General features: G+C 44.7%; 2 protein-coding genes across 5 annotated transcripts; both read left to right on the forward strand.

The window, feature by feature from the left end:
• The first annotated feature begins 27,728 nt into the window (after positions 1–27,728).
• DDR1 (discoidin domain receptor tyrosine kinase 1) lies at positions 27,729–109,243 on the forward strand. 4 transcript variants are annotated; one of them, XM_083356840.1, is made up of 18 exons: positions 27,729–28,118; positions 69,729–69,853; positions 74,327–74,429; positions 77,431–77,659; positions 78,357–78,504; positions 79,213–79,315; positions 81,169–81,358; positions 82,018–82,264; positions 85,495–85,647; positions 85,781–85,938; positions 88,081–88,279; positions 94,243–94,353; positions 94,863–95,101; positions 96,096–96,223; positions 98,064–98,264; positions 100,938–101,172; positions 103,124–103,273; positions 104,580–109,243. In XM_083356840.1, exons 2-18 carry the CDS (start codon positions 69,778–69,780, stop codon positions 104,718–104,720), a joined length of 2,811 nt encoding a protein of 936 aa, XP_083212966.1. In that variant the 5' UTR covers positions 27,729–28,118; positions 69,729–69,777; the 3' UTR covers positions 104,721–109,243. The 4 variants fall into 4 exon arrangements, with proteins under 4 accessions (XP_083212966.1, XP_083212969.1, XP_083212967.1 ...); XM_083356841.1 differs by lacking the exon at positions 27,729–28,118 and adding an exon at positions 37,067–37,092; XM_083356842.1 differs by lacking the exon at positions 27,729–28,118 and adding an exon at positions 56,488–56,733.
• Positions 109,244–117,107: 7,864 nt separating this feature from the next.
• Positions 117,108–134,374, forward strand: LOC310636762 (zinc-binding protein A33-like). The gene is made up of 6 exons (XM_083356860.1): positions 117,108–117,619; positions 125,842–125,937; positions 128,263–128,496; positions 131,000–131,022; positions 132,307–132,659; positions 133,771–134,374. The coding sequence occupies exons 1-6, from the start codon at positions 117,128–117,130 to the stop codon at positions 134,292–134,294; spliced, it is 1,722 nt and encodes a 573-aa protein (XP_083212986.1). The 5' UTR covers positions 117,108–117,127; the 3' UTR covers positions 134,295–134,374.
• The last annotated feature ends 6,302 nt before the right edge of the window (positions 134,375–140,676 follow it).

Consider the following 140,676-nt stretch of genomic DNA (forward strand, 5'->3'; position numbering starts at 1 on the left):
AGGATCTGGGTATGGCTAGTCTAAAGAAAAGAAGAACTAGAGGGGACATGATAGCAGTATTCCAGTATTTGAGGGTCTACCACAAAGAAAAAGGTAAAGGTTCCCCTGCACATGAGTGCTAGTTGTTTCCAACTCTAGGGCTGGTGCTCATCTCCGTTTCAAAGCCGAAGAGCCAGTGCTTGTCTGAGGATGTTTCCGTGGTCAAGTGGCTGGCATGACTACGCGCCAAAGGTGCACGGAACGCTGTTACCTTCCCACTGTAGTGGTCCCTATTTTTCTACTTGCATTTTTACGTCCTTTCGAACTGCTAGGTTGGCAGAAGCTGGGATGAGTAACAGGCGCTCACTCTATTATGCGGCACTCGGGATTTGACCCGCCAAACTGCCGACCTTCTGATCGACAAGTTCAGCATCCTAACCTACTGAGCCACTGCGTCCCTCTCTACCACAAAGAGGAGGGGGTCAAATTATTCTCCAAAGCACCAAAGGGCAGGACAAGAAACAATGGATGGAAACTAATCAAGGGGAGAAGCAAACTGGAATTAAGGAGAAATTTCCTAGCAGTGAGAACAATTAACCAGTGGGACAGCTTGCTTTCAGAAGTTGAGGGTGCTCCATCACTGGATATTTTAAGAAGAGGACAGGCACTTGTATGAAATGGTATAGGGTCTTCTGCTTGAGCAGGGGGTTTGAACTAGAAGACCTCCAAGGTCCCTTCCAGCTCTATTCTGAATTGATTGAGTTGATTCTCATGGACAAAATAGAAGTGGTTTGCCCTCAACTTCTTCTGAGATGTGTTTTTGACTCTCCAGTCTCCCATCCCACTACTAACCTGATCCAATTCTGCTTAACTTTTTGAGATCAGCATATATAGTTGATTCTTCTTGATTTTCTTGGACATTTGGAGAGAATTAAGTCCTGTTCATCATACCTTGGAGGCAAAATCAGGTTTTTAAAGTCTTTAGGTAAACAAAAGTTGGACTTTGAAGATGATGAATATGAAGAGCATTGATTCCTTTGAACTTTGATGTTGGAAAATACCATGAAGAGCTAAAAAAACCCAAACAAATAGATTGTTGAACAAATCAACCCCAAGTTTTTACTCCAGGCACAAATTATCCTAATTATGGGATAAGTCTTCCCACATTATGGGAAGACTTAACTTTCTGGAGAAGGCTATCATACTGGGAAAGGTAGAAGGAAAGAGAAGGTGACCAGCAGCAAGATGGATGGAGTGGTAGTGACAGGTGTACCATTGGGAAGCTTGAAGGATCATTGTATGGTTGCCAAGAGTTGACACCAACTTGATGACTTATAATCAATTTACCAAAGTCAGATCTGGCCACTAGTTGTCAGAATGACCAGACATAAGGACATGCCCGACTTCCCTTTGGTTAGCAGTCATGTCTACCACAGCCTTTTCTTTAGCAGTGTTTGCCCTTTCCATCAACACCAACATCTTTTTATATATCTGTCACCTCCCACCTCCGGGCTTTCAACAAATAAAGGAGAGGACAGCGGACCACCCACTCTTTTATTTGGGGGAAGGATTGTTTGCACAACTGCACATGAAAGGACATCACTGGGGAATTTTTAATGCAGCGGTATTTGAAATTCAGAGCTTATCTTGCATTGTTTGAAGCCACCTGAGTGATAGGAAGGGGTAGGGCAGAGTAATAGACCTAGAATGACAAGAGAGAGAAATGAATAGATAGATGATAAAGAGATAAAGAGAGATGATGATGGATGGAATGATAGACAGACAGACAGACAGGCCAGGTAGGCAAACAGATAGGAGAGAGAGATGAAAAGAAAGAAAGAAAGAAAGAAAGAAAGAAAGAAAGAAAGAAAGAAAGAAGAAAGAAAGAAAAAGAAAGAAAAAGAAAGAAAGAAAGAAAGAAAGAAAGAAAGAAAGAAAGAAAGAAAGAAAGAAAGAAAGAAAGGAGAGGGGGGGAGAGAGAGGTGAGGAGGTCTTAACATTGGAGAGTCTGTTTGCTCTCCTAGCCTAGGGTTATCTCTAGCATACATTCCCCAGTATTTTGGGAAGACTTTCTCATAATCTGCTGCCTGTGGCCTGATTCTTTTCACTGGGACTTTCCACGTACAAAGCATCTGTTATACTACGGAGTTAGTGCCCTAATTCAATTGCTTTGATTGGCCCTGGATTAGCAGCGCGTGCCTTTCATAAATCCTTTCATTTCACTCATTCATTTGAACGAGAATGAGATCAAATGACTCCCATCGCAACAACACGTGGTGCCCTTCCCACGCACTAGCCTTTCTCCCAAGGATCCAGGTTAGGTGCATTTGTTCCCTCCTGGAAATTCCCACTAAGCATTAGCTGGTCTCTGGAACAGCCCTGAAAAAGGACCTTGACACACTTTTGAAAGGCTCCGAGTATATGACTTTGCCAGTGGACCTGGGAGACCCAGGTGGCCTGGAGATCAGCAAGTTTTGGGTTTGATTGTTGTCACCAAGGGGGTGGAGATTTATTGGGTTTAGTATTTGGGGTGTTAGCTGGACCATAAAAAAGGCTGAGCGCCAAAGAATTGAGGCCTTTGAACTGTGGTGCTGGAGAAGACTCCTGCGAGTCCCTTGGACTGCAAGGCGATCAAACCGGTCAGTCCTAGAAGAGATCAACCCTGACTGCTCTTTAGAAGGCCAGATCCTGAAGCTAAAACTCAAATACTTTGGCCACCTAATGAGAAGGAAGGACTCAATGGAGAAGAGCCTAATGCTGGGAAAGATTGAGGGCAAGAGAAGAAGGGGGCGACAGAGAACGAGGTGGCTGGATGGAGTCACTGAAGCAGTAGGCGTGAGCCTAAATGGACTCCAGAAGATGGTAGAGGACAGGAAGGCCTGGAGGAACGTTGTCCATGGGGTCGCGATGGGTCGGCAACTAACAACAACAATTTGGGCTGTTATTTCTATAAGCTGCCCAGAGTCATTGTGAGTGACTTGGGCAGCCATAAGGGGAGTCCTCAATTTACGACCACAATTGAGCCCCAAATGTCTGTTGCTAAGTGAAAGAGTTAAGTAAATTTTGCTGACAGCTTTGTTTGGTGAATACGGGGGATTTTTATACAGTTATACAGCATTTTGTATCTCCACTCTTACTTCTCTTTTTCCTCTTTTAAAAAGCCCTGCTCTTCTTTCCATTTCTCCCCCATAATTTCTGACATCCCGAAGGGAACATTCAGGCCTCAGGTCCCTTCCAGCGGTCTTTCCTCTTGCTTGAAATGTGACAGATTCCACTCGGGTGGGCCCTTAGAGTCAGTGTTTCTCCCCCTCCTGCTTAACTCACTTGAAATTCCAGCTACGTCTCTTGCTCTCCCCTCCCAGCTGCTCACTGAGTCATCTCCAGTTAATCCAGCAGGAGACGTCTAGACCTGCCCCAAGGAAAAAAACCTTTGTTGCTATTAAATAAGTCATTTGGGGTTGATGTTTTACCTGCTAGGACCTGCTGCTGCTAGCAGCACCTGGATGGCAGGAAAACTGGGGGGGCGGAACCCTGAAACTTTTCTGAGTGCCAACTCTGAACAAAGCACCCACCCACTCATTTTGAGGACTGGGATGCTTTGCTCAAAGTTGCAGGCAACAGTGTGCCTTCAGTGTGACTTGTATTGTTTGCTGCTTGTTTGTTTACAAACAGACAGGTGTGCATTTTGGATTAAAGGTAAAGGTAAAGGTTCCCCCGCACGTGCGTGCTAGTCGTTTCCGACTCTAGGGACCAGTGCTCATCTCCGTTTCAAAGCCGAAGAGCCAGCGCTTGTCCGAGGACGTCTCCGTGGTCATGTGGCCGGCATGACTAGACGCCAAAGGCGCACGGAACGCTGTTACCTTCCCACCGTAGTGGTCCCTATTTTTCTACTTGCATTTTTACATGCTTTCGAACTGTAGGTTGGCAGAAGCTGGGACGAGTAACAGGCACTCACTCTGTTACATGGCACTCAGGATTCAACCCGCCAAACTGCCGACCTTCTGATCGACAAGCTCAGCGTCCTAACCCACTGAGCCACCGCGTCCCTGCATTTTGGATTAGGGTCCTGGTTTTGGAGGGGAAAAAAAGCAACTTCTTGCCCTAGAACAGGGGTGTCAAACTCGCAACGTCACGTGACACATTGCGACGTATCACGACTTTTTCTCCATTGCCGGCAATGGGGTAGGCACGGTTTTGCTATGAATGCATCCAGCCTGTGGGCTAGAAGTTTGACACCCCTGCCCTACAACATGTCTCAACTGCAATTAAACCCTCTTGAAGCAGTTTAGGGAAGGGTGTTTTTATAATAATAGCACTGGGAAGTATTTCAGTTATGGAAATGGTGCAAAGAAAAACAGATTGAGCCATTGCAGTCCCAGGTCTATTTTGAGCAGATTGGGAAAGATCTATGGATCTCCTTTGATCCTTTTCCTTTTGTGACCTCTGCAGTTCCCCAGAATGGTGCTGCCACGTTGAAGTTCGGCAAGATCAGAATTAGTTACTACAGGTAGTCCTCGACGTACAGCCACAAATGAGCCCAAATTGTGGGACTGTTGGGTTGCCAATTTTATAGCCAATGCCAGTTCTTTCATATCAAAGAGCCACCTCAACTAAACACACGTAGTCCTCGACTTACGACCACAATTGAGTCCAAAATTTCCATTGCTAAGCAAGACAGTTGTTAAGCGAGTCTCGCTTCATTTTATGACCTTTCTTGCCACAGTTGTTCAGTGAATCACTATGGTTGTTCAGTTAGTAACACAGTTGTTAAGCGGATCTGGTTTCCCCATTGACTTTGCTTGTCAAAAGACCACAAAAGGTGATCACATGTCTCTGGGACACTGCAACTGTCACAAAGGGATGCCAGTTGCCAAGTGTCCAGATTTTTCAAAGGTTGTAAGTGTAAAAAAATGGTCACAAGTCACCTTTTTTCAGTGCTGTTGCAAATTTGAATGATCACTAAACCAGGGGTTCCCAACCCCTGGTCCGTGGACCGGTACTGGGCCGTGGCATGCCAGCAACCGGTCAACAAACAAGCAAAGGCCCATCCGTGGGATGCAGGCAGCATACAAAACCACACACCCTCTGGTCCGTGGAAAAACTTTTCTCCGCAGAACCGGTCCCTGGTGCCCAAAAGGTTGGGGACCTGTCCAGTAAACCAGAGGTCCCCAACCTTTTGGCACCAGGGACCAGTTACGTGGAGAGAGGTTTTTCTGCTGACTGGAGGGTGCGTGGTTTTGTGTGCTACCTGCATCTCGTTGATGGGGCTTTGCTTGCTTGTGTGGACCAGTTACTGGCATGCCACAGACTGGTACAGGTCCGCGGACCAGGGGTTGGGGACCCCTGCACTATCATCAACCCATGGTTGTAAGTTGAGGATTACCTGCAAAAGTATTCCTCAACTTGTTGTCAGGCAATTCCTCCTTATTTCCAGGTTGAACCTCTCTCTGAGGAGCTTCCACCCATTGTTTCTTGTCCTGCTCTCAGGTGCTATGGAGTGTAAATCGACACCCTCTTCCCTGTGACAGCCCTACATGGATTGGGAGACTGCTATCATGTTCCCCGTAGAAGCCAATTCCTTAAGAAGGTAATTCATCTATTCTTCTTGCAGCGCACAGCTGTGTCTTGATGTTCAGTTCAGAGCTTTAGGGCTCTCAAGACTCGAAGAGTTAGATAGGTGCTTAAGAATTGTCTAATGAAGCCCGGAGACGTGCATTTCCATGCCAACGCCGCTCAAAGATCCAACGAGCAGAGCATTTCTTGAGAAACAGCAGGAATGGATTCCAGGAAAGATTACAGTAGGTTTCATTCATCTTTATAATATTGAAGTACTGCAGCCAATTTTGGTTACCACATCACAAAAAAAGATGTTGAGAGTTTGGAAAAAATTCAGAGAAGAGCAACTAAGATGATCAAAGGCCTGGAGACCAAAACATACGAAGAACGGTTTGGCTAGTCTAAAGAAAAGAAGAATTAGGGGGCGACACGATACCAGTGTTCTAGTACTTGAGGGGCTGTCACAAAGAAGAGGGGATCATGTTGTTCTCCAAAGTACTAGAGGGAAGGACAAGAAACAATGGTTGGAAACTGAACAAAGAGAGAAGCAACCTGGATTTAAGGAGAAACTTCCTGACAGTGAGGACAAGCAACCAGTGGAACAGCTTACCCCCAGAAATCGTGGGCGCTCCATCACTGGAGATTTGCTAGACAGTCGCTTGTCTGAGATGGTAGAAGTTCTCCTGCTTGAGCAGGGGGCTGGACTAGAAGACCTCCAAGGTCCCTTCCAGCTCTACTCTATTCTATAACTTGCATCAGGTGATGAGAATCAGAAGACCTATGTGCTTCTTCAAAAGGAATGCTATCAAGTCTAGCCCCGGCTCCAGTTACTTCTTTGGTTGTGCTCTGAACTGACTGCCTGGAACTCCGTTCAATTGTTTGGCCTTGGAATAATGGTTGTTCCATATATTCTGCCACCGAAGTAGAGATAGTCCTCGATTTATGGCCGCGTTTGAGCCCAAAACTTCCATTGCTAAGCGAGACAGTTGTTCAGGGAGCTTGGCCCCGTTTTAGAGACCTTTCTTGCCACAGTTGTTATGTGAACCGCCGCAGTTATTAAGTCAGTAATATGGTTGCTAAGTGACTCTGACTTCCCCAGAGGTTTTGCTTGTCGGGAGATTGCAAAAATGGTGATCACGTGACCTGATCACATGAACCTGGGACGCTGCAACCATCATTAATAAAAGCCAGTTGCCTAGTTTCCAGATTTTGATCATGTGACTCTGGGGATTCTGCAGCGGTCGTAAGTGTGAAAAATGGTCACGGGTCATTTTTCCAGTGCCTTTGTAACTTTGAACGGTCATTAAATGAATGGTTGTAAGTTGAGGACTACCTGTACAGCCCATCCCCAAAGCAGCCTAGGTGGCTGAATAGCTTGTTCCTTGGAGAGTCTCTCTCAGCCTGGTGCAGATTATTTTACTGGTTTTTTTGGAGAGAAGAAATACATGTTTGGTAATAAAAGCTCCTCCTTTATTAAAACCTTTGGTCATAGCTTTAACTTGTTTTCATTTCTGACCTTTCTTCTAATTAGATATGTTATGTATTGGGCTCAATTGTAATACCACATGGTTAGCTGGAGCAGCTAACCCAGCAACCCAGACTCCAGGTCTCCAGTGCTGCTATTGGCTGTCCCTAGGCGGCAATGGTTGCTTTAAACCTATTGGCTGCCGCCTAGGGGCTAGGCTATAAATTGCTGCTAGTTGCAGCCCAATTCCCAGTTCAGATCCTGCAAGCAATAAACCATGAGTTTTGTTGAACTCACTTGCCTCGTCTCCTTTCCTGCGTGAAGAACCTGCTACATAACAAGGTATCTGGAGAGTTTTTTAAAAAAATGTAATCTTGGACTAGTTAACAGCCATCTGTCTCCAATCTAGACATCCCATGTTCTTCTCTGGGCGCTTATTTTATGAAACGCTGCAATTTAAATATCAATATTTCCATTACTGGTCTGGTAGCTTACAGCTCTTGGTAGATGTGTGGTTTAATTTTGAGACTTTTATTCTGATGTCATTGATGAACCGATCCAATCACGGTGATTTTGTGATGACCAAGGGGATAAAAAACAGCCTTTCCCACCTTAGCACTTTCCAGATATGATGACTATTCCCGGCTAGCTTGGCCAAAGATGCTCAATCTCATTCAGCCTAGCCATTTGAATTTTTAAAAGTGATTTTTTAAATTATGCTGTTTTTGTTTACACGACGTTGTGATTGTTCTATGTTGTTAATACTGTAATGTATTTTAATTAATTTTAGCCATTCTGCGGGATCCGATCTGGGTTGGTCACCGGGACCAGAGATTTTGTCTTCTGGGCTGTTGGACTCATGCTGGAGCTCATCCTTGGGGAACTTCTCTCCAGCAGACTGCGTGCTGTTCTGAGTGTGATATTTATATGGTGTCTGTTGTGTGTGGCTTTTTAGATGTTGATTGGGGTGTGGTGATGGCTGACTTTTAAGTCGTTGGCTGTCCTTTGCTTGTGCCGCCCAGCCCTCTCCTTCTGAGTACTTGATAAGCTGGTGGTAAATCAGCATTCCTGTTCACTGAGGAGGGGCCTGTTTCCTAGGCTTCAATCACTTCCCTGGCTGTTTTTGTGCCTGCTCGTCCAACAATCTTAGTAGCTGCAAAATTGAATGTATGTCCTTGTTCATTGCAGTGGGAGGCTGCCAATAAGTTTGGGTCTCCTTGTCTGACTGCTCACTTGTGTTCTTGTAATTTGCTGGTTAGCTTCCTCCCTGTCTGTCCTACATTGTGACAGGGGCAATCCATGCAGGGGATTCAGTAGATTACATTCATTCTTATTGTTTGCGCTATTTTATGGGAAGATATAAATCCAGGAAATAACAATATAATGAAGCATTTCCATTCTGCCACTCTTAACTCCCTCTATATAAAACCCTTTTAAAAAATCCAAATATTCTATTTTTATCACCCTATAATAGCGTTCACCATACTTGTCACTTTCTGCCCTTCTCCAAATATGCTTTGTGTAATATGTCAAAACAAAACTTAATTGCTAGAAATGTAATTGATACCATAAACTAGCTTTCCCAAACTTGGTCCTGGGCACTTTCTTGGGGTTATCAGTGCCAAAAATCCTGTTCCTGGCCTTGATTTTGTAATAGGTTAGATAATATCCTGCCAAAAACTCTTGTAAAATTCTCAGTACAATAAAATATGACCCACCATTTCAAGGTCAATGCCATTAGAGCAGGGGTGTCAAGCTCAATTTCATTGAAGGCCGCATCAGCATTGCGGTTGCCCTCAAGGGGCTGGGTGGGTGTGGCCTGGGTGGGTGTGGCCTACTGGGTGGGCATGGCTAGAGTGCGTATGGCCTACTGGGTGGGCGTGGCCAGCTCTACATCGTTCGCATCAAGGGTGCCTATGGGGGCCTGGGCAGGAGTGGGACAGATCTGAGGGTCTCTGGCAGCAGGAGGGTCTCTGGGCTAGGGCCAAGGCAGTGGGGGCCGTTCCCTCACTGTTTCCAGGATGGCTTCGCGGGCCACATGAAACCACTTTGCGGGCCGGATCCGGCCCCCGGGCCTTGTGTTTGACATGTCTGCATTAGAGGGACAACATATTTATGCTTTAATTGTTAACTAGGACTGATGATGTTACCTAGTTTGGGTAATGAAACATCTGCAAGAAAGCAACCAAGCTCAGAGAGCACCAAGGACCCCTCATGTCAATCCTGAGCTACAAGTACTCTCCTTTATTGGTAATTGTTGACTGTTTTTAAAAATATTTTAAAATTGTTCTGCTTTTAATGTACACTACCCAGAGTAAATAATGTTGACAGACACACAGACAGATAATAGATGAGAGAAAAGGATCTTTTATAATCTGTTGGATGCAAACATATTTAATTTGGCTTTTGAGATACACACACACACACACACACTCCACTGTAACTTTCTACGGCAGCTAAAAAAAGTATTTGTTTGTCATTTATTCCAAAAAGCCAACACAAAATTTCAGTCATTGCAATTAATTCCTGCACACTTCATTTGATTCCCTTGCCTTGTATACTGATTCTTCTCTTTTTTCATAAATCGATTAATATTTTAAGATGATAAAAGCTAACAAGAACTAATGTTTAGAATAAAAAACGAAAAGAAATAAGAAAAGAACAGGGAAAAAAAGTAGGGAAAAAGTGGGGAAAAGCCCCACCAAATATAAAGAATTGACTTCTGATTTTCTTTTACAGCAGTTATCAGCAATGCTTTTTTTGTAAAAGAAAAAAGGTGCCGGAACTCACACATGTCATACAACCCGCCTTGCCTACCCTACAAGGTTCCATCCGAAAAAGGTGCCGGAACTCCGTTCTGAGCGTTCTATGACAAAAAAAGCCCTGGTTATCAGTATAAAACATTAACCTCTTAGTCCAGGGGTCAGCAACCTGAAACAGTGAAAGAGCCACTCGGAACCGGTTCCCTCACAAAAGGAAAAACTGGGAGCCGCAAAAAATGTGTGCATATGCGCGTACATGTGCGCATGCGCAGAACAGGATTTGACTGAAGAGTGGAGCCAAGGCGAGATATGCACCTACCCTGCATATTTGAATTGATTGGTTGAACTTTTTTAGTCCCACTTTTTTTTTTTTTTTGGACTGTACATGGCAGAGGACTGGGAGCCGCAGGAGACGGCTGAAAGAGCCGCATGCGGCTCCGGAGCCGCGGGTTGCAGACCTGTGTCTTAGTCTATGATTGCAACACTGTCTTTTCAACAACTATGCAATCTATCTGATTATCAAAACCATATAGCATAAGCTCATTTTTTTCCAGCTTCATTCAGAAAGTTCCATAAAAGGCAAATTGATCCTTCTGGACTGCATTGTGAACTCTGGTGTTGCATCCTGATTGTGTTTGCATGTTCCCATCTTGTTATTTACAATCACTTTTTTTTTGAATTTCAGAAAATCACTGTGTAGGTTCCCTCTCATCTTCTTTACACTAGACTTCACCTGTCCTGTCCTTTCAGCTTTTCTTCCTGATAATCATGTATTCTAAACCCACAATTATCCGGGTTGCTTAGTTTCAAATCCTTTCCCCACACTAAAAAGACCACATTAGACATGATAACAGGAAATAAGCAAACAGGTTTTTCCCCAGCTTTTTTTTCCTTCTTCTAAATATAAAAGTAGCTTCAGAAGTTACCTGTTGCCACTTGTTTCCTTGTTTTTGTCCAAATTGGGGTGTAGAATGAATGGTTATCTTAGGCAACCAATTTTGGCAGGGTGTGAGGAAACCAGAAAAGGCAGCAAAACAGCATTTTCACCTGCAATACAGGTAGTCCTCGACTTACGGCGACAATTGAGCCCAAAAGGTCCGTTGCTGAGCGAGACAGTTGTTTAGTGAGTTTTGCCTCGTTTTACAACTTTTCCTGCCACATTCGTTAAGTGAATCACTTCAGTTGTTGAGTTAGTAAGACGGTTGTTAAGTGAATCGGGCTTCCCCATTGACTTTGCTTGACAGAAGGTCGCAAAGAGCCTTGGTGGAGCAGTGGGCTAATGCCTCCTTAAGTAACACCAGCTGCCTGCAATTAGTGCAGGTTCGAGTCCCACCAGGCTCAAGGTTGACTCAGCCTTCCATCCTTCCGAGGTAGGTAAAATGAGGACCCAGATTGTTGGGGGCAATTAAGCTGACTTTGTAAAAATGCCGCTTGGGGTGTGTGTGTGTGAAAGCCCTAACAAGAAGGCATATACATAGAATGAAGGCTACTGCTAAGCTTGTAAGCCGCCCTGAGTCTTCGGAGAAGGGCGGGATATAAATGGAATTTTTTAAAAAAGGGGGATCATATGACTCCGTGACACTGCAACCGTCATAAATATGAATCTTCTGAATTTTGTCTCAGTTTTGAGGACATGACTATGGGGATGCTACAATGGTTGTCAGCTTGAAAAATGGTCATAAGTCAATTTTTCTCAGTGCGGTTGTAACTTCAAACGGTCATTAAATGAACTGTTGTGAGGAGTATCCGTATCTCATTAGACTTATTGACTTATTGGCTTTTACTTTTTTATCATTGTATTTTTAAAATTTCTCTCCAGACAGTGAAAGTACCTTTCTTAATACTCTGAAATCGTAACCAGACAATTTTTTTGAAAACTAGTCTGGACGAACAAATATCAGTTTATCCACACACTATCAGAGACTCTTGGAAGTTTGGTCTTAGGAAAGGATGATTTATTATAGCTTTCGTGAAGGAGCCTCGTGATCATTAGTAGCCTAACGGCAGACAAACGATTCAGTAAAAAGGAAGATAAATTCTACCTCTGAGCAAATGATAAAACGTAATAAAAAGCCAGCAATTGAAAAAACACACTCAAGCTATCCATCCATTTGTAGCACGGAGGAAGACAAAAATTAACCCCCCCACACACACACACCAAAGCCTAGGGCAGATTTTTGTCTCGTCTCATTCCATTATTTCCCTCTTAATTATCAGACTGGAACATCAATTTCAGAGAAAGAGACAGACAACGCACTGCACTGAAGGTATTTCTCTGCAGACATGTTTCTTCTTTCCCTCCCTCTTTCCTTCCCTCTCTCTCCTTCTCTCTTTCTCTCTCTCTCTCTCTCTCTCTCTCACACACACACACACACACACAGAGAGAGAGAGACAGCTCTCCCTGCTCCTTATGACTCTTTTTAAGCATAAGCCACTATCAGAAGCTGTGGAAAAGATGGATTCCTTTCAATATTATTACCATATTTTCCGGCGTATAAGACAACTTTTTAACCCATGAAAATCTTCTCAAAAGTTGGGGGGTCGTCTTATACGCCGGGTCGTCTTATACGCTGGAAAAAAAACCACAAATCAGTCGAGCGTCGCCGTTCTTGCAAAGCCGGGCCGCCCCGCGCAGCCGAGCTATCTCTGGCGCGGCTCCGGGACACAGCTGGGCGGGAGCGTCAGGCAGCTCTCCCCACGCGAAGGCGGCGCTGCCCGTCGGCTCTTGGTCCGAGGGGAGGGCCTCGCGCCTGCTGGACTCACCTGTCACCAGCACCGCTCTCCCCCCTGCGGGGATGCACTTCTGCCGGGCGGTGCTGGCCGAGACGAGCCAGCAGGCAGCCACCGTGAGCGCGGCCCTGAGGGGCAGAGGCAGGACGGCCTGACCCAGCACCTGCAGGACGGCCAGCAGCCCCACGCGCAGCAGCAGCCGCCGGCTGAGCAACAGGTCTGAGCGCAGGAGCCGCACCGCCAGGCTGCCCAGGAAAAGCAGCCACACCGAGAGGCTGCACACCCAGTCCAGCTCCATGAGGGGCAGGGCGGGAAGCCGGCCAGGAAGAGGGACCAGGAGCCCGGGCTGAGCGTGCCTCGGCCGACGGTGAGAGGGAAGCGGCACGAGTTCTAAAAAAGAGGCTGCGGGCGGAGCTGCCCCGCCCTGCGCCCAATGGGAGAAGTTTAACTTCAAGGCCTGGGGGGGAAGCAGGAGGGGCGCCGGCCGTGGCGGGGTGGCGGCTGCCCTCTGGCGCTGCCTGCCACCCGGGAAACACTGCGCCTCGGGGGCCGGCAGAAGCGCGGGAGCAGCGGGAGGGCCGGCAGGGCCAGTCGGGCCTTCGCCTGCTCTGCGACGGACAGGGAGGGCAGGGCATGTAAGTATTTTCCGGCGTATAAGACGAAAAGCCTTGAAAATCTTCTTAAAAGTCGGGGGTCGTCTTATACGCCGGAAAATACGGTATTTCCAAATAGCATGATTGGTTTTCTTAGTTTTTCATTGTATTTTGCAGGGTGTCGGCAAGGATGAGGATCAACAAAATCAGGAAGGCAGCTGAAAGAATGCCATCTTAACTTCTTTTTTTAATTTCCCCGTCAGCATCTCCTTTGATTTGTTAGATTTATAGCCTGCCATTTGGGTACAGCGGGTTTGCTTAATGACTATGGTGTTGACTTAGTGACCACAGTGTTTGTGTAATAGCCGCTACAAATAAGGTCATAAAATCGGGCGCAGTCACAGGGTGGCAAAACCTATGACTGGAATTCCAGACTTAGTTGAGGTTGTAAGTTGAGCATTATCTGCATAGGTAGCCATATAGAACCTGTGTAAACTAACTAATTAGCTAACTAACTCCAGGCTACTTACATGACGATTTCCATTCATGTGATCCCCATAAACTAACCCCATGAGGGTGGGTGAGTGGGAAAACAATGAACGTGATTGAAGCTTTGCCTCTTTTCTACAAATGAAGCTTAGATGTGATATCACTTTCATCATTTCGGCAGCTGATTCTAGAAAGAGTACAGAGAAGAGCAACAAAGATGTCTTACATTCAGGCCTCATCTGAGCAACAAAGATGATTAGGGGACTGGAGGCTAAAACATATAATAATAATAATAATAATAATAATAATAATAATAATAATAATAATAATAATAATAATAATAATAATAATAATAATAATAATAATAATAATAATTTTATTTGTATACCGCCCTTCTCCCGAAGGACTCAGGGTGGTGAACAGGGCAAAGATATAAAAATACAAAACTACAAATATTAAAAAAGATTAAACAAAGTGCCCAAAACTAACAACAATAAGTTAAAATACACTAAAAGAATATTAAAATCCAAACCCATCACCCATCAGGCCAGGCCGGCTTATTCGAACAAGTAGGTCTTCAGATCACTTCGGAAGGAGCGAAGGCCGGGCGCCATCCGGAGCTCAACCGGCAAACGGTTCCACAAATCCGGCGCGCCCACAGAGAAAGACCTCCTTCCAACGGTTGTTGGAATTGGGTATGTGTAGTTTAATGAAGAGAAGGACGAGGGGTGACATGATAGCAGTGTTCCAATATCTCAGGGGCTGCCACAAAGAAGAGGGAGTCAAGCTATTCTCCAAAGCACCTGAAAGCAGGACAAGAAGCAACGGATGGAAACTAATCAAGGAGAGAAGCAACCTAGAACTAAGGAGAAACTTCCTGACAGAACAATTAATCAATGGAACAGCCAGCCTCCAGAAGCTGTGAATGCTCCAACACTTTTAAAGAAGAGACTGGACAGCCATTTGTCTGAAATGGCATAGGGTTTCCTGCCTGAGCAGGGGGTTGGACTAGATGACCTCTAAGGTCCCTTCCAACATTTTTTCTTACTTCAGGTGTTTTAGTCAGATTTAGTACATGGCACACTTTGATGGAGCTAACAACAATAATAACAACAACAACAATAGAGTTGGAAGGGACCTTGGAGGTCTTCTAGTCCAACCCCGTGCTCAAGCAGAAAACCATTTCAGACAAATGGTTGTCCAATCTCTTCTTAAAAACTTCCAGTGTTGGAGCATTCATAACTTCTGGAGGCAGGTTGTTCCACTAGACATACCCAATTCCAGCGACTGTTCTTTATGTGTTTTAGCCTCCAGTCCCCTAATCATCTTTGTTGCTCGGATGAGGCCTGAATGTAAGACATCTTTGTTTACAACTCAATCTCATTATCACTATATGTATTTTTTAAAAAGTATACATCTATTTCTTTTTCCATCATGATACCCTCTAGATCAGACATCTCAAACCCACGACATCACGTGACGTCGCGCAACATATTGGGATGGTATTGCCATTGCCGCATGATGCGTCCAGCCCAGGGGCCAGCAGTTTGACACCCCTGCACTAAATGAAGGGTATCTAATCTTAGCGACTTTAAGATTTGTGGACTTCAACTCCCAGAATTCTCTAGCCAGAATTCCCTTGGCTGATTGGGGAATTCTGGGAGTTGAAGTCCATAAGTCTTAAAATTGCCATAATTGGACACCCCTGCTCTTGATGTCTTAGCTTCATTCTTAACTGAAATGTGGCTCACTCGGAGGGCTCTAGGCTGTGGAAGGCTAATCTCAAGAATCTTGGGTTTAATATGGGCATTTGTACTTTAGCATCCTGGGTATGTGTTGGTATACCTCATATGCCTCCATGTTAAGGAAATGCGGACAACAGTGTGCTGGTTTCGAAGAGGTTCACCAGATTAAAGATCCTAAAGGTAAAGGTTCCCCCGCACATGCGTGCTAGTCGTTTCCAACTCTAGGGGCTCATCTCCATTTCAAAGCCAAAGAGCTAGTGCTTGTCCGAGGACGTCTCCGTGGTCATGTGGCCGGCATGACTAGATGCCAAAGGCGCACGGAACGCTGTTACCTTCCCACCGTAGTGGTCCCTATTTTTCTACTTGCATTTTTACGTGCTTTCGAACTGCTAGGTTGGCAGAAGCTGGGACGAGTAACAGGCGCTCACTCTGTTACACGGCACTTGGGATTCAACCCGCCAAACTGCCGACCTTCTGATCGACAAGCTCAGCATCGTAACCCACTGAGCCACTGCGTCCCTTTCTAAAGATCCTAGCTTGCAAATAATAGGATGAATGTGATAGATATATCTGGGCATGTGGCACAGAGGCCTAAATATACTCGGATTGGTCTTATTGTCAGAAGGCTATCTAAAGCTGGTAACCTAGTTTGCATCGTCATCGTGCTACTCATAAGATGTGTATGACAATTTGCCACAGCCAATTTGCCATGGCTAACTCACTGCAGGACAACTCACCACAGCCAGCTCGTCGCAGGACAACTCAGTGCAGGTCAAGAGTTACACTAACATTGAAGAAATAGTGGAATGGAATCATTAACAAAAGGATGCAAAAGGAGGGACAAATGAAATGTGAATGGCCAAAACTGAAATATGTTTTATTTATTTTGAATAATTAAATAGAATTGTTAAATTGTCGAGTTGTCCCACGGCGAATTGGCCACAGCGAGTTGTCCTGCAGTGAGTTGGCTGTGGTGAGTTGGCTGTGGCAAGCTGTCCCATTCCGACTCCTAAATGCTCGGTAAAGCCTCAGGGGGAGGAAAGCAAGAGTCATTTTCATTTGGCTTATCCGGTGATGCCCGCAACATGTGGAAAATTGTGCTTTGGAATTCCATTCGTTCATTCATTCAATTTTTAGCCCACATTTATTACTTTATAATTAATATAATAATATGTAACTCAAGGCAGTAAACCTATGTAATGCTCTTTCCACCTTCTCTTTTCCCCACAACAACAGCCCTGTGAGGTGGGTTGGACTGAGTGCTTGGCCCAAGGTCACCCAGATGGCAGGATTAGAACTCACTGTCTCCTGGTGACCGATCCAGGGTCATCCCAGCTAGCTTTCATACTTAAAGCAGGGCTAGAACTCTCTGTCTCCCAGTTTCTAGGCCAGCCCCTTAACCGCTAAACCAGGGGTAGGCAACCTCGGCTCTTTTATGACTCATGGACTTCAACTCCCAGAATTCCTGAGCCAGCCAAGCTGGCTTAGGAATTCTGGGAGTTGAAGTCCGTGAGTCATAAAAGAGCCGAGGTTGCCTACTCCTGCGCTAAACCAAACTGGTATGTAAATGGTAAATAACTGAGAGCATGAATTGATGGATGTGAGGCAAGCAAGAACACTAAATAAGTTGTGTGCTTTTAAACCAGAGAGAAGGAGGAAGACTGTGATTCATCTGGGCTTAAGTGGGCTGATCTTGTGGAATGGAGTTGATGAAAAGGATAAGGTTGAATTCTGAATGAAAGAGCTGTTTTCTTGCGTGACGAAGAAAATAACTTGAGAAAATGTCTTAGACAATTTCCCTAATTCACAAATAAATAAATAAATAAATAAAGGGAGGGAGGGGGGGAGGGGAAAGCACATTCAGATCTGCAAGATTCGGTTTCTATAGCTGTTCCGATACAAGCAGTCCTCATTTAGCGACCTCAATTGGGACTGGAAACTCGGTTGTTAAGCAAAACAATCGCTACGCGAAACTGTGACTCTATGATCTTACTTCAGCTTTCCTTTGCTTTACAGACCTGCGAAAGTCGCATATGCGAGGATTAATTGTTGCATCACCATCATAGCCGCAGATGGTTGCTAAATGAGGCAGTCACTAAATGAGGACTACCTGCAAAAGTAATCCTGATCTATATGATGTTGTCTTATATGGCTGACTGTAACATGAAAAGAAGGGGCACAAACTAGATGCATCTTCTGGTAACCTTGAAGGACAGTGTGATGTTTGTAAGCAATATAATCCTGCACTGAAAAGCGAGCTGAAGAACTGACTTGGGTGCAGTTGAACTATAACACCTGCTGATAGGACTCTGGGAGTTGTAGTTCAATCCTATCTGGAGGATCAAAGATTTCCTTCCCGGATATATAGGGTGTTTAGAGAAGACATGAGGAAGAACACCAATAAACCTCCCTTATGCCATTAATCTTTTGTGCAGGAGCACAGTGTCTTAATAGCAATGAAATTTCCCTGGTGAACTGGGAATTGCCAAAGATTAGCTAATAGTGAATTTAGTGAAGTGTCTGTGGCACAGCTTAGATAAAGTATGGTGCACAGGATGGGAAAGCCAGGCAGAATGTGCACTAAAATCCTTGCCTGGGGTTGTGCATCACACTAAACCAGCATTGTTTATTTAGTTAATTTGATTTATGTATGCTGTGTGAATTGAGCAAATTGCACCTTAGTTACCAAGGGATGGGTAAGCTATGGCTAAGCCATCTTAAATAGTCTTTATCTTAAACTGTTGGAGCCTTTGATGGTCCTACACATACATAAATGTGTAGTAAAAAACTTTGTGAATGCTACTTGCATTTTTTATTAAAGCAATTCTCAAGTGTGAAGAGGAGAGCAATAATTTTAATCTTTTTTTTTGTTTTTTTTTGGTCTGGGCCAAGAAACAGAATTCATTTTTTCCTCTGGGGGAATATAATTTTCAGAGTGGGATGTCTCCAATTTTCAGTCAGAAATGTTACTCTTAATTTTTGGCCAAAAGTATGCATCTGAGACGTCAGGGTGAGTCATGTTATTCTCAAACCCCTTGTTTCCTGGCTTCAGAAGTGAGTTAGATCCTGCCCTCATGCTGGAACTGACGCTGTGCCTCTCTGGACTGGAAGATGCAGAATTAACAAAGAGTGAAAGTTAGTGGGACACAATTAAAAATTACAATACAAAAGCATTTGCCCAGTGGAAAACCTTCCTTTCAGCCAAGGTCGGTAGATTAATGGACACCAGACTTTAGTGTCACGCAGGCCCAGCAAAGTGGCAGTGTCAAACTAACCATGGTTTACCTCAAAAGATAGCCAGGGTTGGATTTCTTGTCTTTGGATGGGAGACAACAGGGAAATCCCAAAGTCTGTGGGGTATAATCAGAAAAGTCAAGATGGGAGCCGCAACGATGCAATCAAATTTCTGTCTTTTATGTCTGTCGTACACATAAGCACACATAAAAAGTAGGTGGAGCCTCAATCATACCACTGTCACAACCCTCTGAGATATTTTTTGTTATCATCCTCTGGGGATTTTCCTGTCCAAGGCTGTAAATCCAACTGGCAAGAGGGAAAAGAAACTGGGAGAAGAACAAAACAAACTGGGATAAAGCAGTGGCTAAAATAAACAAACAAAATGTGGTCTGTTAGATACAGGTAGCCCTTAATGTAAAATAAACATGGATTTTCTCTGTATCACGATCCTTTTTCCAAATGAATCCGCAATAGTTTCCAAGATGATTAAATGGACATAGCCCAAAGTCAGAAGAGCTTAACCTGACCAGACTAAGTTGCTGACAGTGAGGGGGTCAGCCTGAAGGGGCCAGTAGCAACTGGGCCTCAATTCTCTGAACAAACATAATAACAGAGTTGGAAGGGGCCTTGGAGATCTTCTAGTCCAACCCCCTACTCAGACAGAAAACCCTGTACCATTTCAGACAAATGGTTGTCCAATCTCTTCTTAAAAACCTCCATTGTTCCACAACATCTGGAGGCAAGCCGTTCCACTGGTTAATTGTTCTAACTGCTGTTAGATCTCCTTTCCTCTCTCCATCTATTCCAGGGGTGTCAAACTCAATTTCATTGAGGGACACATCAGCATTGTGGTTGCCCTCAGGGGGCCGGGTGGGCGTGGCTAGAGTGCGTATGGCCTACTGGGTGGGCATGGCCAGCTCTACATCGTTCGCGTCAAGGGTGCCTATGGGGGCCTGGGCAGGAGTGGGACAGATCTGAGGGTCTCTGGCAGAAGGAGGGTCTCTGGGCCAGGGCCAAGGCAGCGGGGGCCGTTCCCTCACTGTTTCCAGGATGGCTTTGGGGGCCACATGAAACCACTTTGCGGGCCGGATCCGGGCCCCGGGCCTTGTGTTTGACATGTCTGATCTATTCCCTGACATCCTTATATTAACAGAAAAGACAAAAAGAAATCAGTTATTCTATGAGATGCTACAGGACTTTCTCTCTCCCACCGTCTCTTCTTCATACATGGGTTTTATGAAGTGGCTTCTTCCAGAAAGCTGGAAATTAGAAAGCACAAAATAAACCAAGATGCAACCCTACTCTTACCTGAACATGAAGCCGATGGTGGGTTCCCCAGAAGTAACTAACCACATTTACCTATCGTGTTGTATGGAGACTCGACAGAGTGCTTAATTTGTGGTTCAGGGTGGTAATCAAAGAGAGAAGCAACCTAGACTAAGGAGAAATTACCTGACAGTTACAACAATTGATCAGTGGAACGACCTGCCTCCAGAAGCTGTGAATGCTCCAATATTGGAAGTTTTTAAGAAGAGACTGGACAGCCATTTGTCTTAAATGGTATAAGGTTTCCTGCCTGAGCAGGGGGTTGGACTAGATAGAAGACCTCAAAGGTCCCTTCCAACTCTACAATAATAATAATAATAATAATAATAATAATAATAATAATAATAATAATAATAATAATAATAATAATAATAATAATAAGAAGAAGAAGAAGAAGAAGAAGAAGTAGTAGTTGGAAGGGACCTTGGAGGTCATCTAGTCCAACCCCCTGCTCAGGCAGGAAACCCTATACCATTTCAGACAAATGGCTGTCCAGTCTCTTCTTAAAAACTTCCAGTGTTGGAGCATTCACAGCTTCTGGAGGCAGGTTGTTCCACTGATTCATTGTTCTGTCAGGAAGTTTCTCCTTAGTTCTAGGTTGCTTCTCTCCTTGATTAGTTTCCATCCGTTGCTTCTTGTCCTGCTTTCAGATGCTTAGGAGAATAGCTTGGCTCCCTCTTCTTTGTGGCAGCCCCTGAGATATTGGAACACTACTATCATGTCACTCCTGCAGTATTCCAGGTGTGGCCTTACCAAGGCATTGTAAAGTGGTATTAGTACTTCACGTGATCTTGATTCTATCCCTCTGTTAATGCAGCCTAGCACTGTGTTGGCTTTTTTGGTAGCTGCAGCACATTGCTGGCTCATATTTAAGTGATTGTCCACTAGGACTCCGAGATCCCTCTCACTACTATTGAGCAAGGTACCACCTATACTATACCTGTGCATTTGATTTTTCCTGCCTAAATGTAGAACCTTACTTTTTTCACCATTGAATTTCATTTTGTTAGATAGTGCCCAGTGTTCGAGTCTGTCCAGATCCTCCTGTATCTTAAGCCTATCTTCTGGAGTATTGGCTATTCCTGCCAGCTTGGTGTCGTCTGCAAATTTGATGAGTTCCCCATCTATCCCCTCATCCAAATCGTTGATGAAGATGTTGAAGAGCCCTGGAGCACCCCACTACACACTTCCTTCCATGTACATGCAGTTCCATTGAGGACAACACGCTGAGTACTCTATTATTGTTATTGTTAAGTGAAGCCCAAAAATGAAATTAATTAAGTAAATCATGGCTGAGTGAACAATAAGCCTGCAATACTTATTTCTGTGTAGATATGTGAACTCAGATTTGCATTGCAGCTGAAACAGACTGATCCACAAAAGTCTGCGGGATAATACAGTTGTTGTTCTTTAAGGCGCCACAAAACTGTGGGTTCCCCCACCCTGCGGCAAGGAATTCTGCTAATGCTAAGTTATTGCTGGAGTTTTGCAAAGAAGGAACGCAGCCTAGCAACTTCGCTGAGCCCCTTCCCTTTTCTTAGGAAGATCAGCTGATTGCTTTCACCAGCGGTCCTTGACAACGGGAGTTAAATAAATAGATGGGGGGGGACATCTCTCCCCTCCCCTTCCCACTCTCCTCACTGGCTTGCAACTGAGGCCCTGTGAAGGGGACAAGGGGCGGTTTTGGGGGTAAAGCTGGAAAAAGACACAGGTGCGTGCAGCTTTCTCTTGGGTTCTGAAATGAAATCTAGCAGACTTTGTTTGCTAATATTGCAGGAGTATTTAAGCTATGAAGGGACGCGGTGGCTCAGTGGGTTAGGACGCTTAGCTTGTCGATCAGAAGGTCGGCAGTTTGGCGGGTCGAATCCCGAGTGCCGCGTAACAGAGTGAGCGCCTGTTACTTGTCCCAGCTTCTGCCAACCTAGCAGTTCGAAAGCACGTAAAAATGCAAGTAGAAAAATAGGGACCACTACGGTGGGAAGGTAACAGCGTTCCGTGCGCCTTTGGCGTTTAGTCATGCCGGCCACATGACCATGGAGACGTCCTCGGACAAGCGCTGGCTCTTCGGCTATGAAACGGAGATGAGCACCGGCCCCTAGAGTTGGAAACGACTAGCACGCATGTGCAGGGGAACCTTTACCTTTACCTTTATTTAAGCTATGCAAACCTCTTTTAGGCTCCATCTGTACCTTTGCAAATAAGTGCCAGTCGTAGATAATTCCAAACATTCATTCCAGCTTTGTCCGTAATTCAAGTGAATTCTGATCAGGGAGAAGTAGAGAAGATTCCGGATCATTGCACTGTACCAGACACATATTTTCTCACCAAGTCCACATTTCCAGTTGATGGTTGCCAACTGACTTTTGTTGTGGTTTATCACTTTGTGTTACTATTTGCTTTTAAATTGCATCTCTACCGTGTTTATCTTTTTCAAACAAAGGCACAAATACAGACTGAGTGAGACCTGGCTTAAAAACAGTAACTGTGGGAGGGACCTTGGAGTCCTAGTGGACGATCACTTGACCATGAGCCAGCAGTGTGCAGCAGCAACCAAAAAAGCTAATACAATCCTGGGTTGTATAAACAGAGGCATAGAATCAAGATCACACAAAGTATTATTACCGCTTTATAAAGCCCTAGTAAGACCACGCCTGGAGTACTGCAGCCAATTTTGGTCACTCTATTACAAAAAAGATGTTGAGAGTTTGGATAAAAATTCAGAGAAGAGCAGCTAAGATGATCAAAGGCCTGGAGACTAAAACATACAAAGAATGGCTATGAGACTTGGGTTTGGCTAGTCCAAAGAAAAGAAGAAATAGGGGAGACATGATAGCAGTGTTCCAGTATCAGAGGGGGCCAGGTTGTTCACCAAAGCACCAGCGGGAAGGATGAGAAACAATGTTGGGATTTGATCAAAGAGAGAAGCAACCTAGAATTAAGGAGAAATTTCCTAACAGTGAGGATAATTAACCAGTGGAACAGCTTTGCCTTCAGAAATTGTGGGCGTTCCATCACTGAAGATTTTTAAGAAGAAACTGGACATCCACCTGTCTGAGATGGTATAGGTTCTCCTGCTTGAGCTGGGGGCTGGACTGGAACATCTCCAAGGTCCCTTCCAGATTCTATTCTATTCTATTCTATTCTATTCTATTCTATTCTATTCTATTCTATTCTATTCTATTCTATTCTATTCTATTCTATTCTATTCTTTTTCCCCCCCAGATTGAATTATTTTATTATTGGTCTCAGCGTACATTTGATAACTTTGTAAGAGAAATACCGAGGTCAGTTGCCTGTGGTTGATTGACTGATACACACAGGAAGAGAACTTGTATTCTTGTCGGTGGGGGAAAAAATCTTAGTGATATTTTCTCCAGCGTTCTTCCTTGAGGTGATCATACACTAAATAGTAGCTGAAAACCACGTAAGCGGTTAATAACATGGCAGGACCGCTGATGCCACATCTCTTAGGCTCCCAGTATTTTGAATAGAACCTGTCGTGACCTCTCTTGCATGATTCCAGAAATGCTCTGGGGGTATAGTTGAGGGATGCTATCCAGGTGGGCAGCTGACCCAGTTTCACATCCAAAAGCCTCAAATTTTTAATAGGTACGGGTGTTTCCGCCATCTTGCGGTGCTAAGCTCTCTTCTCTTCTCTTCTCTTCTCTTCTCTTCTCTTCTCTTCTCTTCTCTTCTCTTCTCTTCTCCTCCCAGAACTCCCCAGCCACTTTCTGGGAGTTGGCATCCATGCCTCTTAAAATTGCCAAATTTGAAAAATGCTAGTATATATGATCTCTGTTCTCCCTTCCCCACATTTCCCCCGTTTAGCCTGCTTCTGAAATCCAAGCTCAACCTGTAGGGAAGATACCTGTCCGAAGAAGACACATGAAACTTCCAGTCTATACTGAATCTGCACAGATTGTATAGTGTAGTTTGACACAAACACTAATCTAATGTGTGCGCCTTTGAATCACTGCTGACTGCCAGGACAAGTTGCTGAAATTTTCTTAGCAGAAAATTGGAAGTGGATTGCCCTTGCCTTCTTCCAAAGGCTGAGTGGCAGGCCCAAGGTCACCGAACTGTCTTTGTGCTTAAAGCTGGACAAAAACTCAGGCTATCCCACTTTCTACCCTGTTACCTTAACTGGCTACTCTATTTTGGTCTAAGGAAAACCAGTGTGATGTTGTGGTTTAGCACCTGGACCAGGACAGGGAGACACAACTTTGAGTCCTCCTCAGTCATAAAATCCCTTGGGGGACTTTGGGGGTGACTCCCTCTCTCTCAAGGGATGCGTTGGCTCAGTGGGTTAGGACACTGAGCTTGTCGATCAGAAGGTTGGCAGTTTAGCGGGTCGAATCCTGAGTGCTACATAACAGAGTGAGCGCCTGTTACTCGTCCCAGCTTCTGCCAACCTAGCAGTTCGAAAGCACGTAAAAAATGCAAGTAGAAAAATAGGGACCACTACGGTGGGAAGGTAACAGCGTTCCGTGCGCCTTTGGCGTCGTCATGCCGGCCACATGACCAGAGACGTCCTCGGACAAATGCTGGCTCTTCGGCTTTGAAACGGAGATGAGCACCGGCCCCTACAGTTGGAAACGACTAGCATGCACATGCGGGAGAACCTTTACCTTTAGTAAACCAACAACCAGCCGAGGCGTTTATATGGGGCATATAACTTTTTGTGTTTCATCTGCTTACCTCTTTTATTTATTTTTGATTGTTTTTAGATTAATGGAGCTTTTGGTTATTGTATTAATTGCTGCCCAGAACCCTATGTAAAATAAATGAACGGACATATCTATGGAGATTCTCAGTCATGGTTGTCCCAAAGGTGCTTTTTTTTGGATCTTTGTTTTGCTTGAAGATGTGTCAGAACTGAAGAAGCTTCTCGGATGAGAAGCAAAACATCTTCAAGCAAAACAAAGCAAGTTCAGTTGCCTTTTGAAAAAAAAGCACCTTTGGCACAAATAAATGGACAACAAATCATGACTATTACTGCTATTGCCGCTGCATTCTGGACCAGTTGAAGTTTCCAGATAATCTTCATGGGAAACCTTGCATACAGTACCTTGCATTAGTCAAGCAGTGAGGTGACCAGGGCTTGAATTGATGTAAAGATTACTTTACTGGGGAAGATCCACCGTAACTTGGAACCAGTGCTGAACAAATGGTTGTAAGTCAAGGACTATCTACGGTCCTACATTCAATTTTATTTCTTTATATCCCTCCTTTATTATTTTTATAAGTACTCCTTCTCTACTCTTTAGAATAGAACAGAACAGGATAGAGCTGGAAGGGACCTTGGAGGTCTTCTAGTCCAGCCCCCTGCTCAAGCAGGAGAACCTGAGTTGGCTTTGCAACTGGAAGCTTCTTGGGGAGGGCAGAGATCCTTCTTTTGTAATTTGCAAGGCTCTCCCGATCCAGATAGTGCTAAATCTAAACCCTTTATATAGTCAATTAGGCGCGCTCTATCCATTCCCATTATTTCCCTGGGCTCCAAGATCACTGCAGATGGGGACTGTAGGCAAGAAATTAAAAGGAGCTTGCTCCTGGGGAGGAAAGCCATGACAAATCTAGACAGCACACTAAAAAGCAGAGACATCACCCTGCCAACAAAAGTGTGTATAGTCAAGGCTATGGTCTTCCCAGTTGCAATGTATGGCAATGAAAGTTGGACCATAAGAAAGGCTGAGCGCCAAAGAATTGAGGCCTTTGAACTCTGGTGCTGGAGAAGACTCCTGTGAGTCCCTTGGACTGCAAGGCAATCAAACCGGTCAGTCCTAGAGGAGATCAAGCCTGACTGCTTTTTAAAAGGCCAGATCCTGAAGTTGAAATTCAAATACTTTGGCCACCTAATGAGAAGGAAGGACTCACTGGAGAAGAGCCTAATGCTGGGAAAGGTTGAGGGCAAGAGAAGAAGGGGACGACAGAGAATGAGGTGGCTGGATGGAGTCACTGAAGCAGTAGGCGTGAGCCTAAATGGACTCCAGAAGATGGTAGAGGACAGGAAGGCCTGGAGGAACGTTGTCCACGGGGTCGCGATGGGTCGGACAACAACAACATCCATTCCCTTTAGTTGGGGAGAGGCGGGGGAATCCAAGTCGTGGAGGGCCCTCCTCTCTTTTGCTGAGCCAGATTGTGTGGGAAATCTAAGAAAGATAAACGGGATCTCCAAGGTCTCCCAAGGAAGCCCCGGGAGAGAGCCAGGCAGGGTCCCGGGAAAGCCGGAAGGAGACCCCCCTCCCGAGTTTCGGAGCGGCGCAACTTGATTTTTAGATCCCGCCTGGCCGCCGCTCGGTTCCCCCTCCCGCCTTTGCAGGCACACCCGGCGCCCCCCCCCAAGCCAGAGGCCTCTCGGGGGAGCTGATAGCGACGGTCGGCAGCCGAGCAGGAAGGCGCGGGTTAATTTCCGAGCGGCGGGGCGGGGGGGGGCCGGGAAGAGAGAGGAGAAAGAGCAAGCGAGAGAGAAAAAAGAAAGAAAAAAGAAAAGGAGAGCGAGAGAGAGAACCTAAAGAAAGAAGAGAGAGAGAGAGGGAGAGGAAAGAAAAAGCAGGAGAGAGAAAAGAAAAAGGGAGCAGGAGAGAGAAAAAGAAAAGAAAAGAAAGGAGGGGAGAAAAAAAAGAAAGAGGGAGCAGGAGAGACAGGAAAGAAAAAAGAAAAAGAGCAGGGGAGAAAAGAAAAAGAAGGAGCAGCAGAGAAAGTAAGAAAAGAAAGAAAAGAAAAAGAAAGGGAGCAGGAGAGAAAGAGGGAAGGAAGGAAGGAAGGAAGAGAAAGCAGGAGAGAGAGAAAAAAGAAAGAAAAAAAAGAAAAGGAGAGCGGGAGAGAGAAAAAAGAAAAAAAGAGAAAGAAAGAGAGGGAGAGGAAAGAAAAAGCAGGAGAGAAAAGGGAGCAGGAGAGAGGAAAAGAGAAGAAGAAAAAGGAGAGAAAAAAGGGAGTAGGAGAGAAAGAAAGAAAGAAAGAAAGAGAAAAGAAAAAGAAAGCAGGAGAGAAAAGAAAAAGAAAGGGATCAGGAGAGAAAGAAAAGAAAGAGCAGGAGAGAGAGAAAGAAAGAAAAGAAAAGAAAAGAGCAAGAGCAGGGGAGAAAAGAAAAAGAAGGAGCAAGAGAGAAAGAAAGAAAAGAAAGAGAAAGAGCAGGAGAGAGAGAAAAGAAAGAGAGGGAGCAGGAGAAAAAGAAAGAAAAGAAAGAGAGAAAGAGAAGGAGAGAGAGAGAGAAAAGAAAAAGAAAGAGCAGGGGAGAAAAGAAAGAAAAGAAAAGAGAAAGAGCAGGGGAGAAAAGTAAAAGAAAGAGGGAGCAAGAGAGAAAGAAAGAAAAGAAAGAGAAAGAGCAGGAGAGAGAAAAGAAAGAGGGATCAGGAGAGAAAGAGAAAGAAAAGAAAAGAAAGAAAGAGCAGGGGAGAAAAGAAAAAGAAGGAGCAGAAGAGAAAGTAAGAAAAGAAAGAAAAGGAAAGAAAGAGCAGGAGAGAAAAGAAAAAGAAAAAGAAAGAGAGCAGGGGAGAAAAGAAAGAGAAAAAGAGGGAGCAGGAGAGAAAGAAAGAAAAGAAAAAGAAGGAGCAGAAGAGAAAGTAAGAAAAGAAAGGAAAGGAAAGAAAGAGCAGGAGAGAAAAGAAAAAGAAAGAGAGCAGGGGAGAAAAGAAAGAGAAAAAGAGGGAGCAGGAGAGAAAGAAAGAAAAGAAAGAGAAAGAGCAGGAGAGAGAGAGAGAGAGAGAAAAGAAAGAGAAAAAGAGGCACCAGGAGAGAGAGAGAGAGAGAGAGAGAGAAAGAAGGAAAGGAAAGGAAAGGAAGAAAGGCGGGGAGGGCATCCCCGGCTCCGCATTCGCCGCCTCCCGGCCGCGGGCCCGCCAGTCCCCGCCTCGCCAGCTCCGCGAAAAAGGGACTGAGGCAAATCCCGGATGAGATCAGCCGCCAGCAAATGGCCGCCCACTCCGGAGCGCCGCTCCCTCCCTCCCTCCCTCCCTCCCTCGCCAGTTACGTGCCTGGGGGGGCGGGGCGGCGCTCTCTCTCTCTCTCTCTCTCTCTCTCTCTCTCTCGGCAGGAGCGGTTCCCACGTCTCCCTCCCGCCCGGGCAGCAGCAGCTCTCCAGCGCCTCTCCTGGGCTGGATACCCGCGGGTCGGGCCGGGACTCAAGAGCCCGGCGTGGTCTCGTCGGAGCGGATCCTTGCTTTTTTTCCAGCCGTTGGCCAGCTGGGTAGGATTTTTACGCCCCGCTTGTCGAGAGAAGAAGAGGCGAGGCATAAAGGTAAAAATCCGCGGGCTGCGTGTAAGATACGGGGCAAAAAGGCTCGCTCGCTTTCCCGACGCTGCCGCCTCGCTTGAAACCCGAGAGTCACCTGCCGTGGAACACTTTTAGCCGTGGGGAAGGCGAGTTCTTGAAGTGCGAGTTCTTCTTGAGCTGGAAGCGATTCGGGCTGGGCGCGAGTTGAGGACAGACACTTTGCTTCGCGTCGCCTTTTTGTGTTTTTTTTTTTAATCCGGAACGCGCGAAGGGGTTGACGAAGGAGACGGTGTTCCTGATCATGGACAGAGTACCTTAGCGCAGCGTTTTCCAACCTTAGGAACTTGAAGATGCGTGGACTTCAACTCCCAGAATTCCCCAGCCAGCTATGCTGGCTGGGGAATTCTGGGAGTTGAAGTCCACGCACCTTCAAGTTCCTAAGGTTGGAAAACGCTGCCTTAGCGTTCAAGAGAGAGCTAAGGCAGACATGACCAGAAATAGCTTTCTTGGGTAATAGGCGCACGCTGTGCTAATAAACCACCATGGGTTTGATTTGCTTTTGGGCTTGCCATGCTGGGGAGGGGGGGGGGGAGAAACCCAGATTGATAGTTTCAACGACAGCCGTTCGTTTCTGAGTGTCCTTAGGAGTGACGGAGCCGTGATCGATGAAACCATAGTTCCTGGTGCAATAGACCTGAGTTGGGGACCTAACTTTGTACTCCAAAAAATTATACCTGCTGGAAAGTTAACTGCCTACACAAAAATGGTTTTAGCTGAATCCGGGGCAGATCCGGGCTTCTAACTCTTCGTTTTGCCCAGGGCCTTTTTTCTTGGTGTTTGTTCCTTAAAAAAAAAGGGCTGCAGAGAAATACTGGAGAGTATATTTACATATAAAACCCACGTGAGGTGGAGTTGCTCGCCGATTTGCAAAGGGAATTTTTATATCATGTCTGAAGTCAACCCCTTAGCTCACCAGAAGCAGCCCTTCCCACTTTGCCTGCCTGCCTTTGGGGAGACAGATGTTTGAGGGAGGTGTGACTTTCTGCCCCTGGATTGAGAAATCCAATACTGATCTGCAGTTCTCACAGTGGGAACCTTAGACTGGCTTTCGCACCCGCTGATCTAATCTAATCTAATCTGGGGGAATTGGACAGATGGGAAGCACCAAAAGGGCATTATTTCCAAGTTTTCTTTCATGGCCTTTTTTTTTGGGGGGGGGGGAAATCTGTTTTCAAAAGGCAGGTGAGATTCGCAACTTTTGTCCTTGGTGTGTGCATGTGCAAAGAACGTGGTAATTTGTACAGCAAAAAGTGTTTTATGTTAGAAATCTACCTTGGATAAACTGTAAATGAACTTAAACCTGTTCAGGATAGCTACATGTCCACCATCTGACAAAAATTAAAAATAATGAATAAGTAAGTAAATAAATGCAGACAGTCCTCAACGTACGACCCTAACTGAGCCCAACATTTCGGATGCTAAGTGAAACAGTTGTTAAGTGAGTTTTGCCCCATTTTCCAATTTTTCCTGTCGCAGTTGTTAAGTGAATCACTGCAGTTAATTTAATATCACAGTTAAATGAATCTAGCTTCCCATTGACTTTGATCGTCAGAAGGTTACAAAAGGGGATCACATTTATTTATTTTTATTTTTTTTAATTTTAATTCCATTTATATCCTGCCCTTCTCCGAAGACTCAGGGCGGCTTACAAGCTTAGCAGTAGCCTTCATTCTATGTATATGCCTGCTTATTATGTATAATGCCCCTCCCGAGCGGCATTATTACAAAGTCAGCTTAATTGCCCCCAACAATCTGGGTCCTCATTTTACCTACCTGGGAAGGATGGAAGGCTGAGTCAACCTTGAGCCTGGTGGGATGCGAACCTGCACTAATTGCAGGCAGCTGGTGTTACTTAAGGAGGCATTAGCCCACTGCTCCACCAAGGACCTCAGGACAATGCAACCGTCATAAATATGAGCTAGTTGTCAAGGACCTGGATGTAAATCACGTGAATGTGGGGATGCTGCACTGGTCATAGCTTTGAAAAATGTTCATTAGTCACTTTTTTCAGTGCTGTTGTAGCTTTGAATGGTCACTAAATGAACCGTTGTAAAGCGAGGACAGCTGTACAGAAAACAAAAACAATAAAAAACCTCAAAGAGCAAACTCAGTGGTCCACTCTGTCTTTTTCTTCTGTTGGCTTTCTATGTTTCTGTTTAATAAGTAATCCACTGCTGCTTTAATTTTTTTAAAAAAATAATACTTTTAATATTAGTCTAGCCTTCTGGGTGGTCATTCAACTTACTTTGGAGATATTGTAGTGACTGCAATCTGAGTATTTCTGTCACACATCATTATTAATTAGCATTGGAACGTATATAATGAATGTGTGCTCATGATCGCAGTCCAGATTGTAACCACGTGGTCGCAAATTAGCATGGCTAAAAAGAAGCAAAGTGATTCTTTGCGGTTGCGTTCTTCTTCCTTAGGGCCTGCAAGTGCCAAACCAGAAGATGACTGTTCTTGATGCAGGATCAAAAAATGTGATGGTGTCTCAGGATTGAACTAAAGCAGGGGTCTTCAAACTTGGCCCTTCTATGACTTGTGGACTTCAACTCCCAGAATTCGTCAGCCAGAGTGGCTGGCTGAGGAATTCTGGGAGTTGAAGTCCACAAATCATAAAAGGACCAGGTTTGAAGACCCCTGCCTTAGACTATACCTTTTTCAATAGGCCTGGAGGTATCCTGGCAACAGGGAGCCACATGCTGGATGCATCCTGTGTAATATTCTGATGCATTCCCTCTTATGATCGTGATTTTATTTATGTTTAATTGTTTTCAGTGGTTTTTAGAATATTTTAATATTTATTGTTTATTATTTATTTATTAATTCGGTTTATATACCGCCTTACTCCCGAAGGACTCAGGGCAGTTTACAAGGCAAAATTTAAAAACAATACAATATAAAATTAAAATAAAATTAAATTAAGTCTAGCCCCAAAAAATTAAAATCACAATTTAAAAACATTAAAACCCCTCAGTCCAGACCAGATAGCTCAAAGAGCCAGGTTTTTAGGTCCCAGTGAAATGATCGAAGGTCGGGGGCAGGCCGGAGTTCCGTTGGCAGTTGATTCCATAGGGCAGGCGCGCCCACAGAGAACGCCCTCCCCCTGGGGATCACCCGCCGGCAATCCTTGACCAACGGTACCCTGAGGAGGCCCTCCCTGTGGGAGCGCACAGGACGATGGGAAATTGATGCTGGCAGCAGGTGCTCCCTCAGATAATCCGTGCCTATGCCATTTAAGGCTTTATAGGTCATCACCAGCACCTTGAATCTCACCCGGAGGGCAACTGGAAGCCAATGCAGCTCGCGGAGAAGAGGTGTTACATGGGAGTATCGGAAGACTCCCATCACAACTCGCGCGGCTGCATTCTGCACCAGCTGAAGCCTCCGAGTGGTCCTCAGGGGCAGCCCCATGTAGTAGTCTAGCAGCCCCATTGCAGTAGTCTAGCCGGGAGGTCATGAGCGCATGGGTGACTGTGCGTAGGGCATCTCGGTCCAGATAGGGCCGTAACTGGCGCACCAGGCGAACCTGGGCAAAAGCCCCCCTGGCCACGGCTCCTATATGATCTTCCAAACTGAGCCGTGAATCCAGGAGGACGCCCAAGTTGCGGGCCCTATCTACGGGGGGTAACACCTCACCCCCCATAGTTAACGATGGAAAAGATTGGTTAGTCTGAGATGCCGGTATGCACAGCCACTCAGTCTTGGCAGGATTGAGACGAAGCCTGTTTCTCCCCATCCAAACCCGGACCGCCTCCAGGCAATGGGACATCACGTCAAGGGCATCACTGGGTTGGTGATTGTTAAATATTTTAAGAATTTAAATTCAGTAATAAAATTTTAATACATTAAACATTATATTACCTAACTGTGGAATATAAGTGTATTATATATAATTATATATTAATATTTTGTTTACTGGTTTTATTGTACAGTGCCCAGAAGTCAGTGTGTGAGATAGGAGGCCATATAAATTTGATAAACCTAATGGGTGACTTTGGACCAGACATTCTATCTCAGCCCAACCTACTTGTTGTGGGGAAAGTAGGAGGAGAAATGAATATCAGGAATGTTTGCCACCTTGAATTACTTATAAAGTAATAAAGATGGAATAAAAATTAAAGAAAAAAATAAAGACGTAAACTCCCAGTACCTGGATCCAGACAGCTTCTTAGCAGAAACTAAACAAGCTATATAGGTTCATACACTTGCATAAATGCATGGTTTGCTGTATATTCTGCTTCCAGTTGACTGAGTTTTCACAAGATTTGAAACCACAAATAAGCAAGCACATTAGTGTGATATTTGAGCCTGCTTTGGAGCTTAGCATGATGTGCAAATGGTCCCTTAAGCCTAGCCTGCTCCTTTGTCAAATGCAACCTTTGCCTGTGTATGTGTGCCTTGATGTATGAATTCTCCTTAAAACGGGACCATGAAATCACCAAAAAGCACAGTAATGCCTTTGGAAGATTCTCGATCTAGAAATATGAAAGAGTAAACCCATTTGGATTTTCTTTTGCAAGGTTTTAGCATGGAAGCTTTTGCAAATAGAACAGAACTTTATAAAATATATTAAGAACACAAGTAGTAGCTTAACTGCTGGACAATGTAGCACATTGCAAAAATTTTAGTAGGGCTTCCTCTTGAAAACCCAAAAACCCATTCAGTAAAGTAGGCAAGGAAAGGAGTGGAGAATGGAACGGAATGGAATGGAATGGAATAGAATAGAATAGAATAGAATAGAATAGAATAGAATAGAATAGAATAGAATAGAATAGAATAGAATAGAATAGAATAGAATAGAATAGAATTCTTTATTGGCCAAGTGTGATTGGACACACAAGGAATTTGTCTCCGGTGCATAAGCTCTCAGTGTACCTACAAGCAACAAGTGGTAAATCATGATCATAAAAATACATTCATCATAAATCATAAGATAAGGCCTCATTCTTTGTGTATAGGCTTTTAAATAAAAAACAACAACAACAACACTCTGGTCCCTCCAGCATAGTGAGTTATTTTTAATCCACTTGGCTTTCAGAGCATAAGCAGAGTTCTAATACAATAACAGCATTTCAGAATTGCTGACCTGCATGATTCCAGAAAAGCAAAATACAGAAATGATCATTTTTCAGTCTATCAACATCCAAGGCCACTGAATCTGGTCTGCTAATATAGAAAAGTTGTTGCTGAGGCAGAAAAACCCAATTTCAAATGGAAGTTTATTGCTTAGCCTAGGATAAACATTATGTTTACATGTTTTGGCACCATCACAAGTGCCACCTTGCCTTTTTTGACCACTAGGTTGTCTGTCTTCCAAATCCTAAATGGACTAAGGTACTGAAGGTCCAGAGTTCCTGTCTTTTCTATCCTCACCATTGCATGGTTATACTTCCCAGCTCTCTGTATAATCGTCCAATGAAATTGTTCACTCATCCATTCTATTAATAAATGTATTCCTTGATGGAACAGGCCTTTTACCCAGTTCAGGTCATCTGGCAGAATCAGAGGCTGCTTTAGTGGAAATTTGCCAGGAGCTGAGCTGAAGTTCTCCTTTCTGACATGATGCCAACAGGAACCAGGATTAAACCAGCATCCTGTTCTCAAAGACACTGTATTCTGGAGGCCTACAACTGTGCTATTAGGGACGCGGTGGCTCAGTGGGTTGGGACGCTGAGCTTGTCGATCTGAAGGTCGGCAGTTTGGCGGGTCGAATCCCGAGTGCCGCGTAACAGAGTGAGCTCCTGTTACTCGTCCCAGCTTCTGCCAACCTAGCAGTTCGAAAGCACGTAAAAATGCAAGTAGAAAAATAGGGACCACTATGGTGGGAAGGTAACAGCGTTCCGTGCGCCTTTGGCGTCTAGTCATGCCGGCCACATGACCATGGAGACGTCCTCGGATAAGTGCTGGCTCTTCGGCTTTAAAAAGGAGATGAGCACTGGCCCCTAGAGTTGGAAACGACTAGCACGCACGTGCGGGGGAACCTTTACCGTTACGTTTTACAATTGTGCTCTGTGATATAGCGATACGTTTAGGCCATGAGGTCTTATAGAAGATGCCACCAAAATTGCAATTTGGAAAGGGGCTGAAGAGGAAAATTAAAAAAATAGATTAGTTGGTTTTAATTACATTCCAAATTCAATTTAACCAAATAAAATTCCTGCCCAACATAGGGAGAGTGTTCTTGCCAGGCCTTTCAAAAGCTAACTATCTTTTAGCTTATGTTGCCCCCTCAGGGAACACAGTATACCTGTGTATAGAAGATACCTTTCCTATTTTCCCCCACAACATTCCTGTGAGGTGGGTCGTGCTGAGAAAGAATGAAGAAAGATTGGGAGTTTCCTTGACTGAAGGTCCAGTACTGATCACCAGTATGCCTTTCTCCTTTGTTCTTGGCACAGATTCGAGTTCAGCAACAGACAGGTAGTCTTTGACTTACAGTCATTCGTTTAGTGACCATTCAAAGTTACAATGGCACTGGAAAAAGTGACTTACGTCTTTTTCACACTTATGACCATTGCAGCATCCCCAAGGTCACGTGATCAAAATTTGGGCAGTTGGCAACTGGCATGTACTTAGGACAGTTGCAGTGTCCTGGGGTCATGTGATCAACTTTTGCAGACTTCTGACAAGCAAAGCCAGTGGGGAAGCCAGATTCCCTTAACAACCGTGTTGCTCACTTAACATCTGCAGTGATTCCCTTGACAACTGTGGCAAAACTCAATAACTAACTTGCTTAGCAACAGAAATTTTGGGCTCAGTTGTGGTTGTAAGTAGAAGACTACCTTGTATTCAGTTGATGTGGCTCCCCACCATGAAAGAACTGGCATTGCCTATAAAATTGGCAACCCAACAAGTCTCACGTTTAGTGCTTTTGCAAAGCACATTTCCTGCCTTCAGTTTGGGCAAAGGCAGGCTCCAACATGTGGAGGAGGCGGAAGGAATTCAGGGATGGAGCTTTAAAGACAAACATGATTTATTTGTTCTGTCTTTGTACATTATGTGGCTGGAAACTGTGATTTGTTGTGTCTGTGGGAGGTGGGGTGGATTCACAAACAGCAAGATGTGGGTGTGCTGTGGGGATCCCAGCTTTTAGCGCATGTGTGGATAGAAAATTGGGATTTTGACTGTTTATGATAGGGGGTTGTTGAAATATATGTTGATAGATCATGATTATTGCAATATTATCCATCCGCTGTGTTTCTGAACCTCATCAACTTTAAGATGCGTGGACTTCAACTGCCAGAATTCCCCCAGCCAGCATTCTGACTGGGGGAATTCTGGGAGTTGAAGTACATGCATCTTAAAGTTGTTGAGGTTCAGAAACAATGCTTTGGAGCAGGGGTGTCCTAGCTTGTCAACTTTTAAGACCTGTGCACTTTCATTCCCAGAACACCCCCGTCTCTGAAGTGGGCAGTGCCCAGTTTGCTTTATAAATAGATGTTGGCATGAATTCTCTGTCACTCAGAGGGACATTCGATCTCAACTATTGGTAGCTTGTTCAATAAGGTATGATTAAGCAGAGGCCACTCTATGTAAACCATGTGTCTGACACACCAAAAGCATGTTGCATAGCGTGTCGCTCTTTCTAAAATGACCGGAAAATGCAATTTCCACATTCCGAGATTGTTTATCTCTGGTTACCGGATGTTAAGGAATGATAATCGACATACGACCGACAATCTTTGCTGGCATGGCGAGTTTCTAGTTGTTTTGGAACTGTTGGTGAGACCGTTAAAACTCGTTGGCACTGTTTGAATCTGTTCTACCAGCAGCAAGATCTGACTGCTGGCCCAGTGATGGATTGTATTGCAAATCAGGGCTGTTTCCAGAGGAGGCAGAGGAGGAGAGGACCTGGAGCTTATGGAGCGAAGGAACTGGATGAGGCTGTTGGCAGGCCCAGAGGAAGAGAGAGAGGCTTTTGGAGGAGTTGGTGGCGGCGGCAGCAGCGTGCTCCAGGGGCGAAAAGAAGCAAGGCCTCTTTAAGGAAAGGGTGGAAGAGTCAGGATCAGAAAAAGGAAAGAAGGCGAGGTTGTCAGAATACAAGCGAATTTGAGGGCTAATCCACATGGAGCCCCATTTCCATCTGTCCTGTTTGCCATCGCTCACTCCCTAGAGACTAAAATGGACAATGTGAAATTTGAGTGGGCCACGAACAAGGAGTATATATCGGAGGTGGTGACCCTTTGAGAGCTGTATGCAACGAAATTTCATTTTGATGTATGCCGATTGGTGTACATTCAAAGTGACAATAAAGTTATCATCATCATCATCGTGATGGTGATGACCAATATGGCATCCTCAGGTATCTGTTTGGCTAAATCACAATCCTGTCTGCGATGCCTTGGCCAAATATCAGAGTTGGTACTTCTCTTCCATGCCTAGAACAAAGCATATTTTTCAGGTAGTTGTGTTTTCCCTTTCTATTTATCTCTGCGGATTGTAGTAGTTTATACTGGGTAGCCGTATTAAATATTTATAATTTTATAGGAAGTTCTGTATAGGTTGTCAAGTGATTTTAATATTGGGATTTTTAAGTCAACGTAATGTTTGAAGGCTGCTTTGGTTTGTTAAAGGTTGTTAGTTGCCTTAAGGATTTGATGGAGTAGAAAAGAGAGTGTGTGTGTGTGTGTGTGTGTGTGTGTGTGTGTGTGTTTATGTGTACGGATTGGCACTGAGTCAAGCACATGATTAAACTGTAAAATCCCAAGAACGGGGATTCCCCAAACCCCTCACCTACTCCTGACTGACATTGTGGTCTGGAATATTTATTTGAATTATAGCTCATGGTGCTGTGCTCTTTCCTTCTGTTTTATCTCACAACAGCCTCAAAAGATTAGAGAGTGGCCAAAAGTCCCTCAGAGAACTTCTTTGGCAGAGTGGGGGCTAAAATCTGAATCTCCCCAGGCCCATTCTGGTTTCTTAACCATTACAGGTAATCTTCGACGTATGACCATTCATTTAGTGACTGTTCCAAGTTGAGTTTATCTAGTATTATGAAGGACTAGGGGAGACATGATAGCAGCGTTCCAGATATTTGAAGGGCTTCTACAAAAGATGAGGGGGGTCAAACTATTTTCCAAAGCACCAGAAGGCAAGACAAGAAACAACGGATGGAAACTAACTAAAGGAGAGAAGCGACCTAAAACTAAGGAGAAATTTCCAAACAGTGAGAGCAGTCAGCCAACGGAACAGCTTGCCTTCAGAAGTTGTGGGTGCTCCATCACTGGAGGCTTTCAAAAAGATCCTGGACAAACATTTATCTGAAATGGTATAAATGCTCGAGGAGGGGGTTGGACCTCCAAGGTCCCTTCCAACTCTATTATTCTATGTTCCATGTTCTATGAAAAAAACGACTTAGAGTGGAGTTTGTATTTGCAACCATTACAACAGACATGTCAAACACAAGGCCCGGGGGCCGGATCCGGCCCACGAAGTGGTTTCATGTGGCCCGCGAAGCCTTCCTGGAAACAGTGAGGGAACGGCCCCCACTGCCTTGGCCCTGGCCCAGAGACCCTCCTCCTGCCAGAGACCCTCAGATCTGTCCCACTCCTGCCCAGGCCCCCATAGCCACCCTTGATGCGAACGAGGTAGAGCTGGCCACGCCCACCCATTAAGCCACACCCACTCTAGCCATGCCCACCCAGTAGGCCACGCCCACCCTGCCCATACCCACCCGGACCCTTGAGGGCAACCGCAATGCTGATGCGGCCCTCAATGAAATTGAGTTTGACACCCCTGCATTACAATATCTGTATAGTCAAAGGATTGTGATTTGAGTCCTTGGCAACCGGCATGATATACTTGGAATGGTTGCAGAGTCCTGGGGTCATTTGATCACCCATTTGCAACTCTTCACCTCCGCCCCCCACCCCCCCCAGTTTCGGACCAACAAAGTCAATGGGGAAGTGGGTGATTTATTTACACAAAAAAGTCATGAAATTGGGTGCGGTCACATGACGCCCCCTTAACAATAACACTACTTAACAGTGAATTTCCTGGTCTTTATTGCAGTTGTAAATCAAGGACTACTTGTATACCTTATTGGTGTTATCAAAAGCCACCAGGGATACATTTTTCTTTTTACATCTTGTCAAATGCCTTCTCCTGCCGTGCTCTGGCCTGACATTGACATGTAACAGAGCCAAAAAATCAATTTTATTCCTAATTGAGTAGAATTGCTTCGCCATTACCTGCTCAAGACTCTTGGCCAGGAATTGTAAGTTCAAACCTAGCCTATATTGATGCAAAGAATGGATCTCATGATAAGGATAACATCAACTGAGCCATATCACCTTTTCCCCCCAAGGCTGGTTGAGGGTGGCATTAATAAAAATGCTATTTTTGATTAAATTACTTCCAGCTATTATCAGCCAAGAGCATGCTGGCTGGGAAATTCTGGAAGTTGAACTCCACAAGTCTTAAAGTTGCTAAGTTTGGAGATCCTTGGTCAAGAGGAACTAGATATAAAGGCTATAATAGGCTGAATAGACTCTCAGCTATAAGCTCCAGGATCTGGAAGAGCAAGATACCAATTTTTGCGGGGGCGGGGGTGGGGGGGATAGAATACCAAAGGAGAGGGTCACTTGCCAATGGGAGAAGTCAGGCAAAAATGGCCTTGATTTGATTCCAATGACATTTAAATGTAATTAAAACTGAATAGCTTTAGTAGGATTACTCTACTTGTAGTTAATAAAAGTCCACTTTGTGTCAACAACCTTCGGAGGCTGGGGACTGAGCTCAGGTGGTAGATGTCTGACAGAAGGCTCTCGGGCAAGACAATAGATGCCATTTGCTACAGCCCTGCCCCATTTGTGTTAAAGCAGTGAAGGGAAGCAGCATTCCCTGGACCAGATGCCCCCCAGATGTATGGACTTCAACTCCCAGAATTGCTGAGCCAACAAAGCTATTGCTGAGAATCTGGGCATCCCTACAGAGGATGGGGAGAATAAAAAAAATGTTAAGACAGTCATCCTCGTGGGATTAAAGTGATGCACATTGTTATGTACTGGGCTTGTGGTGATACACCACGTGCGTTACTGGAGTGTCTAACGGCTCTCCAGTATTCCAGACTTGCTGTCTCCTCTCCTGCAATTGGCTAGCCCCAGGTGGCTTGAGTGGGTTCGAATCTATTGGCTGCCACCTAGGGGCTAGGAACACCTGCTGCCAGCATCAAGCTCCCTTCGTCCAGTGCGCTCCCACAGGGAGGGTCTTCTCAGGGTGCCGCCGGTTAAAGATTGCCGGCGGGTAACACCCAGGGGTAGGGCCTTCTCAGTGGGTGCGCCTGCCCTGTGGAACCAGCTGCCTGCGGAGCTTAGGACTGCCCCCGACCTCCGTTCATTCCGCCGAGACCTGAAGACCTGGCTCTTCGAGCTCTCTGGCCCAGGCTGAGAATTTTTTAATTTTAATTTTAACTGGGGTTTTTAATTTTTCTCAGGGTTTTATTTAATCTTTTTTAATTTGTTTTAACGTTTGTATTGATTTTTTTTAAATGCCCTGAGTCCTTCGGGAAAGGGTGGTATATAAATCTAAATAAATAAATAAATAAATAAATAAATAAATAAATAAATAAATAAATAAATATTGTGGCTGGTTGCAGCCCAGGTTTCAGTACAGTTCCAGCAAGAATAAAGTATGAGTTATCCTGTACTCAGCCTCATGTCGTCATTCCTGCTCCCAAGAGCCCACGACTTAACACACATAAAATAAAATGAGGCTTTGATTTCATAACTCTGGCCACCATTAGGACCTTTTTCTGCCTCCACCCCCTTAGCTACACGGATATCCTTGCTGAGAATTCTGGGAGTTGAAATCCAGATAGCAGAAGGATGTCCAGATGCGTGGCCTTTTTAAAGGACGCCCACAGGTGAAGAGAATTGAATCGGCCTCCAACTTACAGGTAGTCTTAGATTTAAGACTATAGTTCAGCCTGGAATTACGATTGTAGGTTATGCCGGTCATTAAGCAGGTCAGCACATGATGGATTTGATTTTGCAAACTTTTTTGTGTGTGATGGTCATTAAGCAAATCACGACGATTGTTAAAGCAAATGCTACAGTTGTTCAATGAACCCATTGCCCCCAATGGGCAGTTATTGCCTGAAACTGGAAAGTATTGTCATAAACGACAGTCACGTGATTACGGGATGCTGCAAATGTCCGTAAATGTGGGCTGGTTGCCGAGTGCCCAAAATGCAATCACATGACTGTGCGGGGAGGGGTTGGCTGTCTGAACTTCAAATCCAGGAGGCAAGTACCTTTTTGGGGGTACATTTACTGTATTTATTTATTTATTTATTTATTTATTTATTTATTTATTTATTTATTTATTTATTTATTTACTTATTTACTTATTTATTTATTTATTTATTTATTTATTTATTTAGTTTTCCATACCGCCTTATTCCCGAAGGACTCAGGGCGGTTTACTACGTTACCAGTAGTTCTTCTCCTTCCCCTCCATGATTCATCATCCCTAGATAATTTTTGCTCTCTCCCAGTATCCTTTTATCTCATGTTGAGGCAGGGCTGTTTGTGGAGAATTTGGGGGTGGGGGAAGGGTTGAGTGTCTTGCCCCCTCTGCGATCCTCTTGAGACTAAAATTACATCCGTCTCCTCCCCCCCCCACGTTTTATAGATAAATTATAGCAGACATGTGAACAAACAAATTCGGCTCCCGCCATTATGTCTAGCCTGGAATACGCAAAGTACTTTGGACAAGCTGATGCAGTTCATAAATGTCGGCATTTCTTTAACCCTCCAGCATTCTGTGGGCTCTCTTTTTTTTTCAGATTGAGAAAATTAATCTGTCCAAAATGAGGCAGATGCTTTAAATCTTTGTTTGGAACACTTGATGGGAGATTTTAAGGGGGGGAAAAAGAGAGCGAAGAAAAACAGGTGGGGAAATGTTTTTTAGGGACATTCTTCCTGTATACTTTCTTTTCTGGATTATTTTATTTTTTTTGAGTGAGCCATTGCAAAATCCAAGACTTGAATTCTCTGTGTATGTGAATTCTCTGACTCTCTGCCTAACCTAAATTTTTCATTTTAGAATAGAATAGAGCTGGAAGGTACCTTAGAGGTCTTCTAGTCCAGCCCCCTGCTCAAGCAGGAGAACCTATACCATCTCAGACAGGTGACTGTCTAGTGCAGGGGTCTTCAAACTTGGCCCTTTGATGACTTGTGGACTTCAACTCCCAGAATTCCTCAGCCAGGTGTGCCTGGCTGAGGAATTCTGGGAGTTGAAGTCCACAAGACATGAAAGGGCCAAGTTTGAAGACCCCTGGTCTAGTGTCTCTGCTTAAAAACCTCCAGTGATGGAGTGCCTATGATTTCTGAAGGCAAGCTGTTCCACTGGTTAATTGTCCTCACTGTTAGAAAGTTTCTCCTTAATTCCAGGTTGCTTCTCTCTTTTATTAGTTTCTAACAGTTGTTTCTTATCCTGCCCTCTGGTGCGCTGGAGAATAGTTTGACCCCCTCTTCTTTGTGGCAGCCCCTCAAATACTGGAATACTGCTATCATGTCACCCCTATTTCTTCTTTTCTTTAGACCAGGGGTAGGCAACGTCGGCTCTTTTATGACTCATGGACTTCAATTCCCAGAATTCTGGGAGTTGAAGTCCATAAGTCATAAAAGAGCCGACGTTGCCTACCCCTGCTTTAGACTAACCAAACCCAAATCCTGCAGCCGTTTTTTATATGTTTTAGTCTCCAGGCCTTGGATCATCTTAGTTGCTCTTCTCTGAACTTTTTCCAAGGTCTCAACATTTTTTTTTGTAGTACGGTGACTAAAATTGGTTGCTTACCCTACAAGGCTCCATCCATAAAAGGTTGCCAGAACTCCGTTTTGGGCGTTCTATGACAAAAAAAGCCCTGATGATGGGTTAGGATTAGGGAATCTAATTGCAACATGGAATCTAATTTTTCTAGTTCTCCAAATAATCCATCTTTTGACAAGTAGTCCATGCTAATTTCATAAAGCGACACTGTGTTTCAAAAACTCTGGTCACTGGTATGTGTTATTTTTGTATTAAAATTGGCTCACTGGTCAGAAAATATTGCATTAAATGAAGAGGCTCACACTTCCAAGCAGGTTAAAGTGTTTTAGTGATTTACATGATCACGGTGTTGAGTAGTGTTGAGTAGTGCCTGAAGTTTGTAACTTTGAAAAAAAGTCTAGCCATGGAATTTAATTAAGAACTTGCCTAAACCTAGGTACTTTGAATATTAAAGGTCCTTGGTCTGGGGTAGGCAACCTCGGTTCTTTTATGATTCATGGACTTCAACTCCCAAAATTCCTCAGTCAGCATAGCTGACTGAGGAATTCTGGGAGTTGAAGTCCATGAGTCATAAAAGAGCCGGGGTTGCCTACCCCTGTCCTTGGTGCTCTCTGAGCTTGGTTGCTTTCTTGCAGACATTTCATTATCCAAATTAGGTATAATCATTAGTGCTGATGATGTTACCTAGTCTGGGTAATGAAACATCTGCAAGGAAACAACAAAGCTCAGAGAGCATCAAGGATCCCTGATTTCAACCGCGAACTACTAATATTCTCCTCTATTGGTACTTTGAATGTTGCTATATGAGGAATTTCCTCATTTTCCACAACTGTGGAAAAGAACAAATGTTTAAGGCTCGTTTTAAATGATAGCCTCCAACACTATTGATTCCACTTCTGTGAGATTTGTGACTTTCACCTCTCAGACAGGAACTCAAAACAACATTCACAACATTAGCTTCTATTTTTCCCAACAGCAGAGGTGTCAAACTGCTGGCCCGCAGGCCGGATGCGTCATCCGGAAGCTGCGCCCACCCCATTGCCGGCAATGGCAAAACAGTCCCGATACATCTCACTAGGGTTTTATAAAGCGGTATTCGTACTTCGTGTTATCTTGATTCTATGCCTGTTTATACAACCCAGGATTGTATTAGCTTTTTTGGGTGCTGCTGCACACTGCTGGCTCATGGTCAAGTGATCGTCCACCAGGACTCCAAGGTCCCTCTCACAGTTACTATTTTTGAGCCAGGTCTTGCCCAATCTGTACATGTACCTTTGATTTTTTTTTCCTGTCTAAATGGAAAACGTTGCTCTTCTTCACATTAAAATTCATTTTGTTGGATAAGGCCCATTGTTCAAATTTGTCAAGATCTTTTGGGATCCTGAGTTTGTTGTCTTCTGGGGTGTTGGCTATTTCTGCCAGTTTAGTGTCCTCTGCAAATTTGATCAGTTTTCCTTCTGTTCCCTTATTTAAGCCATTTATGAAGATATTGAAGAGTACTGGGCCTAAGACGGAGCCTTGTGGTACCCCACTGCTTACTTCTCTCCATGTGGATGTAGTACCATTAAGGACTACTCGTTGAGTGCAGTTTGTCAGCCAGCTTTTAACTGAAGAGGTTACTTGGATGAGTAACAAAACGTCTCAGTTTAATAAATTTTGGTCCAGTTGCCATGATTTCACCTTTTCAGATGCTTGAATTCTTTACTTTTTCTGCCTGATGCTAGACAGTGGCACCCTGCAAAGTTCAGAGCAATCCAGAAATGGAGTTTCTAAACGCTGAGGCCACCTTTGGTTCAAGGAAGCAAAAGGTCATCCTAAAATTAGGGAGGCATTGCTATGGGATGACATGCATGGAGGAATGTATAGGAAAGTCACACAATCCTGGGCCATTCTGTTTTTGCTGTCCTAATCCCTCTTCCCAGTCAAAAAAGAACGCCAATTGTTCCAATAAGACGGAACCAGGCTGTCATACTGTGCTTCAGTAAAATGCACATTTTTTTTTCTTTACGGGGCAGGGCGAGGGTGACACGCCAACAGCAGCAAGTGAGGCATTTTCTAAATTTTTGACATGCCAAGCTTCAGAGGTTTCACCATCGTTGTCTGGGCTTCCATTTGAGGGCCTTCTGCAAGCATTTGCTACCTGATCCTTTGAATTGGAGATGCCAAAGATGTCACAGACAATCTGCCACTTAATTTCCACTCTCTTCTCCAATATCTGTATCATTTATGACCTGGTAGCACATGATTTTTCTCTTGTTTGATTCCTGAATTTCGACAATCTTGGTGGGGTAGTAAAAATGCAGAAGGGCTGTGGGCTATAATGTGGCTACAAACACATTGCTTCAAAAGTAACTTATGACCGTTTGCCATAGTTACAACTCAGTTGTGGATGTAAGATGAGGACTATCTTTATTTTAAAACTGGATTTATACTCCTCTAGTTACTATCACTGGTTTAGACACTTTACATTTTAATAGTAGAGGAATTAGGAAATGGATTGCTTCTGCTTCAAGTTGTCGGCTCTGGGACTACGTTCCTTCCAGTTTATCAAACTAAATTAAGAGCTGATGAAAGAGCTGGATAGGAAGAGGAGTCTAATTAAATTGGTGAGATATATGGCTATCTCACTGCTGATTGGCTTAGGCTTTTATGTGGCCTGTTGTGAAATATGCCACTTTGTGACTTTTCAGCTTTCCCCCCCCCCCCGCCTTCTTAAGTGACAGCAATATTAGGCTGGAGCCTGCTGCAATGCATTAGACAGTCTTCCAAACAGAAAAATGTCTCGTTCCTTGGAAACAGGCTGTAACGTTGTTATAAGCTGAATTCCTACACTGCATTACAGATATTATTAAACGTTATTTCTTTTTTCTTGACATCAGCAGTAGAAAATTACCGTATTTTCCAGCGTATAAGACGACTGGGCGTATAAGACGACCCCCCAACTTTTGAGATGATTTTCATGGGTTAAAAAGTCGTCTTATACGCTGGAAAATACAGTAGGTGAGAGGTTGGAAATGTTAATTTGCAACATGTTTTTTTTAAAGAACATCTTTCTTCATCCCTCTTTAACTAAGAGTGGAGCATACAGTGGAGATGAGCCAGAGTCTGCAAAAACAACCGTGTCAGAAATTGTTAGGAAATAAAACTGCCTAATGTCATAAAACCTTGGTACATATTTGTGGTGTACCTGCAAGTGAAATAAAATATACAGATCTAGTTGTTGCCACTTAAAAAAAGACAAGGTAAATGCAAAAGGTGGAGAAAAGTAGGATGGCAACTTGAATTCAGCAAGGAATGGAGAGAACATTTTAGACTTTTTTAGTTTTAGGAAAAAAAAGTGAGGAAGGAGCATGCAGAATTACGCAATTTGCCTGTTCTTCAAGAAACAATTCTTGGATTGGACTTCCTGCATGGGGTAAATTTCAGGCAGAATTTTCATTACAGGCAGAGATCTCAGTAGGCAAAAAATAAAATAAAAATCTGCTTTTTAAATATAGCACCCGAACACGGTTTCATCTAATGAAGCTGATATGGGTGGAAGCTTCAGGTGCTCTTCTTTTATGGATCAGTCGATTGGGATTCCTGCACTTATCATGGACTCTGTATTTATGTCTTTCACGGACCATTCCAACTCTGTCCTGGATTTTAATGGCTTTTCAGGTAGTCCTTGAGTTGGGACAGGATTCCTGTTTGGAAGTCATTACAGTTGTAAAACAAGGCACCCGCATGACTGGACTTGATTTTATGACATTTTTTTCAGTGGTCATTAAGTGAATCAGTGGGGTCGTTCAGCTAATGTCAGGTGTCAACGCTGCTAACATCGGATGTTTTTGCATTGACAACAGATGGAAATGTAGCCATCTTTTTCTCTTTTAGAGTTAGATGATGCTGGGAGGGGGGGGAATGTGAATGAGAGTCCAGCTAGGCATAACAACACTAAACTTAGCATGAGAATCAAGGTTAATGAACCCAGAGTTGATAAAGAATTGGCGGGCTGGAGAGGAAGCCCACGCTTCAAGTTAATTGGAGAATGTGATTTATGACTGCTAATTGGAGGAGGGAATTATGCTTTGATACTATGTGCCCAAGGGAGGGAAATTCAGTTGTTGACTTTGATTATGTAAGTGCCGATATTATGCTGCTCGAATAAAAGATCCTTTAAGGTAAACAATGCCTCAAAGTTCTTTTGAAGAGTTTCATCTGTCGGAACCATGACATTAGGATCGTAAGTGCAAATGGGAATTATTATTTTTTTACGACAGAAACCTGTAAAACCCACTGCAAATTGCGGTCCCATGATTGTGGGACACTGCAACCAGTCATAAAGATGAACTTATTGCCAAATACCAGGTAGTCTTCGACTTGCAACAGTCTGTTTAGTGACCACTCAAAGTTACAGCGGCACTGAAAAAGGTGACTCAACGACCGTTTTTCACAGTTACGACCTTTGCAGCACTCCGATGGTCACATGATCAAAATTCAGATGCTTGGCAACTGGTTCATATTTATGACCATTGACATGTCCGAGGGTCACATGATTTCCTTTTGTGACCTTCTGACAAGCAGAGTCAATGGAGTAGTTTATTGCCAAATACAGGTAGTCCTCAACTTACAGCAGTTCATTTAGTGATCATTCAAAGTTACAGTGGCACTTAACAACTGGGTTATTAACTTACCAATTGCAGTAATTCACAACATAAATTTTGGTCTCAACTGTTGTCATAAGTCAAGGACTACCTGTACTTGAATTGAAGTCACGTGACCATTGGGAGGGGGCATGATATTTTATGATGATCCAAAATGCTGTACGGGCCATAAGACACCAACCTCAGCTCCATCATAATTTCAGATGGTTGTTAAGCGATTGGTCGTATGTCAAGGACTCCCTGTAAAAAAGGATTAAACCAGAGCTTCTCCAACCTTTTCCCTCGTTCCCCAAAACTGCTTATCAGAAAATCTTATTTGCCTGAAATGGTATAGGGCAGGGGTAGGCAACCTCGGCTCTTTTATGACTCATGGACTTCAACTCCCAGAATTCCTGAGCCAGCATAGCTGGCTCAGGAATTCTGGGAGTTGAAGTCTATGAGTCATAAAAGAGCCGAGGTTGCCTACCCCTGGTATAGGGTTTCCTGCCTGAGCAGGGGGTTGGACTAGATGACCTCCAAGATCCCTTCCAACTTTCTTCTTCTTCTTCTTCTTCTTCTTCTTCTTCTTCTTCTTCTTCTTCTTCTTCTTCTTCTTCTTCTTCTTCTTCTTCTTCTCCTTCTCCTTATTATTATTGTTGTTGTTGTTGTTGTTATTATTATTATTATTATTATTATTATTATTATTATTATTATTATTATTATTATTATTATTATTATTATTATTTTTCAAAGAGCAGGTCCCAAGTCTGTTCCTTCAGCACCGTTGTAATTTCAAACAGTTGCTGGATAAATGGTCACAACTCGAGGACTACAAGTATTAGTGGTGAATGCTCCAACACTGGAAGTTTTTAAGAAGAGACTGGACAGCCATTTGCCTGAAATGGTATAGGGCAGGGGTCGGCAACCTAAAAAAGGTAAAGAGCCACTGGGAACCGGTTCCATGACACATAAAAGAAACTGGGAGCCGCATGCGTGCGTCCATGCATGCGCATGCGCAAAAAAACATTTTGCGCATGTGCAAAACGGGTTTTTCTTGTGCATGCAAGGACGCACGCGGTTGCCATTTTTTTAATGTGTGATGGTTTGCTGATGACGGACATGGATGCAGGAGCCGGAGGGAAAGGAATGCAAAATTGCATGGAGGGGCGCAAGGGGTGGAAGATGCCGGGATGGGGAGAGGAAGAGGCAGGGTGAGTGGCTCCGAAGGACTCACGGTCAAGCTGGTGCCCAGCACGATCACGTCGTAGGCCTCGTCCATGGTGCCGGCTACACAGCCGCCTCCCCCCTCCCCGAGAGGAGCCAAGATGGACCGCGGGTTCAAGAATCCCGTTCAAGAATCTCTCCGCCGCGGGGAACCGCCCCAGCTAACTTCGCTTTTCCTATGTATGCCGTAGCAGACGCCAATGGGAGGCGTGGCGGGAGACGAGAAAGACGCGCGCGTTACTTTTCCCAGATTGGTGCCTATGCTTAGAAGCAAGAAAAAGAAGTCCCGAAGCCACTTTCCCGGGGCTGGTCGTTTGGGTGGGGAAGGGGGGGGTTGTAAATCGCGGAGGCCCTGCCCCTCCTGCTGTCATGGCAACAGCGGTGGCACCACTGATCTGGAAGTAAATGGATCCGTAATTCTGAATAAAGGAGAAAATAATTCCCAACACCCCAGGTGTAGTTCCTCTCCCCATCCCCACTCTCAAGCCTCTGTCAGAAACATCTTAAAAAGATTTGCTGCTTGCAGCGACTCCCAAGATAACTCCGCCAAGGAAAAGAGATCCGCGATATGGGGTGGGGAGAGGGGGAAGGGCAGTAGTTGCACCCACACTGGTTGCATGTTAATAGTGTCGGGGACTGCAGTTCACGGCGCTTCGGTTACTGGGGAATATTTTTGTCAGTTGCAAAGCTGCTTTCCACGCTCCAGCTGCGTTCCCGCTCCTCGCCAGCCATAAAATGGTTGATAGGGCTTTGGGTCGACTGAGCAATGTAGGACCGCAGCCTTTATGATCTCCTGCTTCCCCTTGATTGCGTTACAGGGTTGAGGGAGCCGACCTGTCAGCTTTGGACCGGCCTCACCGTCCCGAGGCCGCGTCGGGTTTGGTTTTTTTTGCCCGCCTCGAACGACTCGCGTGTAATCGCGTCCTGATGATAAAGGATTCACGCAAGAGGGAGGGGAGAGAGCGTCCCCCGATATACTCGGTGAGGCTGAGACCGCTTTAAAGCTGGGCTTGAGGAACGTGTGTCTTTTAAAAGGCGAATCGTTTCAACTTTTTGGGACTTTTTTGGTTTTCTATCCCGTTTTAACGAGGTTCTGATTTGGCTCTGTTTGGTTTCTTTGGCGTGCCCGGGGGCGGGGGGGGGTCGGTGGAAGAAGAGAGATTCAGGGATTTCGAAACGGCGAAGATGAGAATACAGCATGCTTTCTTTCATCTGCCCTCTCACTGCTTAACAGCGGCGCCGCTGCCCGTTCGCGCGGAGGTCCGCGCGCACCTCTGCAAAGTTTTGGGGAGGTGCGCGCGCACCTCCGCTCGTTCGGAGAGGTGCGCGCGCACCTCTCGGAATGGGCAGCGGCGCCGCTTGTTGGGAAAGCTGCCACGGCCCGTTTGCAGAGCTGCCGCTTTTGGCAGCCTGCAAACGGGCCGCGGCAGCTTTCCCAATGAGCGGCGCCGCTGCCCATTTGCGCGGAGGTCCGCGCGCATCTCTCCAAAGGTTTGGGGAGGTGCGCGCGCACCTGCACCCATTCGGAGAGGTGCGCGCGCACCTCTCCAAACGGGCGGTGCCACTCTCCATTTGGAGAGGTGCGCGCGCACCACTGTCCGTTCGAAGAGGTGCGCGCGCACCGGGCGGCTCCGGAGCCGCGGGTTGCCGACCCGTGGTATAGGGTTTCCAGCCTGAGCAGGGGGTTGGACTAGATGACCTCCAAGGTCCCTTCCAACTTATTATTATTATTATTATTATAAAATCAATATGAATCTTCCCATCATTTCAAACAAGTTGCCATCGTAATTTCATCAATGTTCATCTCAGTAGGAATACTTTGGGAGATTTTCAAATATATTTTACTATACGTGGTAATCTTTAAATTAATTGAAAACCTGCTGTGCTAGGTAATGGGTTTGTGGATCATTACCCAAAGAACTATCACTTTTACACAATTTGAGTTAATTTACCCAGGTTTGGGGAGCACCGTATTCAAAGATTTTCATGCAGGATAACACTCTTGGTGGCTATATTTTACCATAAGGATGAGAAACAATATATCTCTTAATTCCATTTCCCATAGTTGCTATTATATCATAGTGAGGGACTTACTATAGTCATCCTTTTTATCCGTGTTTCAAGCAGGATGTAGAAGTGCTTGATTTAATCTACCAAATATTTTCTTTCGTTCTTAAAAATTTAGCGGGCAAGAGGGGAAGATATATGAGAGAACCAGGAACACGCTTTGTTTAGGGCAATATTTCTCAACCTTGGCAACTTTTAAGATATTAAATATGAGCCAGCAGTGTGTGGTGGCAGCAGCCAAGAAAGCCAGTGCAATCCTAAATTACATTAACAGAGGGATTCAATCAAGATCACGTGAGCTATCTTTAACTTTATACAGTAGATAAAGCCCTTAGTAAGACCACATCTGGAATACTGCATGCAGTTTTGGTTGGTGACCTATAAAAAAGATGTCAGTATTCTAGAAATAGTGCAGAGTGCAGAGAAGAGTGACAAATATGATTAGGGGCCGGAAGGCTAAAATTTATGAAGAACGGTTGCAAGAACTGGACGTGGCTAGTCTAGTGAAGAGAAGGGCCAGGGGGGACATGATAGCAGTGTTCCAATATTTGAGGGGCTGTCACATAGATGAGAGGGTCAAACTTATTTTCCAAAGCTCCAAAAGGACAGACAAGGAACAATGGATGGAAACTGATCAAGGAGAGATTCAACCTAGAAATAAGGAGAAATTTTTGACAGTGAGAACAATCAACCAATGGAACAGCTTCCCTTCAGAAGTTGTGGTTGCTCCATCACTGGAAGCTTTCAAGAAGAGACTGGACAGCCACTTGTCAGAAATGGTGTAGGGTCTCCTGCTTGAGCAGGGGGTTGGAATATGTGATCTTCACGGTCTCTTCCAACTATGGTATTCTGTATATCTGGACTTCAATTCCCAGAATTCCCCTGCCGCTTATTCTGGCTGGGGAATTGGAGTCCACACATTTTAAAGTTACCAAAGTTGAGAAACACTGATTTAGAATCAACGTTGTGAAGGACAAATTTGTCTGTGACTCATGAGATTTAAGGGACGCGGTGGCTCAGTGGGTTAGGACACTGAGCTTGTCGATCAGAAGGTCGGCAGTTTGGCAGATCAAATCCCGAGTGCCGTGTAACAGAGTGAGCGCCTGTTACTCGTCCCAGCTTCTGCCAACCTAGCAGTTCGAAAGCACGTAAAAATGCAAGTAGAAAAATAGGGACCACTACGGTGGGAAGGTTAACAGCGTTCCGTGTGCCTTTGGCGTCTAGTCATGCCAGCCACATGACCACAGAGACGTCCTCGGACAAGCGCTGGCTCTTTGGCTTTGAAACGGAGATGAGCACTGGCCCCTAGAGTTGGAAACGACTAGCACGCATGTACTAGTCTTTTACCTTTACCTGTACTACCTTTACCTTTTACCATGAGATTTAGATCTCATCAGCTTTGCAGTAAACATGGAAATAAGATCTGATGACAATAGAAAGGAATGACCTTCTCCTCTAAATGAATTCAGATTCAAAGTCCAAGTAAATCACAGCAAACGTGACGTGATCTATATTTGGGGAATGTATTTGTGGAATTCTGAAGGACAAAAAAAATCTATAAAAGAACTAGCAAATTATGTTAAGTAGGAAATTCTGTACGTGGAGCCGAGCCAAATTCATCATAAGAACTTGGCAAAAGCTATGATCGTGAAATGAAAGGTTAGATGGATGTGAAGGGAACTGCTTTTTATTAGATGCTTTTCTTTGATCAGCACTTTCTGAGTGAGCAAGATCCGTTTATACCGCGCAAGAGATTTTGAAAAAAATGTGGTGCTCATTGGAAGGAAAATGAGAAGATCTACAGGTTTTCTTCAAGTTACAGGCACACTGGAACCCAAAATTCCTGTAGCCGAGTGACTGAATTTTGATCACATGATCAAGGGGATGCTGCAGTGGTCTTCAGTGTGAAAAACGGTCATAAGTCACTTTTGCCAATGCAGTTGCAAACTTCAAATGGTCACAATGAACTGTTGTAAGATGGGGACTACCTGTATATCTGAATTGGCATGGGTCCTGTGTGGTTGTATGAAAGTGGAGATTCATAAGTTGATTATAGTTGCATGGTGCACCCCAACAAATGATGGCAATGAGAGATAACTGGTTTGGGATAAAAACATACAGAATTTTGACGGAAAGTATCCAGGGAACAATATGTGGATGATAAGAATAGATGAGTGGGAATGAGTTCAAAGAGGACAGAAAAAGGGATCGGGTTGCTCAAGAGATTAAAGAATGAATGAACATGGGAACTGTTTGGTGAGATGCACTTTGGTGCTCAGAAAAACATCTGCTTCGAATATGTGATCTCATCATAAATCGACTCATGTGTACCCATGAAAAAGGGAGTACATTAAAAAAAACAATTGATTTCATTGTTTATGACGAACAATTGAGAAGGTTCACGGAGGGTACGCTAAGAGGTTCTGAATGTGGAACAGGCCATTATTTGATAGCATCGAGAATAGTTCCTGGAAAGAAATGGACTCCAAACGAAAAGTACAGAAGTGAAAGGAATATGGATGGAAGTAGAATGATTGCAGAGAGTTCGAGTCTTGCACGAGAAACTATTAGAAATTAATCTCCCAAAAGAACGAATGGAAAACAGATGTAAGACAGATGATGTGGAAACAGTGTGGAGAGAATGGTCATAGGGAGCTGTGGAATTGTAGGGAGTTCCTTTCATAGGACGGATGACAAAGGATGGAATGATGAACAGCAAAAGGCCATGGATAACAAAAATACATTTACAGGGACAAGAGAAAGAGATAGTTGCAGGTAGCCCTCAATTTACAACCTTTTGTTTAGTGACTGTCCGAAGTTACAATGGCATTGAAAAAAAAGGGACATGGCTGTTTTTTCACATTTACGACCATTGCAGCATCCGCTTAGTCACATGACCAGAATTCGTACTCTTAGCAACTGGCTCATCTTTACGACAGTTGCAGTGTCCCGGGGGTCACACGATCCCCTTTTGTGACCTTCCGACAAGCAAAGTCAAGGGGGAAGCCAGATTCACTTAACAAGCCTGTTACTGCCTTAACTGCGGTGATTCCCTTAACAATTGTGGCAAGAACAAGTCGTAAGATGGGGCAAAACTCACTTAATACCCGTCTTGCTTAGCAATGGACATTTTTGAGCTCATTTGTGGCCCAGGCTGAGGATTAATCTTATTTTAACTGGGGTTTTATTTATGCAGGGACAAATATAATTTTTTAAAAATTTGTTTTTAACTTTTGTATCTTGGTTTTTTAATCACCCTGTAAACCTTTTCCTTCGGGAAAGGGCGGTATATAAATGTAATAAAATAAATAAATAAATAAATAAATAAGTCGAGGAATACCCGTATGTAAGGTGTATGGAGAGAAAAATAGAGTTTCAAAGAATGTGGCCAGAGAGCAACAAATGTTTAAGGTTAAAAGGGACAAGAAAAGGCAGAGCAGTTTTTTGATAAATTGGGAAGTTTGTGAAAAGGATTAAATTGTTTGCCGCTGAGGAGATGAAATTAAAAAGAAAAGTAAAATTACTAGGTATGAAATGGAGGGAAGAGCATGCTGGAAGGACTATTTTTGATGATGATTCCAGGATGATTCTGGGAGATTTATATAGGATCAGGAATCCTACAGAGTGGGATTAAAATGAACAATGTGTACAGTTTATTACCATTGCCTTTATTGTTGAAGAGTGAATGCAAAACCTATGGGGGATAATACCTTAAGGATGCCTGCAAAGCCATTTCACAGAGCGATCAGGGAAGTGATAATGAGCCCAATTTGGAAAGTGCAAAATGGCTTAAAGTAGATCAGTTTTGCTGTTCGTCAGCTCCTTGAGAAACGTGTGAGTTGAGAAGGATCATTCATGGCACATTTGTGGGTTTAGAGAAAGCATGACAAAGTGGATAGATATAATCTGTACTTTGAATGGATATAAAATTCAGGATTGGTGGCTGAACATGTTAAGAGCAGGATATACGTAGCAAGTGGTTTAACACCGAGCAGAGATTAAGACAAGAATGTGAGCTGTTCCCTTAGATGTTTTTAATGTACTTGTGAAGCAATGTATATATAAGGGATTCAAGTGGTGACTTTAGAAGGGGGAGTGTGAACTTGTGTGTACTTTTTTTTAAAATGGGTGATACTGTGTTGCTAGTTAAAAACCCAAACGATTTTCAGGGAATATTAGATAAATAAAAAGGTAAAGGTTTCCCCGCACATGCGTGCTAGTCGTTTCCGACTCTAGGGGCCGGTGCTCATCTCCGTTTCAAAGCCGAAGAGCCAGCACTTGTCCGAGGACGTCTACGTGGTCATGTGGCCGGCATGACTAGACGCCAAAGGCGCACGGAACGCTGTTACCTTCCCACCGTAGTGGTCCCTATTTTTCTACTTGCATTTTTACGTGCTTTCGAACTGCTAGGTTGGCAGAAGCTGGGACGAGTAACAGGCGCTCACTCTGTTACGCAGCACTCGGGATTCGACCCGCCAAACTGCTGACCTTCAGATCGACAAGCTCAGTGTCCTAACCCACTGAGCCACCGCGTCCCATTAGATAAATAGTGTAATGCAAAAAGGTGCCAAATCTAAAAATTGAACGTATTAAAAATGATTGGATTTGCCCAGGGAAATAAAATGGACTATTGCAAGTTATACACACATAATGATAAAAGCAAGCAGATGAATTTGAATACCTTTGCAGAATATTTACTAAAGACGGGGAAATGTATGGCGGTATTGGAAGACAACCGCTGGTACAAAGATGATGAGTAGTACAGGTAGTCCTCGACCTATGACCACAATTGAACCCAAACTCTCTGTTGCTAAGTGAGATGTTTGTGAACTAGGTTTTGTCCCATTTTACGACCTTACTTGCCACAGTTGTGAAGTGAATCACTGCAGTTGTTATGTTAGTACTATAGTTGCTAAGTTAATCTGGCTTCCCTATTAACTTTGCTTGTCAGAAGGGCGCAAAAGGACCCCGGACCCTGCGACCGTCATAAATATGAGTCAGTTGCCAAGTGTCTGAATTTTGATCATGTGTTCCTGGGGATGCTGCAAAGGTCATAAGTGTGAAAGATGGTCATAAGTCACTTTTTCACTGCCGTCGCAACCTCATAGGGTCACTGAATCAACTGTTGTAAGTCAAGGATGACTCTTAAATGGTCTGTATGAATTTTTGTCAGAAGAAGCCAAGGGGTGTGTGTGTGTGTGTGTGTGTGTGAGTGTGTGTGTGTGTGCTGCTGCTGCCCATTTTGTGGTTAAAAAAAGGGAGAGTAGAATGCGTCAAGAGAAAGTTTAATCCATTTGGAATAGGTTACTTTAAGAGCTGGATGTAATTGAGCGAGTGAATAGATGCTGAATGGGTGTGTGTTACAGTGAGGTGGTTTGGTCATACAAAGAATGAATCATAAAGCAAATATATGAAGGAATATATCTGTAAAATAATTGGATGGTGTTAATGAAATGCTCAGAATGAGTGATGCGAGACATTTAAAAAAATGACGAAGCATTAGGAAAAAAAACCAAAAACCAAAGCAAGCATATGAAAGAAGGATATGGGTATACTGAACACAAGAATGAAAAGGTATGGAGAAATAATATAAACGGGATTTGTGTAATTAAACTTAGCTAATGCTTCCTTTTTTTATTCCCTATTTGTGTATTTAGCAAATTTATATAGCCACCTATCTCACTAAAAATGGCTATAGGTATGGCTGCCAACACAATAACAGTTAAAAGCAGTATAATGATCTTAAAACACTGAAGCGGGATTCAAAATAAGAACATTAAAAGACCCAAGGTTACAAGAAAATACAAGTAGTCTAACATACAATCACCTAGCTGGCTGCAGGTTACTGGAATAATCACATTTTGGGTTTAAAGATTTAAAGTTTATATCTTTTAAAAATCTCTCTCTCTCTCTCTCTCTCTCTCTCTCTCTCTCTCTCTCTCTCTCTCTCTCTCTCTCTCTCTCTCTCTCTCTCTCTCTCTCTCCCTCTCCCACTTTCCTCCTCCTCCTCCTCCTCTTTCTGTCGGTCTCAATATTAATTGCCCCAAAGAGAAATAAATGTAGGATGGATATGGATACAAATCACATCTGGCGAGGAGGAATGAATACATGTGGGTGCACCAAGAATCTTCTGTAGCAAATAATTCTTAGCACCCATGACAAACTGGGTAACTCGAGTTACTAAATTATTAACCCTAAATTACTAACCCACCAACATAGATGGGAGCGTTCAAATAGATTTGAATTTGCAATTCATCCATGGTAAAAAAAAGAAATGGGCTTCTTTAGAGGCATGAGAAATAATTCCTTAATAATCAGGCTAGCAACTGTCAGATTGTGAATTCTAGTTCCGCCATAGAACACAAAGGAGGAGACCTGTGGTTGAACAAGACACTAACCCACCCCCCTCTCTCTCTCTCTCTCACACACACACACAATTCAAAGAATTGGGTTTTGATTGCTGGGAGGCACCTCAGTTCATGTTATTCAGGCAATCTTAGGGGTTTTCCTCTATGGATAATTCAGTCGGATGGTTAATTGGTTCTTGGCAGGGACTCAGATCTGTGGGGCATCAATTGAACTTGGCAGCTTTCTCCAACAGGACCATTGGCTGGGTTGGCGTGGCTGCCCAGCTGCTCTGCATTCCTCATACATAACTGGAACTCCTTTCCCCTTTGGCACCTTATGTCTCTCTCACTCCCCTCCCCACCCCCCCTCCCCTTCACTCTGAGCTGGAGAGATTTCTGAATTGCAGGGGTTAAAATCCAGCTGGGCAAAATGAGGACACCCACCCTGTTCAGCTGCTGTTGAGAAGGAGGATGAAAGCATGGGAGAGGAGGAGAAGAAGAAAAAAAACAAAAACATCTGCCAACTTTGTGGCTGCAGTAAATATTCTTAAATCCAGACAAGGTTTAATATGAGCTAGGCTTTAACTCCAGAAATGTAGGGCTTTTAAAAAATGTTTTCAGCCCAGGGTTATGATTTAATTAGTTTTCAGCATGAGGCAGATATATATACATACATACATACATACATACATACATACATACATGTATGTATGTATGTGTGTATGTGTATGTGTATGTATGTATGTAGGGAACGCGGTGGCTCAATGGGTTAGGACGCTGAGCTTGTCAATCAGAAGGTCGGCAGTTTGGCGGGTCGAATCCCGAGTGCCGCATAGCAGAGTGAGCGCCTGTTACTCGTCCCAGCTTCTGCCAACCTAGCAGTTCGAAAGCACGTAAAAATGCAAGTAGAAAAATAGGGACCACTACAGTGGGAAGGTAACAGCGTTCCGTGTGCCTTTGGCATCTAGTCATGCCGACCACATGACCACGGAGACGTCCTCGGACAAGCGCTGGCTCTTCGGCTTTGAAACGGAGATGAGCACCAGCCCCTAGAGTCGGAAACGACTAGCAGGCATGTGCGGGGGAACCTTTACCTTTATATGTATATGTATATGCATATGTGTGTGTGTATGTGTGTGTATAAACCCTAATCAAACAAATCATTCATAATTCTTTACTTTTAATAGAGTAATTTATCATTTTCTCTAAAAATACAATAAAAATGATTTCCCCCCCTATTGTATCTCTTATCTATGAACAGATAAAGCCTCATGAGTCAAGAAAAATCCATTAAGAGCTATCAGAAACAGCAACATATTAAAAATGTTAACCTTTAATCCCTTCAAATATTCCACAAATTAATTTCTTATCATTTTCTCTTTTCTTTTCTCAGAAACTCCTCCGCAAGTTTAACACATACCAGAAATAACATCCATATTTTAACAAAATAATCTCTTCCTCCAATATATTATCTATAAACAAATCATTAAAGCTTGTCATCAGTTCTGGTCAAGACGAACCCATTAAAAGTTCCTGGAAAGAACATCATATATACTTTTAAGATCAAATAAGCCACTTTTATATTCTTTCTTTTTGCTTTTAGAAATCTTGAAGGGAATAACCTTTAAATAGTTTTCCAACAACTGATTTCTTTTCAGAATAACAGAGTTTGGGAGGTACCTTGGAGGTCTTCTAGTCCAACCCCCTGCTCAAGCAGAAAACCCAATACCATTTCAGACAAATGGTTGTCCAATTTCTTCTTAAAAACCTCCAGTGTTGGAGCACCCACAACCTTTGGAGGCAAGCTGTTCCACTGATTACAGGTAGTCCTCAACATATGACCACAATTGAACCCAAAATTTCTGTTGTTAAGTGAGACATTTGTTAAGTAAGTTTTGCCCCATGTTACTATCTTTCTTACCATAGTTGTTAACTAAATTGCTACAGTTGATTAGTTAGTAACCCAGCTGGGATGTGAATCTGGCTTCCTCGTTGACTTTGCTTGTCAGATATTTGCAAACGGTGATCACATGAACTTGGGAAACAGCAATGGTCATCAATATGAACCACTTGCCAAGCATTTGAATTTTGATTACGTGAACATGGGGATGCTGCAAAGGTTGTTAAAAATGGTCATAAGTCACTTTTTCAATGCCATTCTAACTTTGAACAGTCACTAAACAAACTTTTGTAAGTTGAGAACTACCTGTAATTGTTCTCACTGTTAGGAAGTTTCTCCTTAGTTCTAGGTTGCTTCTCTCCTTGATTAGTTTCCATCCATTGCTTCTTGTCCTGCCTTCAGGTGCTTTGGAGAATAGCTGGACTCCCTCTTCTTTGTGGCGGCCCCTGAGATATTGGAACACTGCTATCATGTCACCCCTCACCTTTCTCTTCGTTAAACTAAAGTTAAAGGTAAAGTTTCCCCCGCACATGCGTGCTAGTTGTTTCCAACTCTAGGGGCCGGTGCTCATCTCCGTTTCAAAGCCGAAGAGCCAGCACTTGTTCGAGGACGTCTCCGTGGTCATGTGGCCGGCATGACTAGATGCCAAAGGCGCACGGAACGCTGTTACCTTCCCACCGTAGTGGTCCCTATTTTTCTACTTGCATTTTTACGTGCTTTCGAACTGCTAGGTTGGCAGGAGCTGGGACGAGTAACAGGCGCTCACTCTCCTACACGGCACTTGGGATTCGACCCGCCAAACTGCCGACCTTCTGATCGACAAGCTCAGCGTCCTAACCCACTGAGCCACCTTGTCCCTCTCGTTAAACTACACATACCCAGTTCCAGCAACCGTTCCTTATATGTTTTAGCCTCCAGTCCCCTGATCATCATTGTTGCTCTTCCCTGTACTTTATTCATTTTCTCTTTCTCTTTTTTTCTTTTTTGGAGCTGTTAGTGCTGGAAGTATATTTTTGTTTTGTTTTGTTTCTTTTCCTGTTTTGTATTTTACCTTTTAAATAAATATATTTAAATAAAGAAGGAACTTCATAAATGCAGCATATGACTTTTGTAAGTCAAAGAGAAGAAAGTTTTCCAGTTCGCTCTTCAGCTTTCTTATTTTTGTATCCATTTTAGGTCTTAAGAAACCAATCACTTTCACTGGTAGGTCTTGTGTAATATCTTTTTCCTGTATGTTTTTTTTTTTTAAATTTAAAATCCATATCCAAAACAGCTTGTTTCTCAGTTGTATCCTTTTCTGCCTCCCCTTTTTAACCTTTATTTATGATAGCTGATAAGAGAAATTCCTGACTGCATTGTTGCCAAATATCTTGTCCATGTGTTGTGCGCTTAAGGGGTTTTCGTTGTATCTTCTGACTGTTAGTTGGTGTTCATGGATGCATTGTGGCAACTTCTGCCTGTCTGTCCTACAGGGTGGCTATTGCAAGCCTTATACTCTGTGTTGTAGATGACTCCAATTTATCCTTCTGGGTCTTTTGGTTTGCTTACGTTATACAGAATAGAGTAGAGTAGAGTAGAATAGAATAGAATAGAATAGAATAGAATAGAATAGAATAGAATAGAATAGAATAGAATAGAATAATAGAATAGAATAGAATAGAATAGAATAGAATAATAGAATAGAATAGAATAGAATAGAATAGAATAGAATAGAATAGAATAGAATAGAATAGAAGTCTTTTAGTCCAGCCCCTTGCTCAAGGAGGAGAACCTATACCATCTCAGACAAGTGACTGTCGAGTCTCTTCTTAAAAACCTCCAGTGATGGAGCGCCCACGCTTTCTGGAGTCAAGGTATTCCACTGGTTCATTGTCCTCACTGTCAAGAACTTTCTCCTTAATTCCAGGTTGCTTCTCTCTTTGGTCAGTTTCCAACCATTGTTTCTTGTCCTTCCCTCTGGTGCTCTGGTGAACAATCTGACCCCCTCGGCCTTGTGGCAGCCCCTCAAATACTGGAACGCTGCTATCATGTCTCCCCTATTTCTTCTTTTCTTTAGAATAGCCCAGGGGTAGGCAACCTTGGCTCTTTTATGACTCGTGGACTTCAACTCCCAGAATTCCTGAGCCAGCATGGCTCAGATTGGAAACTTTCCCTTTCCGCTCAGCATGGCTGGCTCAGGAATTCTGGGAGTTGAAGTCCATGAGTCATAAAAGAGTCGAGGTTGCCTACCCCTGGACTAGTCAAACCCAAGTCCTGAAGCCGTTCTTCATTTGTTTTAGTTTCCAGGCCTTTGATCATCTTCGGGAAAGGGCGGTATATAAATATAAATATAATAATAATAATAATAATAATAATAATAATAATAATAATAATAATAATAATAAATCATCTTAGTTGGTCTTCTCTGAACTTTTTCCAAGGTCTCAACATCTGTTTTGTAGTATGGTGACCAAAATTGGTTGGAGTATTCCAGGTGTGGTCTCACTAGGGTTTTAAGGAGAAACTAAGGAGAAATTTCCTGACAGTTAGAACAATTCATCAGCGGAACGACTTGCCTCCAGACATTGTGAATGCTCTAACACTGGAAGTTTTTAAGAAGAGACTGGACAGCCATTTGTCTGAAATGGTATAGGGTTTCCTGCCTGAGCAGGAGGTTATATAAGACCTCCAAGGTCCCTTCCAACTCTGTTATTCTGTTAGGGTTTTAGTTGATTTGTGTGCTAGGGTGATGCCATGTGTGGTTGTAATTGTCTGATGGTTGTTTCTGAGATGTTTTTGATGCTTAATTAACCTATGGCCTGCCTTGCAATGCAACAGCCCTATTTGCTCAGCCCAAGGATCCAGTGATAAAATCAATAAAAGACATTATCTGTTCATGGGGAGAATTCACCCTCTTTGCTATTGAATTTGTTTTATTGAGCATTTTTAGATCATGAGGAAGGGCTTTGCTTTTTCAGGTTGCCTTTTGGGGCATGGTTGGCACCTCTCTGCCCCACCCACCCCGTGCCTAATCACATCCTGCTTCTTTAATTGCTTTGATTTCTTTTAACTGCTCAGCCGCCTCCATACCTAAAGCCCTTGAAAAATTCAGGAATTCCCCCTATGCAAAGTTACTAACCAGTTTAACATGACATAATTGGGAAAAATCACTTTCCTTGCTCTGTCCGGCTGGGTCAGGGGTAGGCAACCTCGGCTCTTTTATGACTCATGGACTTCAACTCCCAGAATTCCTGAGCCAGCTTGGCTGGCTCAGGAATTCTGGGAGTTGAAGTCCATGAGTCATAAAAGAGCCGAGGTTGCCTACCCCTGGGCTGGGTCAAGGATTAAACTTGCAACATTTTGTGCGTGTTAAATTATGAGTTAGTTGTAGCCCGGAGCAACACTGTAAAGGTTTCGCTTTTGTTGTTTGGGTTAGTTCAGGGGTAGGCAACCTCGGCTCTTTTATGACTCATGGACTTCAACTCCCAGAATTCCTGAGTCAGCTGACTCAGGAATTCTGGGAGTTGAAGTCCATGAGTCATAAAAGAGCCGAGGTTGCCTACCCCTGGGTTAGTTAAAGAGTTCATTGTGGGGGGCGCACTGATCAATGCTTTGATTCATTCCCCCTTGCCTTTTGCATTGCCCACTGTCTACCCTCCTCCCCAAATTATGGTCTGTCAGCTGCTGTTACTGGCCTTAGATCAGGCAGCTGTTAGAAGGGACATTCCAGCAAAGGATTGTGGGAGCAGCTGGCCAGCTTCATTAACCTCCCCCCCCAAAAAAAACACACTTCCCAAATCACAGATTAAGGCACAGTGAAGGGAGAATGAGCTTGCTTCCTGAATAATGTGTGTGAGACTTCCTGGGAATATCTCTCTCTCTCTCTCTCTCTCTCTCTCTCTCTCTCTCTCTCTCTCTCTCTCTCTCTCTCTCTCTCTCTCTGTGTGTGTGTGTGTGTGTGTGTGTGTGTGTATGTGTATGTGTATGTCTCTTCAGGGACACTGGGTCAAGGACTGTGGAGATTGGGTATGACCTATATGGACAAAGCACACTTGCGGGATTTTATAGGGAAGACTTAATGCCCTCCAGATGTGTTATTTTACATGTCCCATTGGCCCTGTGTTGTTTGTTCGTTTGTTTATGTCCCATCATTATTATTATTTTTTCAAATAACTCAAGTGGTGAACATACTCAACACACCTTCCTCCTCCTGTTTCCCTGACAAAAACAACCCTGTGAACTGGGCTAGGCTGGGAGAGGGTGACTGGCTGGATTTCATGGCGAAGGCAAGACTTGAACTCACAGCTTTCTGCTTTTTAGTCTGTGCTTTCACCACTAGACCAAACCGTTGGTGAGTGATGTTAGGAATCTAGATGGTGATCTTTGAGGAAAGTTTAGGGAAGACTGATACGTTACTTTGGACTGGAATAGAATGGAATAGTTAGATAGGTGGGATGGATGGATGAAATTGATGGATGAAAGGATATAGGGATGGATAGGTAGATGGATGGATGATAGGGTGGGTGAGTGGATGGATGGCTAGATAGATAGATAGACAGACAGACACTAGTGCAATGTTTGGTTCTGATTCTTAACCAGTCTAAATTGTTGATTGATAGCAATGTCCATATTGCTGAAGAGTATAGGAAACTGACCTCTGCCAGGACCCAATCTGAGTTTGAGAGCTGTAACTGTATGGCAGTCCAAGCCATCTATTTATTTATTTGATTCCCCCTCCCCACTTTTATTATTTTTATAAATAACTCAAGGTGGAGAACATGCATAACATGGGGAGTCCTTGGTTTGCAACCACAGTTGGGACCAAAATTTCCATTGCTAGGCGCAAGGTAGCTCTTAAGTGACTCACTCCGGATTTAGATCCTGGTTTTTTTGCCATGGTTGTTAAATGAATTACTGCATTCGTTAAGCGAATCTGGCTTCCTCAGTGACTTTTGCTCATCGGAAGCCAGCTGGGAAGGTTGCAAATGGCGATCACATGACTGCCATTCGCAACCATTATAAAATCACATGAGTTCCACAGAACATTGCGATCATTAAAAATACATGCCAGTTGCCAGGGGCCCAAATTTTGATCATGTGACTGTGGGGCTGCTGCAGTGGTTGTAAGTATGAGGACTGGTCGTAAGTCACTTTTCCAGTGCTGTTGTGACTTTAGATCAGGGGTCTCCAAACTTGGCTGCTTTAAGACTTCTGGACTTCAACTCCCAGAATTCCTCAGCCAGCATCTTAAAGTGGCCAAGTTTGAAGACCCCTGCTTCATTTAGATGGTTGCTAACTGAATGACTGTAAGTCGAGGACTACCATCATAGGAACCAGGTGTGTTAGTGGCTCAACTATGTCCTAATGTAATGAATATGAGCCACAAGAAAGTCAATAAAAACAGTGATATGTGTTGGATGTGACTCATTTATTGCTTATAACGGGGTTTAAAGCCTGGTTAATAATTGCCAAGATGCACACTTGAGGAAATGTTGATCACTAAGAATCCTACAAGATGTCATCCTGACATCCTAGCTAGCCCTTTTATAAAAAAAATGCTATAGATTTTTTAAAAACAAACTATAACCTCAGATGGTTGCTAAACAAATAGTTGTAAGCCGAGAACTGCCTGTATTCCTTCCTCGTCCTGTTTACCTCACAACAACAACCCTGTGAGGTGGGTTGGCAAGAGGGAGGGGGAGGGAGGAAGGAGAGAGAACGGGGAGAGAGACAGACAGAGACAGGCAGGCCACGTTGCAAATGTTTTCCTAAAAAAGGAGAGAACCAAACTAGAACTAAGGAGAAATTTCCTGACAATTTGAACAGTTAATCAATAGCACAAACAACTTGCCTCCAAAAGGTTGTGGGTGCTCTATCACTGGAGGTGTTAAAGAAGAGATATGACAACCATTTGTCTGAAATGATATAGGGTTTCCTGCTTGGCGGGGGGGGGGTTGGACTAGAACAGCGTTTCCCAACCTTTAGGAACTTGAAGATGCGTGGACTTCAACTCCCAGAATTCCCCAGCCAGCTATGCTGGCTGGGGAATTCTGGGAGTTGAAGTCCACGCATCTTCAAGTTCCTAAGGTTGGGAAACGCTGGACTAGAAGACCTCCAAGGTCCCTTACAACTCTGTTAATCTGTTATTCTGTTACACTCATTTTCAGTATATTTGGGGATCATGTGAATGGATCTCCAAAGACTGTAAAGGACTGTGGTTGATCTGGGTGAGCTGACCTCTCAGCGGGACCTTGCCGGAAGTTTGCTGAAACAAAGAATAGAGGAGAAAAAAGACACTGAATTGAAAGCCTAGGGCAGGGGTCGGCAACCTTGGCTCTTTTATGACTCGCGGACTTCAACTCCCAGAATTCCTGAGCCAGCTATGCTGGCTCAGGAATTCTGGGAGTTGAAGTCTGCGAGTCATAAAAGAGCCAAGGTTGCCTACCCCTGGCCTAGGGCCTAGGCCGACTTTTCCCCTGTGCTTAACTGCGATGTGCTGCACCCCTAATCTGGATCACCCATTCCCCATCTGTTCTTCAGCTGCTGCATTCATGAGAAAGGATTTCCCACTGAGGAGTAGATGGCTCTTAACATCCATGTGAGAAAATCCGAAACTGGAATACAGATGCTCAGGCAATGTCATTTCCACAGCGAATATTTGAAACAGTTTGGGGCCATGTGGCCACCATGATACTCACACTTCATTCTAGTCACATGCACTCATGTGCTCAGCCCACCCACATTTAAAGTGTTTTCTGCAACCAAACTTTACACAAGGAAATATAGATAATTCTCAGCTTGACAGCAGTGCATTTAGTCACCGTTCAAAGTTACAACACAATAAAAAAAAGGTGACATTACCATTTTCATGAGCCGAAGAAGCTTCTTGGGTGAGGAGAAGTGAAACGTCTTCAAAGAAAACCAAGGAAGTCCAGTTTGCCTTTTGAAAAAGCACCTTTGCAACAACCATGACCTGGATGACTGAGAATCTCCATAGACCCTATTTTTCACAGTTATGACCTTTGGAGCATCCCCATGATCATATGATCAAAATTCAGATGCTTGGCAACTGATTCATACTTATGACCATTGCTGTGTCCCAAGGTCATGTGAACACCTTTTGCAACCTGCTGACGAGCAGAGTCAGTGGGGAATCGAGATTCACTTAACCAGGTTACTAACTTATCAATTGCAGTGATTCACTTAACAATTGTGGCAAGGAAGGTCGTAAAATGGGGCGAAACTCACTTAACAAATGTCTTGCTGAACAACCGAAATTTTGGGCTCAATTGTGGTTGCAAGTTGAGGATTACCTGTAGTTGTTGTTAAATGAGAGGAAAATCCCAAGTGTAGCAGAAGTTTCAGGTGAAGGTTTAAGTTATGTCACTTGATATTGCTTTAATTCAGGTGTCTTCAAACTTGGCCCTTTTATGACTTGTGGACTTCAACTCCCAGAATTCCTCAGCCAGGCACGCTGGCTGAGGAATTGTGGGAGTTGAAGTCCACAAGTCATAAAAGGGCCAAGTTTGAAGACCCCGGCTTTAATTGTTCCACGCATAAATCAATGAAATAGGAATGTTGGATCAGTTGATTGACTCTCAGTTGTGACCATGCACAATTTTGATCAAATAATTCTAGAATAAAAGCTGTCTCAGCTCCTAAGCTGCATTTTATGTGTAGGAGAGGAGACATTAGGCTGCAGCTCTGGAGGTTCTCCATGCTTTACAAAATGCTGATTTTGGAGATTGAAAAGAGAAAGCATGGTTGGGCACAAGGGGAAATTTTAATACAGTAACCTCAGAGGAGAATCCTCGTTTTAAGGGTTTGTCCCTTAGATCCTAGGTGTAGGGAATTTCCATGAATTTTTTTGTGCAATCAAAAGGCACATTTTCATCACAAAACTGTTTTTTTGGCATTTTACCGGATTTCCCATTAAAATCTGATATTGAAATCATGGTACCGTTATACCGTTGTTGAGCACTGAACTTCAGTGATACAATTTGGGCGAGGTCCAGATCCCTTGGTGGCTGTGGGTGTTTGCACCTGTGATCTGATATTCCTCAGATTTCTGACCCATGCTCCCAGGGAATGAGGGGAAATGTAGTTCAATGCATTTGGCAAATGACAGCTTGAAAAAAACACCCCTCATCTATAGAGACGCATTTGGAGCAATATTGTCAAAGTTGGGTGTAGATGGTGCTTAAATCAAGAACAGTGTCAGCTTATCCATGCTCCTTTAGTTAAATGATAAGGGAAAAAATGTAGGTGCAATAATTTGTTCCACTGACTGACAGCTCTGACTCACAAGCATTTGCTTCTAAACTCCTCCTTACTCATTTAATGCAGGGCTTTTCAACCTTTTCACCCATTGTACCACTTTTAGGATATGGCAAGATCTGAGTACCACCAGTCGCCTAGCAAGGTGTCAAAAACTTGATGAACGAAAAAAAAAGGAAAAAAGTGATGAAGTACAAGTAGTCCTTGACTTACAACAGTTCGCTTAGTGACTGTTCAAAGTTACAATGGCACTGAAAAAAGTGGCCCCCAACCCACAGCCGAGCAAGACACCTGCCTACCCGTCCGGTGGCACTCTTCCTCCTGTCCGAGGTTTTCATTGTTGTGAGCATTTCTGTTGAGGATTGGCAGTGGGGGTGGGGTGGGTGGGGTGTTTGGTTTTTATTCCCCCCCCCCATCTGCTGGGTGGTTGCAGCAGGTTTTGGTCACTTCACATGACCCTGGGACACTGTGACTGTCATAAATATGAATCAGTTGCCAAGCATCTGAATGTAAATCTCAAGACCTTGCAGATGCTGCAACATTCTAGCTCAGGGGTGTCAAACTCAATTTCATTGAGGGCCACATCATCATTGCGGTTGCCCTCAGGGGGCCAGGTGGGTGTGGCCAGGGTGGGTGTGGCCTACTGGGTGGGCGTGGCTAGAGTGCGTAAGGCCTACTGGGTGGGTGTGGCCAGCTCTACATCATTCGCATCAAGGGTGCCTATGGGGGCCTGGGCAGGAGTGGGACAACAGATCAGAGGGTCTCTGGCAGAAGGAGGGTCTCTGGGCCAGGGCCAAGGCAGTGGGGGCCGTTCCCTCACTGTATCCAGGATGGCTTCGCGGGCCACATGAAACCACTTCGCGGGCCGGATCCGGCCCCCGGGCCTTGTGTTTGACATGTTTGCTCTAGCTGATCGATGCTTCTTCTGGGCTCAGAAGCGCCAGGATCAGTGCTGAGCTCCAGCTGGAGCCTGGTGCTGATCCTGGCGCTTCCACTGAGCCCTGACAGCCCTGCAGCTGCAGCCATGTCTCACTCAGGCTTGTGCGGTGCTGCCACTGGTTCAGCTCATTCCCCTCCCCAGCTACTACTTTTCTAGGATGGTCATGTACCATCTGCCAGGTGCCAATGTACCACAGGTGGTACGGGTAACACTGGTTGAAAAGCCCTGATTTAATGCATGGGCTTGGAATATTCCTAAGTAGAGAAGCATTTTTTCTGATGCTCACAGAATGTAGTGCGATGGTCTCCTTTAGATTGTCTTGTTTTTAATTTGAGGAATGACATCACTGAAAAACAAAAACAAAAACGGTGCCTGGATCTCCAGGATGAACACCAGGGAGGACAGCTTGGTTATCTCTATTGCATGTGTTTGTATTTCTATTCTTAGTTGTGAGTCATAATGATGACATTTGGTTCACTGCAGTAGCCGGGCAGTAATTCTGATGAGCTAGGCGACTTACATGTTTAACGGTGCCTAGTAAATTGAACTTCCATATTCAGAGTCAACACAGGTTGTCTTTAATTTAGGACTACAATTGGGATTGTAATTTTGGTTATACGCCATTGTAGTTGTAATTGGAGGCACCATGTGACCAGACTCAATTTTACGACCGTTTATATGATGTTCATTAAAGAAGTCACCACAGTCGATAAGCAACTGTAGTGTGCTTGTTAAGTGAGGCATCTAATTATGGGGGTGGACTCCTTTTACCCAAAGGGCGTTCTTTTGCAAGAAAACAGCCATAAATGTTGCAAAATGCGATCACATGACTACGAGATAGTGCAACTGATTGTAATAGTGAACTGGTTGCCAAGCGCCTGGAATGCAATCACCCGTCCATGGAGGTGGTGCAGCAGTTATAACTTTGAGGATAGGTAATTTTGAGTTTGTTGTAACTTTGAAGGGTTGTTAAGAGACCGGTCGTAAGTTGAGGACTCCTTGTATACCAGAACTGCTTCTTTGAAACGTCTGAAAGGAGACAGTGTGCAGGATTGGCTGAGAGGTCCTTGACCTATCCACAATTAGTCATTTCTTACGGTATGTTTTTGAGCGATTTGGATGAAATACAGGCAATTTCACCACCTAGGATTGGTGTTGTGGATTGTGTACCTGTGGTCCCGGATTTACAAGAGTTCATTTAGTGACTGAAGTTACAATGGCACCGAAAAAGTGAATTATGACCACTTCTCACACTTACAACCATGGCAGCTTCCCCATGGTCACATGATCAAAATTCACATGTGTGACAACTGACTCATATTTATGACGGCTGCAATGTCCCGGCGGTCATTGCGATGACCTTTTGTGACCTTATGACAAGCAAGGTTAATGGGAAAGCCAGACTTATGTAACAACCGTATGACTAACTTAACCACTGCAGTGATTTACTTAACAACCGTGGCAAGAAAGGTCATAAAATGGGGCAAAAATTCCCTTAACAACTGTCTCACTTAGCAGCAGAAATTTTGGGCTTAACTGTGGACGTACATTGAGGACTACCTGTATAACTATAACTTGCAGGTGCTCTGTAATTAACATGAGTCTTCCTGCTTCATTCCTAACAAATAAGATCAATTGTTTCACTCTGCTTGAGCTTATTCCACCAATATTTAACCGAAACAACCAAGTTATTTTTTAATCCGTCTCATGACCAGCTCTTTTATTACAGGGTGGATTTTCCCAGAAGGGAAAGTGTATGCGGAGCCACAGATTTGGCTTGTAGCCCTCTTTGTGTTATAACGCTGCTGGTGTGTCACTTCCAGTCCCTTCTGGCTGGAATCTAGGAAAATAAAGACAATAGCAGCATGTGGGTGATTTCCTTGCCTGGAACGTTTGGTATTTATTAGGACCAATCAAGGGCATGAACTAGGAAATGAATAAGGCCGCTAAGTCAGGTTGAAATCACTCACCATCAAGCTTGAGCGATATAGGAAAAGACTCCTATAAGTTTATGAATAGAGAACAACAGAGTTCTAGGTTGCTTCTCTCCACGGTTGGTTTCCATCCATTGTTGCTCATCCTACCTTTTGGTGCTTTGGAAAATAGTTTGGATCCCCCTCGTCTTTGCAGGAGCCCCTCAAATATTGGAACATTGTTATCATGTCACCCCTTAGTCCTTTTTTTCGTTAGACTAGATCAGGGGTCTTCAAACTTGGCCCCTTTATGACTTGTGGACTTCAACTCCCAGAATTCCTCAGCCAGGCACACTGGCTGAGGAATTCGGGTAGTTGAAGTCCACAAGTCATAAAAGGCCCAAGTTTGAAGACCCCTGGACTAGATCTACCCAATTCCTGTACTGTTCTTTGTTAACTGCTTCTTCGTCAACTGCAGTTGTCTGCTTCGTTAACTGCCTCTTTCTTCAACTTTTTTTCACAGGCATGAAAGCTCAGTTATCGATGTAACCAGTCCCCTGGTCGGAGGTAGGATGGGACCCAGGACGCTTTGCCTTTTGCTGTTGATCTCTGTGGGGGCCTCGGAGTTGGAAGAACACTTTGATCCAGGTAAGAAGTACAGTAGAAGCCGAGAGAGAAAAGGGCAGCGGTTCAAAACAGCTGACTGGCATCAAGGTTCAACTCTGTTTTCAGTTCTAGGAGAAGCAGGTGAATTAAATTCCCCAAATCCACAGAGCCTGAATTAAGCAGAAGAGCCTTTAGTGCAGGGGTCTTCAAACTTGGCTCTTTTATGACTTGTGGACTTCAACTCCCAGAATTCCTCAGCCAGCATGCCTGGCTAAGGAATTCTGGGAGTTGAAGTCCACAAGTCATAAAAGAGCCAAGTTTGAAGACCCCTGCTTTAGTGCATCCCCTATCATTGCACAGTTTGGGAGAAGATGAACTTTTCAAATCGGGGAAGTTAGGAAGAGGAACTTTAGGCCAGCTTCCCTCATAGGTGGGGAAAATAGGATGGAGGGAGAGAGCTCCGTGTGCTGTTGTGAGCTCCTGAGTGAAAGACAAAATATAAATCAAATAAGTATATTTCACACTGATTCCAGCTAACTGCTTGAAAATTAGTCAGTTGTTGATGAGAATAAAATCTAATAATAATAAAAAATAATTAAGTAATTAAGAATTACCGTAATCATAAAAATGCGACAGAGTAAAGACAGACAGAACTAGCAAAATGAACAAGGATTATATCTGGAAATTACAGGTTTGTCAGAATTGCTAGGAAAAAATAGAATTAAAAAAATGTAATTACAGACACGGATAGTCCTCGATTTATAACCGCCGCTACAAACAGGCCATATTTACAACTGGGGAAAAGAGGTTGCAAGCACCACCTTGCCTTTGAGTAGCTTGTTGGTGTGCCCAGGGCAAAAAAGATTTCTATTTCATTTATATTAAAATTACCTCATGAAATAACCATTAACACAGTCACTTCTCATGTAGTTTTACACTAAAAATTAAAACGGCCAGCCAGAGTCACCTGGCAGTTTATATTGGGCAGCCATGTAAACTTATTTAATACAGGTAGTCCATGATTTACGAGCACAATTGGGCCCCAAATTTATGTTTCTAAGTGAGACACCTGTTAAGTGAATTTTGCCCCATTTTACAACCTCTCTTTCCACAGTTTTTACGAGAATTACTGCATTCGTTACTAACGGAGTTGCTAAGTGAATTTGGCTTCCCGGCTGACTTTGCTTGTGAGAAGGTCACAAAAGTTGATCCTATGACCCCGGGACACTGCAACCGTTGTAAATATGAATCAGTTGCCAAGTGTCTGAATTTTGATCATGTGACCATGGGGATGCTGCAAAGGTGGTAAATATGAAAAAGGGACATAAATCACTTTTTTTCAGTGCCGTTGTAACTTTGAAAGATCACTAAACAAACTGTTGTAAGAAGAGGACTACGAGTAAACAAAATAAACATTACAGTTGATAGTTTAGAGCAGCTCTGGATCCACACCAGGACCTTTCGGAGAAGGATGTCTTTCAGCTGTAAATGAAAACTCAGAAGGTGCCTCCTCTTCTGAATGCTGGGCCTGAAGACACAACTGACTCAACATCCCTTGCTGAAGCTAAACTGGACTGATAGGATCGATGCCCAGATAAGAGATCCCAGGAATGTTCAAAACATTCCGTCATAGATCAGTCTGACCTTGGAACAGGTTGCCCTGAGTGTTCCAGAAGGCTTGGAATGGCCTGTTTCCCTTTTTACTCCCATCCAGTCTGCCGTTACCACCACAGCCACGCCCACCCAATGGGCCACGCCCACCCAATGGGCCACCCACCCAATGGGTCATGCCCACCCAGCACCCGACGATACATAAGTGGGTTTGGGGTTGCAGCTTGGACACTCGATCTCTAAAAGGTTTCCTGTCTGAGCAGGGGGTTGGACTAAATAACCTCCAAAGTCCCTTCCAATAACAACAGCAACTACTTCTTCTTCTTCTTCTTCTTCTTCTTCTTCTTCTTCTTCTTCTTCTTCTTCTTCTTCTTCTTCTTCTTATTATTATTATTATTATTATTATTATTATTATTATTATTATTATTATTATTATTTAGTGGCAGAGCGTCACTACAGCAGATGAGAAGTGAGAGTCCTGTTCCCAGTCTTAGAGGCAGAACCCTCTGTAGTCCAAGTAATCAAAGAGAGAAGCTAGCTCGAACCAAGGAGAAGTTTCCTAACAGTGAGAACAATTAACTAGTGGAATGGCTTCTCTTCGGAAGTTGTTCATCACTGGAGGCTTTTGAGACTGGACCGCCCGTTGTCTGAAATAGCATAGGGTTGAGCAGGGGGTGGAACTAGAAAACCTCTAAGGTTCCTTCCAACTCTGTTATTCTCTATTCTGTCTCTGTTGGGGAAGAAAGTCAACAGGGTAGGAAGCCCATAGGAAGACTGGAAACGAGACTTTTTTTTTCTCTTCTGGGCAAATAAATTGCTCTTCGTTGTTAACGACCAATGGGCAATTGTAGACAAGAATGGTCTGATCTCCCTATAAAGATGTGCGATTCATTGGCTGTGTCTACATCTCAAAGAGAGCCAAGTCCATCCGTGAATAATATATTTGACGAGAGAACCTCATTTTTCCTTCAGTACCGAATGCTATCACCAGACAATTTCAATTTCATTCTAGCTAGGGTCACCTTGTGATTTTTTCCCCCCCTCAGGTGCTTTTCCTAGCGATTTATCTTTTGTGCTGAATTCCAAAAAGCTGCCAGCGTTTTGGAGAGGAGGGGAATTTTGAAAGAATCCAATTTAACTTCTGAGTCATGTTGTTGTTTATTGAATCAATTATCTTCGGGATTCGTACGTTTCGATTCAAATTTCTGTTGGAACTCACGCAATTGGTGGCCTCCCTCTTCTTGTATATGAAATTAGAGCGCCTCCTAATGGACAATACAGAAACATCAGAATCCTTGAAAGGAACCAACCAACCAGTTAGCTAGTTAGGTGACTGCCTCTGACTCTCTGCTTGGGCTTTGAATGTGGGTTAATACAATGCCAGACATATAAAACAGAACAAATATACTTTTAAAAAAAATACAAGGACAAACAGATGCCTGCCTAGCTTCTCTCTGAACGCATCTGGTAAAAGGGCCCACACCTTGTCTCTGAGAAACAGTTTCACTGTCAAACTTTTTCCTAACATCCGGTTGGAGTCTTGTCTTCCTGCAATTTAAATCCATGATATTGTTTTATTCAGTTTTAAATCCATTGCACTACAAGTAGTCCTTGACTTGACTTCCAACCATTTGTTTGGTGGACGTTCAAAGTTACAGCACTAAAAACGTGACTTCTGACTAGGCCTCAGTCATGTGATCAAAAATCGTTCCCTTGGCAACCGGGCATGTATTTACAATGGTTGAAGCGTCCCGGGGTCAAGCGATCACCATTTGCGCTGGCTTCCAATGAATAAAGTCAGTGAGAAAAGTGGGTTTGCTCAACAGTCGTGTGAATCACTTTTAACAGCTGCAGTGGTTCTCTTAACAATCGTGGCAAAAAAAAGGTCCTAAAACCGGGGACTATAGGTAGTCCTCAACTTACAGCAGTTTGTTTAGTGACCGTTCAAAGTTACATCATTGCTGAAAGAAGTGATCTACGACCATTTTTCACACGACCGTTGCAGCATCCCCATGGTGATCAAAATTCAGATGCTTGGCAACTGACTCATATTTATGACAGTTGCAGTGTCCTGGGGGGGGTCATGCAAACTTCTGACGAGCAAAGTCAATGGGGAAGCCAGTTTCGCTTAACAACTGCGTTACACATTTACCAGCTGCAGTGATTCACTTAACCACCGTGGCAAGAAAAGTCGTAAAGTGGAGCAAAACTCACTTAACACTTCACTTAGCAAGAGAAATTTCGGGCTCAGTTGTGGTTGTAAGTTGAAGGCTACCTATATTGACTTCCCAGTCGCCATGCTTAGCAATTGAAATTGTAGTATCAATTGTGGTTGTAAGTCGAGGACTACCTGGAATCCTTTTCAACCTTGGCAACTTCTTTAGTTCAAGATTTATCAAGAAATGCCCCTTGGTAATATTAACCTGACTTTAAACCCTGTTATAAGCAACAAATGAGTCACATCCAACACGTATGATTGTTTGAGTTGAGCCAATAACACACCTGGCTCCTATGCTGGTAGTCCTCAACAACCATTCATTTAGCAATCATCTGAAGTTAACAGTGGTACTGAAAAAAGTTACCTACGACCAGTAGTCCTCGCACTTACAACCATCAGAGCAGCCCCAGGGTCATGTGATAAAAATTCGAATACTTGTCAGCCAACAAGTGTTTACAATGGTTGCAGCATCCTGGGGAGGGGCGCGGTTTCCTGTGGTTGCCATTTCCAACCGTCCTAGCTGGCTTCCAACAAGCAAAGTGAACTCACTTAACAACCACCTTGCTTAACAACGGAAATTGTCCTAATTGTGGCCGTAAATTGAGGACTATCTGTAGGTGTGTATCTGGGGTCTGCATTCACTACCGAGAGTATTTTTCAGCCCTTTCACATTTTTCCTTCCACAGCTAAGTGTCGGTATGCGCTTGGCATGCAGGATCGAACCATTCCAGATGAAGCTCTCTCAGCCTCAAGTTCATGGTCTGATTCAACAGCTGCAAAACACAGCAGGTGAGGACGGTATCCACTGTTTAATTTGCATGACGTAATCTATTCAAACACATTTGTTTAATTGATACATACTTTCTCTGTCCGTTAAGGTGAAAGTTCCCAGTGGCTACTGGAAATTCCCATTCAGCATGTACACATATTCAGATGTACCATATCTTAGGGATTTGGAACTTGGCATTTATTTACACTTAAAACGTTAAGTTGGATTGGTGCTCAGTACAAAAATATCTGTAGTTGAATGATTTGCATAATGACTCTAATGGACTTACTTGCTGTTGTAATCTGTTAGTTACATTTATAGAAATTAGTAACTGGACAGAAGCCTGTGATTTCTGATATATAGTTTCTAGGGCAGATTGGTTTTCATTTATATGAAACTTAAACTATCTTAAAGTTATCCATTGTGCGAATCAATTTATAAAGGAAAACCACCGTGTTGCTTGACGTGACAAGGAATCAACAAAGTTTTCTTTTTAAATCAGATTTGCAGATTGGGGAGAACTAGCTAATACCAACAGTATCCATAACAATCCACGTGAATGTTAATGTGTTTATTTGTACATCAGGATGCCCATTGGGCAAAAGACACAATTATGTAAACTACAGAAATTTTACTTATTTATTAAGAAATTGTATATGGCTTACAGAGATCCTGGCAACTTACAAAAGAAACACCCCAAATACAAAATAACTGCTCCTGGCAAAAACAATGCCTCCAGAGGTGGTGAATGCTCCAACACTGGAGGTTTTTAAGAAGAGACTGGACAGCCATTTGCCTGAAATGGTATAAGTTTTCCTGCCTGAGCAGGGGGTTGGACTAGATGACCTCCAAGGTCCCTTCCAACTTTATTATTATTATTATTATTATTATTATTATTATTATTATTATTATTATTATTAAAACAAATCATATTGATGGGCTTCATATTACCTTGATTCTCCGGGTCTGCTGGCCAAACCACGTCAAAAAAAATATCAAGATGGGGCCAGTCTTATTTCCATAGGGATGATATCCCACTTTACAGTGCCTTGGTAAGGCCACACTTGGAATACTGCATCCAGTTTTGGTCACCATGATGTAAAAAAGATGTTGAGACTCTAGAAAGAGTACAGAGAAGAGCAACAAAGATGATTAGGGGGCTGGAGGCTAAAACATATAAGGAACAGCTGCTGGAATTGGGTATGTGTAGTTTAACGAAGAGAAGGGTGAGGGGTGACATGATAGCAGTGTTCCAATATCTCAGGGGCTGCCCCAAAGAAGAGGGAGTCAAGCTATTCTCCAAAGCACCCGAAGGCAGGACAAGAAGCAACGGATGGAAACTAATCAAGGAGAGAAGCAACCTAGAACTAAGGAGAAACTTCCTGACAGTGAGAACAATTAACCAGTGGAACAACCTGCCTCCAGAAGCGGTGAATGCTCCAACACTGGAAGTTTTTAGGAAGAGACTGGACAGCCATTTGTCTGAAATGGTATAGGGTTTCCTGCCTGAGCAGGGGGTTGGACTAGATGACCTCCAAGGTCCCTTCCAACTTTACTATTCTGATTATGATTACAGGGAGGGAGGATCCACTGGATGGACCTCCTTAAGATAGAGGGTCCGGAAACATACCCTGCCTTCCCACTCCGGTGGATCTGATAGATGTAACTGGGAAAAGACGAGACTACAAGCAGATTGTGTCACAATGTCTAGGGCAAGTAAGTCATGTCATTTGCATAATAATGTCATGATGCATGGATCAACATTCCCCCTGCTCCCCGGAGGCTCACGGCAAACACTCTGAAAGATCAAAGCCAAATTCAAAATGAGCTGGGTGTATTAAAGAAGCCCGCTCCGCCCACTTTAAAAATATCTCCCCACTCCTTAGGTTGGTGCAGTGTTTCTCAAACTTAGCAACTTTCTTTATTATTTTTATTTTATTTTTATTTTATTTATTGGGACTTATATGCCGCCCTATCTCCCGAAGGACTCAGGGCGGCTAACAACAATAAAAACAACAGTACAAAAGTTAAAAGAAATTAAATAAACAGCCCCAAAATAAATTAACTAAACAATTAAAAATTAAAACATTTTAAAACCCGTCATCAATCCAGGTCAGCCTGATGAAAAAGGAAAGTTTTGAGGTCGTGGCGAAAGGACCGGAGATCCGGGGCCATCTGGAGCAAAAAGGGGAGTTGGTTCCACAGGGCTGGCGCTCCCACAGAGAAGGCCCTCCCCCTGGGAGTCGCCAGCCGACATTGTCTAGCCGACGGCACCCTGAGGAAGCCCTCTCTGTGTGAGCGCACTGGGCGATGGGAAGTCGTTCCCGGCAGTAGACGGTCCTGCAAATATCCCGGGCCTAGGCCAACTTTAAGGGGTGTGGACTTCAACTCCCAGAATTCCTCAGGGAGCCACATTTCCCCCTCTCCTTTCAATGCTAGGGTAATTCTGGGAGCTGAAGTCTACACATCTTAAAGCTCTCAAGATCGAGGAACACCGGATGAATGTGCGCAGTAACTGTATACCTCCTTTAAATCAGGCATAGGGAAAGTCGTGTGTGTGTGCATTTCATTGTGACGCCATGAACGGATGGATGGATGGATGAAGGTTGAAAACACAAAGGTTTTTGGAAAATAAACCCCAAATGCAGAGATTATAGGATGGGGACCATCGGCCCTGGGGGTGAGACGTGCAAAAAGATCTTGGAATTGGACTTGATTTCAAACTGGGATCAAACTAAAAATAAGGCACCTGACTAGACACCAGGAGACGTGAATTCTAGTCCTGCTTCAGGCGTGAAAGCTGGCTGGGTGGCTTTGGGCCAGTCACACACTCTCTCAGCACAACTCACCTCACAAGGTGGTGGTTGTGGGGTAAACAGGAGGAATTGAGTATCGTGTATATTTGCTGTCTTGAGTTATTTACAAAGATAATAACGCCGGGATAAAAACAAACAAAATGAGCCCTGCGACAAGGCCACAATCCAGAAGACTTGTCTCACACCTCCCTTCTTGTTGTTTTAGGCTGGCCCTGAGTGAGGGCGATGGAGCTTGGTGTCCTGAAAGACCCGTCTATCCCAATGATGCAGAGTACCTGGAGATAGACCTGCGCCGGCTGCATTTCCTGACTTTGGTGGGGACACAGGGCCGCCACGCAAGTGGTCACGGCAAGGAATTTGCTCGCTCCTATCGGCTCCATTACAAGCGGGATGGGCACCGCTGGATGCCTTGGCGTGACCGGTGGGGAAATGAGGTAAGTAAGGAGCATTGTAGCTTCTCTGAGGTGGGATAACATGGAGACGGGTTGTATTGTGGAGACTGCATCTGTGTCTAATCCAGTGTTTCTCAACCTTGGCAACTTTCAAGATGTGTGGACTTCAACTCCCAGAATCCCCCAGGCAGCATGGCCGGCTGGGGAATTCTGGGAGTTGAGGTCCACACACCTTAAAGTTGCCAAGGTTGAGCAGAGTGACTCTTCAACTTGCAACCATTTGTTCAGTGACCGCTTGGAGTGAGAACGGCACTGAAAAAAGTGACTTATGACCGTTTTCCCCATTGCTGATCGTCCAGCGTCTCCATGGTCATGTGATCAAAATTCAGACGCTGGGCATCTGGTTCATATTTATGACGGGTGCAGTGTCCCGGGGTCACGTGATCACCTTTTGCAACCTCCTGGCAAGAAAAGTCAGTGGGGAAGCCGCATTACTAACTTAACAACTGCAGTGAATCATTTAACAACTGCAACAAAAAAGAACATAAATGGGGGGCGGGAGGGAGAGAACTCACACAACAAGTGTCCTGCTTAGCAATGGAAATTATGGGCTCAATTGTGGTTGTAAGTTGAGGACTACCCCTAACACTGCCCTTAATCAACAGATCAGGCAAAGTTGACTTGTTGAGCCCAATTCCTCATTTCGCTCTTTTACTCCTTACTCTTCCTTTCCTCCTAGGTGATTTCAGGCAATGAAAACACGGATGACGTGGTGTTAAAAGATCTGGGCCCTCCCATCATTGCCCGCTATGTCCGCTTCTACCCCCGTTCAGACCGCGTCATGAGTGTCTGCTTGCGCGTGGAACTCTACGGCTGTGTTTGGAAAGGTGGGCGATGGTGCCTTGTTATTTTAGCAATTTTTTCCCAGGCTGGATGTAAAGAGCGTGCCCGCCTGTGGCTTTGCTGGGCTCAGGAATTCAAGTCCGCAAGTCATAAAAGAGCCAAGGCTGCCTACCCCTGTGCTAGAATAAAAGGAGAAGCAGGCTCCATGAAGAAAGAGCACAATTCAGAGCGAAGGCAGGTGGTCCTCAATTTATGACTAGTCATTTAAGAGACCGTTAAAAGTTTCTGATGGACTCCCTAGGGCAGGGGTAGGCAACCTTGGCTCTTTTATGACGGAGCATGGCTGTCTCAGGAATTCTGGGAGTTGAAGTCCGCGAGTCATAAAAGAGCCAAGGCTGCCTACCCCTGCCCTAGGGGAACAGATACTTAGAACTTGATGCATTGTTAGAACAATTAAAGAGAAATTTCTTGACAGTTAGAGCAATTAATCAGTGGAAGAATTAAATCAGTGGAATGACTTCCCTCCAGAAGTTGTGGGTGCTCCAGTCTTGGAAGTTTTTAACAAGAGATTGGACAGCCATTTATCTGAAATGGTATAAAGTTTCCTGCTTGAGCAGGGGGCTCGACTAGAAGACCTCCAAAGTCCAACTGTGTTATTCTATTATCAACCTTTACCCACCTGAGACTTGCATCTAGTCTAGTGGTATAACAAGCTGGAAATCTGCCCCTGAATGCCTTGTGTCCTTCCACAGATGGCCTTCAATCCTATACGGCCCCTTTAGGCCAGGTGATGCCTTTGGTTCCAGACGCGGTTTACCTGAACGACTCCACTTACGACGGGTCCAGTGTCAGCAAGTGAGTGAGTAAGAGGCTCCTGAGTGGTTTTTCAAGCATAGCAACTGGGGTTGAATTGGATGCTTGTTATTCAACATTTTCATTCTCTGATGGCTTGCAAGATCATGTTGGCTCAACCTTTCTGTTGTCCTCCAGTCAGGCTTCCAGAGTTTTGGACCTCCAGGCAGCTAAGCATTCAGAGAGTTTTAATCTTAGATATTTAAAGGCTCTTGGCTGGGATGCGGTGGCTCAGTGGGTTAGGACACTGAGCTTGTCGATCAGAAGGTCCGCAGTTTGGCGGGTCGAATCCCGAGTGCCGCGTAACAGAGTGAGCGCCTGTTACTCATCCCAGCTTCTGCTAACCTAGCAGTTCGAAAGTACGTAAAAAATGCAAGTAGAAAAATAGGGACCACTACGGTGGGAAGGTAACAGCGTTCCGTGCGCCTATGGCATCTAGTCATGCCGGCCACATGACCACGGAGACGTCCTCGGACAAGCGCTGGCTCTTCGGCTTTGAAATGGAGATGAGCACCGGCCCCTAGAGTTGGAAACGACTAGCACACATGTGCAGGAGAACCTTTACCTTTACCTTAACCTTTATTTAACATTTCCATTCGCCGTTGGCTTGCAAGATCATGTTGGCTCAACCCTTCTGGTCTCCTCCAGTTAGCCTTCCAGAATTTTGGACCTTCAGGCAGCTAAGCATTTGGAGAGTTTTAATCTTAGATACTTAAAGGCTGGGAAAATCTGGATTAGCATTCATACCCAAAGTGTAAAAGAAGAAAACTCTGATGTATTTTAAAAAATGTATTTGTAAGTGATTTTATGCTACTTCAGTCAAAGTTAATCTCAGTGACTCACGAAATGCTTAAACCAAAAATAGCTGTACAAAAATACAAATAAATATCCATAGTTCAAGTCCATCATAATGGACTTACTAACTTCCAGTGGGCAGCCCCTACATCAAAGGTGCCTACCTACATCATGAATATTTCAGCATCTAATTACCTATCTAAAGAACTGAGTTTTCAGCATATTCCTAATACCAATAGAAGAGAATATATGTAGCCCAGAGTTGAATTTTGGGGTCTTTGGTGCTCTCCGAGCTTGATTGTTCGTTTGCAGACATTTCATTATCCAACTAGTTAACACCAACAATGTTAGGAGGGAATCCCTTCAGTCTGTTCTAGCACTCATGATGTTACCTAGTTGGGTTATGAAACGTCTGCAAGAAAACAAGCAAGCTCAGAGAACACCAAGGACCCCCGTGTTCCTAAATATTAATGAAGATGCTGATCTTATTTCTAGGGGGGGGGGAGAGAGACTTGATTACCAGAAGAAGGAAGCTCTGTCCAAGAATGCTCACTTCTGGATCCCACTTTTTACACAGCAGGGGTGGAGAATCTGGCTCTTTTATGACTTGTGGACTTCAACTCCCAGAATTCCTCAGCCTGGTACACTGGTTGAGGAATTCTGGGAGTTGAAGTCCACAAGTCATAAAAGAGTCAAGGTTCCCCACCCCTGCCCTATGGGGTACTTGGGCATATGTTTAAATCAAGGGTCTTCAAACTTGGCCCTTTTATGACTTGTGGACTTCAACTCCCAGAATTCCTCAGCCAGGTGCTGGCTGAGGAATTCTGGGAGTTGAAGTCCACAAGTCATAAAAGGGCCAAGTTTGAAGACCCCTGGTTTAAATGCTGCTGCTGTACTTCACCGTGTAGTGGAATTTCCCATGTAGAATTTAAAGAAACCCACTCTTCACGGAAGGCCATAAAATTAATGGAACTAGTGCTGTACTTAACAGGTTTGAGGGATCCTAGACTTCCCTTTCCTCATCCTGTTTTCCCTCTTCTTCTCTGGGGTCCGTTCTAAAGCCGGTTACACTTTGGGGGTCTTGGCCAGTTGACGGATGGAGTGGTGGGACTGGATGACTTCACCCGAACCAAAGAGTTGCGTGTGTGGCCCGGATATGACTACGTGGGGTGGAGTAGGCGGTCTTTCCCTGATGGCTTCATCAAGATGGAATTTGAGTTTGACCAACTCAGATCCTTCACGTATATGAAGGTAACAGTGTTTTTCATTCAGAGGGCCCAATTGGGCATGAAGAACATGGTGGGATTAGTGGGGTGGACCAATTAAAAGACACATTCCTAAAACTGATAGTCCTCAATTTACGACTGGTCATTGGGGGTGGGTGGGTGTCTCATGCTTCTAGAACTGTGGTGGCGAACCTATGGCACACACGCCACAGGCGGCACGCAGAGCCCTCTCTGTGGGAACGTGCACCGTCGCCCCAGTCTTAGGTCTTCAGCTGGGTTTTATAAAACTTTTTCGTTTTAGGCCTCTGCTGTCGTGTGCAAAAAAAAAAATCAATCAATTTCAACTTTTCGCGGGGGAAAAAAAAATCTGGCAAAATTGGAATTGATTGAACTTTTTACTCCCATCCAGTCTGCCGTTACCACCACAGCCACGCCTACTCAACGGGCCGCACCCACCCAACGGGCCACACCCACCCAATAGGCCACACCCACCCAGCACCCGACGGATGATACATAAGTGGGTTTGGGGTCGCAGCTTGGGCACTGGGTCTCTAAAAGGTTCGCCATCGCTGTTCTAGAAGGTTAACGTGGGAGGAAAACGAGCCTGTTTCAGAGTTGTCTTTCTTTTCTGTCATCCCACCCCCCCTCCCCGTTTTTCCCCTCCTCCACCTCTTATCTCTCCAGGTCCACTGCAGCAATATGTACACGCATGGTGTGAGAGTCTTTCATCAGGTGGACTGCCTCTTCAAGCACAGCCTTGCCACAGCTTGGGAGGCTGTCCCCGTCTCCCAACAGTATTCGGTGAACGTCGGGGACCCCAGTGCCCGCTACTACACTGTGCCTCTGGGTGGCCGAATCGGCTTGTTTGTCCAGTGCCATTTTTACTTTGACAGCGAGTGGATGCTCTTCAGTGAAATTGCCTTTCTCTCAAGTGAGTCGGCTCTGGGCAACGGCTTGAGGCCAATGCCCCAAAGGTGGCAGGTAGAACGAGGCCTTCAAAGATCTGACGCAAACTGTCGTGACGATGCAAATGAGGTTATACGACGTTTAGGTCAGGGGTCCCCAACCTGTAGGCCGTGGCCCAGGAGTAGGCCGTGAGGAGATTGCAAGTAGGCTGCAGAAACAGCCGGCGAGTGCGGGCGCATCCTCATACACACACACACACACACACACACACACACACACACACACACACACGATCCCACGTCCCCTGCTGCTCCACAAAGCCAGAAACATTGGGGAACTCTGGCCTAGGCTCAACACTCTATGATTTTCTCTTGGAAGCATTTCAGGTGTCCTCTTGGGCAGGGCTGAGCAACCTTGGCTCTTTTGTGACTCGTGGACTTCAACTCCCAGAATTCCTGAGCCAGCATGGCTCAGCTTGGAAACCTCTTTCTTTCCCCTCAGCGTGGCTGGCTCAGGAATTCTGGGAGTTGAAGTCCACGAGTCATAAAAGGGCCAAGGTTGCCTACCCCTGCTCTTGGGGAAAGAAAGACCCTGATCTGAAACTTTGGAAAGCTCTGGAGACCATTTATTTAGTGACTGCTTGAGATTACAAAAAAGCGACTTACCGCTGATCCTCACACTTAATCATCGTTGCAGTGTCAACATCATCAAAATTTGGGTGCTCGGCAACTGAAGCATTTATGACAGCTGCAGGGTCTCTGGGTCATGTGTGATCCCCATTTGCGGCTTTTCCAACCAGCTTCTGAGTAGCAGATGGGGAAAGCCAGACTTGCTTCAGAACTTAATTCACTTTATCCGCTTAATGACCACAGTGATTTCCTTGATGACCAAAGCAAAAAGGTTTTAAAATTGAGTGCACTCCCTTAACAACTGCCTTGCTTAACAACAGACGTTCTGGTCCCGGTTGTGGTTGTAAATCAAGGACTACCTGTGCAATTTGAGACCCAAGGTTGGATCAGAAGAACGCAGTTTTGTGTTGCCTCTTAGCTTCAAGACTGTATTTTTTTTATTGAAAAGTTTTATAATAGTTACAATATAATCCCCAAAACCAACCCACCCCAAACCACCCCCCTCTCCCTCCCCCACTTCCCAGAGCTGAGTACAGGGTTTCAAATATAATAATCATAATTTAACTAACATTAACCAGCTATATAAGTAAGCGAGTCCATAATGCGCTTTAACTCCCCTTTAACATAAATATAAACAGATTAAAAACATAATAATAATAATAAAAACATAAACTAATATCCTAATTATTAAACAATACAATATCCAAGTTGTTAAACAATACTAATACTAATAGTAATAATAATGTCATATAATTAAAACTAATAAAAATTCCACTATAATAAACAATAATAATAATAATACTCTAAAATTTACTCATAGGCTAAATGGAACTTAAAAAAAAAAGACTGTATTTTTTGTCTATCCCGGAAACTTAAGTAATTGAAGTTTGATTGTCATTGCGCTCAAAAGTGCAAATCTCCTTCTAGAGCAGGGGTCCTCAAACTTGGCAACTTTAAGACTTGCGGACTTCAACTCCCAGAATTCTGGGAGTTGAAGTCCGCAAGTCTTAAAAGTTGCCAAGTTTGAAGACCCCTCTTCTGGAGTCTAGCCGATTCCACTTAATGCGTATTGTCTTTTTCAAGGACTGATAAGAGGGGGGAAGCGAGGAAGCTCTGAGTAGGGAGAATCTCTTTTCTCCTTCCCCTTGCTCTGTGGAGAGTTTTGCAGCCTTGGTGGAGCAGTGGGCTAATGCCTTCTTAAGTAACACCAGCTGCCTGCAATTAGTGCAGGTTCGAGTCCCACCAGGCTCAAGGTTGACTCAGCCTTCCATCCTTCCGAGGTAGGTAAAATGAGGACCCAGATTGTTGGGGGCAATAAGCTGACTTTGTAATAATGCTGCTTGGGGGGTGGTGAAAGCCCTAATAATAAGCAGGCATATACATAGAATGAAGGCTATTGCTAAGCACATTGGTTTGTGCTTTAAATTGTAAGCTGCCCTGAGTCTTCGGAGAAGGGCGGGATATAAATGGGATTAAATTTGTTCCAGCCATGTGCAGCTGTTACCCTGCCTGGAAGAAAAGAGAGAAAAGTGAATGCCAGAGAGCAGGGCATTCCTTCCGTGCCTGAAGGAAGGGGAACGAAATCAACTCTCTGCAGCTGCGACCAGCAGCCAGACTCTTTGACATTTATTCCCAACTGCCTCCACTTTGCAGCTGGTCTCCTGGGAGGGCTTGGGAGCATGGTTAGGAGATGACACAGCCTTTCCCCCAATTTACCTCCTGAGAAAATAACTCTTACAAACGTCTCTTTTCCCATCTGTTCCCCCTCTGTATGTTCTGGACATCTGTCACAGATCTGGGCAGCCCATCTGCTGGGTCTCTAGGAGGCTAAAGAACATCAGGATGGGCAGTCATTGGGAGGGGAGATTGGTGGGAGGGAGGGAGGCTGCTTTATCACCAAACTTTCCCCAGTAACCCAGCCTACTGCTCAAAAAAATAAAGGGAACACAAGATAAGACATCCTACTATTAAATACAGTACATTGTGTTGTTTAAGTGTTCCCTTTATTTTTTTGAGCAGTATATACTGTGTGTGTGTGTGTGTGTGTATACACACACACACATATACACATACATAAATACATACACATACATAAATACATACACATACATAGGGACGCGGTGGCTCAGTGGGTTAGGACGCTGAGCTTGTCGATCAGAAGATCGGCAGTTTGGCGGGTTGAATCCCGAGTGCCCTGTAACAGAGTGAGCTCCTGTTACTCGTCCCAGCTTCTGCCAACCTAGCAGTTCGAAAGCACATAAAAATGCAAGTAGAAAAATAGGGACCACTACGGTGGGAAGGTAACAGCGTTCCGTGCGCCTTTGGCATCTAGTCATGCCGGCCACATGACCACGGAGACGTCCTCGGACAAGCGCTGGCTCTTCGGCTTTGAAACGGAGATGAGCACCGGCCCCTAGAGTCGGAAATGACTAGCACGCATGTGCGGGGGAACCTTTACCTTTATACACCCACACCCACACACCATTCTATAAATGGATAACAATCCACCCTTTTTACCCAATGCCTTCCTGCTTTGCTGTATGATTCCTTCTGGTTTTGCAGCTCAGTTGATGGATGGCTTCTTTTCTCTTGTTCCCTGTCCCCTTCCTGTTTTCTACCCATCCAGATGTTGTGGATGACCCCTCTCTTGCTGTTTCAAGTCACTACCCCCCAGTGGTGGCCCCACCTCACCCTTCAGGCCGCAACATTCCCAGCTCTCCGGCTCTTGATTCCTCACTCAGTGACAAACCCGACGTCGCCTCGAACCTCACCCAGGCAGGTGAGTAGCTTGCAAATCAGAGAGAGATCCCGGCTCGAATATTCTTCCTCCACCGCCAGCACCAGAAAAAACATAGTCGTGTGTTCCTAAAGTACCCTCTCGGCTTCTTTCTCTATATTTCTTTCCTTCTCAGATCTTGAGGGCGAAGGGAAATCTGGCCAGCCCATCGCAAAGGACGACAACAGCAACACCTCCATCTTGATTGGATGCCTGGTGGTCATCATCCTCCTCCTCCTGGTTGTCATCTTCCTCATTCTCTGGCGTCAATATTGGCAAAAGATTTTAGGAAAGGTGAGATCAAGCTATTTTGTAAAAAGTTGTGTCTGTTTGAAAGGATTACTTCCCCCCCCCAGCCGAGGTCTGCTGGCTTGAGTGGAGTTTTCATTTGTTGCCAACAAGAGTGCAGAAAGGGGCAACTTGCTGCAGCGAATTTGCTGCAGGTGGGCAGAGGGAAGCCACAGAGAGAGCTGGGCAGGTGAGCGAGCAGGTGGGCAGAGTACAGAGGGTCCGGTGAGAGGCAGCAGCAACAGAAGCAGCAACAGGAGCCTTCAGCAACAACTGCAGCAGCCCACCTGCCCGCTCGCCGGCCAGCCAGTGCTTGGCGCAAGTTGACATGGGCCGTGGCGGGGCATCACCTGGAGTGCCCCTCGACCTGCCATCACTGCTTATCCCCACCCTGTAGATGGTGCCCTTCCGTCACCACTGCCACCGCACCTCTTCCACCCAAGCTGCAAGGCACGGATGTGCGGCGCTGGCAGGGCCAGGGGTGCTCCAGGCGCCATCCTGCAGTGGCCCGCGCCACCTGCGCCAAGCACCGTCTGGCCGGCAGGTGCTGCGGCTGCTGCGGGACATGTCCTGCAGTCCGGCTGCTGCTGGTGCTACTGCGGTTGGCGCTGTAGTTCATCTTCTCGCTGCACCGTGCACACTCTGTCCACCTGCTTGCTTGCCCACCCACCCGGCTTTCCCTCTGTCCTCTCGGGACCTCCGTTGTGTTGAGTTGTCCTGCCACAAGTTGGCGGAGGTGTTGGCAGCGCCAAGCTGGCCGTGGCGAGTTGGCTGCTGCGAATTGGCCACAGCGAGTTTTTCCTAAGTTCTTCAGAGTGGGTTCATTTTTGCAATCTGAGAGAAGGGAGGTTATCCATTTATAGAGAAATCCACCCTGTCTCGGAGCCCCGGTACGTGGATCAAGAAAAGAGAGTAACTCTGTAGTAGAACTTACGTAAAGAGAAATCATTTTAAGTTCTGATCTCTCCAATTTCAGGATTCCTTCAGGGGAAGGATTCTGGCATCACCTGCTTAAAAAAAACCCAGAAACAAACAACAGATACCCATAATTCAGGGGTAGATAACCTTGGCTCTTTTATGACTCATGGACTTCAACTCCCAGAATTCCTGAGCCAACCATGTTGAGGAGAAAGGGAGAGGTTTCCAACCTCAGCCATGCTGGCTCAGGAATTCTGGGAGTTGAAGCCCACGAGTCATAAAAGAACCAAGGTTGCCTACCCCTGCCATAGTTAGTCAAGAGAAACATTTCAAATCTGAGTCTGAATTGCACAAAGCAACTTGTCTTCCTAATTTGTCTTAGGCTCCCTCAATGCTTCCTTCAGGTCTTGCAGCTTTCATCAGAATAATGAAATCAGAGTCGCAGCATCATGCTATAAGCGCCACCCTTGGGTGTGCAATGTTGCAATGGTATAGAAAAGGGGTGGGGCTTATGTTGTGATGCTGCAACACTCCATGCTCATACTTACCACTACTACCCAGCCTCCTGGATGCTACCGGGCAACGTTTTTAGATTCTGGACCCAAGATAAAATAACATTCGATTAAAATGACATCTGGCAGCTGGTCTGTCCTTAGTCTTGACCTCAAAAGTCCTCAACGGAAGCATCTGAGGAAGCCACCAGAGAGGCTGGAATAAACACCTAAATCTAAAATGGAACGAGAATGAAGAAAGAGCAAGAACAACATTGGTAGAATAAACGTCTGTGGAGCTTCTCAATCATCCAGGTCATGGTTGTCCCTAAAGGTGCTTGTCCAAAAGGCGAGTGGACTTTCTTGATTTTTTTCCTTGAAAACGTTTCACTTCTCATCCAAGAAGCTTCTTCAGTTCTTCGGTTCTTGGAAAAGCACCTTTGGGATTTGGTAGAATAGGTGTGTTTCAGAGGTGGGGAATGGAAACTCTGCTATCTCGACCTTAACAATCTAAAGCAGGGGTCCCCAACCCCCGGTCCTTGGACCGGTACTGGGCCGCGGCATGCCAGCAACCGGTCTGCACAAACAAGCAAAGCCCCATCCGCTGGATGCAGCCACCACACGAAACCACGCCCCCTCCGGTCCGCGGAAAAAACCTCTCTCCACCGAACCGGCGCTTGGTGCCCAAAAGGTTGGGGGCCTCTGATCTAAAGTATTTCTCACCAACCTCGCTCTGTAGGCTCAACGACGGATCTCTGATGATGACCTCACTGTCCACCTCTCTGCACCGAACGATACAATTGTCATCAACAACACGATGGGCTCCAACAGGCACTCCAACCGGTACGAACGCATCCTCTCGGGGGAGACAGAATACCAGGAGCCCAGCCGGGCACGGATGAAACTCCCGGATCTTCCTCACAATGTTGAGAATTCGGGTGAGTGAGGCTGTTGGTTTTGGAACCGCACTACTTTATTACGTTATATTATTTTATTTATTAAATTGTCGGGAAGAGTGAGCGAAAACAAAGGGGCAAGAGAGTGACACAGCCAAGGAGAGGGAAGAGGGAAATCCCTGGAATATTTGTTAGGAAGGCCAGGATTTATTATTTATTGAGGGGGGCATACCGGTAGTCCTTGACTAACAACCCTTTGTTTTTAAGTGAATCAAACGGTTGTTAAGTGAATCTGGCTTCCCCCATTGATTTTGCCTGCGGGAAGCCGTCTGGAAAGGTCACAAATCCAGATCAAGTGATTCTCCCCAGGACTCTGCAACCGCTGTAAAAGGGAGCCCGGTTGCCAATCCTGATTGGGTATCTGCAGAGGTGGTGCGACAGTGGTAACTTTGAGGGTGGATTGTGAATCACTTTTTTTCAGTGCCACTGTAACTTCAAGGCAGCCTTAAACGAATAGTTGTAAGTTGAGGACTATCTGTAGCACGTTCTGTTATCTTCCAGTTTTCCACATCCATACATTTACACTTAATTGGGCTTGAATATAAAGCAAGCTACCTTCCCACGTTTCCTAGAAAAGGCAGGCTATTCAAATCAAGCCGCTCTGCATCCATTTCTCTGCTCAGTTTATTTTCATAGAGCCACTGAGAGGGAAGAATTTATTGAGATCGCATAATTCAGCCCTCTCTGCGTGGTGCATAAATCTCTCGACTGCAATTTTCTCGCATTATTCAGTAGCCATCCATCTTCTGCTTAGATAATTCCACACTGTCCAAGGCGATATATATATATATATATGTATCAGTTGTATAAGATCCAAGTGGGTGTACCTAGCAAACGACACGCTGCCGTTCTTACTGTGGGTTGAAATAGACAAAATACTTAAGAAGAGTCTCAAGTGGTGATGATTTGTCGTATCTCATCAGGACAGGTGGGATCCCTTAGAAAAATGTCCGACCCAAGTGAAAGCTTTTCAACCGCTGGATCCCTTGCTTTTTAATCGCTGAATTGGGGAACCATTAAAAATGTTGTTTCTAATTAACGAGGGCCCAAAATGCCCTACGAGGGCATAACCCCTAATTCTCTCACAGTTGATCTGTCATACCTTCTCCTTCAAATAATTAAATGGATTATTCTGTGTGTCTCCTCCCATTGTGGAAAAGCAAGGGATTATGGTTCTTTTTCGGTATACTTTTCACTTAAAAGTTTTATTAGGCTCCTACCGAAGGGAATGAGAGAAAAAAAGAAATATACCATAAGGTTTTTCCCCCCTGACGTAGTTAAAAGTAATGGTTTAATGGCTAAGCTTGTAAGCCGCCCTGAGTCTTCGGAGAAGGGCGGGATATAAATGGAATTAAAATTTTTAAAAAAAAAATTAAAATTAAATTAATAACCTGTTCTACACAATAAAACACAAGTAGTTCTCAACGTACAATCACAACAGAGCCCAAACTTTCTGCGGCTAAGCGAGATAGTCAAGTGAGTTTTGCCCCATTTTATGGCCTTTCTTGCCACAGTAAATCACTGCAGTTATTAAGTTATTAAGTTATTAAGTTAGTAACACGGATGTTAAATGAATCTGGCTTCCCCATTGACTTTGCTTGACAGAAGGACGCAAAAAGTGATCACATGACCCCGGGGCATTGCATAAATACAAGCATCTGAATTTTGATCACACGGTTCTGTACCAGCCTGCTACCGGCCCTGCAGAAAAGGCAGGGACAACCCCTTTACAAGAAGGCAAGAGGCTGGAACTAAGCCTGCCAAATTTATTGACATAAAACAGAGCAAAGAGAGCAAACACGAACCATGAAACAGGAGCTATTCAAACGGTTGCCTTCAGCAAACCAGCCCTCCCACACATTCCCCTTTTATTTTAATTTTTTTATTTTATTTTAATTCCATTTATATCCCGCCCTTCTCCGAAGACTCAGGGCGGCTTACAAGCTTAGCAGTAGCCTTCATTCTATGTATATGCCTGCTTGTTAGGGCTTTCACACCCCCCCCCCAAGCGGCATTCTTACAAAGTCAGCTTAATTGCCCCCAACAATCTGGGTCCTCATTTTACCTACCTCGGAAGGATGGAAGGCTGAGTCAACCTTGAGCCTGGTGGGATGCGAACCTGCACTAATTGCAGGCAGCTGGTGTTACTTAAGGAGGCATTAGCCCACTGCTCCACCAAGGCTCTTTTAAACAGTTCAAGGCGTGGCTTCTCTCTGCCTCCTTCTGAGGTGTCCCATTGCCTTCCTCTGTTTACTCCTGATTGACTGCCTCCTGCGTCGGGCATCCTTGAACAGAGCCAGCTGTGGGTCATCTTCATCCACGCTGTCAGGCTCACACAGCTGGGTCTGCGTAGTGACCAGATAGGAGAGGCCTGGCTGAGGGCTCTGCGGAGCCTCAAGGCTATCCTCAGCAAGCTCTCCAACACCCCCCTCCTCCTCTGAATCGTCCGACTCAACTGCCGAACCCACAGGCTGACCCTGAATCACAACACACATGACCATAGAGATGATGCAACAGTCATAAGTGGGGAAAAATGGTCATCAGTCACTTTTTTTCAGTGCCGTTGAAACTTTTGAGTGGTCACTAAACAAATAATTGTCAGTCAAGAATTACCTGTGTATCCCTTTTAATTATTAAGGCTAACTGGTTTCTTTCGTATATCCAATATAACAGCTTTTCCCATATTATTTTTCTAGCTCGTCATTTTTAAATCCACTTTCAGATCAGTCTCAGTCTTGTCAAGTAAAACCTATTCCTCTTTTGTAGCATCTTTTAAGCACAGTGTATTTTTAGGACATACATTTTTAAAATTAACTTCTGGATTCATTGTTCAAAAATATCCATCAGTATGTCTAATATTAAAATATTCTCTGTTCTTCATTCTGTATTAGTAAATCAAATCTGAATGTTCTGTGTTAGTTGCAATTTTTAGTTCTTTCTGGTTCCCTCTAGTGTTCAAACTTCAAACTTTCATCCTATCATGTTTTTTTTAAACAAAACAAACCTAATCCATCAATGAATCAATGCACTTTTTATGGCAGGAATTGTTATAATTAAATCCCAAAATCTTATTTCAAATCCAAATGGACCATTAATAAGTTTGTAACTTTCCCAAATCAAAATTCTAATCCCCTTTTTAGTGTTTCATCAAGCATTGAAGGAAACTCACCCGGTGCTGTGTAAAAAAAGGTCACTAATAGATGAAAAGCAGTTAAAAATTTCCAAAATTGATTGGAAAAAAGAAGCACGCAGATCCAGTGTCCTTTTGAAGGTGTTGAATGTGAGTTAAGCTAGATGGCTTATTTCCTCGTCTCCCAGAACGCTAAAACTATGGAGAGCGCTGTCTTGTGCTCTCCTTGCAAGGAGCAGTTGTAAAGAGCACTTGTGGGTGACCTCAAGTCCTCCTCCTTGTCTGGAGAGTATTTACAAAGAGCCGGTCTGTTTGCTGGCTCTGCATTCGATTGCACTTGTCAGCTCCACTTTTAATGGAGCCATCTTCAGTTCAACATTTTTTTCCTCCAAAGTCCCTATTGTTGTGCATTTAGTGTGTGTGTGTCTCCTTGCTTGTATCAAAAATATCAAAAAAGTAGGCTCTTGCTATAAACTGCAAGCTGGGAATTGTGAATCGAGAAAGGAAAGAAGGAAGCAAGTCAATTAACTGGGATGTTTTGTTAGTGGTCTGCTTCATTTAAAAGGCTGGTCTATATTTCTAGCAAAATCGAGTTACAGCCTGCTCCTAAATTACGCTGATTTGTGATCTGCTTTTTCAACACTTTTTAAAAAAAATAATGTCAAAGAAACTGGAGAACTAGCACTCAAGGAAACCTGGATTCATCCGGATGCGCTTGGCTTCTAAGCGCAAGGAGGAATCTTTGTACCTTTTTTCTTGAAAGAGCATTCAGTAACACAATGCCAATTTCCAGGTCTGAAATGAAAAAAAATCTCAGGAAAGATTTTTTTTAAAAAAATCCTTTTTTAAAAAAAATCTTCTAAGCGAGTAGCTTACAACCCTTTGTTTAGCCACCGTTCCTTATGACGATACTGGAAAAAGTTCTTGCACTTAAGACTGGTTCTCGCACTTAACGGCCGTCCATTATCCTGAGCTAGGGTAGTGGGGACCTGTAGCCTGGTACATCTAGACCAAGGGTCAGCAACCTGAAACAGTGAAAGAGCCACTCGGAACCGGTTCCCTCACAAAAGGAAAAACTGGGAGCCGCAAAAAATGTGTGCGCATGCGCATACATGCGTGCATGCACAGAACAGGGTTTGACTGAAGAGTGGAGCCAAGGCGAGATATGCACCTACCCTGCATATTTGAATTGATTGGTTGAACTTTTTTAGCCCCATTTTTTTTTTTTTTGGGACTGCACATAGCAGAGGACTGGGAGCTGCAGGAGACGGCTGAAAGAGCCGCATGCAGCTCCGGAGCCACGGGTTGCATACCTGTGATCTAGACAGAGCCGGATGGAGGAAGTCCAGCCTTGGTTGGTTCCTTTGAAGAAGAGAGACACAGGTGTGATGGGATGTACAGCTAGAGAAGGAGAATCGCCAGTCACACAACAGCTTTCCAGGGTGGAAGTGACCCATTCCAGAAAGAGACCCAAAGTAAGAGACTGCTCAGTCCTGAACTGGATATGGGAGGGAGGAAAAAGTTCAAGGTAACCACACCATAGAACAGAGGTAGTCAACCGTGGCAACTTTTAAGACTTGTGGGGACTGGCTGAGGAATTCTGGGAGTTGAAGTCCACAGGTTTTAAAGATGCTAAGGTTGGACACCCCTGCCCTATGATCTCCCAGATATAGGTGAGAAAGTTACAGATGAGATAATCTTCATTGTCATTTTTTTTACTAGGGGCACAACGGCACACATCAAAAATGAAATTTAGTTGCCCGCTCTCAAAGTGAAACACATACATGACACACACCTACGTACAACATATGTATAGACCCACACCCCTACATATAATGATAATGGTGGTGGTGGTGGTGGTGATGATGACGACAACAACAACAACAACAACAATAACAACAATAATAATAAGTTGGAAGGGACCTTGGAGGTCATCAATCCTCTGCTCAGGCAGGAAAACCTATACCATTTCATAACAATAAAATATTAAATACTGTCCATCTTGAATATATAACAGATAGCCCTCGAATTATGATCAAGTTGGGAATCTATTGTCAAGCAAGGGGGTTGTGAAGGGAGTTGCGCTCGATTGTGCAACATTTTTCTTGTCACGGTTAAACAAATCACTGCGGTTGTTAAAGGAACCGTGCCGTTGTTCAGTGAATCTGACTTCCCCTTTTGAGTTTTGCTTGTCAAAGCCAGCTGGGAAGTTGCAAATAGCAATCACATGACCCGGGTCATTGCCACTATCACGAACACATGCTGGCTGCCCATGGGTATGCTGTGACGGTCGTTAAGCGGGAAGACTAGTTGCAAGTCACTTTTTTCAGTACGGTTGTAGCTCACTAAACAAATGGTTGTAAATCAAGGACTACCTGTAGAGAGCTTTAGCCTGGACAGATTCCGTCGGTTAGGCGTAAAGCAAATAAAGAGCTGGACTCCGTTGGCTGTTACTTGTCTCCTTTGGGCTTAGGCCTGCCATCAATCTGGAGGCCGTCTGCAAATGTCAGGATTCTGGGTCGCTTCCTTCTGTCCAAAGATACTAATGATGGCCAGTTCCCATCATTAAACCGCATGTCATTTTTTTTTGGTGTCTGCGTCTCTCGCTACCCTGTTTGGGATGTGAAGCTTAAAACGAGGGGCAGGAATCCCTAAAGTGCTGCCTGTTCTCTGCGTCACACCTTACCTTTCGTATCCATCTCTCCATCCGTCTGTCCGTTCCTCATCCGTCCGTTCGTCCTCTCCACCACCACCACCACCACCCACCTCCCCTGCCCCCTCCCTCCCTCCCCCCACCTCCCCCTTCTCCCGACAGCTCTGCTGCTCAGCAACCCGGCTTACCATCTCCTCCTGGCCACCTATGCCCAGCCAATGGGAAGGCCTGCTTTCCCGCCACCCAGCCAGGTTAAGCCAATCAACACCAATGGTAAGGAGGGCACGCTGAGCTTGTGCGGTGCGGCTGGGAACCCCGGGTGGCCTCACTTAACCCCCCTGCTCAGAACATCCCGCCTTCTGCAGTTCCTCTCCATCCAGCCAGGGGGCGATGCCTGTCCATTTGTCTCCCTCTCTCTTTCTTCGCCACGTCTGTCTCTCTCTCTCTCTCTCTCTTTCCCCCCTCCCCAACTCCTTCTCCGTCCATCTCCCTCTTGTCGGTCCTGTGCATGGCTAAGACCAACATTTCACCTTCCGCTTTGCAGGTCCTGCGATGCTGCGGCTTCTGGACGGGGGGAGGGAGAGCGGGGCTGGGGCTGGAGGTTACCTGGGCTCCCTGTGTCCAAAGTAGAGCTCCGTCTGCCTCTGATGGCTGCCGGGCGCCTAGAGTTGCAGCCCATTTGGGGTTGGGCAAGCCCTCCGTGTCCCTTTCTCCGCCAGTCTCTGACGTGATTCTTTTTTTTCCCCTTTTGTCTTTTTCCCCCCCTTCTTCTTCTTCTGCAGCGTGTGGGATCGACTACACGGAACCAGAACTGGCTTCCAGCCAGCCAGGCTTCCAGAACAGCGTGCCACATTACGCCGAAGCCGACATCATCAACCTGCAAGGAGTGACCGGGGGAAACACGTACGCCGTCCCGGCTGTTGCGGTGGATGCCCTCGCCGGCAAGGACATGGCAGTAGGCGAATTTCCTCGGGAACGGCTCATCTTCAAGGAGAAGCTGGGCGAAGGGCAATTTGGAGAGGTAAGCCCAGTACCGACCTGTGGTGGAGGAGGTTGCAAGTGGGAAAGGGAGACGTACATTGCCAGCGAGGCAAAGCAGTAGAGCAGAGGTCTCCAACCTTTTGGGCACCAAGGACCGGTTGCACCAGGGTTAGGCAACCTCAGCTCTTTTATGACTCGTGGACTTCAACTCCCAGAATTCCTGAGCCAGCCTGGCTCAGGAATTCTGGGAGTTGAAGTCCACGAGTCATAAAAGAGCCGAGGTTGCCTACTCCTGGGTTACACGGAGAGACGTTTTCCCGTGGGCTGGAGGGGGCGTGGCTTCGTATGCTACCCGCCTCTTACTCCTCGGGAATGCGCCCCCCCCCTCCTGGGCATCTGCTCCTGGCAGGTGGTCCTTGACTTACAACCGTTCGTTTAGTGACCGTTGGAAGTTAAGCGGCACTGGGGAAAAAAGTGACTTATGACCGTTTTTCACACTTACAATCTTTTGCAGCATCCCCACGGTCACATGTATTTACATTTGGATGCTTGAAAACCGGTTCATATTTATGACGGTTGGGGTGTCCTGGGGTCGCGGGATCCCCTTTTGTGTCCTACGGACGGAGCAAAGTCAAGGGGGAAGCCAGAGTCACTTAGCAGCCGTGTTACTAATTCAACAACTGCAGCGATTAACAGATGTGGCCAGAAAAGTTGACAAATGGGGCAAATCTCACTTAACAGATTTCTCACTTGGCAACATAAATGCATAAATAAGTTGAGGACTCACCTGTATTTACGTTCCATCACCCTGCCATGTGTTAGGGGAAAAAACGTGTGGCTGATGGATTTTGGCCAACTGGAGCATTTCCTCCAAAATTTGTGTTAGCTGACTGGGGAATTCTGGGAGGTGAAGTCCATACCTCTTCAAGTTGCCACGGTTGAGAGCAATGCCTTAATTGCATTGAGTGTGCAATTATTCACTGTGTCCTTTGGGATTCCATAAAGTTTCCCTGTTCCTGCTCTCTCTCGGAAAGGTCCACCTGTGCGAGGTGGAGAATCCTCAAGACCTGCCAAGCTTGGAATTCCCTTTCAACGTCCGCAAGGGGCGCCCTCTGCTGGTTGCTGTGAAGATTCTTCGCTCGGATGCCACCAAGAACGCCAGGTGAGTGTCCGAGGATGGAAATAAGGGTATGCAGTGCCTTTTTTGTCATAGAACGCACTGGAATAGAGTTTCAGCTCCTTTTTTTGGACAGATTTTCCAAGTTTTAAAAGTAACTTTTGAAAATTTGATCTTTGGTCCACGTGGACTTGAATTGCCCTGTCAAGCGTACCAGGTCGGTGGCAAAATCATTAAACTGGTGCATGCGGGCTGCTTGCATGTCGAGTCCGATACATGTGTACTTCGTCCGCACTGGTTGTGATGGCGCTGCTCGGCTTGTGATTGGTCATGTGGCCACGCGCTGAGTGCTTACTGAGGGTGGCGGCCTTTATTTTTCTTTACACAACTGATGTGTGTGGGTGTTTGTACAAAGGTTGACTACACGCGAAAGGTAAATTTATGTTAAGGACTGAATATATGATTTTTTAAATAACAGATAAACAAGTTGTGAGTTCCGGCACCTTTTTTCTTACAAAGAAAGCACTGAGGGTATGCATTGTTAAAGGACAACCTGCTGTATACATTTTTTCCAACCTGACTATTCTTCAGCATGCTGAAACACACACACACACACACACCTGCCCCGCCAAGCCCTTTTTAATCTGTTTGTCCATTGCTAGGACTTCTGGGGTTGAAACCCACACATCAGAATGCTGTTCAGGAATGATACGTTATGCTATGTTTTTTCTAACTTGATTCACTCCAGGTGAAAGTTGGCACAAATAGGGAATATTATCAGCTATGCCTTGATGGACTTAATCTTTATTCACCTGTTGGAAATGTTAGGCTAGCCCCTAGCTTTGCTCATATTGCTCAGTGAAATTTGTTTACGACTGCTGACTCTTAAGAAAGCAGAGCTGCATTTGCATTAATTTGAGCTCCTCAACTTATTTATCTGCTCAAAGTTTTCCATTTGGGTCTTGCCTGGTAGGTAATTTGAAAGACTTACATTGCCATAAATGACCTTAAGGCAGCATTCTACCCGATAATTCCCTAGGAGTAACTTTTACACCAATGCAGAATTTGGCTTTCATGGCTGTTTAAGCATGCCTGCTTAAACACAGGCAGTCCTTGACTTTTGACCATTTATTTAGTGATGGTTCAAAGTTAGGACAGCACTGAAAAAGTGACTTACGATGGGTCCTCGCATTTATGACTGTCACAGTGTCCCCACAGTCACATTACTGTAAATTTGGGTGCTTGGTACAACCGGCGTGTATTTACAACAGGTTGCAGTGTCCCAGGCTGACACAATCACCATTAGGGACTTTCCCAACCAGATTCCGACAAGCAGAGTCAGTGGGGGAAGCCGGGCTTGTTTAATGCCTGTGTGTGATTCGCTAACAATTGCAGCAAAAGTCTCGTAAAATCGGGCTCATCTCACTTAGTAATCACATTGCTTAGGGATGGAAGATTCCAGTTGTGGTGGTCAGTTCCTAGCTGTAACGTTAGGAAGAGATTGTCAGAAAGATGGGAAACGAATGGAAGAAAACTCGAACATAAACAATAAAAGTTGGCATTGCAGGAAACTGATAACAGCTTATTTCACAAAAGGGATCTTAGCCCAGGTATGGAGAAAGTGGGAGGATCATCAGGGGGAAATCTTTATCTTTTATGGTTGCTAAGAGTTGACACCAATTTGATGGCACATAGTCAATATGTTTTCATTCATAGGAAGACTGCATTCTACATTACAAATGGCCACAGTGCTTTGATGGGGATTTTTATAGTTGGGGGAAAAAATGGGAACGAATAAACAATTAGAATCCAGATGTCCTCTCTTGAGACCTGTCAATTTACCTTCCTCATCCACCTGTCCATGTCTTCTCTTGTGTCCATGCAGGAACGATTTCCTGAAGGAGGTGAAGATCATGTCTCGCCTGAAGGACCCTAACATTGTGAGATTGCTGGGTGTGTGTGTGCGGGATGATCCGTTGTGTATGATCACAGAGTACATGGAAAATGGGGACCTCAACCAATTCCTGAGTGGCCATGAGCTGGAAGACAAGCTGGGGGGCAGCCCCAGTGGGAGACCAACCATCAGGTATTTGGGAGGAAATATTGGCAGTCCAGTTCTGTAGACTTGGCATCACAATTTGCATGTGTGAACGCCATCACTCCGTTCCGTTTAGGTTAAAATAGGGCAGCGAAATGAAATGAGAAGTGGTAAGCCAAAGGGGGGGGGGGAAAGCATGAGAAAAACTTACTCTCTTTACATTACAGCTTTTCAAAAGCAACAAAAAAACCACGAACGTTTCAGTCTCACATGCGGAAGAGTGAAGAACATAGAATAGTAAGGTTGGAAGGGACCTTGGAGGTCTTCTAGTCCAACCCCTCTGCCCGTGACAGGAGAGCCGCCCTATACCGTTCCAGACTTTCTTTGGATGGGATGGATGCACACCATTATAGAAAGAATAACAGAACAGAATAATAAGAGTTGGGAGGGATGTCAGAGGTCCTCCAGTCCAACCCTCCACCCAAACTAGAGTCCCTATACCATTTATGACAAATGGCTGTCCAATTTCTTTTTAAAAACCTCCAGTGATGGAGCACCCACAATCTCTGGAGGCAAGCCGTTGCACTGATTAAATAATAATAATAATAATAATAATAATAATAATAATAATAATAATAATAATAATAATAATAATAAAGTTGGAAGGGACCTTGGAGGTCATCTAGTCCAACCCCCTGCTCAGGCAGGAAACCTTATACCATTTCAGGCAAATGGCTGTCCAGTCTCTTCTTAAAAACCTCCAGTGTTGGAGCATTCACCACCTCTGGAGGCAGGTTGTTCCACTGGTTAATTGTTCTGTCAGGAAGTTTCTCCTTAGTTCTAGGTTGCTTCTCTCCTTGACTAGTTTCCATCCGTTGCTTCTTGTCCTGCTTTCAGGTGCTTTGGAGAATAGCTTCGCTCCCTCTTCTTTGTGGCAGCCCCTGAGATATTGGAACACTGTTATCATGTCACCCCTGACTCTTCTCTTCGTTAAACTACACATACCCAATTCCAGCAACCGTTCCCTATATGTTTTAGCCTCCAGCCCCCTAATCATCTTGGTTGCTCTTCTCTGTACTCTTTCTAGAGTCTCGACATCAATTGTTCTCACTGTCAGGAAATTACTTCTTAATTCTAAGTTGGATCTCTCCTTGATAAGTTTCCATCCATTGCTGCCTTCAGGCGCTTTGGAGAATAGCTTGACTTCCTCTTCTTTGTGGCAGCCCCTGAGATATTGGAACACTGCTGTCATGTCACCCCTTGTCCTTCTCTTCGTTAAACTAGACACACCCAATTCCAGCAGCCGTTTTCACATGTTTTAGTCTCCAGCCCTGTAATAACCTTTAAGAGATTCGCACATCTCCTCCTACCCAGTGTAAAACTGCACCACACCGTTTGCTTAGAGTCACCTCTTGGTGCCCTTTCTCTCAGAATTGTGTCACACATCTTTCTAGGTGTGCTTACTGACCTAATCCCCCTGTAGTTTTCGCATTCCTACTTTTCCCTTAGAGCAGGGGCGTCAAAACTCACAACGTCACGGCATGTGTTGTGACGTATCGCAACTTTTTTTCCATTGCCGGCAATGGGGTGGGCGCAGTTTCGGCATGACGCATCCGGGCCCGCAGGCCGGCAGTTTGACACCCCTGCCTTAGAGCAACAATATTGTCATCCTTCCAATTATCAGGCACAGCTGCAGCCTTCACCAGCTTGTTAAACTAATCACACAGCCATTCCATAAGCATACCAAATTCATTTTTAAAACATTCCTCCCATTACATTGCTTTTCAGCATTCTTCCATCACCTGACTATTTCATTATTCTCCCCCCCCCCGCCTCTGGTTATTAACATTTATAATATTCATTTCAGTTTTCTTCTTATTGCATGCCTGTTGTTCCCACACAAATCACCCTTAAATATCTTCCAACATTTTCTCATTTCACTTTCATTCTCAATTACTTAACTGTTTTATGTTTAATCCCGTTTCCTATGCTGTATTAGCCCTTTTCATCTACTTCCCCCAAACTCCCCCCCCCCCCAAATTAATTACTTTCAAAGCCTACAGAGAGATTTGTGGGGGTAGCAGTTTCCGGTGATATTAATCCTTTTTTTCCTCAAAACGGTCACCAAGATGCCGCAGAATAGAATCACATGATTTTTTTTAATCCCATTTATATCCCGCCCTTCTCCGAAGACTCAGGGCGGCTTACAATCTAAGCACAACGTGTTGGTCACAATTCCCAGTTTGTTAGATGTCACTATACTGTAAAAAAAAAAGACTTATAGAAAGGAAATACATAGGGCCAGGGGACTCTTAAACCGCTGCATGAGTGCTTTTCAACTTCATCTCTAAAGAGCACAGAAATGGCTGCTTGGGGTCAATGTTTCAAAGAAGCACTTGAAACGGAACAAGATGGATTTTAGCTTGGAAATCCTGGAAAAAATTCCAGAGAGGGAAGTGCTCAGTTAAACAGGAAGAAGGTTGAGAACATGAGGTGATACACGTTTCACTGAATTTAGTTTGCCGTTAAGATCTCCAGATGACTTCACTTTAACTATCTTGTATTTTAGCTTGCGTGGTTTAAGCACCGAGCACTGCCCCACTGCCTGATGGGAATATCTTTGGTGCTTTTGCTCTTGTACGGAGGCAGAAAGTGAGATGCACATTTTCCAAATAAACATTCCTACCATCTTTTTTTTTTACCTTTTCCCCTACTTCTCAGCTATCCCATTCTGGTCCATCTGGGAGCTCAGATAGCCTCAGGGATGGCATTCCTTGCCTCCCTCAATTTTGTGCACCGGGACTTGGCAACCCGAAACTGCCTGGTGGGCGAAGGCTTCACCATCAAGATCGCTGACTTCGGCATGAGCCGGAATCTCTATGCTGGAGATTACTATCGCATCCAAGGCCGAGCCGTGCTCCCGATCCGCTGGATGGCTTGGGAGTGCATTCTCATGGTGAGTGTGCGAAGCTGATGAGCTTCCAACTACAGGCCGTCCTCCCTTAAGGACTGCCCGATTAGCGATGGCTTGAAGTCATGGTGCTGATGAAAAAGGTATCTTTAGAACTGATCCTTTGCAGTATCCCCAAGGTCACATGATTTGGGATCCGGGATCCTTTGCAGTATCCCTGAGGTCACGTGATTTGGGATCCAGGATCCTTTGCAGTATCCCCGAGGTCACATGATTTAGAATCCGGGATCCTTTGCAGTATCCCCGAGGTCACATGATTTGGGATCCGGGAACCTTTGCAGTATCCCCGAGGTCACATGATTTGGGATCCGGGAACCTTTGCAGTATCCCCGAGGTCACGTGATTTGAGATCCGGGATCTTTTGCAAGTGGGGTGTGTGTGTTTACGATGGCTACAGTGTCCCACGATCACATGATTGGCATTTGCAGCCTTCACAGCCAGCTTCGGGCAAGCAAAGTCAATGGTATCACAAGATACTGTCCTGTGAAGTTTTGCTTAGTGACCACGAGTGATTTGCTTAATGACTACAGCGGAAGTGAACGTTGCAAAAACGGAAAGGTCAGAATCCTCCTTAAGCCCTGGGAAATGTGAAACTATTAGGAGGAGATTAAGGCTGGTTCCTCCCTTGGGATATAAGGACAGTGGTCTATTTATTTATCTCCCAGCCTTCTTATTTTTTACAAATAACTCAAGGCAGCAAACAAATCTTAACGCACCTCTCTCCTCCTCCTATTTTCCCCAGAACGACAACCCTGGAGGATGGGTTGGGATGAGAGAGGGGGACTGGCCCAAAGTTGCCCAGTTGGCTTTCATGGCTAAGTCAGGATTTGAACTCGGGGTCACTTGCTTTCTAGCCGGATGCCTTAGCCATGAGATCAAACCGGCTCTCATTTGGAAAAAAACAGATAAAGGATAGATCTGAAAAATAGGGGCAAACCTGAAAGAGATTCACTAGGATTAAAGAAAAAAAATGCTCATGTTTATAACTTCGCTTTACAAAGGAATATTCAAGAGTAGAAAAAGCAAGAAAAAGAAATCGATAAATCTAGAGGACAGCTTTCTGAAAGCAAGCAGTGCCCTTTATAATAAAGGATGTAGGTATAAGAGAAGGGGGAAGAAAAACACAATCAGACTTGCAGTATTCTCTTATTATAAAGGTAAAGGTTCCCCCGCACATGCGTGCTAGTCGTTTCCGACTCTAGGGGCCGGTGCTCATCTCTGTTTCAAAGCCGAAAAGCCAGCGCTTGTCCGAGGACGTCTCCGTGGTCATGTGGCCGGCATGACTAGACGCCAGAGGCGCATGGAACGCTGTTACCTTCCCACCGGAGTGGTCCCTATTTTTCTACTTGCATTTTTACGTGCTTTCGAACTGCTAGGTTGGCAGAAGCTGGGACGAGTAACAGGCGCTCACTGTTACGTGGCACTCGGGATTCGACCCGCCAAACTGCCGACCTTCCGATCGACAAGCTCAGCGTCCTAACCCACTGAGCCACCGCGTCCCTTTATTCTCTTATTATAGCCTACCTTAATAAAGTTATAGTCTTCTTGTAGAGTTAACATCTGGTTAGACCAGGGATCTTCAAACTTTTGCCCTTTTATGACTTGTGGACTTCAACTCCCAGAATTCCTCAGCCAGTGTGGCTGGCTGAGGAATTCTGGGAGTTGAAGCCCACAAGTCATAAAAGGGCCTAGTTTTGAAGACCCCTGGGTTAGACATTCCAGAAAAAAATGGAAGCAGTAATTCCAATCCCTTTGAGGGGTTGAGTGGCAGGACCTGTCGCAATGCTTTTCACTTGGGGTTTTGTGTTTTCGATTCGGTTTTCTGGCTTACCCTGACCAAAGCCCTCAAGGTTGAAGCATGTTGTAAAGCTGATCTAATGAACCCATGTATGTTGTCTTTCTGTCCCCCTCCCCCACCCCCCGCACCTTCCCGCAGGGTAAATTTACCATGGCCAGCGACGTTTGGGCGTTTGGTGTTACGCTCTGGGAGATCCTCATGCTGTGCCAAGAACAGCCATACAGCCAGCTCACGGATGAAGCTGTAATTGAGAACGCCGGCGAGTTTTTTCGGCATCAGGGTAAACAGGTAACAATATGCCTGTTCAATAACATGCCTATTGTACAAAGTTTATATAATATTTCCTGACAGAACAGTTAACCAGTGGAACAACATGCCTCGAGAAGCTGTGAATGCTCCAACACTGGAAATTTTTAAGAAGAGACTGGACAGCCCTTTGTCTGAAATGCTATAGGGTTGGACTAGTTGACCACCAAGGTCCCTTCCAACTACTACTACTACTACTACTACTACTACTACTACTACTACTAATTATTATTATTATTATTATTATTATTATTATTATTATTATTAGTATTAGTATTAGTATTATTAGTATTAGTATTAGTATTAGTATTAGTATTAGTATTAGTATTAATTAGACTAGGACTCACCCTAACCCCCCAATAATCTGAGTCTTCGCTTACCAACCTCGGAAGGATGGAAGGCTGAGTTAATCTCTTTTTTTTAAATAAATTTTATTAGTTTTTATAGGGTTAGGAATGAGGTGGGATTGGGATTTGGGTTAGGGTTAGGATTAGGGTCGGGGTTGAGGTTAGGGTTTTTCCAAATAACATTCTCAATATTTAGCAAACAGCACAATATCCGGGTTCATATGTTTAACAAGAAATAATAGATAATAGTTAATTATCATAAACAATATGTTACTTAATCGCTCGATAGTCTTCTTCTTACTAATATATATTCAAAGTTACATATCACATTCCTTTCTCTCTAACTCATGTTTCTAGCCATTGATAGAAATTATCCCATGTTCTAAAGCAGACATGTCAAACACAAGGCCCGGGGGCCAGATCCGGCCCGCGAAGTTGTTTCATGCGGCCCGTGAAGCCATCCTGGAAACAAGTGAGGGAACGGCCCCCACTGCCTTGGCCCTGGCCCAGAGACCCTCCTTCTGCCAGAGACCCTCAGATCTGTCCCATTCCTGCCCAGGCCCCCATAGGCACCCTTGATGTGAACGATCTAGAGCTGGCCATGCCCACCCAGTAGGCCATATGCACTCTAGCCACGCCCACCCAGTAGGCCACGCCCACCCTGGCCATACCCACCCGGCCCCTTGAGGGCAACTGCAATGCTGATGCGGTCCTCAGTGAAATTGAGTTTGACACCCCTGTTCTAAAGTAATCTTGAGCCCCATCAGTATCAAACTCCAGACTGCGGGCAGAGTTAGCCTGCAGTACCGCCTTCTAACCACTGGACCACCAAGACCTTGAATCCTCCAAGAGGAGTAAGCTCCGTTTTAAGAAAATCCAGGCTCTGTCTTGGGCCTGCTCACCTCAGGGTGATGTCACAGTCCTTTTTCCTCCATCTTCAGGTCTATCTCTGCCGTCCACCTGCCTGCCCCTTGGCTGTCTACGAGATGATGCTGAGATGCTGGGCACGAGAGGCCAAGGATCGCCCATTGTTCCAACACCTGCACTGCTTCCTGTCTGGGGATGCCCTCAATATGGTGTGAACCAGACCAGCGCTGGTCAATCGGAGGCTGTGTTAAGAAGTTGGACAGCACCATAGAGACTGCTGGAGACCGGATGTGGCCCAGAGGCCATCAAGGCTTGGTAGCATTTCTGTGGGACATCTGGTTGTTCACTCTGGCCCAGCCTTTGCTCAAATCTCACCCTCCAATATCTAGTTCTCTTTCTACCCTCGTGTTCTTTTTTGCCTGGTCATCTCTACTTAACTTATTCCATCACATGATTCAAAATTGTTATTTTGAGATTCTTACCCACTGTGTTAACTCATATTTCTCCTTTTTCCCTAAACCAGTCTGTTTCAGCTTTAAACCAACTTGGTGCCTTCCTGGTGTGTCTAGAAACTACAATTCTCAAAGTTGTTTTTTAGTATTTATCAACCCCAGAGTAAGGAACTCAAGGGTCCTCCATGTGTCTGGCCCGTTCCAAATTCCATCAAGAACATTTGCAGCAAAGGGACAGTTGGAAGTCCGAAACATCTGGAGAACGTGAGGTTGCCTGCAGCCAGAGATCATCATGTTGACTAGAAAGTCTTAGTTCTAGTCTTAACACATCTGGGAGACACTCAGGCAAGGAAGCTGCTCGGTCAAACGTAGCCCTATTCCTCCGGCCATAATTTGAACAAATATTTCATTACTTGGTTCTTCCAAATGTTTCTTTTCTTGCATCATTCTAGGTCTTTCTCCTGTCCTTTGATCTCCAGGTTTTCAGGGTGAGCTAAGGAAGCAGGGTTATAGTGGCTAAGGTGTTTCCTGAACCCCTCTTTCTCTGTTTTCCTTCAGCACCAAACCAGGCACAGTGTAATGTTCTGATTGGGCTAATCATGTCCTTCACTTCCATTCAACGCTAGCAGCTCTGTGAGCACCAGAGGACTATAAATGTCGGACCCATCCCTAAGTAGCCCTAGATTTCAGCCCCTCCTTGAGAACGCGAGGGGAGGATGTCAATGCTGGCTTGCGTAGCAGGACTACCAACCGTCTGGCTAGCCAATTCAACATTGAAGAGGAAACCTTACGGCTTTGAGGTGCCATAAAAGATAAAACTTTATTGAACACAGATCTCAGGACTGAAGAAGCAAAATCAACTCTAGTTTTTGCCACGCGAAAATCTGGTTAGTTAACAATAGCTTTTCACAGCCCCCACCCACCAAAGTGTTCACACTGCCCAATCACATGTCTTTGGTTTTTTATGGGAATAATCCACTTTACCGTCAGATACCGGCTTTTGTGACCTTGGGTCTCATGGTCCCTGGATGGCTTCTTGAAATTCCTGTTTCTTTCCCAGGCTTCCCCTCCCCCACCCCGGTTTCTCTGGCAAGTTGAGTAGCGATAGAGGTCAGGAGGCACCTTAGCAATTCAGCCTTGACAAGGAGTCTGTAAGGATGGCTGCAGTAAAATACGTAAACATTTTGAACAATCGAGCACAGTACAATATGCGCGCGTTGAATATCAACACTCCTTTTTTTTCATGCCCTGCAATCCTTTCCTTTGACACACCAGAGTAATTGTGGGGTAGCACTCTCCCCCTTCTCCTCCACACATTCCTTTAGCTTGCCAAATTAGATTTGGGGGATTTGAATGCTCTTTAACAGAGACATCACACTGGATTTATAAGCGAAGTTGGGGTGATTGCTCCATACACTGTTGAAAGCTTTCCTTCCTTCCTTCCTTCCTTCCTTCCTTCCTTCCTTCCTTCCTTCCTTCCTTCCTTCCTTCCTTTCTTCCTTCCTTCCTTCCTTCCTTCCTCCCTCCCTCCCTCCCTTCCTTCCTCCACCATTCCTCCTTCCCTCCCTTCTTTCCAGAATATGATTTCAAACTGAGATGAGCACACATCTTTTGTGGTTAAGAATTGGATTCATGGGCAGCACTCTGCATAACACGATCTCCCAAGCTGTCTACGGACCTTACATAAAAATGGTTGGTCTGGGAGGCTTGTCTGGGAACATGGGAATTGTATTCTATCACAACTGGGGAGGCATAAAGTTAAGGCTACCTTGTACTGTAATTCACTAGCATTGGAAGGTGGAAAGTGTTGCATACTGGATATTCTCCCCCCTCCCCCCTTGTATGACGGAGGGTTAGGCTGTTTAACCTTGGAGAACTGTTGTACTGTTACACTGTTTGCGTGTGATGTCTTTCTCCAGAAAGATCTCTGTCTGTCTCTCTTGTCTCTTTCTCTCTTTTTCCCCCTCTCCCTCTCTTTCTGTACTTTTCTGTGAAAGTCTGCATATGTGTCAAAGGGAGTACTTTTCGCCTTTGACAGACTCCACCTGAGGGGGCTGCATTTTCAGCTTTAGATTCATTGGACTAACACTGGCAAAATAAGTGGGACCGCTTGGTCCAAGCACACTGGGATTAATTAAGCACTGGATGTTTGGAGAAGCTGGAAGAAAGGAGTGGCTTCAGAGATACTTCACGAATCCACGGTTGGCCAGGAGATACCTGGTCCTAGCTGTTCTCAAGAGTGGGCAAGAAGAAGAGGAAGGGACTGAGATTGGCCAGATTCGATGCGGCATCGACTGGACTTTGGGCTGGATGTGTTCATGGGCTGAACTGAAGAAAAAAAAAAAGAAACGATGCTGGTTCCTCCTAAGGACCAGCTGCCATTCCACATCCTCCAGATCATCCCAACGGGGGACTCGGCCCTGCTCTTTGTACACTTGTTTGTTTTCTTTTTCCTGGAGACTTGAGGTGACCTGATTGTAGATACTGTACTGTATAAAAAAAGGTGGTGGGAAAGATGCACTTTTCCAAACTAAAGAGAAGAGTCAGGAAATGTGGCTTTCTTTTTTCCTCCTCTGATTCCATGGTAAAAGATGCCACTCCCCCCCCCCCAAAAAAATGTCCTGGAAGTTAGCCATGGCATCCGGGCACATGCCCGGCTGCCATCTGTGTTGGATCACACAGGCAACTTCTGACAGGCAACCAACCCCATGCAATAAACTGCTGAGCCCAAAATCTTGGCGGAAAGGAGACGGAAGGGCGGTAGACTTTTCTTTTTAGCCTCCAACACAAATCTCGTCTAACGTCTTAAGCAATAAATATAAGCAATTAACTCATCAAGCCTCTTTCAAAATTGTAAAAAGTTGCAGAAACGGGAATGCCCAACGTCTTCATGCCCTAAAATCATTAGAGCTTTCTATGCTTTTGGAGGCATCTGTTATCAGGAAAAAAAAAAACCAAGATAAAACATAAGTGACAACAATCTGTTGAACCTGGTCCTTCAGAAGTTACCGTTGTTGTGCAGCTTAGTCTTACTCATTTTTGTTTAGAGGTTCCCTTAAGATTTGTAGGGTTCGTATAGAACATCCTATCCTTCAAACTGATTGCATCCAGATTTATGCAATTGGAAGAAATTCTAACACTGAAAAACAACGGCAAAGTTCATGCACAGTAGTAACCCAGGCTTTTTTTAAATCATGGTTTGTTGAAGTGTCTGGATGCTGATATTGCAAGCTATAAACCGTGGCTAACAAGCCACAGTGGCTTGGTACGTAAAACATGCATATTAAAAACAAACGGAGGTATTGTCTGATATTATCAGAAAGTGCAAAAGATTGTGTGGTGTTACCCTTTAGCACAGGGGTCCCCAACTTGTGGGCTGTGGCCCACTGGCCATCGGGCTGCGTGAGTGGCTGGTTGGTGCGGCGTGTTGGTGAGCGTACCTGCGAGTGTCACAGGCGTTCACAGCCCCATTTGTGCAAGTGTTGCCGTGTTGTGGGCACTCGTGATCCCACTCACGTGAGCAACAGGTGAGCACATTTACCCCTCCCACAAAACCATCCCTTTTTTCCCCCTCCCCACTGCTCGCGGCCGCCATAGCCAAAAGGTTGGGGAACTCTGGTTTAGCAGACATGTTGAATAGACTACCATACATGGGTTGTAAAAATCGAGAGAACTGCTAGATGCAGCAAGCTGTAGGTTTTACGTATCTCTCTGCTTCCTTCTAGTGTTCATCTGGACTTTTGCAGCCGAGAGATAATAGCCCTACTTGTGAAATCTGTGCAAAAAGTGGTGCATTGTGATGCACTTCCGAATTTTAGTTGATGCGTCTTTTTCAAATATTATGTACTAAGTCAGAAAAACTCTTTCATACGTAAAGTGATTCTCTGGAATCAGTGTGCAAAGGGATATACGCTGCGGTTATATTTCTATTCTCTCAGGAGGAAGTATCACAAAACTGAATGTTTTTTTCCCCCCAAGAAATTGTACATAGGATTGTAGCTTTAGTCACGACTAACTGTTGCTTGGTGGGGGTAAGCTAATGTTTCTAATATTTTCGATTGTTTGAAATTTACCCATCTTAATTAGATGTATATTTCTATTTGGACACGTTTTGGTGGTATAGTGTACCCATCACTGCATCATTTTGTTTCATCATCTCTCCATTTAACCTGTCAAATGCCCTTTTTTGTGTTTTCCTGGGAATACTTGTAGCTGTTTGTTCCTTTATGTGTATCAGGATGTGTATATATTTGAAGAGCAGAAAAAAATAGATTTTTTTACATTAATATATAGAAGTTTGGGGGTTTGTTTGTTTTTAGTCCTTTCCATTTACGTGGTGAAATAAAACGCTTTGCATTTTGTATACTTCAAGAATTGGTGTGTGAAAGTCAGCCTTTCAACTCACAGAAAAGAGAGTGAAATTGGACAGGAGGACGTCCAAAATAATTCATCTATGAAAAGAACCCACATCAATTTGAATGTAGCTGTATAATGATGTAAACTTAAGGACTGGGAAATTTGAGAATGTACAGCTAGTAGTCGCTAAATGAATGGCCATTATGTGAGGACTACCTTACATGTAGCTATAATCCTAAATTTCCCAGCCCTTAAATTATGACCATTCACAGCACAAAGCCGTTCATTTAATCACATCCACTCAGTGCCACACGCACATCCTGCTCAGCTGCAGTATGGTTTTATTAGGTTTTGGCTCAGGGTAATACGAGGACCTAACCCAGGCATCGTGGCTTCTTCAGCAAATTGCAGTTGCAGCCACCAATTTGCAATACTTTTGCATGACTATGCCACATTATTATTTTGGAGGTTTAAGGGTGTAATTTTATTTCTTCCAGTAACTCCCCTCATTGGACCTCCTATTTGAGCTTTACAGTGGTGTTCTTCTGTGAGGCCCAAATCCAAGAATGACATCGGGCAATTCTTCCATGCGGAGTTCTTTATTGTTTTACACCTATAGACAGATTCTTGCCAGACTGAGGACTCTTGTATCTTCACCTACAGCAGACATGTCAAACACAAGGCCCGGGGGCCAGATCCAGCCCGCGAAGTGGTTTCATGTGGCCCGCGAAGCCATCCTGGAAACAGTGAGGGAACGGCCCCCACTGCCTTGGCCCTGCCCCAGAGACCCTCCTTCTGCCAGAGACCCCCAGATCTGTCCCACTCCTGCCCAGGCCCCCAGAGGCACCCTTGATGCGAACGATGTAGAGCTGGCCACGCCCACCCAGTAGGCCATACGCACTCTAGCCACGCCCACCCAGTAGGCCACGCCCACCCTGGCCATACCCACCCGGCCCCTTGAGGGAAACCGCAATGCTGATGCGGCCCTCAATGAAATTGAGTTTGACACCCCTGACCTACAGTATACTCTGGGAACTATTAGGGAGGGGCTGTCCTCATTCACTTTCTTCCACACGTGATATCTAGGCTGGGTTGCCTTTTAACTCCACCGGAATGCATCTCTACTTTGGGATCCAGTTCCTCAATGCATCCCATCATCTCTCTAATAAAAGCCAGTGATTCCTCTGAGCAAGCAAACAAAATAATAATAATAATTTATCATTGCACAGTCAGCCAGATATTCAGACTGGATTTGGCATTTTTGTCTACCTATCTAGTCCTTACCAAAGACCTGGGATAGGCAGATGTGGATGTTTGATGGTGTTATTATTATTATTGATCACCACACAGTCAGCCAGATGTTCAGACTGGATTTGGCATTTTTGTCTACCTATCGAGTCCTACCTATCGAGGGCTAGATGAATCAAAAGTTGGAATTAAGATTGCCGGAAGAAATATCAACAACCTAAGATATGCAGATGATACCACTCTAATTGCAGAAAGTGAAGAAGAACTAAAGAGCCTCGTGTTGCGGGTAAAGAAGGAGAGTGCAAAGGTTGGGTTGAAAGTTAACATTAAGAAAACCAAGATCATGGCATCCAGCCCTCTCAATTCCTGGCAAATAGATGGGGAAGAAATGGAGGTAGTGACAGATTTTATTTTCCTGGGCTCCAAGATCACTGCAGATGGGGACTGTAGCCAAGAAATTAAAAGACGCTTGCTCCTGGGGAGGAAAGCCATGGCAAATCTAGACAGCACACTAAAAAGCAGAGACATCACCCTGTCAACAAAAGTGCGTATAGTCAAGGCTATGGTCTTCCCAGTTGCAATGTATGGCAGTGAAAGTTTGACCATAAAAAAGGCTGAGCGCCAAAGAATTGAGGCCTTTGAACTGTGGTGCTGGAGAAGACTCCTGCGAGTCCCTTGGACTGGAAGGCGATCAAACCGGTCAGTCCTAGAGGAGATCAACCCTGACTGCTCTTTAGAAGGCCAGATCCTGAAGCTAAAACTCAAATACTTTGGCCACCTAATGAGAAGGAAGGACTCACTGGAGAAGAGCCTAATGCTGGGAAAGGTTGAGGGCAAGAGAAGAAGTCACTGAAGCAGTAGGCGTGAGCTTAAATGGACTCCAGCAGATGGTAGAGGACAGGAAGGCCTGGAGGAACGTTGTCCACAGGGTCGCGATAGGTCGGACACGACTTCGCAGCTAATGACAACAACAATCGAGTCCTTACCAAGGACCTGGGATAGGCAGATGTGGATGTTTAATGGTATTACAGATATCGTCGCAGGATGGAAGCAGTTCCTATTATTATAAGAACCTCTTTTACCGAAATGAAGATAGACTTTGTGCATGTGTATAATAAATTTTACTCATGTGTAAAGTGATGATGGAAGATCTGAAGGTCCAGGTTTGAGGTGCTACCACAAAGAAGAGGGGGCCAACTTATTTTCCAAAGCACCAGAAGACAAGAAACAATGAATGGAAACTAATCAAGGAGAGAAGCAACCTGGAATTCAGGAGAAACTTCTTAACAGTGAGAACAATTAACCAGACCTTGTGGGTGATCCATCACTGGAGGTTTTTAAGAAGAGACTTGTCTGAAATGGTATAGGGTTTCCTGCTTGAGCAAGGGGTTGGACTAGAAGACCTCCAAGGTCCCTTCCAGCTCTATTCTGATTGATTAAGACTGGGAACAGCTTGGAGAAGATTTACCAGTGTTGTTACCAAGAGTCAACACTGGAACTATCTCAATTTTGTCCACCTATTGTTGATGCTGAAATAAGCCACCAGTGATTGGGTGAATTGCTCTGATGTCAGAGAATGTTGGAGACAATTGTTAGGGTGCACCAGCAAAAAACATTGACAAACACTGTTGCTACTCTGAAGGAAAATGAATAAATTTGCATGCTAGAATTAAGAGAAAGGGCATGCCATGGATAATGGGTTACTGGGTTATTGATAGGGATAGTTCACTGATACAGCTAGATGTCGACTGACAACTACAATTAAGCCCAAAATTTCTGTTGCTAAACAAGACGGTTGTTAGGTGAGTTTTGCTCCATTTAACAGCCTTGCCTCAGTTGTTAAGTGAATCACTGCAGTTGTTAAATTAGTAATATGATTCTTAAATGACTTCCCCATTGACTTGCTTGCAGTCGCATGACCCCAGGACACTGCAACTGTCACAAATAAGAGTCAGTTGCCAAGTGTCTGAATTTTTATCATTTGACTGTAGGGATGCTGCAACGTTACGCGTGAAAAATAGTCACAAGTCACTTTTTTCGGTGCTGTTGTAACCGGTCACTAAACAAATTGTTGTAAGTTGAGGACTAACTGTACTTGGAAGGGTGGGAATTCTGCAGACCAATCTCACTGACACTCGGGGCTTGGCTGTTAAGTTGTGTAACAAGCTGAAGGGTTAATTCTTTATTTTCTCGACATGGTTACTGTTGTGTACTGGGTTCTTTGCTTGAATGAAGAGACGAGGAGAGTGAGTTCAGGCAGAAACATGCTTTTATTGTAGAGCAGGAACTGAACTAAGAAAATAGGGCTGCGAAGCAGCCATTTATACACTGGCCTCTAAGTGGCGGCCAATAGGTTTAAAGCCATGGGGAGGAAAAGCCATGGCAAATCTAGACAGCACACTAAAAAGCAGAGACATCACCCTGCCAATAAAAGTGCGTATAGTCAAGGCTATGGTCTTCTCAGTTGCAATCTATGGCTGTGAAAGTTGGACCATAAGAAAGGCTGAGCGCCAAAGAATTGAAGCCTTTGAACTATGGTGCTGGAGAAGACTCCTGCGAGTCCCTTGGACTGCAAGGCGATCAAACTGGTCAGTCCTAGAGGAGATCAACCCTGACTGCTCTTTAGAAGGCCAGATCCTGAAGTTGAAACTCAAATACTTTGGCCACCTAATGAGAAGGAAGGACTGACTGGAGAAGAGCCTAATGCTGGGAAAGGTTGAGGGTAAGAGAAGAAGGGGACGACAGAGAATGAGGTGGCTGGATGGAGTCACTGAAGCAGTAGGTGTGAGCTTAAATGGACTCCAGAAGATGGTAGAGGACAGGAAGGCCTGGAGGAACGTTGTCCATGGGGTCATGATGGGTCGACACGACTTCGCAACTAACAGCAACAATTGCTGCCCTAGAGGCAGCCAATGGCAGCTCCGGAGACAGGTTATCTGAGAAGCCGTTAGCCAGCTTCTAGCTTAAGCAACCTTCCAGCATTCAAAACCCACGTGGTACACTCAGTAAAACAAGGCCCAATACATTACAGTTACATTGTCAAATCCCTTTCCTTCTGAGCTTTCTCACCTGACAGTTACTATCTTGGCAATAACTTTTTGCTGTGGCTGTTTCCCTCCTTCCCCATCAGTTGCCACAATCTTCTGAATCTACCAATTTATGTCCTCATTCCTGACTGTTCTGCCCAGCTCTTTCACCGACCCCCCTCCCTCCTCCCAACCTGGATGCAGTAGTGTTAACACAGCGGTGTGGAAAAAAAATGCTGATTCAGCTTTGCTAGCATGCTGATCGTTTGCAGAGGGGGCAAAAAAATGCTGCATTACCGTTGCTGCACAGAAGGAAGAGCCAAGCTGCAATTTTCAGCTCCTGAACTATTCTCCTCTCCGCCAAAAACTGAGGCAGGAGGAAGGACTCTTAAGAATTTGAGCCTGGAGGAAGAGTCGGGGGACAGCCGTTTGAACGAGAGAAGAGCATTACAGCCACAAGGGTAAGAAAGTGACTTCTATTTACTTCAGCCTGGTGCTTTGCTTCCAACCATCTCTCATCATCTGGGGCAGGAGGTGGAGAAGGGAAAGAATATCTGAGGTTTCCTAAGAAAATACAAAGTCCTAAACATAATAGGAAGCAAATCTATTGAATTCAGTGGGCTTTGCTTCCTTGTCAATTTGTTTCAAACAGCTTTGGCTTTTCATGATGTCTTCCCTTTCAAAATAGACCCAAACTGAAAGGATTGAATGGAAAGTGGGAATAGGAATAAAATTAACAACTAAAAGCCACACACAACCAGGCACCACATAAATACAATGCATAGAACAGCCCAGTGCACACAGTCTGGAGAGAAAGAAGTTTCTTGAGGACAGGCTCCAGCACAAGGTGGGAAAGTTGATAAAATAAACCTTTAGTCCCTGTGACCAACTCAGATTAGATCCTGCAATGGAAATATACTTTAAAGTAGTCCATGTGTTATATTCCCCCCCCCACACACTTAATTTACTACATTGGGAGTTCCTGCAAGAAATTGTTTATTGCTGGAGTGATTTTGGAATGGGTTCAGATCTCTTGTTCGTATTGCTTTTGGTGGCTTTTCTAAACAGTTCTTAAAAAGTCAAATTTCAATTAAAATCATCCATAAAAGCCTATGTTATCAGCAACTTTGGGGTTTATAGGAGGTGGTTCTCGGCTGAATTCTCTGCAGTGACCCAAAATCCCGTTTAAGTCTCTCTCAAATTCAAATCCGGTGAGATAAATCTCTCTCTTCACCACCACCCTCCATGGCTGAAGAGGGATTCAGAGTCATTTAAGATCTCTTGATAGAAGGTATGCAAAGTTCTACCCGGGCTCTGAATATGCTGAATTAAACGCTTAATCTTGCTTAACGTGGGTTCCATACTAGCAATTTATTTATTTATGGGTACCAAGTTTTGAGATTTCCTAGGAAGAGGCCAAAATAGATAGGACTGAGAACAGGATTGTTGATTTTTTTTAAGTCATGTCTTCTGAAGGATTAGACTTGGATGGTTTGAAGGAACTCAACATTCCAGGAAATAAAACTATTTTTTTTAAATAAAAATACTGCTTTGAATTTCTAAAAGGAGAATTGGAGATTTATTCTCCACTGCAATCTCCAAGCTGAAATTCTTGGATTTGGGAGTATAAAAGATGGAATTCAGCATTGTTTTAGTAGCCGGAAGTATTAGAGTGGGCTCTGAATAGCATTAAGTTCATTGCTTCTCATCTGTTTGATTAATTTTAGCCTCCTTTTTTCTCCGGGAACAAAAAACAGCTTATATGTAAAATTCCATTTAATTGCCCTTACAGTGGAAATCTTGTGAGGTAGGCTGGATTGGAGGAGAATTACTGGCTGGCCCCTGATTACCTGATGATCCATATAGATAATCCTTGACAAAATTAGTGGATTACTAGAGGAATGATGTGGATATAATTTACTTGGACTTCACGATGGGTCGGACACGACTTCGCAACTAACAACAACAAAGGGAGGGGAAGGTTAAACTTGGAGCTTTTGGCAAGCAATTCTTAGTTTTGGTTATACACTACTGCAGTACACTTGACTTCTAATAAAGCCATGTTGTTTTCAACGGATGGAACCAGTGGTGGGATTCCAATACGTGAACAACTGCTTCTCTGTGTGGATACCACTTCTGGAAGTCCATTTTGGGCCTGGGCAACCAAAAATTAGCTACCAGTTCTTCCAAACTGGTGCAAACTGGTTGACTCCCACCACTGGATGGATCCAAGGATGGTTTTTATTTAGAGGTTTAATTGCCAGCAGGTCTGACGCATTGAGGGATTTCCCCACTGTGCAAAGGGGGATGTGAGAATCACTTTTGAGGCAGAGGAGGAAGGGACGCAGTCAAGGCAACGGTGAAGTAAGAAATTTCTGTGTCCAAAATAGGAATGCAGTTTGAGAAAATGTCTCAGGGTTTTATCCTTCTTGGTTCACTTTAGGATAAAGGCAGGGAACAGGGAGGCCCATTCAGACTCAGTTTCTGTAACCCTGTAAGAAAAGTAGTTTTGGTATTCATGACTTTGGTGTCCAGCTCTGATCTATCCAGGACGGCAGACACCCCTTTGCCTCAGGCTTCCAGTACTTGAGGGGCTGCCACAGAGGAGAAAGATTCAACCTATACTCCACAGCACCTGAAGGCAGGACAAGAAGTAATGGGTGGAAGCTTTTTAAAGAGAGAAACAACCTAGAACTAAGGATAAATTTCCTGTCACTGAGAACAATTAATCAGTGGAACCACCCGCCTCCAGAAGTTGTGAATGCTCCCAACACTGGAGGTTTTTAAGAAGAGCCCGGCCAGTCCTTTGTTTGAAATCTTATAGGTGTCGAGCCCCGTGGGCCCAACATACAACGGAGGGGGGGAACCTGGTGCCAAGCCGCTGCTTCCCTCCAGGCCTTCTCACTGGCTGGAGCTGCCGCCTGGAGGCTAGCGGAATGCCAGGAGTCCTCTGGAGCGGTCGGGGCCAGTTCCAGGCCCACCGGCCCGCTCCTGCTCTCTTCGCCGGTTGGAGCCGCTGCTGGGAGGCCAGTGGAACGCTGAGTGTCCTCCAGAGCGGTTGGGGCCAGTTCCAGGCTCGCCGGTCCCCTCCTGCTCTCTTCGTCAGCTGGAGCCATCACGCTGTGGGGAGGGGGAATCCCAGTGGCGTCCTCGTGGCTGCAGGCCTGGACCTTCCTGCAGTGGCTGTGGAGAGGGGAATCCCTGCAGTTCAGACCATGAGGCACAGAATGGCGAGACATTGCTGCCGGACCTGCGTGTCTGTTCCAGAGGAGAATGGAGGGCCTGGACTGCCAATTAAGTGGTCCTCCCGCCGGATGCTGGCTTATGGCTATGGATCCAAATGGCTATGTAAAGTGCTGGGAGTAGTTCACTCTCAGCGCTGACTTTTTCTTTGCATGGAATAAAGCATCTGTTACTCATTCCTGTTTGTTGGTAGCTGCTTTCAACCCAAAGAGGACATTGTGACAGTAGGGTCTTCTGAGCAGGAGGTTGGACTAGAAGACCTCCAAGTTCTCTTCCAACCCTATTATTTTATGTTATATGTTCACTCAACAGGCCGAAATAGAGGCAGGGAAACCTGTTCAGGCTGTCTTTGAATTGACCAACATGGCTTCGGTACGAGAAGTGTCCAGTTTCACTGAAGACTTGCTGTGCCCCATTTGCCTCTCCCTCTTTCGGGACCCCCACATGCTGGAGTGCGGCCACAGCTTCTGCGCTCCCTGCCTGGAGCCCTGCATCCCCAAGGGGCAAAGACGCGGGCTCTGCCCCGAGTGCCGGCGCCCCTTTGCTTTGCGCCGCATGACCATCAACCGAGCCCTCTGCAGCTTGGCCGAGAAGGCCCGGCTCCTGAAGCTGGATGAAGGGACTCAGCTGAGCGGCATCGGCAGCTGGTACTTCTGTGAGGAACACGAGGAGCCCCTCAAGCTCTTCTGCAGCCAAGATGAGGAGCCCGTCTGCGTCATCTGCCGGGACTTGCCTCAGCACCGGGGACACGACTTCCTGCCCATCAAAAACGCGGTTCAGACCTATCAGGTGAGAGCTGATCCTGGGAAGAGAAAGGAGGCCTTTGGTCGAACAAGACACTAATCTCTCTCTCATTCTTTCCATCTTCTCTCTCTCTCTCTCTCTCTCTTTGTCTTCTCTCTCTGACTCTTTCTTATCTCTCACTGTTCCCGTGTTTCCCTGAAAATAAGATCGGGTCTTATTCCCCCCCCCCAAAAAGGCACCAGGTCTTATTTTCAGAGGATGTCTTTTATAGTCATCTGCAGCACTGACAGTCCCACCTACTCGGTCCGCTTCTTCTACAGCTGCATTCTGGCCCGTATTTTGCAGTCAGGCCTTTCCAGAAGGCCATTGCAGCCGAGAACCGAGCTATGGATTGAATCCATAGCTTCATTCTTGGCTTCAGAGGTCTTGCAGAACCTTCTCGGCTGCAGTGGCCTTCTGGAAAGGCCTGTGACTGCGAAAAGGAGGCCTGGCCGCAGAAGAGGTCGGCCGGCGAGGTGGGGCCTGGTTGCAGAGTAAGTGGGTGCAGGACAGGTGGTACAACTCCACATCCCCACCACCGACGTAGCTTGATTTTTAGGTGTGTACCTTGCCCCCCCCCAAACTAGGGCTTATTTTTGGGGTAGGGCTTATATTAGGCCCATCCCAAAAATCAAGCTAGGGCTCATTTTCGGGGTAGGTCTTACTTTTGGGGAAACACAGTATCTCTCTGTCTCTTTCTTGTCTCTCACTCTACCTCTCTGTCTGTCTTATCTCTCACTATCTCTCACTCTTTGTCTTTCTCTGTCTCTTCTCTGTCTCTCCATCTATCTATCTCTATTCGTTAAATTGGTGGAGCAGTGGGCTAATGCCTCCTTAACACCAGCTGCCTGCAATTAGTGCAGGTTCGAGCCCCACCAGGCTCAAGGTTGACTCAGCCTTCCATCCTTCCGAGGTAGGTAAAATGAGGACCCAGATTGTTGGGGGCAATAAGCTGACTTTGTAAAAATGCCGCTGGGGGGGTGGGGTGCAAAAGCCCTAATAAGCAGGCATATACATAGAATGAAGGCTATTGCTAAGCACATTGATTTGTGCTTCTTAGATTGTAAGCCGCCCTGAGTCTTCAGAGAAGGGCAGGATATAAATGGGATTTTTAAAAAAATTATTTGCCACCTATTTCACTGTGGGGCTACTCAAGGTGGCTTATTTTGCAAGCCAAGATAAAATACAGGCAGAGTTCATATCATATGTGAATCATAATAATAGACAGGGACACTGAAATGGAGCTTATGAAGCCTCCAAAATATTTACCAGTAAATATAAACTAGATTTCCACTCTGAAATGCATGAAGAAACACTAATACTGTACTGAATCTGTAACTCACATACGGGTATATGCAATTCATCTCCCACTTCCTGAAGATTTGATCTATTAACCACTAGGTGGCTGCAAAGGGTAAGAGATGACTGCTATTGGAGGGAAGAGTTTAGTTCTGGGAATTAGTTTGGGAGTGGCAAACTAGCCTAAGGACATTGTATGAAGAGCAGCATTATTGGGAAAGGAATTTCCCTCCAGGCAGGTTAAGGCTTACAAGAGAAAATACCTGTCAATTACACTTCCAGTTGCATTAGCTAAGCCATTATAGGCTGGTCAGTTTCAAGGCACTCTCTGGGTCAGTTTTTGTCAACTTTAGTAACTGTGGACTTCAATTCCCAGAATTCCCCATTCAGCAGATTAAATTTGCTAAAGTTGAGAAACACTCAATCGATCTATTATGTGCCATCGTTGTTTTCAGCTCCTGTTGACCACATAGAACAGGGGTCTTCAAACTCAGCCCTTTTATGACTCATGGACTTGAGCTCCCAGAATTCCTCAGCCAGTGTGTCTGTTTGAAGACCCCTGACATAAGAGAGTTGTCTAGCTTGACTAAACCCTTACACAAAGTGGCTGTGGAAGCCAGCACAGGTAGTCCTTGACTTACAACCGTTCATTTAGTGACTATTCAAAGTTACAATAGCAGCACAACAGCTTCGATCCAGAATAGTGCCTTTCACACTTATGACCATGGCAGCATCTCCAGGGTCACATGATTAAAATTCAGACACTTGGGAACTGGTTCATATTTGTGACGGTTGCATGTGATCCCCTTTTGCAGCCTTCTGACTAGCAAAGTCAGTGGGGAAGGCAGATTCACATAACCGCCATGTGACTAAGCTAACAACTGCAGTGTAGCGAGAAAGTTCATAAAATGGAGCAAAATTCACTTAGCAACTGTCTCGCTTAGCGACAGAAATGTTCTGCTCCATTGTCGTAAATTGAGGACTACCTGTGTTCTGGTTTCCCTTGGAGTCAAAAGAAGGTTGTGGGTGGATGAAAAGGTCAAGGACTAAGGGATTCAGGGACAGAAGGGGTGCCCTCAAAGGGAACTGGAAGAAACAACTGGAGCCACAAGATTGCCGCTAAAGAGCACATAATTTCAGGACATCTCCCCAATGCATATCAAGATGCCTTGTATTAGTTTAGTTTAGTTTAGTTTTATTAAATTTTTATACCGCCCTTCTCCCGCGGGACTCAGGGCGGTGAACAGGGCATATGATAAAAATACAAAACTACAAAAGTTAAAATAGAATTAAATTAATGCCCAAGATAAAACAATAAAATATACAAATATTTAAAACCCAAATTAACTCCCCATCAGGCCAGGCCAGCTTGTTCAAACAGGTGGGTCTTTAACCCGCGCCGGAAGGAACGGAGATCCGGTGCCATCCGGAGCTCCACCGGCAGTTGATTCCACAAAGCCGGGGCGCCCACAGAGAAGGCCCTCCCCCTGTGGGCCACCAGCCGGCATTCTCTGACTGGAGGCGCCCTGAGGAGGCCCTCTCTGTGGGAACGCACAGGGCGGAGGGGAGTTGACGCCGGCAGCAGGTGGTCCCCGAGGTATTCCGGACCCATGCCATGTAGGGACTTAAAAACCATAACTAAGACCTTGAACCTCACCCGGAAGACAACTGGTAACCAATGTAGCTCGCGGAGCAAAGGTGTAACATGGGAGTACCGGGAAACTCCCAAGACAACTCTCGCGGCCGCATTCTGTACCAGTTGGAGCCTCCGAGTGGTCTTCAAGGGAAGCCCCATGTAGAGAGCATTACAGTAGTCAAGGCGAGAGGTCACGAGCGCATGAGTGACCGTACACAGGGCATCCTGGTCCAGATAGGGCCGCAACTGGCGCACCAGGCGAACCTGGGCGAAAGCCCCCCTAGTCACAGCTGCTACATGATCTTCCAAGGTAAGTCGTGAATCTAGGAGGACTCCCAAGTTGCGAGCCCTATCCACGGGGGGTAACAGCTCACCCCCCATAGAAAGGGATGGAACATTTTGAATGTCCCGGGATGCCGAAATGTACAGCCACTCAGTCTTGTCCGGGTTGAGTTGAAGTCTGTTCCTCCCCATCCAGACCCGAACCGCCTCCAGGCAACGGGACATCACAGCGAGGGCATCACTGGGGTGGTTTGGGGTAGAAATAAAAAGTTGGGTATCATCAGCATATTGATGATACCCAACTCCAAAACCACGAATGATCTCACCCAGAGGTTTCATGTAGATGTTGAACAGGAGAGGCGAGAGAACCGACCCCTGAGGAACTCCACAAACGAGAGACCTAGGGGCTGATCTCTGCCCCCCTGCCAACACCGACTGCGAACGTCCCAGGAGATAGGAGGAGAACCACCGAAGAACTGTGCCTCCCACTCCCAATCCCCTGAGACGCCGCAGCAGGATACCATGGTCGATGGTATCGAAAGCCGCTGAGAGGTCTAATAGGACTAGGACAGAGGAACATCCCCTATCCCGAGCCCTCCAGAGATCATTCACCAGAGCGACCAATGCCGTCTCCGTGCTGTACCCGGGCCTGAAACCCGATTGGTACGGATCCAGATAATCCGCTTCATCCAGGACCAGAGGGAGCTGATGCGCCACCACACTCTCAACAACCTTTGCAAGAAAGCGAAGGTTGGAGACTGGACGAAAGTTGTTCAACACAGCTGGGTCCAAGGCAGGCTTCTTGAGGAGGGGTCTCACCACCGCCTCCTTCAAGACGGTGGGGAAATTACCCTCACTCAAAGAAGCAGATATCACCGCCTGGAACCAGCCTCGTGTCCTCTCCCTAGCTGCATAAACCAGCCAGGAAGGGCACGGGTCCAATAAACATGTGGTGGAGCTCAGCCTCCCCATAATCCTGTCCACTTCATCAGGGGTCACAGAATCAAACTCCTCCCAGATAACATTGACAAGACCGCCCGTGTCCTGATCGTCAGACTCTGCCCAGCTGGAGTCCAAACCGGTCCGAATCCGAGCGATTTTATCCGACAGATGCTGACCAAACTCCTCGGCACGACCCTGTAAGGGATCCCCCCTCACCTCCTGATTAAGAAGTGAGCGAGTCACCCTAAACAGGGCGGCCGGGCGATTATCTGCGGACGCGATGAGGGTGGAGAAGTAATTACACCTCGCCACCCTCATCGCAGCGAGATAAGACCTAATATAGGTTCTTAACCGCAATCGGTCGGATTCGGATCGGCTGGACCTCCAGCAGCTCTCTAGGCCCCGTTTCCGACGCTTCATCTCCCGGAGCTCCGCGGAGGACCATGGAGCTCGTTGGGATCTGCACCGGGTCAGGGGCCGCAAGGGTACAACTCGGTCCAGTGCCTCAGTGGCTGCCCTTTCCCAGGCTTCCACTAAGGCATCCGCCGAGTTGTGAGCGACGGAGGCAGGTGGGGATCCCAGCGCTGCCTGGAACCCATCGGGGTCCATTAAGCGCCTGGGGCGGTACCATCTAATTGGTTCCGTATCCCCACGGCGGGGGTTGGTAAAACGGAAGACCAGCCGCAGGAGGTGATGATCCGTCCATGACAGGGGCATGATAAATGGAGAGCCCCCACCAAGATCATCCAACCATCGTCCAGATAAAAAAACTAGGTCCAGGGTGTGGCCTCCCTCATGAGTTGGTTCAGAAATTACCTGCGTCAGGTCCATGGCCATCATGGAAGCCATGAACTCCCGAGCCAACTCAGATGACCCTCCCAGGGATGGTAGATTGAAGTCACCCAAAACTAAAAGTTTGGGGAACTCAATCACCAAACCGGAGAGGACATCGAGTAGCTCAGGCAGGGCTGCCGCTGTGTGACTAGGCGAAACGTACACCAGCAGCAAGCCCAACTGCGCCCCCGAACCAAACCTCAAAAAGAGAGACTCACACCCGACTATCTGAGGGACGGTGGTCTCCCGCGGACATAAGGTCTCCCTGATAACTACCGCCACTCCCCCGCCCCTACCTTGAGCCCGGGGCCGGTGTAACGCTCGGAAACCTGGTTGTAGTTGTAGTATTGTTGTAGTTATGTTGAGGTAGGAAATTAGCAAAAACACCAGTTCCAAAATGCAGCACCTTAAACTCACCTGTCCCTGGGCTGTTTCAGTAGCAGAAGAATCCTGAGATACAGGTAGGGTTGTTGTTGTTAGCTGCAAAGTCGTGTCCGACCCATCGCGGCCCCATGGACAACGTTCCTCCAGGCCTTCCTGTCCTCTACCATCTTCTGCAGTCCATTTAGGCTCACGCCTACTGCTTCAGTGACTCCATCCAGCCACCTCATTCTCTGTCGTCTCCTTCTTCTCTTGCCCTCAACCTTTCCCAGCATTAGGCTCTTCTCCAGTGAGTCCTTCCTTCTCATTAGGTGGCCAAAGTATTTGAGTTTTAGCTTCAGGATCTGGCTTTCTAAAGAGCAGTCAGGGTTGATCTCCTCTAGGATGGACCGGTTTGATCGCCTTGCAGTCCAAGGGATTCGCCAGAGTCTTCTCCAGCAGCATAGTTCAAAGGCAGGGACATGCATACATACTGTATCCTTGGGAAATAATAGGTAGCTTGTCCTCCTGCTGGGACAAGGAGGGTGTGTGGATTTGCTGCAAGACGCCACCTAAGCTAGTTTAGTTAGGAATGACGTCTGAGATACAAGAAATGGCTGCCCACAGCACTGCAAAGAATTCAAAGTCTTCTTATTGTTCTGTTTCCCCCCCCCCAAGACAATGGATACTTGGCCAGTCTCTTGGTGGCCTTGGGAGGCAGCTGGGAGATATTTTCATAAGGTATATTTCCAGCCTAGGAACCCTACTTTCAGTCTCCCAGTCTCAGCCCTTGCAGGCGAGGACCATGAAACCCAGGCTGCCTGTCCCTGTGATTGAGTTGGAAAAGTTATTTGAGCCATGGAGCCCAACCCTTGATTCAAGCCCCTCAGTTAAGGCATCTGTGGCAAGTATTGATCCAGCTTCTTGGAAGTCAAGTCCACCATCATTCTGCAGAACTGGTTCCACTGTAGGACTGCATTGAGGAAATTCCTTACAAGCTCAGAGAGTGCTGAGGGCTCCACAGTTCAAACCTGAGTTAGTACATATATTCTCTTCTGTCAGCTCCTTCTTGTCAGGAATAGTCACATACACCCACAAATTTGCTTTCTATAAATCTTCCCCCCCCAAGAGCTTAGATGGAGTAGCTCTATACTGAAAAAAAAGAACAAGTCAATGAGGCAGAAAAAGAAGAATCTGGAGTGCCAACCCCCCATTTGATTCATTAGAGTTAATATGACTATAGTCCTCCACTTATGGACCACAACTGAGTCCAAAATTTCCATTGCTAAGCAAGACAGTTGTTGAGTGAGTTTTGCCCCATTTTTGCCACGGTTGTTAAGTGAGACACTGTTGTTGTTAAGTTAGTAACATGGTTGCAAAGTGAGTCTGGCTTCCCCATTGACTTTGCTTGTCAGACTCTTGCAAAAGGTGATCACATGACCACGGGACACTGCAACCGTCATAAATACATGCCAGTTGCCAAGCCTCTGAATTTTGATCATGTGACCCTGGGGATGCTGAAACGGTCGTACATTTGAAAAGCAGTCCTAAGTCACTCTTTTTTCACTGCTGCTGTAGCTTCAAATGGTCACTAAACGAATGGTTGTAAATCAAGGACTACCTGCATTTTCCATACAATGTGATGTTTCTATCACATTAGAAATTACAAGGTAGTAATTTGGAGGTGTTTGGGATTGCAGTCAAAATTTGTGGATGTCCCTTTGGCTTGTTGACAATTGCTATGCTGTATCTGGCTATGTGAATGCAGTGGGCTGAATCCTTGAATGCAGGAATGTAGGCCATCTTCAGGAGAAATCTTTAAAAAATATATGGCATTATTGTTCCCCAGTCTTGCCTCTGAGAAGATGTTCAATCAATCAGATCTTTATTGCGGTCATGCACCAGCATAAGAATAAATGGGATACAAATAATATTTTTTTAAAAAAGCTAAAAAGTATAAAAAGAAAACCTGCACTAAAACCATATACTTAAAAAAAGCTGAAAGATAGCCATAAAAAGCAAAAGTCTAAAAAAGTTCTATCAGCTAAAAGAAATACATTAAATAAATGCAGGGGAACATCAAACATTAATATATTGGTAACTAAATCTATCACAGTATGAAACACTGTGATAGGGGTCTGCAACCTTGACCTGGTCTTCCCAGTTGCAATGTATGGCAGTGAAAGTTGGACCATAAGAAAGGCTGAGCGCCAAAGAATTGAAGCCTTTGAACTATGGTGGTGGAGACTGCAAGGTGATCAAACTGGTCAGTCCTAAAGGAGATCAACCCTGACTGCTCTTTAGAAGGCCAGATCCTGAAGTTGAAACTCAAATACTTTGGCCACCTAATGAGAAGGAAGGACTCACTGGAGTCCTTCCTAATGCTGGGAAAGATTGAGGGCAATAGAAGAAGGGGACGACAGAGAATGAGGTGGCTGGATGGAGTCACTGAAGCAGTAGGCGTGAGCCTAAATGGACTGCAGAAGATGGTAGAGGACAGGAAGGCCTGGAGGAACATTGTCCATGGGGTCGTGATGGGTCAGACACGACTTCGCACCTAACAACAACAACAACAACCTTGGCAACTTTAAAACTTGTGGACTTCAGCTCCCAGAATTCCTCAGCCAGCATAGCAAGTCTTAAAGTTGTCAAGGTCACAAACCCCTGCTCTTAACGATCAAAGTAAATGCTCTTTAAGGCTGGTTGGGGAACAGAGGCCTGACAAATTTTAAGGGCTGTTGAGCAGAACCTGGCAACAGAAATGTTAACAGCAGGATTAGCGTCTTCAGGCAGCGGGAAGGAATAAAATTGTCCTGGGATCAATCAAATGATGGTGTTCATTTTAAGTCAGACCTGAATTTTCTCTTCCTTTCAGGACCAGCTGAAAGCATCTCTGGAGCCTCTTGAGGAAGATCTCAGACGGTTGAAAAGGAGCCAGTGTCACCAGCAGGAGAACATTGTCGAATTAAAGGTGCAGCTGGAGAAGTGGTGACGATTGGACTTTCTGTTTAACCTTAAACTGAGTGTATCTTGATCCCAGCAACCATTGCTGTCAATGCTACCATTTGTAGCTCAGTGGCTTAATATTAGGTGTTTGAGGGTCAGCATTTAATCCAGGCTCCTGCAGTTCAGTCTAAAGAAAAGAAAAGCTACTTGCTTGCTTGGCATTGAGAGCAACCAAAAATAAATACCAATGTTGTAGTGTGGCATTCAAGTGGCCAAAGGTGTCAGCCATGCATTTTCCAGGATACTCCATTCTTTTCCCTTTTCCCCTGGGATTCTCAATTTAGTTTTAAATACTTTGAGGCATTGTGGTGCTCTAGTCTAAGCTGCCACAAAAGACACTCTTATAATTAGAACTTTGTGTACTGATAGAAGGGAATATTTGTAGCTCAGGGCTGACATAAAGGGCCTCTTGGTGCTTGGTTGTTTTCTTGCAGATGTTTCACTACTCAACTAGGTAACATCATCAGTGCTAGAATGGAGTGGGCTTTGGTATTACCTAGTTTGGCAATGAAATATCTTCAAGAAAAACAATCAACCTCAGAGTACACCAAGGACCCTACAGAGGTAGGTGTGTGTGTGTGTGTGTGTGTGTGTGTGTAAATGGAACTTTGTGTGTATGTATGTACATATGTGTTTATATGTGTGTTGTCACTACTGTCAAGTTTCTGATGTATGAGCTTTTCAAGTGACTCAGAGGCATTGTTTAACTTAAAAGTCCTTTATTCAGCCTAATAAACCGGCAAATGCTTGCTCGAAGGAAGCTGGAATCTGAAGTCTCCGCCCCCTTGCACAATCTATTAAATACAATTCTCCACCTTTCTATTTTTGTCATTAATCACATTCTCCAATTAATTTAAAGAATTAGTTTCTCTTCTGTTAGACAACCTGCCAAGTTCTTTAACCTTCTTTAATTTCAGACGGCCTTGAGGTGCAATCATCCCCCTCCCAGCCTTAACCCAATCTCTTAAAGCAATACACAGGTTTAACATCTGAAATAGCTGCTTCTTCATCTCTTGTCAAGAAAGAGCATTCGATGTTAGCAGCGTGGACAACTACATTAAAATAAAAAAGACAAAAGATTTAAATTGCTGGTTTTGCTTAGGTAATCATCATGGTGGCATCAATCGTATAAGTTACCTGACAATGAAATGGGTGGCATATAAATTTAATAAACAAAATAAATTACACGCTTTCAAGTAGTTTTCAACTCCTAGCAAAGCAGAGTTTCTCCGTGACAATTTATCCCTAATCTGGTTTTTCAGATCTTCCAGTGGTGCCCCTATTGCCACTGTAACTATGTCCACCATCTTGGCTTTTGTTCTTCCTCATCTTCTCTTGCTTTCCATCTTTCCTAGTATTAGAGCCTCCTTCACATGCCTGAAGAAGGATGTTTGAGTCATTAGGGCTTCAAATAAGAACTGAAATGAGTTGATTTGTTTAATGGTCTATTGGATTTTTTTTCACGGTTACTCAAGTTATTCTCAGCAGTCTTTTCCAAAACCAACATCACTGTGACAGGTGATCATTTCTGTTTGTCCAAACCACAATCTTTTGCTGTGCCACTGCCAAGCCCCATGGGCTCAACACCTTGAGGGAAGCCGGGGGAGCACCAGGTGTACTGTCCGCACAAGACGGCCGGAGGCCATCCCACGCCCACAGCTCCAGCAGCAGAACAGCCGGGAGCCGCTACGGGTAGCCGCACAGGGCTCACGGCCGCGGTCTTGAGGGGTGGCTGCCCTGAAAGCCCCTGTAGCTCCCACGCCAGCGGAGCCGCCGGAAGGACCTGCGGGCGTGCAGGAAGACAGCCGCCCCCTTCTCCGGGACTTTTCTGCCGCCTGCTCATCGGCGGCAGCGCCGGGCGGTCTACAACCATGCTCAGGCGACGGGGGCTGCTGGGGGGTTGCGGCGCGGGGTGATAGGGCAGTGGAGGGGAGCACGTTTGGGGCTCCAAGGCATGGGGCAGGGGTTTTTTGGGAATGTACCTACCTGCGCGCTGTATGGTCCTTGGGGCCAGGGGGAGAGACACGGTGTGGGGAGACGGGAAAAGGGGTGGGGTTTTATGCAGACTCAGCCGGATGCTGGTCTGCTCAGGGAAGGGTGGGGCCTAATTACCCAATCACTCGCAAAGTGTAAAAGGCGCGTTGGGGGTGAGTAACTCCCAACGCTGACTTTGTATTCACATGGACTTTCTGCAATAAAGAAAACTCTTGCCGTCAACCGTGCCACGTGGTCGTCTTTCTTGTTGCTACCAGCGTGGACGGGATTGACAGCCCCATTTATGTTTTTCCAGACCTGCTCCGAATCCTTGGCTGATCATGTCTCTGGAGAGTTTGTGAAGATGCACCAGCTGCTGAACGACAGAGAGCTGGGTATAAAACAGGCCTTAGAAAACCAGCGAGAAAAGAACTTGGCTCAGATGGAAACCAAGTTAAAGGAACTGGACTGGAAGATGGCCACATGTTCAGAAACTCTCTGTCGCGTACAGGCCGGCCTTGAATGCAAAGATCACATAAGCTTCCTTAAGGTAAGGAGGACTGTGAGATGTGGGGTTTTCTTGGGAAGGAAAAAAAACTTGCTGGGTGCATAGGTTTGTACCAAACAATTGTCAGAAGAATAATTTGGGCGTCCAACTCGAGCTGGGGTTGCAATATAAATTATAGTAAATAAAAATGAGTTCCAGACAACTACGAGGAAAGAAGAAACATTTATTTTTAAAAGCAAAAGAAGCAGCAGGCTGCAGAGAAATGGGGTGCAATGGCAAAGTTTTATAGGGAGAGCTTGTCCAGGATGTATCATGAAATTGGGATACATGTCCCCACTTCTCTCCACCTCCCCCATGCCCATAATGGTGGATAAAAAACAGAAGGCAACAAAAAGAAAACACAGCTCTGAATTAGAATAGAATAGAGCTGGAAGGGACCTTGGAGGTCTTCTAGTCCAGCCCCCTGCTCAAGCAGGAGAACATATACCACAGGTATGCAACCCGCGGCTCCGGAGCCACATGCGGCTCTTTCAGTCATCTCCTGCGGCTCCCAGTCCTCTGCCATGTGCAGTCCAAAAAAAAAGTGGGACTAAAAAAGTTCAACCAATCAATTCAAATATGCAGGGTAGGTGCATATCTCGCCTTGGCTCCACTCTTCAGTCAAACCCTGTTTTGCACATGCACACACATTTTTTGCGGCTCCCAGTTTTTCCTTTTGTGAGAGAACCGGTTCCGAGTGGCTCTTTCACTGTTTCAGGTTGCTGACCCCTGACCTATACCATTTCATATAAGTGACGGTCTAGTCTTTTGTGGAAGTGTCTGCGTGCTGAGGTGTGTGTGTGTGTTTGTCTGTGTCTGTGCTTGTGAACATACAGTTGTGCTGGGAGACTTAATTAAATTAACTCTCTTTGTGTTTGCAGACCTTATCTTCTGATATGTGGATTAGGCCTAATCCACATATCAGAAGATAAGGTTTGCAAACACAAATAGAGGTAACTTATTTGGGGGTAACTTATTTGGAGGGTTGAGGAAGTTTGCTAATTGGATTAACTTGGGGACACTGATTCTCAGACCTTTGTGGATTCTGTTAATATTTTAAGGGAAGATGGGAACAGTATAAAGAATAAACTATATTTGGATATAAAACTTCTCACACCAGTATTTGTTCAATTAGTATTTGTCACGACTGACAAAATGTCTGTGTTTTCTTTATCTTTGTAAGCCACCCGAAGAGTGAGTTGGGTGGCCAAATACATTTTCTTAAACAAAGAAAATAAGCAAGACTGATTTTCTGTAACAATTTATTTATTTATTTATTTATTTATTTATTTATTTATTTATTTATTTATTTATTTATTTATTGAATTTCTATACCGCCCTTCTCCCGAAGGACTCAGGGTGGTGTACAGGGCAATAAAAGCATTACATACAAAACTTAAAAATAAGATTAAATTAATTAAGCCCTAACAATAAATAATTAAGAATACCCCAAACCCTTAAACCAGGCCGGCCTGTTCAAATAAATAGGTTGCCTGATTCCATAAGTGTTTGTTCACATAAAAGTGAGATCGATCAGTGCATGCGCCTTCACCACCTCGGATTGTCAGTGGCATATCAAGCACTGTGATTCTACAGCAGGCATGCCTAACACAAGGCCCGCAGGCCGGATATGGCCCGCACAGGCCACGCCCATCCCGGGCCCTCAAGGGCAAAACAAATCCTGGTAGGTCATGATACGGCCTGCGATGCAATCGGGTTTGACACCCCTGCTCTACAGTCCTCAGTTTTTGTTTCTTCTTTCTATATTGTGATAGTATTTCACCTGGATTACTTTTTGTTCTGTTCCAGCCTACGACCGGCCCTGTTGGAATGTCAGAGACAACCCCTTTTTATAAGCAATAGGCTGGAACTAATCCAACCAAATTTATTTGCAAAAGCTAAATGAAAAAGTTCAAACAAAAGTTAAACAAATACAGACCAAGGCTTTATCAGAAGCTTTTCAAACAGTTGCCTTCAGCAACCAGCACCTCCCACACATTCCCCTTTTAAACAGCAGTCTCAAGGCGTGGCTTCTCATTGCCTTCTCCCGAGTTGCCTCATTGCTTTCCTCTGCTCAGTTCTGCTGGATTGCCTCCTGCTCCTAGTGTCCCTCAACAGAGCCAGCTGTGGATTGTCTTCTTCCAATCTTTCAGGCTCACACAGCTGGGTCTGAGGAGGAACAAGATGGGAGGGGCCTGGCTGAGAGTTCTGCGGTGCATCAGAACCTTCCTCTGACACCAAAGGCTCTCCAAACCCCTCCTCCTCCTCCTCTTCAGAATTGTCCGACTCAGCTACCGAATCCACGGGCTGACGCTGAATGACAACACTTTTTTTCTGATAATAAACTAGGGCAGGATCTACTGAGAGCAGAAACTGTTGTGCACCATTAAAATGCAGGATGCGTTGACAGGAAAGTGGTTGATAACCCACTGACAGAATTATTTTGACGGTTCTCTCATTTTTCTTTCTTTCCTTCCTTCCCTCTCTCCCTCCTTCCCTATCATAGGAAGCAAAAGAGTTGCTAGAGAGGTAAGTGGTGTTTCTCTTTTCTTACACAGGTAGTTGCCGAGTTACAGCCACAGTTAGGACCAAAATTTCCATGGATTAGCAAGGTGGTTGTTAAAATGTCACCCCTGATTTTACGATCTTTTTTTATTTGCCATGGTTGTTAAGTGAACCACTGAAGTCGTTAAGCGAATCCAGCCTGCCCCATGGAGTTTGCTTGCTCCAAGCCGGTTTGGAAGGTCGCAAATGGCAGTCATGTGACCCCCAAACACGACAACTGTTGTAAATACATGCTGGTTGCCAAGCACCTGTACCTTGATTACGACCATGTGGATGCTACAAGGGCTGTAAATGTGAGGACCGGTTGTAAATCCCTCTTTTGAAGGGTCTCTCAATGAATAGCTGTTAAGTTGAAGATTACCTACATAGTAAATATATGAAAGGAAGAAAAGAGTGAAGCAGCAGGGAGGACTGACTCTGCAGGGAACATCAGTTTGCCTGCAAACACAAATAGCCATGGGGGAGACTTACCAGCCGTGTAGAAAAAGGGAAGCTGGACTTCCTCTTCCACCTTTCAGAAGCTGCTGGATTTGCCAAAATGAGTAGGTGAAGCTCCTCCACGAATGGAAGTGAAGATGGTTACTTGTTTACTTCCATTGAAAAATCTCTGCTACAATTATAAAGTTGGGTCCTCTTCCTTCTTTGGAGCAGAGACAAAACAAAGTTGATTTGGCCCAAGAGTTTAATGAGTTCATTGTTCTTCTGGCCCTTTGGCTCCTACAGTACCCAAATCACTTCTAAAATCTCTGTAAAACTAGAAAAGAAAAAGTGGAGATTTCCTTGAGTGAGTCTTCACTTTTGATGATGACCTGCACATTTTCTTGGCAACAGTCTGGCCATCACTTTCTCCTGGTTTTTGCAGCCTCCCTGGGAAATACTAACCAGATCTGAACCTTCTTAACTTTTTTGGAAATCATCCTATGTTGGCTTTGTGCTGTTCTCTGCTGTGATTATTTTAAAAATGCATGGATGCTTCTAATAAAACCTAATTTATGGAGCAGAAGACAGATCCAGGTGTAATTGACTTCCAGTTATAAACTTCTCAATTTCGGCCAATATTTTCCATGCTATTTTTCCTTATTGCATGAAATCCACTAAATAGGTGAAAGAAAAAATGGCAGTATCATTTTTTTTACCAGTAGTACTCAGATATTTCTCTGTAGAAGGACACAGATGTGATTCCTCTAGGTTTGATACAATTGAGTTAGGTTATTCTAAAATAACTCTTGGGATGCTGTTCTTCTACAGGGTCCGTAAGGAACAAGGAGCTCCAGATGAACCTGAACTAGATGCCGAACTCGTAGGAGAAGATGGGCTGGGGGCCAGCAGTGAAGATACAGATGAGTGTGAGAATGAGATTGATGAAGGGTTGATGAGAGAGGATGAAGACGATGAGGAAGAAGAGGAGGAAGAAGAAGAGGAGGAAGAAGAGGAGGAGGAAGAAGAGGATGAACAAGAGGAAGACCAAGAGACTGCAGCAGGAGAAGAGGAGAAGGAAGAGGATGAAGATGAAGTAGTGGCTGTAGACTTGAACCTGGGCGAGTTTAAAGGACCTCTGCAATTCTATGCCTGGAAGCACCTCCTGGGTGTGGTACATCCAGGTGAGATGAGGTTTTCAGAGCAAATGAATTGGTATTGATGTATTACTTTTACACCCTACCTTAAGGGGTCTTTGATGCTCTCTGAGCTTGGTTGTTTTCTTGCAGATATTTCATTATCCAAACTAGGTAACATCATCAGCGCTAGTTTGGGTTATGGAATGTCTGCAAGAAAACAACCAAACTCAGAGAGCACCAAGGACACCCCCCCCAATTTCAACCCTGAGCTACAAATATTCTCCTTTATTGACCCCTTGCCTTTTATCTGGAAGTTCAAGGCTATGTACCTCCACAGCAATAACCCTGTAACGTGATGATGTTGATGAGGTTATCCATTCTGTGGGCCAGATCTCTCCACATCTTCCAATTTTGCAGTACTTCTTCAAGTTTTTCTGTGCTCTGGCTGGTGTCAGCTTTGATGGTGTCCAGCCATCGTGTCCTTTGGCAGGCTGGTTTCCTTTTACCACTAACTCTTCAAACATAATTGCTGAATTGCTGTAATTACCCTATAACAGCGATGGCGAACCTTTTAGAGACCAAGTAGCCAAGCTGCAACCCCAAACCCACTTATGTATTTTAGAGACCAAGTAGCCAAGCTGCAACCCCAAACCCACTTATGTATTGTTGGGTGATGGGTGGGCGTGGCCCATTGGGTGGGCGTGGCTGTGGTGGTAACGGCAGACTGGATGGGACTAAAAAGTTCAATCTATTCCAACTTTGCCAGATCTTTTTTCCCCCGCAAAAAGTTGAGATAGATTGAACCTTTTTTTTCCTTTGCACACGGCAGCGGAGTCCTAAAACGAAAAAGTTTTATAAAATCCAGCTGAAGACCTAGGACTGGGGTGATGGTGCATGTGCCCACAGGCGTGCTGCCTGTGGCACACATGCCATATGTTTGCCACCAAAGCCCTATAATATATAATTACCCTGTAATGCAATTTGGGCTAAAACAGAGAAAGGAAGCTTCAGAAACGTTGTAGATGGTAGTAGCTCTATTAAAATATTGCTCATATACAGTCATTTGTGTCTAATTTTTTTTCTGGACCACTTTCTACTCCTGCCTGCACAAGTCCACTCTTGTTCATTCTTAATTCTCTCCATCTTTCCTCTGCAGTCCCTTCAAGCATCACTTTGGACTGCAACTCGGCTCATCCCAGCCTGGTCCTCGTGGAAGAAGCCACTGGAGTCAAGTTCAGTCCCGGCCGACGCTTTTGGCGACGAAAGCCAGAGCGCTTCACCTCGAGCCTGTGTGTGGTGGGACGGAAAGGCATAACCACTGGGCGCTTCTACTGGGAGATCCGAGTCGGGGACAGCAGCGGTTGGGTGGTGGGGGCGGCCAAAAAGTCTGTGAAGCGCAAGAAGCGGCTGAACTTTCTACCCAAGGAAGGCGTGTGGGCGATTGAGCTGAAGGCTGGAGAGTACCAGGCTCTGAGTGAACCCTGTACGCCCCTCTCGGTCTGTGGGAGGATGGAAAAAGTTGGGGTCTACCTGGACTTTGAAGGGGGGCAGCTCTCTTTTTACAACAGCAGCAGCATGACCCACCTTTACACCTTCCAAGAGTGCTTCCATGAAGAGCTGCTCCCCTTTCTCAGCACCCAAAGCAGCTGCCCTCTCTCGGTGTGGGATCTGGAGCTTTGAGATCTTAGCTCAGAGTGCCCCATTGCAATGAACAGCCTGGTGAAAATTGAAAGCATTGAGATGTGCTAGAATGCAACAGTAGCAATAGCATGTAGACTTATATACAGGGCTTTTTTTCTCATAGAACGCTGAGAACGGCGTTCCAGCACCTTTTTTTTTGCAAAAAAAAAAAAAAAAGCTCCGTCTGAAAGCCTATTGCAGGGCTAGGCAATCTTGGCCCTTTTTTATGACTCATGGACTTCAACTCCCAGAAATCTTGAGCCAGCCATGCTGAGGGGAAAGGGAGAGGTTTTCAAGCTGAGCCATGTTGGCTCAGGAATTCTGGGAGTTGAAGTCCTTGAGTCATAAAAGAGCCTGCCCTACAGGAGGACATTAAAGTTATTTACAGGGTTACTTCTTTGGGAACTAAACTTTTAGAATCTAAAACAGCTAATTAAGAAAAGCCAACAGGAAAGAACCTCACATTTTTCATCAGCTTCAGTCTTTTGGAAGGTAAAATTAGATAACAAAATAATTATTTCCTCTGTTAACATCTCTGCAATGAAATCAAACATTTTTCTCAGTGTAATATGTCTAATTTAGCTGATGCTAGAAAAAATAATATCTTGTACAGACTCTTGAAAATTATTTTGAATCTAACGTTCTATTACAACAAAACCACTTTAAATTAAACAATTCTTAAGAATCAAATGTTCTTAATTTGGACTTTACTTTTACTGTTTGGACTGTTGTGTGTTTTGAAAAATAGATTATTTAGAATCTAGTTATGTTGCACTTCAGTCTTTAAATAATTAATCTAGTATATACATAAAAATATATCATGTTTTTTTCATGGTGAGGTTAACATCAATAACAACATTTATTAAAAAGGATAAAATAATTTCTGGTGGTATTATCTGCACATTAACATTTTGTTTAGTCACAATCTTTCACTTTTCACATTCTGGAAAAGCAGTGGTCATGTATCCTAGCAAAACATGTTACATATGTGCATAAGTGTAGTCAGTAGCATATGCCATTTTAAAAATATCAGACATGCAAAGAAAGAAAAATAAGTCCAAAATATCTGTATTACATTCAGAAATGCCAACTTTGCAACCAATATTTCTCATCCATAACTATGGCACCCTAAGGGTACCTGCATACATGCAAATACTTCTCTGGGATCAGTAACACAGCAGGGATTGCTTTTTCCTTCCAGTAACAGATTGCTGGGAAATACCAAACATGGCCTTAAGAATTTCAATGTTTGTTACAAAATTTTCTGGATGTGGTTGGAAAGGGGCCTAGAAATGCCAGCACAAATACATTACACTTGCTGAACGTGCACACGCAACTAATTACAATCTTCAATTATATGTGATATGCTATCAAGGAAAATGTATAGATATAGCCAGCAGACGTTTAGGGAACCTTATTTTTCATACACTGTTCGAATTTTGTTTTAATGTCATGGTGATACACAATCAAATGTAGTCAGTCTTTTTTTTTTTAATCCTAAAGCATCTGTTCGTTAAATACAGTATAACAAAGTTTTGGATGATGGAATTATTTTTTAGCTAAGGATAACTAATGATAACAGCTCTTAAATCTGTTATTTTGTTTTATTTTTGCACAAAAAATTTGTATAATTTGCATTTGGATTCATTTACAAATGGAATATGTTGTTAAAATGTATTGGTGTTGAAATAATTAGTGCACACATATACCTAAAACCAGTTTATTGCATTTGGCAATTGTACTAAAAACAAATCTTGTTGTCAACCAATATAATTCATTTAATTTGAAATCAAGTGAAAAATTGATTTAAATTATTTTATTAAAACAAATTAATGGCAATTCTTTTATAAGAAGTTGCCTCAAACAAAATCAGTTTGACATGCCTGCTCTAGATAGTTGAATGCTCCAAAATAAATTCTAGACCAGGCCTGTACATGCAGCCTACAAAGTACCCTTGGACAGAGCACAGACTTTTTTTTTAAAGTTTATGTTTTATGTTTTATTTGATTTGTATACCGCCCTTCTCCCTAGGGACTCAGGGCGGTTTACAGGGCATATATAAATAACGATACAAAAGTTAAAAGAAAATTAAACCAATGCCCAATTAAAGAACAATAATACAATACTAAAAACACCAGTTTAAAACCCATAATCCCCCATCAGGCCAGACCAGCTAATTCTAATAAATGGGTCTTCAGGCCGCAACGGAAGGTTCAGAGGTCTGATGTCATCCGGAGCTCCACCGGCAGTTGGTTCCATAATGCCGGAGCGCCCACAGAGAAGGCCCTCCCCCTGGGGGCCACCAGTCGGCATTCCCTGACCGGAGGCACCCTGAGGAGGCCCTCTATGTGGGCACGTACTGGGCGGAGGGAAGTTGATGCCGGCAGCAGGTGGTCCCTGAGGTAACCCGGACCCATGCCATGTAAGGACTTAAAGATCATAACCAAGTAATAAAATCACCACCACTGCTGCCTAGTGCCTCCATGGCTTACCATGACCACGAGCTCCAACACTGCAGATGCTCCTCTAGTCACCACATCATTGATTAGCCCACCAGCGTTCCTTTGCAGACCACAAAGATTTTTAATTTATCGGTGTGGGCCTTTCCCTTCTACAAGTTGCACAGACCTCTTCGAGATTTTCCTCTTGCCTTTCTGAGCTAACTCCTTGGTCTGTCATTGAGCAAGAATTGACTTTGTAGGGAAGCATATTATCATTTGATGTATATTTAACATATGTTCTACCTTTATTTACCAATTATATAATATTTGTATGCAATTTGTATGCACCTGGTGAAGTTTGGGGCAAGTTACAATATTTTTAAAATCATAAGATTAAAACATAAAAGCAGGGCTTTTTTTCTCATAGAATGCTCAGAATGGCATTCCGGCACCCTTTTTTGCACAAAAAGAAAAAAGCTTTTGCACAAGCTATGCTACTCCCTCTATTGGCTTTCAAAAGCCTATTGGCTTTTGAAGCCAATAGGAATTGCTGCTGAGTGTGCCAAAAGACCTGGCTGGCAAATGTTGCACCGGCAAGTTGTCTGCAGCGAAGGCGATTTGGCAGGAACTTTGCATCCCTCCCTGCTGCCCAAGTACACTATCTCAACTAGGTAAGTAAAAGAGGACAAGGAGTGGGAAGTGGGTTCTGCGGAGTCCATTGGCACTCCTTCCTTGTGCTCCCCTGTGTCAGCCAGGCTGGTGGCCTACCTGGTGCTGGACCTGTGCTACCATCGCCTTGCCCTGCATGCCTAAGTGGCCGCCCTGCATCGCCTGGCCCCCTCCACCTGCCCCGCGCAGCCCCGCCATATAGAGCAGGCCCTGCTGCTCCCACAGCACCAGCCGCGCCAGCTCCAGCCCTGGGGAGCAGTCTGCCACCAACACCCCTCGCACCCGTGACTGTAGCAATGCTCCCCCGGCCCCCCGCTTCGTGCGGCCACCAAGATGAGAGTTCTGGCACCTTTTTTTTAAAGAAAAAAACACTGCTTATATACCATGCCATAATGCTTTATACACTGCTCTCTGGGTGGTTTACAATATCAGCGTATTGCCCCCAACAATCTGGCTCCTCATTTTATGGACCTGGAAGGATAGAAGATCGAGTCAACCTTGAGCCCCATCAGGATTGAACTCTGCACTGTGGGCAGAGTTTGCCTGCAATACTGCATTCTAACCAGTGTGCCACCAGGGCTCCTTCAGGAGACAGTCCAATCTATTCAGCCTTTGCAAAGAGCCTTGGTGGAGCAGTGGGCTAATGCCTCCTTAAGTAACACCAGCTGCCTGCAATTAGTGCAGGTTCGAGTCCCACCAGGCTCAAGGTTGACTCAGCCTTCCATCCTTCCGAGGTAGGTAAAATGAGGACCAAGATTGTTGGGGGCAATAAGCTGATTTTGTAATAATGCCGCTTTGGGGGGGGCGAAAGCCCTAATAAAGCAGGCATATGCATAGAATGAAGGCTATTGCTAAGCACATTGATTTGTGCTTAGATTGTAAGCCGCCCTGAGTCTTCGGAGAAGGGCGGGATATAAATGGGATTTTAAAAAAAAAACAGTTGCTGAAAGATTTGAAACTGGCCTGACCTGACTATTGTGGTCCATGATGATTGCTCTCAGCGCAGAGAGTTCTATGAGTACAGCTTTCAACTTGACCTTCTATTTGTGCTTAATTTTCTTGAGCCATTGACAGTAGTGAGGAAAGAGGATGCCTCTGTTCACCTGTGGTGCAAGATTTTACCTGCTTTCAATGCATTCCACTGCAGGCAGAAACAATGAGAGCAAGCCGTACTTCCTGTCCTTGGTTGGGAAGGCCTCAGTAGGGATATTCAAATATTCAAATACTGGGTTGTGTTTATATCTCAACAGGTTTTGGTTTACCTCATCACCCTTTAATGCTCATCACCCTATGACCCTCAGCCACCCGCATGATTATGTAACCAACATTCAGACATTTGGCAACGGACTCCTAGTTATGATGGTTGCAGTGTCCTGGGGTCATGTGATCCTTTTGCAGCAGTCTGACATGCAACGTCAATGGGGGAAGCCAACAACCTTGTTACCAACTTAACACCTGCAGTGATTCACTTAACAATTGTGGCAAGAAAAGTTGTAAAATGGAGCAAAGGTCACTTAACAAATGTCTTGTTTAGCAACAGACATTTTGGGCTCAATTGTGGTCGTAAGTCGAGGACTAGCTGTATACATTTAGGAAATGAGGAGAAAATGGTAATAATTATAAATACATGAGCAACAGATAATGTACATAGGAATATTCACAATTAGCAAACCTCAAGTTACTTTGCCGTCGGTCAAAGAGTGTCGACTGGCGGCCCCCAGGGGGAGGGCGTTCTCTGTGGGCGCGCCAGACCTTTGGAACCGTTTACCGGTGGAGCTCCGGATGGCTCCCGACCTTCGCTCCTTCTGACGTGACCTAAAAACATATTTATTTGAACAAGCCGGTCTGGTCTGATGGGTTTAGGGGTATTTTAACATTTTGTATTAATTTATTTAATTGGGCTACTGTATTTAATATTTCTTTTAATTTTTATATATTGTATTTTATTGCATTGCCCTGTACACCGCCCTGAGTCCTTCGGGAGAAGGGCGGTATAAAAATTAAATTATTATTATTATTATTATTATTATTATTATTATTATTATTATTATTATTATTATTATTATTATTATTATTATTATTATTAATTATTATTATTATTATTATCTACTGTTCCTGTCCTCAAGAAAGAGTTATTGCGTTAATAACAAAAAGAAACATATCAGTTGCATTGTCATACAGGTTTTGATAAACGTATTGAGAAGCAAGGACTTCAATTAACTTGCAATCCTTCTATGCTTCTATCTTGCTAAGGTGTCCAAGAATTTGTTTTCCTCATAACCCTCAAGACTATTGAATTATTCTTCCGACTATCTTTTCATTCATCTGTTGATTCTTGCAAAAAATCCACATCAGACTGTTGCAGAATCAAGAGACTCGGACCACGGAATCAAAAGAAGTTTGTTTTATTTTGCGCAAAAGGTTCAGAGCAAAAAGTAATATCAACGTCTGAACGCATTTTCATGGAAAAGAAAGTACATATTTAGTCTCCAAAAGTAGCAAAACACGGAAATGTAACTTATGAGCATTGATTGGTTACTTGAATTACAGCCCCCAGCCCCCCCCCTTGTTGCTATGGTGAATTTAGCTAAATATCTTGCAACATTTTACTGATTGAGGTCACAGGTTCCTTGTAGAAGCACTTAAGTTTCCGGCACCATGTTTGTGGTTAGCTACAAATGACACATATGTGCTTAGATGTAGCTGAGCTCCGTGCTTGACTAAATAGGCGTGAGAGACAGATGAACCCGTGGTTTGGCATTTTCCACTTCCTTGTTCTTTTCTAACTAATACACTCGTTTTTCTTTATGCCTCACTTTTATGTCCTGCCTTTGCTTTATGTCCTGTCTCACTTTATGACCTGCCTCAAGACGAGAAACTTGAGTTCTGTGTTTGCTTAACAAAAGACTGTGGGTGCATAAAGAGTTGAATAATTCCTCTTTTATTTCAAAGTAATGTTGTGTTTTGCTTTTTTTTTGTTTTTTAAAAAGGGCTTCTCTGGGCCGCTAATTTTTCCTCAAATGAAGAAGTCTCAGATATATATTTATTTTATTTATTTTAATTCCATTTATATCCCGCCCTTTTCCGAAGACTCAGGGTGGCTTACAAACTTAGCAGTAGCCTTCATTCTATGTATATGCCTGCTTATTAGGGCTTTCACACACAACCCCAAGCGGCATTATTACAAAGTCAGCTTAATTGCCCCCAACAATCTGGGTCCTCATTTTACCTACCTCGGAAGGATGGAAGGCTGAGTCAACCTTGAGCCTGGT

Source organism: Vipera ursinii (genome assembly GCF_947247035.1).
Source record: "Vipera ursinii genome assembly, chromosome: 2".
Lineage (NCBI taxonomy): Eukaryota > Metazoa > Chordata > Lepidosauria > Squamata > Viperidae > Vipera > Vipera ursinii.

What these genes read in the sequence shown, in the direction of transcription:
- DDR1 (XM_083356840.1), top strand. Translation starts at nt 69,778, where the DNA reads ATGGGACCCAGGACGCTTTGCCTTTTGCTGTTGATCTCTGTGGGGGCC. An exon ending in GGAAGAACACTTTGATCCAG is followed by an intron (nt 69,854 to 74,326) that starts GTAAGAAGTACA and finishes TTCCTTCCACAG; the next exon opens with CTAAGTGTCGGTATGCGCTT. An exon ending in CTACGGCTGTGTTTGGAAAG is followed by an intron (nt 78,505 to 79,212) that starts GTGGGCGATGGT and finishes GTCCTTCCACAG; the next exon opens with ATGGCCTTCAATCCTATACG.
- LOC310636762 (XM_083356860.1), top strand. Translation starts at nt 117,128, where the DNA reads ATGTTCACTCAACAGGCCGAAATAGAGGCAGGGAAACCTGTTCAGGCT. An exon ending in ATCACATAAGCTTCCTTAAG is followed by an intron (nt 128,497 to 130,999) that starts GTAAGGAGGACT and finishes TCCCTATCATAG; the next exon opens with GAAGCAAAAGAGTTGCTAGA. An exon ending in GCAAAAGAGTTGCTAGAGAG is followed by an intron (nt 131,023 to 132,306) that starts GTAAGTGGTGTT and finishes GTTCTTCTACAG; the next exon opens with GGTCCGTAAGGAACAAGGAG.